Source organism: Brachycentrus maculatus, unplaced genomic scaffold, assembly GCF_059751285.1.
Source record: "Brachycentrus maculatus isolate JH-2025_06_01 unplaced genomic scaffold, ASM5975128v1 h1tg000048l, whole genome shotgun sequence".
Lineage (NCBI taxonomy): Eukaryota > Metazoa > Arthropoda > Insecta > Trichoptera > Brachycentridae > Brachycentrus > Brachycentrus maculatus.
This window is the reverse complement of record NW_028280802.1, coordinates 35881-180059: the sequence shown is the minus strand read 5'-3', so window position 1 is coordinate 180059 and position 144179 is coordinate 35881. Positions and strand designations below refer to the sequence as shown.

Here is a 144179-nt window from a genome sequence, read left to right as displayed (position 1 = left end):
GGAAGTGATTGGATATTGGATTAGAAACATCTCCTACCCCTTAAGTCTCAAGGATACAACTTAAAAATGTAGACTTAGCTTTATAAACTTAGCTTTGAAAATGATAGGGAAATGCATCGAAACACATGTCACAATAGATTTTAAGAAATTGTAAAAAAAAAGATATAACCACAAAAAAATATGACCACAAATATGGTTACTGTTAAATCAATTAATGAAAAATTCTTCATACTTTATACATAAACACCAATATTTAAGGCTTTTAGAGAGCTTTAAGAACTATGAAAAATCAAGTTTTTTGTTGTTTTTCAATTGAATATTTTTTTTGATTTTTAGTACCCTTTTTTACTACTCGATAATACTGTCACATTAAATAACAAAAAATTACACACTTATGTAAGTATATGTAAAATATATACTTTATATATGGAAGTGCGGATAGATGGTGACCGACTTCCGCTCTCCACGAATACAATTCTTTACAAAAAAGCTTGAATTTCGGTTCCGGCAAAAATGACAATAACTTGTGTAGTTTGTTTGACCAGGGGTGCTGTGGTGTTAGGAGAGGTGGAATTATGTCATGTTGTTCTATCAGTTGATCGTGTTTTAACAGCGTAAAAGTAGGTACAACAGCCCAACTCTTCCGTGAGAATTACCCATTTTTCACAGCGCCCGCCTCCATATTATTGTGCACCAGCTTTTTTTTGGTATTTCCAATGCGACCAGCCCCGGCGCCAGGAATTCCACTTTTAAAAATAATTATTTATGTATTTAAATTTTACTAAATGGATCCACTTGTTTTTTCTACTTGAGCTATAGTTATTTAAACGACTAGTAGTTAACTGTAAAAAACAAGTGTTTTTATTTACAAATTCATCATGTCTTACGACAATTTGAATGCCAAAACAAAAAAATTATTATTTATATTTCAATTGAATGACGCATTGACGTTTGTTGGATTTTTTTAAATTTCAGGTAACTTTTGAGCATTGTAACGTAACATTGTGTTTTTCCACTCAAATATTTATTTTACCTTAGATTACTAAACTTTCTTAAAAAAATATTACATACAAATAAAGTCGTTATAAATGTCATAAAAACTCCAAAACATTAATTATTTTTGAAGTAATAGTAACATTCTTTGAGTTTAAAAGATAATGTTTTAATAAAAAAAGGTACATCTGGAACGTACCTACTGGATGCGGGAATAGTTTTTTTCCCGAAATTGTCATTTTGCTGTCGTAATTCTTCCGATGGTTTAGTATTTTAGGGTTTATATTACCCTGGACTGGTACTTGTAGTGATCATCTTGCCTTCACATAATTAACCATCAAATTTTCATTGCATCTGTTTTATATAGTATTTGAGGGTAAATGGAAGAAAAAAACCTTATATTAATCTTTGTAGTATCTTTACAATTTTACCTTAATAAATTACTAGAAAATGGCCCATATAGCCAAATTTCTTGTCAATAGTCATATATCACAAATGGCTCAGAATAATTCTTGATGTCATTTGGCCGTCAGTGTAGCCATAGATTGTTGTACCTACGTACCTACAACGTTGCGTACATCCGTTGCGTTTTTAGCCAAAGACCCAATTCCCACCTGTACCGATCTACGCACAGCGCACAGTTTGTTAGTTAGCTCTATATTATCTACAGTTGGTTAGTCCTTTATTTCTTATACCACGGGACACCACCCGCAGGTTTAGTGACGTCATACTATGTGATCACCAGCGATTTATTGCACCCAGTGTTAGATTAATGCCATTATACACACAATTTTGTTCCCTTTATATTGGAATTTGTTGAATTAACATGATAAAGGTATTTTTATTGCCGGACGACTCGTAGACAAGATGTTTTGGATATTGTGATATGGAAATATAGAAGTTATATTAACTTTTTTCTTCCATTGAATTCCGAACGTTTTTATTAAAATCCACAGCAATTGGTAGGGTTTATGTTTGTTTATGAGTGAAATGAATACATTAACCGCGGCGATATAAGTTAATATATTGGAGTTTTACTAACCATGGGATAGTCAACACGCGTAGGAGAATTTAATACATATTATGTAAACATATGATGTTTATTAAGTAATGTCGACTGAGCACTGATAATAACAGCCATTATACTCACTGATTAACCTCTTTGATCAGTTGTACAATTAATAAACAGGATATAAGTAATGATTTCTTTGACAGCAGATTACAATAAATCAGAGTAAATATTAATTTTTGAATACTTGTTTGCTTGTCAGTTAAAAATCGAAATGAACATTGTTTAATATGCCAAAATTTGCAGTTATTGAATCAAACACGAATTATACACTTAAAAAAATACGCTGAGCACTGTAGGTACCTACACGTGAAACAAAAAAAAAGAAGACGAGAGATTTAATATATGAGAGAGAGTACATTTCAAAACAAATACAAAAAACACAATTTACAAAAAGATATATGTTTATTCAATATTAAGACTGTCATTAATTGGTACCTCAATTGGTAAAACTGATATCAATGGTCTGTTTTGAGAAAAAAATCCATCTCTTCTCGTTCCGGATTTTGGTATTGATTTGTTGCGTTTGTTAAAACACAATAATAAATAAAAGTATCTTTCGAACATTATAACACAATAATATTACTATACGACGTGTGGTAACTTCACTGTTCATATATAGCGGCTGACGTATACATCATCAACAATTGTATTCGACAGTGTCTTATTCCATTGCTTTGTATTGTTTTATTACGATCTTTTGCTCCATATGGCTCATATAGCTTTTTTCTCCTTCTTTCTACGTTATATCTTTCTTCTCTCTCATGTAGCAAAATACGCTTGTAAATGTGACGCGTCCTTGAAATTTACTTTCAATTCTCGTCCAATTATCGATCATCGAATTCTCACCACAGAAGTTTTAGTTCAACGAGATCGAAAACTCGAAAATCAATAAAAGTTGGAAATATAGAATGAATATTTCAACTTTCATGCGCACCCAGTGATGCATAGGACATTGCATCGCACCGATGCAGTGTTGTCTTGATCATCAATAACGTGACGGCAGGACAATCAGTCCGATAAATGTTAAGAGTGTAAAATCACTCATACATATTTATGTTATCCCCTCCGGAAATCGAACCCTTGATTTCCATCGCGGGTGTTGGACACCCTTATCCTTTTACTACGTAGACATACAAAAAACATGTTTGAAAAATTTAAAACTCTAGATTCTAGAACTCATTAACAAAAACAATAAAGGAATCAAAATCTAACTTAAAACAACTTCAACAACTCAATTTATATGTTTGTTTAATAAAATTTATTCGCTTATCGGAATCGTTTACTTTTTTAAATCAAAAGTTGCGTTGTAAGACGACATTATAATTGGTTATTACGTTTGCCTTAATTTCACTCCAAAAAAACAAACAAACAAAAATTCCTGCAAAAAACTTACATTTTATCTATTTTTTTTCATGTTGATTTATTTTCGAGATAATTTATATTTGTACCCAAAAACGGAATAAAAAATATATGAATAAATAAATCTCAATAAATGAATACTGTACTCGTATAGTAATAAATATTTTCAAATTATTTACTGAATCCTATTAGCATCTCCGCCTTGACCATAAAACTAGTCATATTATCATAGTGCTAATTGCGCGTACAACGCAAACACCCAATTTGACAAGTTGTTTAAACTTATATCGAGAATCCTTTTGAAAGATAATAAACTGGGAATGAATTTCGTCATTAGTTAATATTAACTCGATTTTAGAAGGTAATAAATAGAATTAGTAATATAAATGTACCGAACTTAAATTGACATAAAAAGAGAACATACTATTCTCAATATTTTTAATGTTTAAGGCATTACTTTGTAATTTATTATTAGATTAAAACCAATATTTTTAGCTTTTCCACTTTTTTATTTGACCAGCGACCGGGTTTCGTCGTTACCGACATCATCAGACCAGTCTGATGATGTCGGTAACGACGAAACCCGGTCGCTGGTCAAATAAAAAAGTGGAAAAGCTAAAAATATTGGTTTTAATCTAATAATAAATTAAAAATGCAATTCCATCACGAAGTGTCAGTGGATAATATAAATGCATTACTTTGTGGTTAGTCATTTTGACTTTTATGTTTTTTTACCGAAATGTTGTACCTCGGTGAATGGTTACGTACTAGTAAAATTAGTATATAGCCATTCACCGAGATTTTTAAGTCTACCGGTTTCGGGACGTACCCATCTCTTCGTCAGGCCAATCACTACACCAGCATGCAAACAATACTACACCACCATGACACTATTCACACACTTACAACTACACACTTATAACAATGTAAGAAAAGAGAAGATACATACTTTTTATTTTCTCTGACTGAAACTACATTCTAACAATGTAGTTATGATATACATACATATCTTTACTTCCTTAAAATATAAGAAAATATAATCATAAGTAGGTACAGGGAAGAAAAAAAAGAAGAAATATTGAGCTCATAATTTTTTTCATCAGCACATTTATACGACATTGTACTAATACTACTACTATCATCACGCCCCGCAGGGGTAGGCAGAGAGGATGGAACGCCACACACTGTCCTGACATACACTCCTCGCCTCCTTCAAATTCACACATCTAGTCATACATGCCATTCAATTTTGGTTTTCATAATTTTGCGGAGAACTTGCAACAACCTCGCGGAGCACCGATTAAGAACCACCGCTCTAGAGAGATCTAGTGTTTCTGCCTAGAATTTTCACTCATAAATTACAAAAAAATATTGTAGCTTAAAAGTTACCTTTAAGAAACGTCTAAGACAACTATCTACCATTAAAATCCTAGCTGTCCATTAAACCTCCTCCCCTAGTTTTTTCCTCTGCCTCCTTTCCTAACTCCCTTATTCCTTTGCCTTTCTTATTATCATCAATTTGAAATTTATACATTTTTTAACGTTCAAATACAATCTACCCTTTGATTGCAAGCAGATATATATGGTATCAAACGTTTTGACCAATATCACTACTTTTGGTAGGTTAGAAAATCTTGTATTTTAGCCATAAGGCCGGCAATGTACTTCTTTATCTTTACATGAAGTTTAAAGAAATAAATAAATAAAGGGTAAATCTCCTCATGAGTACGTATAGGCTATAAAACTTATAAAATTGAAGCCTAAGTAGGACCATGATAAGCAGTGTTGCATAAGCCGTTGCTAGAATTCAGATTCACTTGGACGTCAGGTAATTAAAAAAAGGTATCGTTTCCGAAATCTATGTATAGCAGTCTTGAGATCCAAGATATGTTCGGGAGAGAAAAAACATAAACCTTATTAAATATCATGAACGAAATATAAAAAATCAAATGAAATGACTCACATTTAGTACCTTACCTTTGGCACTAAAGGTAAAGTAAATCACGAATTCCTAAAATAAATGAAAATATTAATTAAATTCATTTACGAGTTTGGGGTAATTGGAACCTCAATTCCAGTATCGCAGTCGAGCGTCTACCCACCTGTGTCACAACGCCCGTCAGATATTCAATTAATAAAAGCTAAAAATAAAACAATTGACTTTGTAAAATCGCTTCTTCTTAACAAATTAAATTTATTAATTCATTAAAATCGCCAATCAAGCTTTTCGTTTGATGGTCTTCTTTTGAAAGGGTTCTGTGGATATAAAAAAATACCCATAAGCTAAAAATAAAGTAATTAACTTTTGTGAGATGGTTCCGAAATTTTGCCAACAGATAAATTAATTAAAATCACCAATTAAAACTTTTTGTTTGACGTTCTTTGTTTGATATAAAAATATTTGTTGAAATAGAAATATAAGTTAAAAATAAAATGTAAACTGAAAATAAAATCAATATTTTTTTGTACAGACTTCCTCAGCCTCAGTATATGTCGCTCTGCCATCCTTAGAACACGTTAGTCCTCGGATGGACCAAAAGACGAATGTGATCAACATTTTGTGAGTGAGAATAGTGCTTCGGTAGTGACGTGTAGTATATTATATTGTATTGTTAAAACTAACCAACCAACCATCACGCCGCTTCGCACAGGGGTAGGCAGAGAGAATATATCGCCATACCCCTCTGTCTTTGTAAAAATTCGGCGCCTCTTCCACATTCATGTATCCTCATACATACCCCCCGATTATTTCGACTCATGACCCGGCCGCATTCATAGTATTTGACAAACCTGATCGTGCCAAGTTTTCATCGGTCTTCTTCTGCTTCTTTTTCTATCTACATTCGCTTTATAAATTTATTTAACCGTTCTTTCCTCACTCATTCATTCCACATGTCAAAACCATCTTAACACATTTTTCTTAATTTTATCGGCAATGCTTATATCAGCCTTGCATTCTTTTCTTTATTAACCATTCTAATATCTATATTACATCATTTTGCCGCTCATTCGTCTGAGGGATCGCGTTTCGCCTGCATTATTTTGCCAACTCTATGCTTTGCTTCCATATATTAGGGTTTGAACCACTACTCCGCCGTGTACTGCCAGTTTACCTTTCGTTGATAGATTTTAATTAGCTATAACTGATTTCAGTGCACCATTCACTCTGTTCCCAGCATTTTCTCTCCTTTCTATATATTTATAGTATTGTAATAGTGTGCATGTTGGTGTAGTGATTGTTCTGACGAAGAGATGAGTGCATCTCGAAATCAAAAGACATCAGTGAGTACTAAAATACAATGATAAAAACCATACTAACGTTTCTCAAAAAAAAAAACATGTTAAAAATTGAAAGAAATTAAGTTTAAATAAAAATTACTCACAAAATTTTGATAGGAGTTCTCGGACGATTATAATAGGAAATTAAGCGATTCTGACTAATAAATATTTCATCCATACCATTTATGGAAAGCACGTAAAAACAAGGCTAATCCAGACGGATTATTAAAATATTTTATTGTTTTATGTATTAACTTTAAATCGAACCCAGATTTTTTGAGTTTACTAAGTTGTATTTTATTAATAAAATTTGTTTTTGTTAGTAAAATAAAGCTTAGTAGACTCAAAAAATCTATATTTGATTTAAAATTAATACATAAATTAAAATGGAGCTCTACAAATTAAACGCCAAATCAATGAAAAAAATTGGTTTAACTTTTGGTTAAAAATGCTGATGTGCCAATAAAATCTATAAGAATGGAGAAATTTCATTAGTAAATAGGGCTTCGCATCGTTATCTTGATCGATACTTACATGAAGGTAAGGTGATCACTCCTACGCTTCAGGTGCCAGTCCACGGTGATATTAAATAAATATTGATTTCAACATTTACAAAAATATTAAAATTTATAATTTACAAGTCGAAAAAGATGAAGCATTTAATGGTTAGGGTATATAAGAGACTGACAATTAACAGGTTTTACAACCTGAAAATATTTCTTAAACTTTTTACTTATTAGTATAATTATTGTAAAAAAATGTGGTTTATATATATAATGTTTATCATAATGCATTTTACGAAATCTTATCTAATCTTTCTTTACTTAATTATACGTAACATCCGGTGTTAATTTATAATTATTGTACGTATAGTTAGGCAAGTACTTACTAATAACTAAAAATTCTAAGTTTAAATTTACCCCTCGCAATCACCTTAAACATTCTTTAACCAGATAAAATTACGTAAATGACCCTAATTATGTTTTTTTTTCAAACAGCCTTTTATGGAATGCTATTAGCTAGAATAATCAACAAATGATTTTTTTGTGGAAGCTGTAATTTTTATGTACGTTTATCATTTATTTTACTAATGGAGTGTGAAAAAATGTTAATTTTAATTGATACTATTTTTAAGTAAAAAAATATTACTAGTCAAAATAAATTATTGAAAACAATAATTAAAAGAATCAACAATAATCGATATAAAAAACTTATTTTATCCTATAATGAGTTTCAATAAACTTTAATTGTATTTTTAAAATAGGCAATATTACAATGGTGGGCTAAAAACACAAGTTTACAGAAAATTCAGTGACAATTAAAGAACTATTAAATACTAGATACTAGTCCAAAAACTTGATTCTTCTCCTACTTTTTCTTGGTGTATAGCCGCCTCCTATATCGATTTCTAGCAGTTCATCCACCTCTTTGGTGGTCTGCCCGGGAATTGTTTACCTAGGGGTTGGCCGTGCTATGCAATGTGGGGGAATCTGGACTGTTCCATTCTCCTCACATGCGCAAACCATTGTCTTAATCATAGCCTTCCCCATCTAACGTTATCTTCTATCTCGCACATTTCTCTTCCTGGTGTTCCTTATTCTATCTTGTGAACTCTTGTCAGATATGCTCCTTAGAGTCTTCATCTATGACATTTTTAGATGGTTTTTTTTATTTTATTTTGCGGACACCGAAGTAACAAAAATAATGTGTCTGCACATACATAAGTATTATACACCGATTGAACTGAGAAACTTTCATAAATAAATAACACAAAAATCAAAAGAATGTCATTATAGGGTAATAAATATAAAAAGAATCCAAAAATATTTTAACTGTGATTTTATGTGTATGTAATTTGGTGAGACCCTGCGTTTAGTGGTTTGGGATCAGATTTCAGGGCCAGAAGCGGCAAGAAAGCATGAAGGAACCAAAGTGCATTTAATAATCATTTTTTAATTTGCATGAAACATTTTAGCTGTTGATTTTTGCATTTCGAAACCACAATTGGCTGCGTAACTAAAGAAATGAGTTTCATTTTTCACTAGTGTTGCATTAGGAAGGTGATATTTTCATTATTAAAAAAAAGACAATATCTGTGAACTTTTCTACATTAAATTCCCATCTTTCTGACATAAATTATTATCAACCATATACGCAATATTCGTTCTCCGGGCGGAATTGTTGATTCACAAAATAAAAGGTTTTCTGAGATGGTTTGGACATGTAGAACGAATGAGTCAGGAAAGAACGTTCAAACAAATTTATAAGGCGAACTAAGTTGGAAACAGGAGTAACTTGGTATGATCAATTTTGTCAAATACTTGAAAGCAGTCATGTTAGGAGTTGGAATAATTAATGCAGTTATGTATGAGGAGAAACATGATGTTAAAGAAGCGAAGAATGTTTGCTAAGATATAGTTATTTAGCGTTCTAATCTTTCCTTCTACATCTACGGGGATATTTACATAAGAAAAAAAAGAAGAAAAAAAATATATGAATATATATATATATATATATATATGTATATATATATATATATATATATATATGTATATATATATATATATATATATATAATATATATATATATATATATATATATATATATATATATATATATATATATATATATATATATTTATATATATATATATATATATATATAAAAATATAAATATATATATATATATATATATATATATATATATATATATATATATATATATATATATATATATATATATATATATATATATTTATAAATATATATATGTATATATATATATATATATATATATATATATATATATATATATATATATATATATATATATGAATATATATATATATATATATATATATATATATATATATATATATATATATATATATATATATATATATATATATATATATATATATATATATATATATATATATATATATATATATATATATATATATATATATATATATATATATATATATATATATGTATGTATATATATCCATACATATATATTTTTCTTTATAAATATGTATATATAGACATGTAAGGAATGTTTCCTCTCTCGTGTTTGAAATATCACTCACTCTTTTCAACAACGTCATATATAAAAAAACTTGACTTTTCAGGAGATCAGTTTTAAAGTTTAAGAATATTACAAAATGTATTTAAAAAAATATCAAGCCACTTATTAAACTTTTTAGTGTGCAACAGATCTTTTAAGGTAAAACCTGAAGGTATTTTCTCCATTTTAAAATATTTAGTATATTTAAAAAATAATTAATTAATACTTTTTCTTCAAAATGCAAAAATACTTTCTGCCCTGTAGGGGGTAAAAATTTTGTTAAAATGGGATATAATTCATTTTCTGGGCATTCCGAAAACTTGCACAACTGAAAATCGACGATTTTTTAAATATGACCTTGTTGAAAGGAGTGAGCGATATCAGTTATTGTGTACCTATTCTCAGGTCACGCCTATTTATAACGATGACCATGTTTATACAGCATTTGACAACTTGTTGTCGCAAAATTCTACCACCCAGCTCAATCGAATCGGGTGGTGGAAGATGTTAGGTGTGAAGCTTTAGAATCTACGATGATCTTAAAACAATATCTAGGTATCAATTTATCTTAACGGCCTGAACTTTCCTCCCCCGCGAGATGTTTAATAAAATTAATATTCAGCCTCTCGAGTCGGAAACTTCTCGGAATATAAAGTTGTGTTCTAGCCCGGGGTAATGTTATGCAAGCAAGGGTACGAAGACTCGAGCAATCTGCATTTTACAAGTTCAGCTGCTCCGAGCCTCCCCGATGGCAGAAAAACACACAAGTGGTGTGAGATTAGCCCCGGATTCTCAGATGAGGCAGGAACAATACAGAAAGATTGGAGGTAAATTAACATACGTAAAGGCAATAAAGGTAGGCGCTCGTAACGAACTCCCGGCGCAAACTATTCCTTCCAACTTAGCGCGGTGTGTATGCAAATGATTTATACAAGGTGTTGGCGAAAGTTTTCAATGAAATTTTTGGTCTTACTCAGTACTTCGCCATTGTTTGGCGAATTTACATATTTCTAACACGCTATGATTTGTATTGTTTAAAAAACTTCTCTCTATTCAAATGCAAACAGAAAATCAATACTTTAATAATATTATGACATATACCGCTTTATATAACGTATGTATGTACCTATATATTTGAAATTAAATGATTTATCTATATCTGCAGTTTTGCGGTTTAGTCCAGGTCTCAAATTTTTGGCTCTTGGAGTTTTTCAACTCCAAAGCAAAATAAAGACGGATTTAATTTGAATTAAAGAGCCGCACGTATCTTCGCGTAGTTTTTTTATAAGTATTAATATTTGATTATTTTTTAAATATATGTATATAGAAAAAACATATTGATATGGGTATATATTTTTAACTCTTTACCTTTCAATAACTCTTTTCATTTCAAAACCATATATTTATTTCAAGAAAAACAATTTTTCAACACAAAAACGGTGTTTTAAGTAAAAAATTATATTTCGTTAAATGTTACCTAGTTTAAAGAAATAATGTGTTGTGCGATTGAAAATTCCGCTTAAAAAATATTTGCACAATGTATTAACACATTACACTCATTAATCCATAATAACGAGATTAGGTTATAAATAAATTTTATATTTGACATCGAAATGATAGTATTTTAATAATTTAAATGTCAGATAAGAATATCACAGTTGTTTATATATTTTTAAATGCAATTTTTGTTAATATTTAATAACTATTTATTTTTATATATTATTAGATTAAAACCAATATTTTTAACCGACATCATTAGACCAGTCTGATGATGTCGGTAACGACGAAACCCGGTCGCTGGTCAAATAAAAATAAAGTGGAAAAGCTAAAAATATTAGTTTTAATCTAATAATATATTAAAATGCAATTCCAACACGAAGTGTCAGTGGATACTATAAATCTATTTATTTTTAGTTTGTAATAATGTTCGTACCTAGTATAGATAAATTCAGGTGCATTCCGATTAAGGATTTTAGAAATAATATAACTTATATTATGCATATTTTAATAACATAACATTTTTCTTTTCAATTTTTTATATAAGTATACATATTTAATTTAAGTTTAACTTCTCTGGTTACAATATAAAACCACTGAACACATAGTGGTTGGAAATTTTATTTATGCGTTTATTGTGCCAATCTGCACGAGAATTGCATTTTAATGATATCATTGTTACAATGCACAATAAAGCTCGAAACCAATGCAAATAATTAGATATTTACTACCTTGGTACTTAATTTGTTGGGTTAACATATTCATAAATACACATACTACAACAACTACTACGACCATCACGCGGTTTCACCGCAGGGCTAGGCAGAGAGGGTGGAACGCTACACCACTCGTTCGTTCCACACCTCCAAATCATCTCAAAATAACTTTCTTAATATTATTGTAATAATAATAATAATAATCTTGGATGATTTATATAGCGCCATTTTCGTAAAAAACTACCTCAAGGGCGCTTATACAGGTATGGATTATGATATGAAAATGATAATGAGAGAAAATTTAAAAAAATATATTAATGAAAAACGTCGTCAATCGGCTGAGTCTGAAGGCAGGAAAGTGGAGGCGCCGTATTGTTGCGCTTTCTTCTCGGTCTTCTTGGGCTGGAGCATGGCCAAGATGTTGGACAGGATGCCTCACTGTGTAATGGTAATGCCAGAGCGCAGCTTGTTAAGGTCCCGTCATTGTGGATATTCAACTGCAGATGGCAGAGGTAATGCTGGTCTTCTTGTTGTCACTAGAGGCATTGTACTATCTCAGCCTTGCATTCTTGCCTTCTTTCACATTTCGAACTTGTATCATTCATCGTTCCTCTGTCCTGACATACACTTCTAGCTTATTTCACATCCATACATGCCCTCTGATTGTGCAGACTTCTCACCAGTTTTTAGATTCCGATTGATTTGGTCGTGCCAGGTCTTTTTCGGCCGTCCTCGTTCTGTTCATCCGATCGCGTTCGCCAAATATACTTTCTAAGTCATTCGCTTGTTATCCATTCGCTCCACACCTATATACATCTACATATATAATAAAATAAAACCCTTATCCGCACCCCAATGGTGCATAGGGCACTGTGTCATATAAATGCAGTGTTATCTTGATCGTTTACACATGAAGGAAAGGTGATCAGCCCTCCGCTTCAGGTACCAGCCCATGGTAATATTAAATAAATGTTACAGTGAAAAAATCACTTATATTTATTTTACCCCCCTTGGGAATCGAGCCCGGGACCTCCAGAACGGTAGCCGAGCGTGCTGACCATTACACTACTGAGGCAGGCAAAACATATATATATATATATATATATATATATATATATATATATATATATATATATATATATATATATATATATATATATATATATATATAACCACATATATTTTTCATCTATAAATAAGATTAAACAAGGCTGTGTTCTATTTTAAGATACTAAATCATTAAAAACACATGTAGAAATTATATTAATAACAAGGTCTCAAACGACCGAAATTTTATTATGACAACCGAAGGCATTGAACTTCCTAATAAATATTCAGTCATTGTTTTCCGCCTAGTCGATGCTTAATCGTTAGATAAATAAACGTTATTTATTCAAGTATTGAAAGAGAACTCATAATTCTGAGAAACGATATTAGATATTTTTAAATGTTTCATTTTATTTAAAGGTTATAATATAATTCAGTTAAAGCAAAAATATATATATCAGCAAAAGCTAAACTGGCAGTACACAAGGGAGTCCTTGTTCAAACCCTCATGTATGGAAGCGAACGACGCAGTTGGCAAAAAAAATATGAAAGCAGACTGAAAGCAATCCGTGTAGAATGTCCTTAACACGATTTTTTTATATCACCGGATTAGTGCTAACGCTCGACCATTTTAATATTTTTTTTACTCTCCCAATGCAAACACCGTTCGTGTTTATTTAAAGGACCAAACCCAAATTTTATTTATTTGTTGGTCGTTTTTGTTGACTGATCTCAGCTTGAATGGAGGCGTTACTTTTAACTTATACCGGTTATTTAAAAGCCTTCGAGCAAATTCTAAAATTTTGTGTTATCATTGAATAACTCGATACTGGCTAGAACATTCTAGAAGGGTAAAAGCCATAAAAAAGAAGAAGAAGATATTTTAAAAATATGTGCTTGATATATCGCTCACTCCTTTCAAGAACGTCATAAATCAAAATACTTGATTTTTCAGGAGAGCGTTTTTAATGTTAAATATTATAATACAATGCATGAAAAATAAATATAAAGCCACTTTTTGAACTTTTTACTGTGCAGCAGATCTTTTTAGGTAAAAGCTGACGGTTTTTTCTCCATTTGAAAAATATTTAGTATATTTGAAAAAACCATTAATTTATACCTTTTCTTCAAAATGCAAAAACAACACTTTCTGCCCTGTAGCGGGTAAATATTAAGTTAAAATTATGCCGCTTTTGCTGGAATATAGTACATTTTCTGGGCATTCCGAAGACATGTACAACTGAAAATTGACGATTTTTGATTTATGACGTTCTTGAAAGGAGTGAGCGAATATGCTAATCGTTTTAATAGGAAGATCATTAGTTGCCCAACAAATATACTGTTTTATTCAAATATTAATTAATGACAATTTTTAAAAATTAAAAGTGTTATACATTACAAATTTACTTTTGCATCGTTGATTTATCATTGAAACAACAACAATCAGTAATTCCGCTGTATTTGTCGATATCAATTTCTCAGAAATTGTTGAATTAACGAGAAATTTAAGGGAGTAATACATCGATATAATTATATACCTGCTACAAAATGTCAAAAGTAGAGAAAAGAAAACTCGAGAAAGTCGATAAAAAATAAAAAAGTCGAGAAAACCCAGATTTAAGAACAAGTATTTGGACACACTCAAAATGTTGCGAATAAAAATGACTAGTCAAATTATGAAGTCACATAAAAATATCAAGTTTTCAGCTATTTAAAAAATGTACGTAAAAATAATCCGAAGATTGGATCTCGTATACAATGAAAAGGGTCTCTGTTAAATTAAAGGTTTTTATAAATGCAACATAGATGGCTATTATGAACTCTTATGTAGGTACCTACTGTATCATGAGATTGATCAGTATATTTAGGAGTTCCGAAAATTTGAGTAGTGTGGTTGTCAATCATAGATACAATGATGAATGTTGGACACATCGCTCCCGCCTTTCAAGAACGTCATAAATCAAAAATTGTCAATTTTCAGTTGTGTTTTCGGAATGCCCAGAAAATGTACTATATCCCAGCAAAAGAGGCATATTATTTACCCGCTACAGGGCAGAAAGTGTTGTTTTTGCATCTCGAAGAAATGGGATTGCTTAATTATTTTTTTAAATATACTTATATTTTTCAAATGGAGATAAAACCTTCATGTTTTACCTAAAAAGATCTGTTACACAGTAAAAAGTTCGATAAGTGGCTTGATATTTATTTGTAAGAGTGAGTGATGTGTAAAGTGATCACTTAACTTGTCTATGTCATAACCCCTTCAAATATACAGAGAATATAGAAATATTCTTCTTCATCTATGTAGAGATGTCAAAATGTAAATTATATACTTTCTTTTATCTAGCAAACATTACAAATTAATGATTGCCATGAAAAATTAACCTTGTGAATAAATTCATGTCGAACGATATAAAAATAAAAGTAACATGAAAGGAGAAGGTTGAGCCGTTAGCCATAATTTTCATCTTGGGCATAATAAACACAGTTTAATGAACATGCATGATATTATTTGTATGTACACGAAATAACGTTTGTCGATAAAATTCCTATTTCTGTATTGTTGTTTCTAGGTGATTTGTGAGTCGGCAACATTATTTTCGAAGTAGTAAGTCCACCCTAGTGGATTTAATGATAAAATCCCTTTCTGTGTTTCCTTTATGGATTCTTATTTTTAGATCTGGATATAATTTCATTACTTGTTGGCAGTTTGTTTTGACCGGAAAACTGTGAAAAAAAACCCTTTTTTTCACAGTTTTCCGGTCGTAAAAACAAATAAGGTGCCTTTTGCACGCATTTACATGTTGATTCAGTTTGTAATCTATAGTTTTATTTTTATTTTATAAATCAAAAATAAATTTAGTGCCTTTTGGCGTGTTGAAATTTTAACGTAACATGTTCTTTGTTTACAATTTGTAAAGAATTTTTTTTTTCAGATATATTAAAACCGTTCAAATTGGATGACAGTTTTAGTACGTTTTGAATGATTTAAGAAAAATTCAATTAGTAATATGGTAGATCTATGGGTTTTGTCCGCCTCCGTGGTGTAATGGTAAGCTTGTTTAGCTACCGTGCTTGGAGGTCCCGGGTTCGATTCACAGGGAAGGGTATTTTTTTAGTGATTTTATGCTCTTATGTTTATACAATATTAGCCGGCACTGGTAACTGAAGTGTAAGGCTGATCACCTTTCCTTAACTCCTCGTTAACACGATATTATGCATAGGGAACTGCATCATATAAACGCAGTGTTTTCTTGATAACTTCTTAATCGTTATCAAAACACTACGTTTATATGAAGCAGTGCCCTATGCACCATTGGGTGCGGATAAGGATTAGAAGAAGATATGTACAGGTCATACTATAATATCAGGTGTCATATGATAAGCTTATTATTTTGTTTCATTAATTGATTCGCCAGTTGCTTTGTGGTAAAATCTATCAATTTTTAATATTTTACTTGGTAAATACAACTATTTGTATTTGTGTTCGTGAAATAAGATAACGTTAGACGTCTTTTAATAAACATATTTCAAAATTGAGAATTTTTTATCACAATTGATTTTATTCACAAATAGTCTCACGTTGTAAAATGCGAATATAATACAATGTAAGAAATCCGATCGATATAGTTGATTAAGTATATTACGCATTGGGCTACATACCTTGCTAAGTAGACAACAATCCCTCAATAAGAGAGAGGCTTATTGACTTAATAAAAGTATAAATGTAATCACGGCCAACCTATTCATAAATGCACTCTCCCTCATAAATAAACAGTTAAACAATATTCAAATATGTAAAGTTCAACTTGCTCTATACATCTGTTACTCCTCTAATCTGTAAATAACACAATGGGGAACGTGTTTAATATTCCCCATTAATACAAATACATTGTTCATAAACGGAGAATGTAATATTCCCGGGCATTTTGCCGTATTAAGTACTGTCGTTACAGAAAAGACACGTTGTAACATTTAAACATTTGTCGATAGTAAAAATGAACGTTTACATTTCAGTCGCACCCTCTCTGCCTACCCTTTCTGCTTTAGTTGGAATAATAGCTCGGGGCACGCATCACGCAACTCACAGAAACTCACTAATTTTGGCGCCTTATTTATTTAATTTTACTGCTAAATAAACTAAGTTTTTATCTGGCGATTAGCATCGGTATAGCCAACACTGTTTATCGATGTCCCGAAATCTTGACGAAACGTTAACGACTTCGAGTAATTGTGTAAACAATAAGGAGATCGAGATCTTTGTTGTTTTGAGTATTAAATTAACACGTAGTGTTGGAAACCGTGTTAAACAAGCGTATTTTAAAATTCTTATTTACGTCGTTAATCTGTTGACACGTTCCTGAAACCATTAAATTTCACAAAAATCATTAATCATCAACCAAGTGGTCTATAATTCACAAATTTTCTTCGTTTTGAATCAGTATTTTCTACGGAATACGCTTTAGCGCACGTTACCTTATCTACAATCTGTGAGCAATGAACTAATCTGTTTATTTCTTTTTTTAAGGTAATATACGTATATATATATATATATATATATATATATATATATATATATATATATATATATATATATATATATATATATATATGTATATATATATATATATATATATATATATATATATATATATATATATATATATATATATATATATATATATATATATATATATATATATATACATATATATATATATATATATATATATATATATATATATATATATTTATATTTATATAAATATATTTAATCTGAGAATCTGAATAGTGTGGTTGTCTATCATGGGTAGAATTGGTGAATGTTACACGTGTGTAAAGTGATCACTGAAACCAGTCTATGACGGTCGTAAGCCCCGTAAATGCCCAAACTTCCATATTCTTCCTCATCTATGTAGAGATTCCAAAAAAACAACAATATTATCTTGTGTACACAGATCTCTAATAGAGTAAGATACTTAACGGATCAAGCCGACAATATGTGAAATTTTAAAAGGAAGGAAAAAAAGAATATATTTTATGGAGTCTTTAGCTAGTAAGTAGGTATAGTTCGTTCCCTCTTTCTTGGCGTGTTTCCTTCCTTGCATTAGCAGTGGGGTTATATTGTTGATAGACATCCGATAACGTATACTGGTATACGATACCGCCACGCCAGAGTTACGGCCTGTTTCCGTATCTGGCGACATCATCTCTGAAATCACCCCGCATGAGTAATGGAATAAAAAATATATAAACACACTCTGTCGCACTACGCGTGCGAACATACTATCCGACTTTTTATTGTTCCTATACTAGACACTACGGACTATACAATGCTACCACGAAAGGTAATAATAGTGATATAGTCCTCCAACATAGCAAGCAATCCTTGGTTACTAATAAAAATAATAATTTTGAATGATTTATACAGCACCATTTTCGTAAAATACTACCTCTAGGGCTCTTATACAGAATGGATTATGATATGGAGATTATAATGAGAAAGATACATATTAGAAAAACGTCGTCAATCCGCTGAGCCTGAAGGGGGGAAAGTGGAGTCGCGCCACTCTGTCTTTGCGAACATTATTCGCCTCTTCTACGTTCATGCATCTCCTCATACATACCCGCCGATTATTTCCACTCTTAACCTAACTGCTTTCAAGTAAGTATTTGACATACAATTGTTAATAATAAATAAAAATTATAATTTTGAATGATTTATACAGCGCCGTTTTCGTAAAATACTACCTCTAGGGCTCTTATACAGAATGGATTATGATATGGAGATTATAATGATAAAGATACATATCAAAAAAAACTTCGTCAATTCGCTTAGCCTGAAGGGGGAAAGTGGAGTCGCCGTATTATCGTACCTTCTTCTCGGTCTTCTTGGGCTGCAGCATGGCCAAGATGTTGGGCAGGACGCCTCCCTGAGCGATGGTAGCGCCGGAGAGCAGCTTGTTAAGCTCATTTCGATTTCTGACCTGATAATCTCAATAATATTCGATTTTTAAGGTTTATATACATAAATATATGAATTGTTGTCTTTCCAGATTTTTTCTAAGAATAGCTTATTTTATTAAAAATTATTATCAAAGTAAGATATTGTGATATAAAGTGTAAGTTAAAGTGGCGTTCCATCCTTTGCCTACCCTTGTGGGGAAGCGGCGCGATGGTAGTAGTAGTAGTGGTTTTAGTAGTACGATATTTCTTTGTAATATCAACAAAAGGATAAACTTAATTAACATTTAAAATTGCCGAGGATATCATTACAATAAAATAAAATAAAGTTGTATTTGAATATAATCACTGTTTTCTCCGGAATAATCAACAATAGATGTTGAATAATCATTTCATTAATTATGAAATCATGAATTAGATCAAACTATAAAACAACAAAGGCAACATCCGAGGAATGCTGATTGTTTAAGTTTATAAGAAGTGTATAAAGTGATCACTAGCCAATGACAATCAAAAGTCATGTATATCGCCCTTGCCAAACTTAACAAATACCCTTACCAAAAAAAACAACTTTTAGGCTTTACAAATAATTTCGAAATATAAGAATCACTTAAGTTTTAAATCCAGTATTTTAGCATGCAGTATTTATGTTTTGGATACCGTAGAACAGGGATACTTGAACTTTGATGTGTTACTTGAGCCCAGTACAAAAAAAATCTGTATTTGGTCTACAATAATGAACGTATCGTGACAATAAGTGTCACCTGTCAGGGAAACAATGAATCATGTCGATACGATCAGTATTGTAGACCAAATACAGATCTAAATATTACATAAAATAACACATCAAAGTTCAAGTTCTACGGCACTTAAAAAATACCGATAGAAAAACTGGGAAAAAAAATAATGTAAGTACCTACACACAAATAAAATTTGTATTTATTTTCTCTATCAAATCAGTTCTATTCTCAAACGAATTTATCAATTTTCCTGTTATATTTATTGTATATACATGTATTTCAAAGATTTTTACCAGATTTTCCAATAATAAAATTTAAAAATTATAAATTTAAATAATTTTTTTTAATTGTATAGATAATTTAAACAGATGTCAACAATTAAAGTACTTTTCAAATCGCATTTAAGAGTGACAAAGCATTCACCATTTATGTCAGTTACATTTTTTTCTCAACGAATTAAAATCGATTATTTTTCACGGCAGTGTAAAGTAACCACTTATAATTCTTTTATTTAAAAGTAATTCATCAGTCCCCTGATGGCTCTGCAAATTGATACATTTAATATCACGTGTGTTGGGTATAATGCCTAGATATAGGCGCTCAGTGTTTATGATAAAAAATGATTTCTTAATTTGTAATTTATTTATTTATTCAACGGCTAATGCATGTAACATAATACATAAATACAGTATCTAATATAAAAATACACTAATAGAGAAACAAAAAGTCTTAAACATAAAACGATTATAAAATAACAAATCGTAAGCACTGGTCCCCTTCACACACTATCAGCGAGCAGCGAGAGAGAGTGAAACACAACGTTTAAATTTATCCATTATAACATGGAGAAGAAATGCTGAGAAAGCACAGACTTCAAGGTGGATAACGATAAATTAAATAAATCTAAACTTTCAAAGCATTAGCTTACATGTGAAGCCGCGATGCAAGATAATATGCTGTCATAATCTAACCTCAGTAAATATGATATAGATGCTGGGATCAAAAAATCAATAAAAGTGATCTCATCATTTCTTTATTTTACATCCCTTCGCCACAAACGATTTCAAGTTTTAATTAATAGAAACAATAACTGGGTGAGTCAGGAATATGGAAATATTTTGTATGTAGTTCTCTACCTTATTTTTTCCCTCTTTCAATATTATTACTTTAGGTTTACTCTTAGTTTATTCCTGTTTTTAATTTTGAAGATCAGATATTGAATAAAAAACATTTCTGAATCTATAAACACAATTAAAATCACAATTAACACTTTTTATAGAAACGAACACAGATCAAATACAAAGAGACACATTAAACAAAAATCTTTTAGAAAAAAACTTAGATTATTGTGCAATAAAGTTGTAAAAGCTGCTTCCATTTGATAATGCATTTAAAACATATATAAATATAAAGTATAAATGACCCATTCATAAATGGGTAATGGAGGTGGGTAGATATGACGTAGATCGCATCATTCGGCCGTGTAATATTTGATTGCATTTACGATTACATTGACAATTTTCTTTTAATTTTATATTAATTATATTTTTTAATGTGCCAGTGAAAACCTAGTGGGTGCACGATATTATACATTGTAATTTGAAAAAAAAAAAAAACAAAGATTAAGTATAACTCTCATTTAATACATTCCTGATTTTTTTATTGTAAAAATTAAAATATTAAGGTTATTACTAAAAAGAAACACTTCAAATATTGAACTAAAATCATTTAAATGCAAATCTGTTCTGTTTACCGTATTCTATTGAAATCTTAATGAAAGTTGCGACAAAACGTGACCAACCCCATGTTAAACTAATATAAAATCATTAAATCGCACCAAAACGTAACAATTTTATAAGCTAGAATTCCTAATTACTTAAAATCATTTATAATGGAAATGTAATATTTTGGTGAGGACGCCCTCAAGTGCATATATGTATATTTAAAATTAAGTTTATTCGTGATAAGTATTTATTTTACACTTAGAATATTACGGGGGCGGACTTCAGCGTTATAAGATAAAATATTTTATTTTCCCATTAAATAAGTTCGGACAAGAGCGCCGCTTTGAGGAACCTCCATCGCTGGGGTCCGGAAAAGCGTGGGCACATTAACCACTCAATAAAAATAATTTCAGAGTTCGGTCCCAGTTCGGACAATTCATGTTTAACGAGAAATAGGCGGAGTCAAAAGTAAATCCCGTAATAAAAAAAGAGTATGAAAAACAAAACAATACAAAATTAATATGAATTAACCATTCAACGAGGGCGGTAAACATTGTCTTTCATCATACAAATTATTGCTATAGCACACACAGACACACAAAGACACATCATCGTGTCCCAATCATCTCAAAACACCTCTTTCAATTCCATCGATAAAACTATCTCAGCTTTGCAGTCTTTCCTTATTTCACCATTTGAACATGTATCACACATCGTTCTTCTGTCCTGATATATGTACACTCCTAGCTTGCTTCACATCCATACATCTAGTCATTCGTGCCCTCCGATTGCGCAGACCTTTGACACGACTAGATTTTAGGTTCTGATTGATCTGATCCTGCCAAGTCTTTTTCCTGGGAATTGAGCCCTGAATTCTTAGTATGGTAACCAAATTTGCTTACCACTATGCTGTGAAGGCTGAATATATATACATTTATAAATTACAAATTGATACATATATTCAAAACATGTATGTATATGGTATGCTTTAAGCATTGAAACATTGATATAGCTACCTACGTTATTAGATATAATGTAAATGAATTGAACTTCGAATAATTAATTATCATTCAATTCATACACAAAATGAAGCATGGTATATATTTATCATTTGTTTCATAATTGACGAAGACAATTCATGCATTTATAATAATTCGAAAAATAAAATAATAAAATAAAAGAGAACAATAATTTTTTTGTTAAAATTATGTTTATACAAATTAAATAAAAAGGTTGTTTAAACTTCTTTATTAACCACTATATTATCATTGTTATACCCCCTCAGAATTCCTTTTGACAACAAATATGGTAAATAAAATAAAATTAACTTATTTCCGTGAAATCATACAATGATAAAATATCCATAGCATTCAAAATATTTCAAACCGTTATATAATTTTTTTTAATCATAACTTTAATGCGTGTTTACGTACTATTTAGAAAAGTGGAAAGTTTTTGTATGGTATTATAAAATGATTTTTTATTTACATAAAGCGAATGTTATTTTTTTATCCGATATATTACAACTGAGCACAATATAACGAATTCTTCGGTGCAACGAATTTTTGAAATCATCTTGTGTTAGCCATAGCATTTAATGAAAAATATACATCTGAATAAAGAAAAGAGCATGTAAATAAAATCTCGATGTAACGAAAGTAAAAAAGCTTAAGTTTATGTAAATGTTTTAAGGCATTTGTTATTTCAGTAAGCAACTTGTGTTTAGAAAGAGAGATAAGTAAGTATGAGGAAATGCATGAATGTGAAAGAGGCGAAGATAGGTGTGGCATTCTATTCTTTCTGCATGCCTCCGGGGAAGTGCTGTGATGGTAAGTTAGTTAGTTTTATTTTAAACCAATATACAAAGTTTTGATATGTAAAATAAAACTGTGTACGTACTACTAGTGTGTAAATATTTAAATTACGATGTATTGACTATATTATTTATCTTCCTATACATATAAATCGAAGAATTGCGTAGAATTCGCTATATGTTGGTCAACAAATTTTTCGGGTTTTTGCCATCCAAACCTCATGAGGTATCGGGTTGTGTCCCGAGATTAGTGTCGCGGACACTTGAGTCAGAGTTTCTTGGTTCAAACCCACTTTACCACAATTTGAAACATATTTCTTATAATGAGCTGCATAGGCTCACAGAAAAAGTATAAAATTGAATTTATATTATTTTTTGACATCTCATCAAAGATGAAGAAGAATATGGAAGTCTGGACATTTACGGGGCTGACGACCGTCATAGGGTGGTTTAAGTGATCACTTTACACACTACTCAAATTCTTGGAAGTTCTATATATATATATGAACCAATTCTGAAACATCGTTCTTGAATCACTTGAACTTTACTAGATACAGCTATTGGTGGGATGAAAAGAAGAATTTTATTAAGCAGAAACTCTTTTATTAGTTATGTGAGGTCCGAATCCTGGATTTTAATCACACACATGAGAATCGCCAGAAAATATCATTTTCATTTTTATAATTTAAGCTTATAATTTGAAATGTAATTATAATTTTTAAATGCCCAGACTTACATATTCTTCTTCATCTTTGATGAGATGTCATAAAAAAATAATGAAAATAACTCCTGTAATTGGAGATAATCCAGATTTTGTGAACAAATATTTGGACACACTCAAAATGTCGAAATTGAATTATTCAACAATAATCAATTGAGGAACCGTCAACTGCTATGCATACTTAGCCATGGTTTGTTTACAGTTACAAGTATTACAATAATAGACCTAATCTTATCGGTGTCTCATTAAATTAAAGCTCCGTTTGTAGGCGGGCGGGTACTTCCGACATCTCCCGACCGGAGCAGTTCTGTTCTCCGGAGCTCTGACGGATTGAACTATCGACAAAGGCAATCAAACATGGCGATCATATTACTTAGATTAGCGGAGGTGAGACCTCCTCTCATTGGCTGGAAGGAGATGACCGCGGACTGCCATTGGTGGACCGGTCCGGTGTGTGGTCCAGCGGATGCGAAGATTTATCACCTGTACTAATGTACAGAGTGCGATGCCTTCGCTCCCAGATCGGCAACATTTGATTGGAGGTAATAAAAGCACTTATTCGCTTTCTTATTCGGAGTCGTTGATTTTGAAATCAAGCTTGTTTCGCCACTTGTTTAGAAATATACGTACCTATAGTAATTACAGGAAAACTGAGCAATTCTGATTCTAATGAGCACACTGAAATATGAGAAATCTTCAAAACAGATGAAACAGAAAGGAATGTATTTTTTTTATGTCACAGTTTTAAGGACTTAACTGGTTTGATTGGTCAAATTGATTGGTTTCACATTTTATTTTTTGACATCTCATCAAAGATGAAGAAGAATATTGAAGTCTGGGCATTTACGGGGCTGACGACCGTCATAGACTGGTTTAAGTGATCACTTTTTTATTTTTCTTTACATCTCACCAATAGATGTCTCTAGTGAAGTTCTAGTGATCCAAGAACAAGGTTTCTAAATTGGTTCATATATACAGAACTTCCAAGAATTTGAGTAGTGTGGTTGTCAATAATGGGTAGAATTGGTGAATGTTACACGTGTGTAAAGTGATCACTTAAACCAGCCTATGACGGTCGTCAGCCCCGTAAATGCCCAGACTTCCATATTCTTCTTCATCTTTGATGAGATGTCAAAAAATAATATGAAAATAACTCCTGTAATTGGAGATAATCCAGATTTTGTGAACAAGTATTTGGACACACTCAAAATGTTGGTTTGACATTTAACATACTATTATGAAATTTTGACATCTCAACATGGATGCAGAAAAAAAATTAAATCTTGGTTTTTACAGGGCTTGTAACCAAGTATAAGCTAGTTAAGTCATCCCTTTACACATGTGTAATATTAAGTATTCCACCTACGATTGACAACCACACTACTTAAATTTCGTCATATTACCAATGTCATGACGTTCCTTGATTGATTTCCCAACAGCCATCTATAATTGGATTTAGAAAGCTTTTATTTAGAAGATATCCTTTAATTTATACGCATTCTGTTTTTGCACACAATCTTCGCTTCTTCCACATGCATCTCCTCAAACTTACCTCCCGATTATTCCGACTCCTGACCTTACCACTTTCAAGTATTTATAATACTTAATAATGACAAGTTTTCCTAGGTCTTTTTCTGCTTCTATTACTAACCACATTACCTCATACGGTTCACATTTTTTTAGACCTTCTTAGGAATTGCCATTCCAGAACCTCAAACACGATAGCTTAACGCCCTAACCACTACACTGTGGAGACAGGTGCTTTATGGTTAGCTTAAGTGACTTTACAAAAGGATCATGTTTTTAAATACAGGCACCGTTTTACATAGAGCACTGCATCTTATAGATAAACGTGATATTAAAAACCACTCACAATACTTATTTTGACGCCCTTGGGAATCAATCCCTAGACTTCCAGCTCAGTAGCCAAACGCGCTTACCACTATACTACGGAGTCGGATTAGGAATGGAAAATGTGTAATTAGATGTAGCTCAGGGTGAATGTGTAGATGTGGCTTTGAGTTGCTACAAAAAAGTTTTAATTTGTATGATGAATTTACTGCCTTACACATCACATTGAATACTTAACATTAACGGAGATTTTTTTTATTTACATATAAAAAAAAATTATTGACAAATAAACTATATTTTACACTTGTGTTTCTCATATTTTAATAATATTTTTTTTACATTAAAAAAATCCAACTTAGTACAACCAATATGTGTTAAAATATGGACTTTGTTTTTTTTAAGTCTATTGGAAACTAAAAAAATATATATATTTTTAGCAATTTTAAAAATCACTATAATCTTTTAAAATTTTACACCATAGTTTTAAAAACACCATCTGAATTGATTTGCCATTGACAATCATTCAAACGCTAACAATTAAATATATTTATATAAAAAATAATAACTTATTAGGTACCTACACTTTAAAAAATAACGACTCATATTATATTATAATATTTGTGAAAAATAATTATTAATGGGTCTCATTTTGAATGTTAAAATTGTTGTAGATAGTCAAGTGCTCTTGGGGTGATTTTTTACGAAAACAGTGCAATATAAATTAATAAATAAATTATCGAAAAATGAATCAGTATTAACCTCGACTCAACATATAAATATGTAATAAACTCAAGCATAGATGTTTTTTTATATTTTACAGGGATGCTCTCTTTTTTATGACTTAGTTCATTCCGTTATCAATTTATCAGATTTCAGTTTAGGAGAGATGAAAATCAAAGTGTTTTTGGATATAATAATACGTATTTACATAAGCCACAGCGAAATCACCTTATCTCTACTCATCAACATAAACATCTTTCCTGTCCTCTTACTCCTACGGGGACATGTGTTGGTGACAGTTTTCATTATTTACACAAGGATTCGCAACTTTGAAATTTATTTCCTTTGATTGTGCGCATGCATGGGACAAAATGCGAAATAAATATTATTCCTCAAGATAAGAAGATTATTTTAGCTCTCGGCAACATGATAAGTATGAACAATACATTGTACGTAGGTAGGTACATGCAATTATTGTACGTACCTACTCATATCCACCATAGGTGAATCACACACAATTTTCTACATTTGAAGTGTATCCAAATACTTGTTCACAAATCTGGATTATCTCCAATTATAGGAGTTATTTTATGTATTTTTCTTTGACATCTCAACATAGATGAATAAAAATATGGAAGTCTGGCCATTTATGGGGCTTACGACCGTCATAGGCTGATTTAAGTGGTCACTTTACACACGTGTAACATACACCAATTCTACCCGTGATTGATAACCACACTACTCAAATTCTTGGAACTTCTATATATATGATCCAATTTCGAAATATTGTACATATTTGAAAAAATATAATAATCATAAGAAAGTAAAAAATGTTAATTAATTAATAAAAAGAAAATATAAATCTCATTTTACAGGTAAATACTAAAATAAATATACTTATTTTTTATTTTAGAGACAGCAAATTTACTTTTTTCATATTATATTTTAATATTGTATTTTAATATTGAAATTGAAAACAGGTTACTTTTTTCAACTACAAAGTTGTTCACCAACCATTTTTCTTCATATCCATCAAACCATTGACATTTCAATAGTATTGAACTATTTGGAAATCGTCCTACATAGAACAAAATACTCATGAAGCCTATTATTTTTCCAGCTTTGATAGGATTTCAAAATCGTGTACAATAAAAATTCAACGAACCGACCATGACACCACTACGTTTGTACCTTTGATTGATATTGAGTACATTAATAAGTCAACTGCTTGGAACAGTTTCTGTAAACAATAACATCATTCATGCATTTTACTCTACAAAGGTGAGACCTACATTGTTTCACATAATTATTTGTATTTGGTGTAAATGGCTTAACATTGTGAACTGGAATAATCAATTTTGTGAAAAGTGATTCAGAAATTAAGGTTGGTGCTGTGGCGGGTCAATGTTTTGATGACCGATATTTTTTGTAATCATGTAAGGTTTAGATTTTTTTTTAAATATTTATAACCCTTATCCGCACCTAATGGTGCATAGGGCACTGCATCAAATTGACGCAGTGTTATCTTGATCATTACTTACATGAAGGCAAGGTGATCACTCTTGCGCTTCAGGAACCAGTCCAGGGTATTATTAAATAAATATTACAGTGTTAAATCACTAATATTTATTTTCACCTCCTCCCTTGGGAATCGAACTCAGGACCTCCAGCACGGTAGCTAAACACGCTGACCATTACACCACGGAGGCGGACAATTTTAGATTAGATTATTAATAGGCGGAGATTAGATTATATTAAAAATAAAAATAATACATCTGTATGATTTTGCATGTCTCGTGCGGTTAGGGTGTTTAAGTTGTTTGTTTCCATACTTTGATTGAATACCTGGAGTCGCAAAAAGATTAATGAAATGTAAAACTAATTTAAGCTAATGATTAGGTACCACACGCGGTTTTTCAGTATGTGCATATTTTAAATGAATTATTTGTCCTCACATGATTCAATGTACCGACATCTGTGTGTTCAGAATAAACTTCCAGTATTTTTTGTACTCGTATAAAGAAAACTAACTAACTAACTAACCATCACGCCGCTTCCCCGCAGGGGTAGGCAGAGAGAATCGAACGCCACACCACTCTGTCTTTGCAAACATTCTTTGCCTCTTCTACATTCATGCATCTCCTCATACATACCCGACGATTATTACGACTCCTGACCCGGCCGCTTTCAAGTATTTGACATACCTGATTGTGCCAAGTTTTCCTCGGTCGTCCTCTGCTTCTTTTTCCAACTACATTCGCTCCATAAATTTGTTTAACCGTTCTTTCTTCACTCATACGCTCCACATGTCCAAACCATCTCAACACACCTTTCTTAATTGTATCGATAATGCTTATCTCAGCCTTACATTCTTTCCTTATTTCATCATTCGAACATCTATCAAACATCGTTTTGCCACACATTCGTCTGAGGGATCGCATTTCGACTGCATTCAGTCTACTTTCATCCTTCTTTTGCCAACTCCATGCTTCGCTTCCATACATAAGGGTTGGAACCAGAACTCCATTGTGTACTGCCAGTTTAGCTTCCGCCGATAGATTTTTATTTGCTATAACTGATTTTAGTGCACCATTCACTCTGTTCCCAGCATTCACTCGTATAAAGAAAGGTTTCTGCTAAACTATCTATGCCACCGTGGATGCGCAACCGTGCATATTTGAGTTTGTACGTAATTTTGTACTATTACGATATGAGAATCTTTCCATTTATTGGCACAGTGACATAAGTAAGACAGACTGCGCTTAAAGAGCCAAATCGCGTGTTAGAACTGCGAAAATAATACATATCCGTGCATTGCCGGTACATTAGCAAAAGTGTCTTGGGGACAATTCTCTTTGAACATGCGTAACATAATCTGTAATCCAGTGGATTATGGAATTTAATAAAAATAATGAAAATGTAGGCGCTTTTTATACAGAAAGTGCGCATACCCGCATATCAATGTGACAAGTTTCACGACTTTTTCGGGCAATTAAAAAGTAAATGGTTGAATGTTTGGGGTATTAATGAGTTGAAATCTAAATATTGCGATCAACATTGATTTAGGTGTAAGATGATATAAATTAACCAGAAGATTGAGTGCGTTTGATAGATTTTGTTTGTGAAATTGATTCACCTATAAAGAAATGTCTTCAGAGAGCTAATGTTTCGGAAGGAATTTAAAAGAGAATCCAAAATGATTGATTGGATTCAATTTTACATGTTTGTCACGTGAAAATTTTACAGTAAATATTTAAAGCAGACTTTTTTTCATATGCTTACTGCCTACTATTTTTGGAGGGAAATACACTGCCAACAATTTCAGTCACTAGCCGCCTCTGATATGTAGGTACCTACATTTAGTGTTTTGAAGACTGGTGTTTTAATAAATTACACCCAACTGGTAACTGAATAGTAAGAATGTAATATCTCTGTGATTTATTATTCTTATTTTAGTGAGGTTATGACTTTTGTAAGGCAGGTTTGCTCCCAATTTATTGTATTGTATATAAATCTATGTCTAACTACTAATTCAAATGAAAATCTTCAGTTTCTTATCAATAAACCAACGGAATTTCATAAAATATATCTCTTAATTAAGGTGGTACATGGTATATTATACAATTTGAGAAAAGTTAAAAAAAAGATCGACATTTCATTCCAAATGATAACCTACAGCACGGATTACGTTATTTAATTCATATGAGGTGGTCTCTTGTCTGCCTGTAAAATAAATTCGTAATCAGTAAAATAGTACTGTTAATCGTATTTTCACAGAATAGTTACGTTAAATGCCTTTAATAGGTATATTTTCTACATAATTTTACAGTAATTGCCAATTTTAGTTGGCTGAGGTACATATTATAATTTTTACAATTTACAACATAATTTGAATGTTTAAGGTTATTTATTTTCTACTAAAGAAATTAAACGAGCTTTACATATACCCTTCAGGTATACGTTTGTAGTAAATTTGTAAATAGGTTGCATGCATGTATTTAAAAACCGAGATTAAATTGTAAACGGTATTTGCTTAGATTTATTTTATTTCAGACCTAAAATAATGAAGCCATATTGATTTGTTCGCAGTAATCTCGGAATTTTAGAAACAATAAACTCGGTTTCATATTTCCACGCAACATTCTCCATTTTCTTAATTTAATAACTACCATCCAGTAAAAATGATTTAACTTGGAAATGTTTAACCTAAATGATTTCAGTCACGAAACGGTTATAATAAGGATTAGGAGCCATGTTTGTGAACATTAATAAGTACCATTAAAAACGTTTTACAAATACTAACGGTATATGAAAAAGCGTAGAATTTTTACAAAATATGTTAAGAACTAGCTGACAACCAATTACCAAAATCTTTTAACGTTATTTTTACGAAATTTCAAATGTAAACTTCATCTAATAGATTATCTGTTTGCTGATAGAGTCTACGAGGGGCGTCTATTTATAATTATCTTAATTATTCATTGTATAAAATGTAAAATGTATAATTATGCCTCATTATAGTTCTCAGGCACATATGTTCAATTTTTGTTTACACTGCTAACAGTCATCAGAAGAAAAAAAACTTGTAGCTAAAAAACTATTAACATACAATAGGTACGAACATTTCAAATTTTCATGCATTGTTCTTCAACACTTTGGAGTCAGGTCACTATAAATTCAACTTGAACATTTCATTATTAGAAAATTATGTGTTTATACGAATTAACCGTGAATAATTAGTTTATTAACATGTACATTTTTTTAAATATACCCTCAAATGAATTTCTGGATATGTTTCACGGTCACGAGGCGTTTGAACATATCAATGAAAAAATTACTTGGTCTACCGTAAGTATCGGTTTTCGGTGATATGAGTGGATATAGAATGTCACTAATATTTTAAACACTAACTTTGTGAGTTTCCACTTTATGACTTTAGCCGAAGCATTCATATATTTTATAATAATAACATTAAGGTCTTCCTTAATAGTATTAGAAACCGATATCGATCGCAGTTGTAATTAAGTTATAAGATGTACAGTGATTTTTAAAAAAGTATTGAATTTTTTTGGGTTATTACGGCGTGTTCTCCAAATAAATCGTAAAATATTTAAATATCTGCTTTAAGCCTAGGTTTTACAGTTAAAAATACCTCAGAATGAAACCATTTTTTCAAAATCCGTGATGTCATAATTCTCCCAATTTTTAGACAATACTAAAAATATTTGACATGTCTTATCAACTTTTACTCGTACTATAATAAATCGAATGATTAAATAATCGTTTTCATGAGCATATGAGGACCAGGGTTTATTTTAATATTTAAAAAAAATCGATTCCTTGTTCCTCTGAGTGACTTTGTAGTGACCATGGATCCCATAAAAATATAAAATTATTTTTAGTTTTATTGTTTATCGATTTGGTGATAATTTTTTTAGTGTACAATATGGAATTCTCAGTGCAAATTTAATTTCAATCATATTAGTATTGCGAATTAGTCTACTTTAATAATGTCGTAAAACGTCATACAGGTATGGTGAACAATTAATCGTAAATTTGTTAATAAAAATCACCTTTGAAATTAAATTTTCTGAAAACACGTCATTAATTTACCCTTAGAGAATATACCTAGTAAATTCTTTGAGTGTTGACCATTGTTTTTTTTGCGGTTATCCAGTTTGATTTTTTTAGATCATGGTTTAAAATATCCATGTTGCAATGAGTTGGCTAAAAAATCGTACATACTCACTGTTATAGTAATTTAGGCTAACGACCAAAAATATAAGACATGCAAGCATTTAATTACGCTGTTGTGCAGAGGCTATAATTGTGGGTTTAATTGTAACATAACGATAAAAATTGTATGTAGCAGATTTTAATCGTACCTTCGTTTATCGGCTGTGAAATTTTGCGAAGTGTAAACTACTGTTTAGGCATACTATGCCAGTACTCTGTAATAATGTGGACTTCAGTATGTAGCACGCTATGCATTTAGTTGTTTGTGTTAAGTGGTAAATTTCTGTATTTGGGTATATCGTCGCTGCATATTTACTATCGTATTTGTGAAATGGACATCATTCTGAAAAGATCAGTAAATACTGTTTTATACAAAAAATACCCTTGGTCTTGTAAAAAATTTATACTTTTAAATTTTACTTGCCATAAACATCTATTTTTAAATAAGTTGTAAAATACATACGTGTATATTTTCAAAGTCAATTTATGTTTTTTAATCTGACTATGCTGTTCATTTTACAAGATAAAGAAAAATCAAGTCATCAAATCGGCATTAACATTTTTCTTTAAATTCGATTTTGTTTTGTTTTAAATGTGCATCGATGAAATACAATAACTTGCAAATTGTATAAGATAGCTAAAAAATATTTAAAAAAACATACAAATGTATTTGATTGTTAATGATGAAGAAGTCTAGATGTGCCATTTTTTGCTGTTATTTCGTTTGACATCAATTGAAATGGATTTGTCTCAAACAATGGTAAGTTAAAAACGGTTTTTTCTAATTTATTATAAATTTTCAACATTTTAGTCCTTATAAATATTTCATTTTTAAAATGTTACATTTTTAATGAACATATTTTTATTTTATAAAATTCATCGTATAAGAATATTGAAATATTTTCAGTTCGTTGGATACCGGTTTTGGAGTTGGCTAAAAAAGAATACAAGTTGGATTTGTAAAATTGTATTTAAGTAAACATTTAGTAAAAGCGTTTACTAATTTAGTCGAGGCTGAATAATTCAATTAAATACTAGTGCTTGAATTACATATAAATAAGGTATTTACATATTTACAGATAAGCATTATCGATAAAATAAAGAAAGGTGTGTTGAGATGGTTTGGGCTTGCAAATCGAATAAGTGAATAAAGAATAGTTAAACAAATTTATGAGGCAAATGGGTTTAGTAATAAAAGCAGATTAAGACTGAGGAAAACTTGGCACGATCAAGTATTTAAAATACTGGAAAGTTGCCCGGTCAGAAGTCGGAATAATTGGCGTTTATCTATATATGAGAAGATGTGGAAGAGGCAAAGATTGTGTGCAAAGACATATTGATTTAGCGTTCTATTCTCTCTGCCTACCCCTACGAGGAAGCGGTGTGATAGTTAGTTAGTTAAAACATATTTATAATATTATTGCCTAAAGTATTGCTTTCTGGATTCTGTATTATTATAAATATGCTTACAACATTTTGAGTGTGTTCCAAATACTAAGTCCAAATACTTGTTCACAAAATCTGGATTATCTCCAATTACAGGAGTTATTTTCATATTATTTTTTGATATCTCATAAAAGATGAGATGAGAAATCAAAAAATAATATGAAAATAACTCCTGTAATTGGAGATAATCCAGATTTTGTGAACAAGTATTTGGACACACTCAAAATGTTGTAAATAAATTATCTGGTCAAATTATAAGCTTAATAATAAAAATGAAAATGGTATTTTCTGGCGTTTCTCATGTGTGTGATTATAATCCAGGGTTCAGATCTCACATACTAATATAAGAGTTTCTGCTTAGTAAAAAGCTTCTTTACATCTCACCAATAGATGTCTCTAGTGAAGTTCTAGTGATTCATGAACAAGGTTTCTAAATTGGTTCATATATATAGAACTTCCAAGAATTTGAGTAGTGTGGTTGTCAATAATGGGTAGAATTGGTGAATGTTACACGTGTGTAAAGTGATCACTCAAACCAGCCTATGACGGTCGTAAGCCCCGTAAATGCCCAGACTTCCATATTCTTCTTCATCTTTGATGAGATATCAAAAAATAATATATAAATATGCGTTTATTGTCGAGAGTTACATATAGTGCAATTATGCATACATAGAAGATTTCTTCCTTGTTTAATGTATTTGTGGGTACTATTACAATTAGATTTTATATTAGAAATCACATTTACACAACGACATTCATCACTAAAAATGAAATATGATCACAGGTAGGTACAAAATTAAGTATTTGTTTTTATTCATAAGTTAAGTTAAATCTTATAATATATTTTATTTTTAAATACATACATACTTTATTCCTTTTTGCTTACAGGTTTAAAAAAAATTAAATCACATTTGTCATAATAAAGTCAGCATTAATCGTTTTCAAAAACAGTAAAGAAATAAAGTTACGAACTTTTCTGGAAGAGTTTCAAATCGAAATGTTTCATTTTCCAATCAGTGGCGCTCTCTGTTAAAATCAGTCGGAACTAAATCCAAGTGTGACGTACCTACATTAGCAGATTCAGTCGCCAACCAATTCGGTGGTAAATAAATAATTTGATAAAAAGACCGCGAGAAAAAACGTTGACTTTTTACTAAGCCAAGTGTGAACGTGTGCCTTTTTAAGAAATGTTATTTTATGGTAATAATTATCCCTAGTGAAACCGGTTGGGTCTTAAGTCTTAACTACCATTTTAATAAGAACCTCTTGAAGTCGTTCCGTCTCGCTTCCGCCGGATAAAGGCGAAAAACAAACTAAGATGCATAAACCCCAGAAAGACCGGATTATATTAGCTTTGACTTGACAAAGGATATCGGGCTTAATTTAAATACCTCAAATTGCGCTTTTATTTACCAATAAAATACATGTCCAATTGTTGAAAATATTATTATGACTGTAAAAATACATGACTAAAGGTATTTATATTTTATTTGAGACTTTTTACGGTAGTTTTTTTTTACGAAAATGATCTATGTATATACAAATATTTTTATTCCTTTCTATTCTATTTTAACTTTTATACCTTGCTTAGCCGGGGAAATTAAATAATAAAAAGCATTAACACCTCGTTAAAACGTGCCTTTCGTATACCACTAAGCCGATAAGCGGTAGATAAATATAGCGATTTTATAAGAAAGTTATTTATCTTTTTTTTAGTGACCGTCTTAAACTAAGATTTAGTTGAGAATTACCTACATTGATGAAAAATAATTATCGGCTTATGAAAAAAAATGTTATCATTTGTTTTTTTTTTTTAGTTTAAAGTTTTTCAATAAATTGATGTAATATTTTATCTTTGCCAATAAGTACCTTTCGCCACAGTGCGACCATTTTTTGTTTCAGTCTATCGTTATTTAAGAGAGCGTTTATCACCGCACACTATCTCTTTTTATTATCCCGTAGTCTCACCTAACTGACGTAGCCCGGTGGAATAGTGGACATAATAAAAATTCTACTACGTACATTTTTTTTGATACGCGGTAAAAATGCATTTGGTAAAACGATCAGTCTTATTTGCTGTCCAATTGAGAATTTCATATTGTTTATGCATAAAATTTCATGTACCTTTAAGTTTTAAAATTATCGTGAAATAAATATATGTTATCATCGTTTTCATTTTTACGAGTAGTTATGGAGATGATCTAATACAAGAGAAATACTTGCGGCAGGTGCCGTGGAGTAGTTGGGTAGACGCTCGACTGCGAAACTAGCATCACGGGTTCAATTCCGACCGATTGCAAAATCGATTCAATAAATATTTATTTTAAATTGGTCTGAGTTATTGAGATTTTTTTTACATCTTGCATTTCTTACTATCCTACCTGCATAGAAGCCTTTAATATATTGGCTTTGTTGGTCGAAAAACTGTTTGATATAAAAAAGAGGAATAAAAATGTCCAAATCCTTGTTCACAAATCTGTTTTTATCCACATGTTTACATGAAGTTTTTTGTATATGAAATTGGTACTTTTAAGGTGACATACTTATTAACAACCTAGGTTATGATTTTCAATGTATCACAAATAGAAGCCTACACTAAGAAATTTATGAAATAGAAAAACAATTTGAATCATAAATCCATGTTTCTCTGTAAACTTTAGAGGCTAGCCCACGTCACCTCAAGATTTGTAATAAATAAACTAAAAAAAATAAAAAAATAAGGAGTATTAAATGTTATTTAGAATATAACTAAGTCTCTAAAATATTAATTAAAATAATCAATCGTTTTAATGTCATCAAAGTTAGGATTCATGTAAAAAAAACGTAAATGAAAACTACTGTTATTGACCCCATAATGAACATCATTATTTATTTTTATTTACTTACTAAACTAACTAACAAACCATCACGCCGCTTCCCCACAGAGGTAGGCAGAGAGAGTAGAACGCCACACCACTCTGTATTTGCAAACATTCTTCGCCTCTTCCACGTTAATGCATCTCCTCATAAATACCCGCCGATTATTACGACTCCTAACCTGACCACTTTCGAGTATTTGGCATACCTGATGGTGCCATGTTTTTTTGGTCTTCCTCTGCTCCTTTTTCCAATTACATTCGCCTTATAAATTTGTTTTACCGTTGTTTCCTCACACATTCGTTCTGTATGTCTAAACCATCTCAACACACCTATCTTAATTTTATCGATAATGCCTTGCATTCTTTCCTTACATCCTTATTCGAATGTCTATAATATAACGTTTTGACTCACAGTCGTCCGAGAGAATGCGTTTCACTTTCATCCTTCATTTACCATCTCTATGCTTCACTTCCATACATTATGAATTATCGTGTAACACTCTCCTTATCATTCATCGTTCTCTTTAAAAAACACTACTACATGACAAAAACAGTGCCTCTTGAAATAGTATTTTTTAGAGTGGTATTATACAAAGTGAACGATGAATGATAAGGAGAGTGTTATACTACTATACCACAAATGTGGAAGTCCTCACAAAAAGTTACATTTCCAGTATTGTACAAAAAGTCTTTTGAATGCAAATCTGTTCTGTTTACTGTATTCTATCAAAATCTTAATTAAAGTTGCGACACAATTTGACCAATCCTATGTTAAACAAAAATCAAATCAATAAATCGTATCAAAACGTAACAATTTTACAAGCTAGAATTCCTGATTACTCAAAATCATTTATAATGGAAATGTAACGTTTTGTTGAGGACCTCCACAAATGCTTTAAATATACAAAAATATATATAATTTTAAAATGTATAAACTAGCGTAATGATACCAGACACCGCATTTATACGAGTGTTGGTGGCCGTTTAGCCCGCGTGAAGTGGTGTTCGAGAGGAACAGACGACCCATACGATTGGTACACTGTACTGTAGGATTTTTCCATACCTCCGTCTCTGTTTAAACTTGCATCTCCAGCGCGTCGAGCGCAACAAACAGCAGGATAATAGTATGAATTAATTTAAATAATACCCCGATTCCAGACGTTTCGATTCGGTGGCATGTTTATTAATTCATTCATAGAAAATAAAGTGAGAATTGATAGCTACGTACCTCGAGTTGAATGTATGAATCAAAGGAACCTCCTTTTTTTTGACATCTCATCAAAGATGAAAAAGAATATGGAAGTCTGAGCATTTACGGGGCTGACGACCATCATAGGCCAGTATAAGTGATTACTTTACACACGTGTTACGTTCACCAATTCTACCCATTATTGAGAACCACACTACTCGAATTCTTGGAAGTTCTATATATATATATGAACCAATTTTGAAACATTGTTTTTGAATCACTAGGACTTCACTAGAAACATCGATTGGTGAGATGAAAAGAAGCTTTTTAATTGAGCTGAAACTCTTTTATTGGTATGTGAGGTCTGAATCCTGGATTATAATCACATACATGAAATACACCAGAAAATATCATTTTCATTTTTATTATTTCAGCTTATAATTTGAACAGTTAATTTATTAACAACATTTTGAGTGTGTCCATATGTTCACAAATCTAAATTATCTCAAATTAAAGGAGTTATTTTTCATATTATTTTAGACAATATGAAAAATAACTCCTACCATTGGCATTGGAGATAATCCAGATTTGTGAACAAGTGTTTGGACACATTCAAAATGTTTTGAACTTTTTCTCCATTTTATTGTTCAGAATGAGTGAAGAAAGGATAGTGAAACAAATTTATGAGGCGAATGTAGTTGGTAATAGAAGCAGAGGAAGACTGAGGAAAACTTCGCGATCAAGTCAAGTCAGGAGTCAGGAGAGTAAAAATAATAAAAACTAAAAACAAACTAAACATCAGACGCGCTTTTTTATAATATGCATAAATGCAGTGCACTAGTTGAACATTTCCCGCAGGGGTGGGCAGAGAGGATGGAACGCCACACTCTTCTGTCCTGACAAACACACTTCTCTCTTCCTTCACATCCATACATCTAAGTCATACGCGTATTTCAACGGCGGTCAATCTGCTTTCACCAACTTTGAACAACGTTTGTATTTCAGTATTTGAGGTACCTATTATCTTTATATCATCAAATAAAGTTTCATACAAGCGCAAATGCGCTTGTATGAAACTTCATTTGATTGACCGTGCATTCTTTTGTTTGCACGGGATTATAAGATAATCTAATTTGAAAATCGTTCAATCTCTTGGGACGGTGACATGGAAGTGACAGAATATGTAAGTAGTTATAAATTACGCCTGGTAAGCTATTCCAGTTGCAGTTAAAAACAACTTAAAGCGCTTTTATCAACAAATAGTTTAAATATTTTTCATTTGCATATAATCAAATCATAATGGAATCACATTGAGTTTTTACCGATGATAATGTGTCGGGTTGCGGTCCCGTGGTTAGTGTCGTGGACTCTTGAGTCAGAGTTTCTCTACCACAATTCGATACCTATTTCCAGGGGTGGGCCACAATTTTTTTAACAAGGGGTTCGCGGTTAGATTGGGAAGGGGGTAGGAAGGGAGAGTATGAATTATCCAAAGAAATTGTTATTTTTATTAGGATTATAACAAGGCATTGTATAACGTCTCTTTCTAGCTTAAACAATTAACGCAATTATTAAATAATTAATCAAATTTTGGTAGAAGTTTTCATTCATCATTCATCGTTCACTTTTCATTTGAGATTTTTCGAAGTGATTCTTTGTAGCCAACGATTCAATTATCGACAATTGGTATTTTTAGTATTTTTATCAAAAATCCAAATACGGTATTAGGTAAGTATGCCTAAAATAGAAAACACCATTTTTTACCTATCGAACTATCGATCCCAAAATATACATTGTAGTAAGATACGATACACGATTACAGTTGATAGATGTCTATAAACTCATAGATGACTTTAAACTCATCGACCTATCTATCATATCTATCTCAATATTCATTCAGTATTTAATTTATAGGGAATGTTGTTATCGTTGTACCGGTGGGAACTTTTATTGAACCGTGATCATATCGGGAAAAAATCTTAATTTATTCAGAAATTATCGATTAACTAGAATAGAAGCAACCCCACTCTTCGCTCAGTTTCGTTGTGATCATAGTGTATCAGTGATGTAGGTACGTCAGTGTGTCCATGGTAATCATAGTACACGTGTGATAATCGAGTAAGTGTATATAAAATTAATTAAATAGTTTTGATGAAATCGTAGATATCAATAATATAATGAATTTATTACCGCTCGCAACTTGTATGATAATCTACAGCTAATCCGAGTTTTATATGCAAAATTATTTGCTATTAGATGTTAATAATAGGTCACTTATAGATACCATTATATGAGCAATTCAATCATAGAAAATGGAGGAAATTACATTATCTGGAATAAGAACAGCCACATTAGTAGGTACTCATTGGCATAAAAAACTATAAAAAGGTAGGATTCTGCTAGTGAAAAATCTGGGGGTCCAAAAATTTCGAGTAAAGTTATGAGCTCGTAATTAGTGTCATGAAGTGAGTTTCTAGGTTCAACCCTTACTCTATCACAAATTTATTTCAGTTTTCAAATACAGTCTACTTACTTACCTGAAAAAGTAACGAGTTGAAATAGTTTTGTCCCATATTACATATCACATGAATATGTGTGTGTGAATGTTTTTTTTTAAGTAATAACGCTCTTTTCCTTCTCTTAGAGGCTTGTCTGCGTGTAGAATAATAAGAATACAGAATGTAAATGTTAAAAATGCATCACAAACAGCCAGACCTATTAAAAATAAATCTTTCTTGAATTTAGTTTTTAATTGGTGGGATTTGAACCCACGACGCCAATTTTTCAGTCGATCTTCTACCCAACTGCTTAGTATAGCCATGGCGCCTGCTTAGTATAAGGTGTTTATATAAAACCTTTATTTCTTTAAATTTTAGAAGATATAATATTTTTCCTGAAACGTTGTGTTGGTTGAAGTGATACAAAAGCTTCTTTAAATAAATATAAAGTTTTGGTTCTCAATGTTATTTATCATTATAATTTAGGATACTGCTTACTAATTTTAATTAGAATGGAGGCATAGTAGGTTTTATTAAAAATACGTAACGTTAGTTAGCACAACAATATAATGCAAATCACCGAACTACAATAATACGATTTGTTTGAATTGGTGATTAATGGCTCGTTTATTTCATATTCCAATCATATTTTCCATAATGTACCAAGATTAGACCACGCGAGCAAAATGTTACATTATTTATCCAAAATCCAATTATCGAAACCTAGTGGTTCAATCTTGTAGACCAGGGCTGTCCAAACCAAATACAATCCCGTGCTAAACCAAATAACCAAATAGTTTTAAGTACGAACACAAACTTTTTAATGAAAAAAATAAAAATTAAGTCATTTCATTGGTTTTATTAAATTAATTTGATTAACTCTTCATTAATTCATATTTTATTTTATGAAATAACAATTATATAAAAATTCAATCTTTATTTCATTTGTCCAGTGATCGGGTTTAAACGTGACCAACATCATCAGACTGGTGATGTCGTTACTGAAAAACTAGGGCACTGGTAAAATAAAATAAAAGTGGTAAAAATCTAAATAAGTTAATATATAAAATGCATTTCCACCAAGATATGTCAGTACAAACTTTAATCTTATTTATGTTTTAAAATTTTGTAAACATGAACATTAAATATACTATTTTAATAATATAATGTTCTTTAAAACATTATTACAAAAGGATTTTTTTACTAGCTGTAATTAAAAAACAAATGTTAGATGATTTGGACAGCCCTGGCGTAGAATGTGGTCCAAATATGGCAACTAAATAAAAAAACGCATTTTCACAGTGTTGCTACTGTTTTTATAATTGATTTTACTAAATTAACAATAATAATTCCTGGTAACTAATATTATCAAAAAGTAATATGGTTCATCGATGGCTAATTTCCCTTACATAGGTAATAATAATAAAACACATTTTAAGTTACATTGGCATTTATTTTTTCAACTCTGGTCCGTTAACAAGGATGGATTGTCTACTCTTATTCGATATATGTATAGCAGATATAGACAATCTTTTAGGCATCTTGACGACTCATTGCATTTCGCCTAATTATTCTGACTCTTATCTGGTGGATAAGAGTTCATTCATACTCATTCATACTACGGGCACCGCATGGTGACCGATGGGGTGACTTGTTTATTAATTACATGACGGCAAGGTGATTGTTAGATCAAGGAGTGTAATACATTTTAAAGGATACGGATGACGTAAGTGATGAAGTTCAAGGTGAAGGACGTTTCTGCTATATGACAGTAAAAGGAAGAAAAATATAAGATACTATGAATTAAGAAAAGGCGTGGAAGATGGTATTAATAGCTGGGCCACTCATCGCTGCATTCTCTTTCTCGTACGGAGGCTAATACCTACCCTTATTTCGTAGTAACATCTTCTTTTCACCCTCATTCGCTGCCAATGGTGCATAGGATACTGCATCACCTCGACCCAGTGTTATTTAAATGTATAATTCCATGAAGGCATGGTAATCAATTTTGCGCTTAAGATACCAGTCCAGGATGATAAATATTATAGTGGAAAAATTATTGTATTTATTGATTCTGAGAATCAACCCCGGGATCTTCAGCGAAGAAGCTAATCACTCTAATCACTACACCACGGAGGCGGATAAATACTCATAAGGTAATCTGAAATCGATATCCAACATATCGTTGTTGATACTATTGCTAAATAAAATATCTTGTAAATGTAGTTGGGAAAAGGAGCAGAAGAAGGCCATGGAAAACTTGTCATGATCAGGGATGTCAAATGCTTGAAAGTGGCCTGGTCAGATATCGAAATAATCGGAGGGTCTGTATTAGTAGATGCATGTAGAGGGAGAGGCAGTATTCTCTATGTCTACCCCTGTGGAGAGCGGCGTGATTGTTTTATGGTTAGGTATCTCCAGAAGGCCTTGTTTTTTTCTTTTTAGGTGTTATAATTATTTAGTATATATGTTACCACAAAAAAAAATTTAAAAAATATACCTACATGAAAGAACAATGAACAGTATAAAACATTTTTTTTTGCAATCCTGTAGTTGTCCGCTCTTGTGATAATCTCTTTTGCGTAATGAATGACGACATAACAATAAATGCACTCGAGCGATACCTAAGTCTCTTGTCCCGGTCGAAATAAAAGATTATTCTCTAAAGCGAGAAAAACGGCAAATATAGAATCACTCAACTTTTGGAAAGAAATGTGGGCATTAAACTAAGACTAGGTAAATCTGTTATACATTATAATTCCATACTAAAAACTTACAGGACTATAGTCAACTTGGCCTTCGCGACATGTAATCAATCTTCCATCCTTCCAGCCCTTAGTGGTGCACAAGGCACCGCACCACGCGACGCGGTGTTAATTAAATTAAAGCTCTAAATAGGTAAATTATCCAAATTTATTTTAAGGTAGGGTGATGAGACATGGACGCTACAGATCTAAGAAAATTAGGGTAGTATACAATTTATACCTACCTACCTACAGATGAAGCAAGTGAAGGTGCTCATGGTAAAAGAATTACTGCTATATGCAGAACGAAGAAGAGGATGAAAAGGAAGTAATATATAAGAGGAAAATGAGAATAGTAGAGGAAAAAATTCAGGGTTAAACTAACTAACTAACTAACTAACTAACCATCACGCCGCTTCCCCGCAGGGGGTGGGCAGAGAGAATAGAACGCCACACCACTCTGTCTTTGCAAACATTCTTCGCCTCTTCCACGTTCATGCATCTCCTCAGGGTTAAAAACTCGTATTTTTACACTTTATGAAAGCTATCGTAATTATGGCATAGTATGGATGGGAAAAGTAAATGTTTAAGTATAAATCACCCAGACCAATTGAAATGAAATATTTATTTGGTTCATTTTGCAATTGGCGGGAATCGAACCCGCGACGCCAGGTTCTCAAGTGTCTACCATGTGTGGGCTTGATTACAAAAAACTTAAAAATGAGGAAACCTACCTTAAGGAGCTCTCCGCAATGTGGTAGCCTTGGTATCTATTTACAAAAAGAAAACAAAAATAAATTGAAATTATGGGGCTGCATAAAATTTTTAACCCCTAAAAACACTCAGTAATCATTGAATATGGAAAACGGATTTTTCCGGAAATAGAAAATGGGGAAAATACTAATTTCGTTTCTAAAATAGAGAATCTTCATTAAATATTAAATTATTCGGTTAACACAATTTAAAGTCACCCAGTTTTTAAATTATTAGGAAAACTAAACAGATTTTTATTATTTTTAACTGAAAATATAAAAAAAATCGATATTTGTGACTTACTATGAAGGGTCTAAATATTATAGGAAATTACGAAAGCCATATCCAATAACTATTCCGATCCAATAGCTACTGCAGCAATAATACCTACAAGATTTTAAATTATATTTATCAATAATTTTGTATTTGTTTTATGTAATAAATAACCCGTGTACATCTCGACACTCAAGGCAATTGGATATACATGTAGATAAACATTTATTTTATTTATTGGGAATCGAACCACCGACGCAAGTTACACGGTCCAGCGTCTATCGAAACGCCAAGGCGTCATATCGACACAAGTAGCAAAATGACTACTAGATTTATGTCTTCTATAGGTTACACCTAAATTACATTATTATCAGAAACAACCAGTAGGTACTTACCTAGAAATTTGGAAGCATCTGAAAAGAGGATATAATATTCATAGGTGAAATTATTAGTATTTTACCTTGTCCATGATTCGAGCTTGATTTGATTTTATTTCCGGCTGTGGTAATTTAATAAGTCTTATCTATTTACAAAATATTGTTATGTATTCTGATTATTCACCAAACGGATGATATATCAGATGATTTATAGGTGTCGCAACTTGAAGTAAACATATTATACGAAGTGTTTTATACGAAAGAAGATTTTAAGCAAATACTAGTTACGCTTTCCTGAAAAGTCAAGTTATAAATATAGGTTAAAATAACAATAATATATATATATATATATATATATATATATATATATATATATATATATATATATATATATATATATATATATATATATATATATATATATATATATATATATATATATATATATATATATATATATATATATATATATATATATATATATATATATAAATATATAAATATATATATATATAAATTATATCAAATATCACGTTTTACAATTATCTTAAATTTTCCTGATGGATACTATAAAAGTAAAGATAATTAGGTGGGATACCAAGGTACCTACAAACATTCCTACAATTAATTATAGCGTAAACGTTTATAAAGAAAAATATTTTAATCTATGATTATTTTTTGGAATTATTCAATTCTACCTTTAAAAAAGAACAGTTGAAAAACTCATAAAAATTGATGAGTTACGAAAAAAGTAATAAAATATCAATAAGATCATTACAAATAAGAAATAAGATAATTGGGGAAAAATAGAAATAATTAAAAATATATACTTTATATTTTTCAACCAGATACCTATGGTACCCCCCTAGATATCGAAATATTATGAGATATTAAAAAAAAAACCTATGCTTACCACACTTTAAAATTTTCAAGGTAAAGGGTAATTGGTTATTTGTATATCTGTCAGACACTTCAAAATAGATCTTTGGTAATAATAGTGAATCTTGGTACCTACCTGTTCAAGATAACACTATTTTCACAATAAATTTTTCAGAAAAACTATGATAAAATTATAAATTGTATAATTTAGAAAACAATCAATCTCTATTATCTGAATATGAAGTATTAAATTAAATAAAGATAATTGATGATACATTGAAGTTTTTCGTCAAATTTATAAAATTAAGAAAATAAAACTAGTGAAAACATTGTCAATAAAATAATTCTTTCATTTTTTAACAAAATTCACGTCTGTAAACCAACCAAGAATCTTCACTTGAAAGTTCAGTTGTCAATAAAATAATATTAAACGACTCTTTCAGTCGATTTTTTTTTACGTATTTTCTTAAAGCTTGGACAATTTTTTTTATAATGATTTGAATGAAATTTGTCCAACCAAATAATAAATCTTAAATAAACACGGTACACGTGCGCACCGCACGGCGCGCACCCACCGAGTGACGCCGAACTCGGGTGCCCGGGAAGGAGGTGGGGGGAGGGCGAGGCAAAGCTCTCCCCCATTGGTCGGCGGGCGGTGGGCGTGGCTCTAGGAGGGGAAAAAACGCCCAAGAGTGGGGGGTGCCAAGACAAAAAAACATAATTTTTATATGCCGTGATCAATCGCAACGCGCGGGGGGATTTTTTATCCTTTTCCATTGCGGCGGGAGGGGAACGCCCCCCCCCGCGCACCCCGGTCGAGGCGTCGCACTTTTTTCTGTTTCTTCGTCTGTTTTACAAACGCGCGCCGACATCGCCGCCGATAGGTTTGCGTCTACTCAATTTGTCACCGCGCTACCGGCCGGCCGCTCCCGCTGCGCAGCCCGCGCCTCTCGCACCGAAACACTCGACTCGACACCGCTGTATTATTATTTTAATTTTTTAATTTTTCGGGGATTTTTTAAATATTTTTATTTAATTTCCCCCGCTGCGATAGAAGAGTGTGAGTGCAGTCCCCCCTCCATTTTTTCTCGCTCTACCCCCACCAGTCAGGCGCGCTCTCCCCTCCCGCGGATGGCAAAAATACACAGACACATAGACAGGTCAGCCGCCAGCCGTAGCCGTGTGCGAGGACCGCAGCTCGAGGTGCCAATTACCGTCACCTGGTCGCCGCTACCGGGCTACCCGCGCCGACCCGCTGCTGTGTGCTGCGCTCCTGGTAGCTGCCCGCGACACATTCCCATATCTCTCGCGTTCGACTCTAAAAGCGCACGATGCAATCGCTCCGTCTGATTTGACAGGCGCGCTAATACTTTTCCCCAGTGACATGTGAACTCTGTCGGCGTAAAGTCGCGTACTGTTGCACCGCGATATTCGAAAGTTGTTTTTGTGTGTTAACTCGAATAAGTGATTTTCCGAACTCGCAGAACTGTGCTGTACCCCTGTGATACTTTGTGTACGAATTGTTTTGGTTGACTATAAACGATGTGTCATGCGAACATAGAGTGACATTTGGTGATCTGTTCGTAACGTAAACCGATCGCCTCCGAATATACAGGATGACATCCCAATTTGCGTTCAGAGCATCCCCACCTAATCAGGTAAGAGTAGTTACAATTGTGCTCAATTATTAAAATGCTCGAAACAGTAGAAAATAATTATAAATAATTATTTGTTTCCGTAATCATAAAGTCCTTTCCTATTAATAATCAAAATATATTTTTGTTCACAGGAAAAACACATAAAAATGTACATATTTATTTTGCAAATAACTGATATTCAGTGATGTCAGATTTTAAATGTTTTTTGAAATTTTATTTCCTGTTTTTTTTCACTCCATTGAAAAAATAAACAAAATTTCGCGATGCAGGTAATGACATTGGTTTTAGCGAATGGCGAATTGCGCGTTCAGCGATTGTTTATACATATTTTTAAGATGTAAAAAAACGTATATTACAGTTTATAATTTTAACTTTATTTATTTATTTTAATCCTGCTTATTCTCCCCAATATTGACATATTCTATTATTTGTTGGTGTCATTTTTTAAATTAATTAATAAATAAATTTAAGTAGTTCTAGTGTCATGTATGTAGGTACCTACTAAGTACCTACTTGGGTTAATTATTAAGGATTTGGCTACAAAGATAATAAAGATATAGCCTTTATATAACAACCTGCATGTAAGGTTATTTACAGATTTTTTTAATGTATCGGTTAGAAAAACAATAGTTCTCCAATATATATATATATATATATATATATATATATATATATATATATATATATATATATATATATATATATATATATATATATATATATATATATATATATATATATATATATATATATAAACATTTATATATAAACATTTATATATTTATATATATATATATATATATATATATATATATATATATATATATTATATATATATAAAACCAACTCATGCCAACTTATGTGTCTACTGGAATTTTATTTTCAATATTTTAAAAAAGAAAAACATTTTTTAATACGTCATATCTGACCTCTGATAATGTCTTCAAACGAAGTAACAATATTAATATTTTTTAAATTTAATTTAAAGAAATTTATATGGGTATTTAATTTTCATACCTATGTAGGGTAAGATTAACATAGATCACATTACTATAGAAGTTACCATAACGCCATTTCCTTGCAGGGGTAGGCAGAGAGGATGGAAGGACATACTCGTCTTTTCCGACATACACTTTCAGCTTCTTTTACATCCATACAACTAGTCATATATGTCCTCGGGTTACGTAGACTTTTGACACGATTAAATTTTAGTTTTTGATTGGTCGTGCCAAGTCAATCTGCCGTCCTTAGTCTGTTTTCTACTCTCTTAGTCATCCAATCAGTCCACATGCCCGAACCACCTCAAAGAACCTTTCTTGTTTTAATTATTCATCGCTAATTTACAATTCACAATAATATCCTTATTTTTAGTTTAAGTATTTTTAATTCGTTCACAATATTTCCAATATAAAAGAAATAAAATTTATGATCATTATTCTGTAAATTTTACAATATAACTTTTTTAGATAGTATTTCAATGAGAAATATCAATGGTATTTTTAATATATAACTATGTATTTCGATTTCTATTTTTTATAGCCCGTTATGAAAAATACGAATCAAATTATATAATATGTTAAAGTAAGCTCGAATAAATAAAACCTATTATTGAATTCGAGACACCACGACTAACCACAGGACTACAATCCGATTCAAAAGTATTGATTTTTTTTCCTTCTTATATACTAAGGTGTCCAACTCAACTTGTATTATGTGTAGGTCTTGATGACCATACCACATTTGTTCACACAACATAGGACTCCTTACTTGTTGATAACCCTTTTCCTTTGACAGCTAAATTATGCTCAAATAAATAAATAATAATCACTCACTTTTTTTTATCAATTATTCATAACAACAATTAACTGCAAACTGTTCTCAAATATCTTAAATGCCGCTTTCCATTCTATGTAGGTACTTCTACCATCAATTTATAAAATGTATGACTTAAATTTTAGTAAATTTAATTACATATATATATATAATGTAAGATGGGGCTTAAATTTTAGAAAATTTACTCACTGTCATTTCAAATATATTTTTTAAGGTCTTAAATGTTTTATTTAGGTATCTTTAAAAAAGGACGCATCAAGAAACCTACTTTTAACTACAAACTAAATACTTTTATTTCGTTCGTAACGATACTAAAATCTTATTTGTTGTTTTTGAAAATTTAATGAATAATAAATATTTCACGATTTCAACTGAAACTTTTTATGAATATATCTGAGATTATATTTCCGTATTATAAACTAACATATCGTAGTCGTACAAGAGAAAGTGACCAACTACCAAAACGTAAAATGTTCAGAAGGGTCATTTAAGTCACTTTTGCTTGGCAAGAAAATAAACACTAATGCAGTTAGTCATTTTTAACAAGTCAATATATTATACTTCCAAGTTTAAAATCCTTTGGGATTTTTTCAGGGCAATATAAGGCTAGTAATATATCAAATAGTCAATGATCACGTTTTTGTAAAACAATGCACTTGGTCACTTTCTCCTGTATGACTACGATATACCTACCACTGACGGACTAGATTAAACGTCTAAAAATATATTTTCGATTACGTATAAAAAAAATATATTGAATGATACAAACAAACGGCAGCACTGATTTTTTTTATTGATTACACGCCCTGTTTCAGACTCACATCGAATAATTTTAACCAATAATATCTGAAGAGGATTAATAAAAAATAAAAATAAAATGAGAATAAAAAAATACCAAAATAATGTGTGAAACTGGAAAACATTTTTGAAAACACAGTTAGATAGCTTTGTTTTTAATTTATTGGTATGGCCTGAAATATCGAAACATAATGTATACAACTTACAGTAAATTGGTTTTTAATTACGTTTAGAAAGATGAATCTTACAGTGTTAAAATATTATAATAAAAAATCATCCTATAAAAGGTCGCAATCTGTGCTAATATCCAGACTATATATTTCCATTTTCATATGTGTTGGGAAGTCGATAAAGTCTTAGTAAAATATACTCTCTTTGAAATTTAATCTAAAATTTCAGTAAACACACTTAAAATATGGTATAATTAAATAAAAAACTCAAATTATATTTCATAATATCTAATTCATTTTTATTTTACAACTGAACTTTTTATAATGCCACCTAAACCTACAAAATATCATGCATCTTAAGTGCGATTTTTGCATAACAATATTTTTTTAATTTATTCAAGATAAAATCCATAAATATTTAATTCACGGGTATTATATACCTAGCTACCTTCTAAACATTCGTGAACCAATTCGCTCAACACGTGTTTTAGAATAATTAAACAAATTTTAATGGCCAATATTCGAAATATATCTTAAAAGAAGGTTCTTTGTTACTATGCCTTGCCAGTCATTAAACACTGCCTCGTTACGAAAAAGTGGCTAGCCACAGCTACCGATGTTTCTAACTAACCCAGAAGCGGATCTAGTTGTTTGGCATTATGGACGTTTTCAGAATTTATGAGAGATAAAGTATAAATTCGTAAACTTCAAAAGGAAATGATAACATCTCATAACTACCAAAACTAAACTAAGTACACTCTACTTTGTCCTTGCTAGGAGTAGTAACAAATTTAAACTGGTAATTACTAAATTGTTCACATAGAAAGGGGAGAAACGTTGAATGTTGTCTAGTATAATTATTCTTCCCATCATTATAACATCATTCATTGTAAATAATAGTTCAGTTTATATTGATTTTTTAAATCAATCAAACAATTGGGCATTTAAAAAGTTTTACATCGCTTAAACATTCATAATTTTGTGACGTATTATGAGATAAAGAAGATAAAGTTAAAAGTGTTCGATGTACATAGGCTTGATACAATATTTCGCACACTGTAAATGAATTCTGAAATGATCTACAATTTTTATTTTCTTGTTCCTGTGAGTCCTTTTTTAAGGTTTGGTTTCGAATACGCCCCTCATGTCTAAATGATACGTACAGTACGTTGAACGAAACGTAACGAGCTCGGTACTTATCAACGAGTCTAAAGACGGACAAAACAATAAAATAATTCTGGTTTATATTTGTTAAAACAATGCCTTAAATCCAACAGTAATTGGCGGCACCTTTATTGGGCGCGTTCCTAGCTTTACTCTTATTCTGTTGGCCTTGGCTTCTTAAATATTATAAATGTGAGTAGCTGGCTGCTTTTCACAGTTCGCTGAACAAATTCGTCAGTTTCAAACACAGATATCTGGTTAGTTACATTTTTATTTGTTATGTCTGATGGGAGATACTTTCAATTAGCGGGCGTTATTTCGGTTGAAAGATTATAACTTACATTTTCGTGCGTGAATTTTAACACCCGACTTGTCTGCTGAAAAACGTCATACAAATTATAACAAATTCTTTCGCTGATTTTAATATTAGAGTTTAATTATTCTGGTATTACTGACAACGGTATTAATTTAGAATATAAAATATTTAAAATCTAATAAAAATATAAGCGTGTTTTTATTGTATACCAAACAATACTTAAATTAACAATTTTTGATAAGGAAAGTACTTTTAAAATATAAGGTTAAATTAATTAATACAAAGTAATTTAGTTAGTAATTTAGTGTACCTACTGAACTTTGAGAAAAGGTATTTGCGGAGAATCTTAGGGGTGCGGTGGTTTGATTCTGTGAGGAATGAAGAGATAAGGCGTAGGACGCAGCAAATCTTGGTCACAACTGTCGTCAAGATACGGCGATTCAGTTGGCTTGGCCGTGTACTCCGTACCGAGAGCCTTAATCAAGCTTGCCTCTTTTACAAGGCATCAGGTTCGCGCCGCCCAGGACGACCACTGTTGACAATTCGTCGGCAGTTCTCGTCAGAACGGGACGCGGATCTAACTAGGGAGAATGCAAAGGAGTTGGCAGCTGACAGAAAAGCCTGGAGACAGTTTATGGACTCCATATGCTCCACCTAGGGAGCGGATATGGTTTAATATATAATTTAGTTCATTTTCCCTGTTCACTTTCTATCAACATGGCGAAGGTTTTTCCGTGCTACGCTATTAGGTACTGCTACAGGACTTCTACAATTTGAGTCCAGTCGCGAACATTTCAAAGCCAGGACAGTTACTACTGCCAATGCCACGTCTTCTTTCAATGTTACCTACCCCTAAAAATCATTTATACTATATAATGAATACTTAGTTGGCTGGTACATTAACTTTGTAGCACCACTTATGATAATTTTAATAAATTCAATGACGAATATTTATGTTGGACGAAACTCAGTTTTCATTGAGATCCACTAGCGCTGGAATTGGTGGCTCAGAAATAACAGTCGGTACGTATACGTGTAGGTACCTTTATCATAATGCATATGATTGACCTCTTTCTAAATGCGGTATAAAATATTGCTTCTTTGTTTTGGTAAACACAATCGTGGCTTCTTGGTTACTCCATTTAATACGTAGATACTCTTAACGTATTCATATGACATTTAACTACTTAAACGATATTATCATATCCATGGTAGGTAGGTACATATAAATGTAGGTATAACAAGGTATTTCGCTAGTGAGAATAAATAAGTAGGAAAATTTACAAAGTTTCTACTACTGAAATTTTAAATCTTTCTTCAGTTATTTAAAGACTAGGTTAATATGTAGTTTATTCCATTATATACCTATGTATTTAAAAAAATATTTATTATTATTATTTTGTATTTAAAAATATCTCCGTCATTTTAAAAACTACATAAGTATTTATATTATTGATATGGTGGCCCAAAACTTCAATTGGAATCATGCTAAATATAGATAAATAAGTAGGTACCTAGGTACATTATCAAAATTTGGCAATGGTTATGTTCGAATATATAAATACAAGGGTACATTGGGTAATTGAACAGCTTGCGTGAGCATAAATATGTATGGGGTGGACATTTAAACTGTTGTAACCGTCTACCCTGCACCCAGTGAGGACAAAATGTACGTTTTTATTTAGTCTTAAGGCTTAGTATTCGTTGAGTTGCAACTAAATTATCTCTCACTAAACCCAGGTAAAATTTTAAGTTATTTTGGATATCTCAACATAGATGAAGAAGAGTATATAAGTCTGGGCATTTACAGGGCCAGCGACCGTCATAGGCTGGTTTAAGTAATCACTTAACTCGCGTGTAACATTCACTTTACACACGTGTAACAAATAAAAAATAACTCCTGATTGGAGGTAATCCAGATTTGTGAACAAGTATTTGAACTCTATCAAAATGTTGTAAACATTTAACGTAATTATCTTTTTTCTTAAAACGGTGTTTTTGTATTGAAAAATAAGTTTTTCTTTTAAATAATTATATGGATTTGAAAAGACATGGGTTTTGAAAGGAAATTAGTTTAAAAAATATGAAAAAAATATTTAATATACTCACAATATACTCATATGTACCTAAGTATGTCAACAAAAAATATCCAAATACATTTTTTTAACAATCGGGTGTAAAGAGACGTGTGACATCTTCGGTGGTCGGCCGGTGATTAAATTATGTATTAGCGTTGTATTCCCTTAACAGAAGTAGTAAAAGTAGATATAGAGATACCGTTTTAAAGTCGAATTAAAATTGTATTATTTATAATATAACGTTCTTTGAAAATTTTCGTGAAGAGTTCTGCACAGTGGGCTAGACTAGACATGCGAGCGGACAAACAATCGCGTTTTCACAGCCGTACTGGCGACAAAAATAGCATGCACCTATCACCAGTGACATGCTAGCGATCGGGTTTTCAACTAATTACGATTTTATCAAAACCAACCGCGTCCCAGTTATCGGGTTTCTTATGGAGCTAATATAAAACAGATTTACATACCTTCAGTCCATATAGGTAGTCAAGTAAATGCTTATGGTGAATTTACACTGTAAAATTATTGTTAAATCTTTTCGAATTTCAATTAGAGTCAATAAATACCTACTCTGTCCTTTAATGTGATTATAAAAGGCAGAGTGTGATCATCTCTTAAATGGTCAATTTATTATTAGGTATTCCCAGGGCTTTTTTTCAATGTTCCAACACCTTTTTTCATTGATGATTTAAAAAAAATCAATTAGACGAAACAATATTTTATTACAATCTTTAATTATATAATTCTTCAAAATGATAAAATATGGTATTGCAATGAACGTTTAAATGATATTTGAACACGTATTTTTTTTGTAAAAAGCTTGGCATGAAGTGAGTTCCGGGACGTTTTTTGGTTAAAAAAAGCCCTGGGTATTGGATAGACTATACGAAATATTAAAATTATTATAGATATGAATTTTTAACATTGAAATTTAAATTTATCAAAATAATTAATCACATTAGAAATAAAATAAAAAACACATTTAATTATCATGTGCTTCTTTACTTTAACCATTCAGATTTTTTCTGGAACCAATTTTGAAAGATCGGTGAGCTTTTACTTCCGACATAAAAAGCTTTCGAAGGCATTGTACCCATCGCTAAATGTTAAATAATAATTATTATTTCCGTTCGCTTGTTCGACAAGAACAATGAACTTTGTCGTCCGATTTATGAATGCGACACACACACGCATAAGAATTACTTTTAAAAACACATTCGCACACACGCAATGGGTATAACACCTCCACATAAGCACATTGATACGTGCTACATTTACGTAACAAATCATTTTCAAGCACGCGTGCAGTGGTGAATCTATCTATGCAGGTAGCTATTATTCCACTTCCGCAATAAAGCATTATGTGGAAGTTCCACATACTAAATAAATAAGAACTTTTCAATATGGTAGACATAAAGAGTTTTTTTTTCATGACAATTTTTTTCACGCTTAAGTCGACGTATTATTACAGAAACATACCCCATACATACGTTATTGTTTAAATTACTTATACATTTCATGGTTCTTCTATGACGGTTCTATAAATATTAAAGAGATTTTTTTAAACATAATTTTCTTTCGTCTTTCTTTTATCGCTACCTATTCTATTAAAAAAATACAAATTTATTAAGTTTCTTGTTGGAAAACAACTGCGTTCGAATCTAGCCGTGAGTAATGATGTAAAAATCAATAAATGGTATTATACTCAAAAAAATGTTTAATCTAAAAAAAATATACATGTCATTCCATAAAGTTAATGCCAAATCAATAAAAAAAAATTAAACATCCGTGAAATAAATAATTTTATTTAAAATGTTAATTTTATGGTAGTGCTTTTATAATATAGAAGGTAAAGGTTGATTTTAAACAAAATTTGTCAATTGCGAATTTGGGTAGTGGGTAGTTGTGGATCGCTGTAGTTTTATCATGGAAGTAATTTGGATGATTACATGAATCATCTAACGTATGTTTTTATTTATTAAATGTCAAATTCAAACACCAATTTATTTACTTTACTAAGTTTTATTTTATTATTAAAAACACATAAAATAAGTTTTGTGACAATTATTGTTTAAATTTCATATTCGTTTGAAAATGTCATAACAAGGCGATATAATAATTTAAAAAAAATTTATTGTTGTGTTTTTAAATAATAAAATACAACTTAGAAGACTCAGATAATCGGTGTTTGATTTTAACATTTGATATATAAATTAAAATGGAGTTCTACAAATTTTATGCCAAATTAATGAGTAAATCTAACGTATTAGTTGCCAGTTCAGGTATTAATAATAATTTAATGGCCGAATACAGAATCGCGCTTCTTGAACACAACCATTTTAGGTTAACGAACAATTTATTTGAGTCGTTTATTTTTACATCTATAACTTAATAATATGACAGACGATTTAAAGGTAAATAGTCTCTTGTTAGCACCTCGTTTGGTCAGATTCGTCACTGGGAAGTTGGTCACGCACATGGCGGGGCGGAAAGGCGCGTGCGCAGTCCGTGATCACATCGAATCACGAACAATGTAACCGACTGTATGTGTGATTACTATTAGATAAACACACATGTCATTAATAAAACATCGGTTCATACGAGTTCGAATGGCTGAAAACACTCAAAAACCAAAACACTCACCGCATTTTTAGGTGTGTCCGAATTCTTGTACGCAAATCTGGGTTTCTACGCTTAAGAGTTATTTTTACATTTTGACATCTCCACATAGATGAAGAAGAATATGGAAGTCTGACAAATCTGGGTTTCTCCACTTAATGAATATTTTAACATCTGACATCTCAACATATAAGTCTTGATAAAAGTCTAAATAACCTTAAAACATGAGAGGATTGGTAGATAAAACAAAAATATGTTTTACGAATCTAGGTTTCTCAGCTTAAGAGTTATTTTTACATTTTGACATATCAACACAGATGAAGAAGAATATAGAAATATGGGTATTAACAGGGCTTATGACCTGTCATAGACTGGTTAACTGATCACTTTACACACGTGTAACATTCACCATTACACTCCAAACTACTCAATGTTTTGATTGGCAAAAACACTTCTCAATTTTTTGGAACTCATATATACTTATATCATAAATCTCTTTAGGCCTTAAATTTAAGATCAGGAGAGCCATCTATGTTTGTTTAGAAGTGTTTAATGTTCTGTTTTTATATTGCTAAATTAGGCTAGAGCGCATCAGGTCTAAGTTCAAAACAAATCTTCAACCTAACTTAAGATATTTCTAAGGGGTAGAATGATCACCTCGCTTTTCGTCAAATGTAAGGTATGTAGATATGTTTTATAACATATATATATAGGAATCCATATTATACGTAAATTATGAGTCAAAATATTTAAAAATATAACTGCAAGTTACTTATGCAGACACGAATTGAGTATAATTTGCAAATAGAAATTGGTTATAATTATTGTTAATTAAATTGTATGAGATTTGTAGTTGAATAAAATGGCACATAGCAACAAAAGTAATTAATGCAGTTTTAAAGGTAGATCACTTATGCAGTTTGATAGAATAATTTACTATCAAATTATTCTCATTTTAGTAATGTACTTTAAATTGCAATCTGTACAATTTATTTCAAATTAAAATGAATGATTCTTATAAATTAAGGAAGTTAGATTAGGGGCAAGAATTATTTTAAAATCGATGTGTCAGAGCTGGAATTATAATGGAAAAATATATATTTTAATATGTTTTTTTAAATACACTACAATATCCAAAATGAGTAATGAAAATGACAAAATATTATAAATATGACTTATATATCATATATGTAATATGTTTACATAAATAAATAAATTACATTAAAAAATGAGAGAGAGTTGGTAGATAAACCATTAAATAAAATATGTTTTGTATTTATACTTCACAAACTACCTGAATTAAATTAAATATGCAAAAAACACTGATGCATTTTCCTACTTGGATTGATTTCACAATAAAAGAGTTCGTCTTTGAAATTCCTACAATGAGACGTCATAATATGAATTCACATTATAATTCTACTTTTTTCAGTTATTCATTAATGCAGAAGAAAAGAGATAACGAGAAATAACAATATGTACATTAAAATTGTGGATCTAATGTTTATATCTATGAAACAATGGCTTCAACACGTACAATTAATAAATTTCAAACAAAAGAGTGTTTTTATTAATTCTTTTGTTCAAATATTTAAGAAATTAATCAAATAATAATATTAAGTTATTAATAACAGTTTTCATTCTTTTTAAGACGCTCGATTTATACATTACATGTTTAATGATTACTTTTTAATTGGAATCAACATAGAATTTTTTTGGTTACGTTTGTATTAAAAAAAACAGTTATAACTTTTAATTATTTTTATAACGTTCAAGGAGTAGTCTGTACTGTTTATGTAGAAGAATAAGTCGGACGAAAAAAAGAAATGAAATAATTCTAAATCTCTTAAATAACTTATATTCACATGGTTTCTTCATAAATAAAAAAACATACTTTTTTAGGAATTTTTCTTTAAAAATAGTGTAACACAGATAAATAATTTTAACTGGTTAAAATATGGCATAATTATAACATATATATGTAGTGCTATAAAATCCAATTCAGAATTTAACATAAACATCATTTTAAAATATATAAATTAGACGGGAAAAATTGCAGGAGAAATCGTTAATCGTGTATCGTAAATCATTCAAGGGATGAATTTGATTTTGACATCACTTACTGAAATATATTTAATAAAATAAATTTCCTTAATTTAAATATACTTTTTTCTTAATTCGAAAGTAATATGAATAATTTTATTAAAAAAAAACTTTGTAATGTTATGATTTACATCCTGATAGCCTTGGTTTATTGTATAAGAAGATCGTTACATTAAATAATAATTAAGCTGGAATAAAGAGTTAAAAAATATATATATATATATATATATAATTTTGCTGCTTAAAATAACTTTTGAAGAAAAGTTGGAAATTTCCAAATGAATGATATCGTTTTTTTTAAATAAAATAAATATTCGTATACACCTTCTACATTTTCCGTAGTATTTAATTATAATTAAAAATTAATAAAACTGTACGTCGCTGAGAACAGAGAAGATTGACGCGATTAAAGCTAAAATATGACTCCTTTTGCTTTTACAAACACGATACTACGCTTCGATAAAATTAACAAGAAACCGGTTAAATAAAAACCGGTCGGCCGACACCGACTTATGCCGGTGTCAAAATGTTTCTGCTGCTCAGTAATACTTATCTGCCGGTGTTAATACTCCTTTTCACTTAACAGTCCGCCTTTAATCAATGCTCGATGTGAACCGTCTGAATTCGCGATGGCCATAGAACGCGCTACTGCACAAGACAATTACCAAATGAAGTTTTTCGCGCTATGTACAGTAATAAGTAATGAGTTCGTCATTCGAATTAATTATTTGTCAAAATGGTTTGCCGTAATCATTCGATAATATGCGTAGGTATACATGTCAGAATTTATTTTTAAACATTTGATGCACGTTTTAATATTTCACGCTCGCAAAAAAATAGTATTTGTAATGAACAAAATTTGATTTATCTTAATAACGTACTTAAATATTCTACACGATTTTTAATAATTTTATCTTTTAACTCGTTTTTAGGTACATACATTATTATCGAGTAATTTTTGTGAATTATCGCATAAAGAGAACCTATTTTTAGGGAGGAAAATATTACGTAAAGTTGAGAAGTTTTTTTGTTCGTTTTACTAACGACAGGTGCTCATTTCTTCTAGGTATAATGTTTAAGTTAACACGATTTCAATAACTGATTGCTTCATACCAGGAATATTTTTAAACTTGCTTGTAATATAAAAAAATAATGCAAATATAGATGATTCTAATTATGATACACTTCGCGACATTGAAAAGTGCCTGAACATATTATTAAGTTCGCATGTTCGGAGACTGAAGTGTGCACGCACATGCAGTTCGCATACATATATTCGCTGCGTGTGAAAGCAGGCATCTAAACTTAGTAGGTATCCAAACATCAGAACAGCTATCTCACGTATCATCTTGTGTGAGTTGCAAACATAATAATAACCGACAATAAGTATGTAAATTTACGTAATTTCATACGAACTAGTTCTCAACTATAATTTACAAATCTTTTATTGTATCAACATTTGATGTACGTATCTGTTCATAATAAAAGTCAATAAAATTTGTACGAGATTTGATTATTCTCATTTTTAATTTAAGTTTTACTTAGTTAATACCTTTATTTCTTAAAATCTATTGTGGCAGGTGTTTCGATGCATTCCGCATCATTTTCAAACACCGTATTTTGAAAATTTACGGTGTTTGAAAATGATTCGGAATGCATCGAAATACGTGTCACAATTAATTTAAAGAAATAGTGGTATTTCCTAAGTGAAACTTAAATTTAAAATGGATAGATTTAACCACAAATTAACTGCCGAATTAATTAATGAAATTGATTATTATCTTTTGGATTCATTACTCTAAAGGCATATTAAGTTATTTTTCTTATAATTCTAATATAAATTTTGTATAAAACTACTCTATTTTCAGTATCAACAGTATATTTTAAAAAGCTATCACTATTTTCACGAGTTTTAGTGAAGAAATAATTATTTAAGTCTTGTGAATATTTCTTGTATATGAAACTAATATTAAATAAAAAGCAATCATAACAAAAAGCAATATGCTCTGAGATGATCATTGTGTCAAATTGACTCCTATGTACATATGTATAATAGTGTATCTAGGAATTATCAGATGAATTATGATTACGTGTATTGTTTCAGCTGATACAATCGGTTATAAGTGTAATTACGCTATACAATATATAAATAAATTATACATTAATAGTTCGGTAGTTGAAGCGATCAATTGTCACTATCTCTTCTACAAGTAGATATGTAATAATACTCGTAGTTTCTAGTTTTTTTAAAAGGAACCTTATAACTATAGTGAAATAATAATTTCTTTCTGCTTTTAAACTAATTTTATAATTTGTACCATATAACGGTACTGATTACTACAATTTCTCATTATTCCATAAATTGACGATAATTTTTATCTATGTTAGATTGAAGGTTAACGTTAGAAATAGATTTTAAAAATAAATGTGGGTATGTATGATGTTGGAAAAAGTATATTACCATTTCATAAATGTGAAGACATGAAATACCTTTTTTATTGTATTGGTAAAACAATATATTGCTACCCACAAACATAATGTTTGTTAGGAATAAAAGGTTTTTGAATAAAAAAAAATCAAATACACTAATTCAGGTTTCAATGGGTTAAAAATAACACAAGCTGATAAGAGTAAAAGAGCTAGTAGATTTATCGAATTTAATCGATTTGTGTCACCAAAAAATCAGAGCTTTGACTGATCGAACACCGATTTCAGGCGGCGGCTTCAAATGCATGTGATAAGCGATTTTACAAAGGTACGTACACGTAAAAAATCATACATGTCATCCTGTTTACTTAAAAAACGTTAAGTGACGAACCTAGTCTCGTGTGCGACAATGGCATGTGTTAGTGTGTGTGTGTGTGTGTGTGTGTGTGTGTGTGTGTGTGGTATAGTACTTACACATGTGCACCTGCATGTACCTATACATGAGGGGGAATGCCTTCACGTCTTGCGCAATTGTTAAACTATAAATGGCTACATACGTAGTTACATAGAATCATTTAAAAATAATATGTTAAAAATAATAATATTACACGTTCTTGAGAATCATTTATTTTAAAAATGTATGTGTAAAAATGTGATGTTTTCACTCTACATATATCCATTTAAGGTACCATTCCAGGGTAATATTACTCACAGAAATAGTATGAAATTGAAATATCTGTGTGAATAATAAAAATACATATATTATCTTTTTTTTTATACAAAAAAAATATTTTCCTGGATTGGTACCTAAAATAAAGGGCTGACCACCTTTCATTCAAGTATTAACGATCAAGACAACACTGCGTTCATATGGAGCAGTGCCCTATGCACTGATAAGGGTTCAAAGAAGAAGAAGAAGTGTTTCGTAGCACGGTTGTGTGTGAATATATCAGAAAGATGTGAGATTTACTGGAGTTATTTGATTGGTCAACACAACATTTACATACATGGATATTTAAATAATGAGTATTTTATTAATGCATTTGTATATAATCTATAACGTATCTGATATCATCATTCCGTCAAACGTCATCAGAGATTTAAAAAAAATATACATATATATATATATATATATATATATATATATATATATATATATATATATATATATATATATATATATATATATATATATATATATATATATATATATATATATATATATATATATATATATATATATATATATGTATATATATACATATATATATATATATATATATATATATATATATATATATATATATATATATATATATATATATATATATATATATATATATATATATATATATATATATATATATAAATATGTAACATAAAGATGTCTTCGAAAAAATATTTAATGAAATGATCAGATCAGATCAAATGATTTTCAGCTGCAAAGAATTAACGATCTAAGTATTTGATGAAATGAAAATAAATCCATGGGACCCTAACTGCCCACCGCATTACATTTTTTTCTGTCACAACTCCTTACTAGATCCTACTACAATTTAATAAATTTAAAAAAAATTATTACTTGATCATTCATACAGCCACTCCTGATAATTTTCTTTATTTTTTAAGTGAAATTTAAAAGTGATCCGATAATGGGCAATTGGACAAGAATCGAAAGTGAAATTTCAATGACGCGTCACGTTTAATAGGCACATTTCGTTACATAAGTGAGAAAATATAAATAAGTCAGAAAAGTATCAATAATTGGCTATTGAAAATGTTATAATGAAAAAAAAGGTAATGTTATTTTTTTAGTAAAACCTTTTTATTGATATCGATAATAGGACGAGAATTGAAAGTGAAATCCCAAGGACTAATTTATAAAGCTCTAAAACGCGTCATACTTACTAGGCATATTTCGTTACATGAAAGAGAAGAAAGATATAATGTAGAGTGAAGGAGAAAGAGAGCTATATATTCCGGCGCTACGGAGTGGAGCAAAAGAGAGTGACGTATTCACAACGATACAAAGCGATAGCTCTTTTTCATACGAAATGTTTTACTATTTATAATTAACCACATATTTAATATTATTAATATTTTTTTAATATTCAAAGCATTTACTTCAGTTTATCATTTTTACATTTTTTTTTACAAACATGTTATACTAACATTACTAATATTTTTGTAACAGTAAAGAAATAAAAAAAAATAATATCTATATTCCGATATTGTTCTAAATCTATTTTGTCGTCTCACTTCGTTCTATAAAAAATAATGTCGGTGTTTAGCATAATAACATATAATCATTATCTACATTGATGTAATATAAAATATTGGAAATGTTTATATGCCTACAAAATACCGTCTTAAAATATAAAATACACAATTATGAAAAGGATATCTTACATAATAAAGTAGATTTTTCTGAAATAATAAAAAAAAAGCGTTGGGATTACCAACTGCGTTTAATTTTATATTCTAGAAACAAAACACTTGCTCGAGAACAATTGAGAACAACTCGCTCACTCCTTTCAATAACGTCATATAAAAATCGTCAATTTTCAGTTGTGCATGTTTTCGGAATGCCCAGAGAAAGTACTATATCCCAGCAAAAGAGGCATATTTTTAATTTAATATTTACCCGCTACAGGGCAGAAAATGTTGTTTTTGCTTTTTGAATAAAAGGTATTGTTTAGTTATTTTTTTTAAATATACCTAATATTTTGCAAATAGAAAAAAAAACATTCAGGTTGTACCTAAAAAATCTATTGCACAGTAAAAAAGTTCAATAAGTGGCTTATTAATTTTTTTATTTTAATTTTTTTTAATTAGATTTTTTTTATTATTATTTAGATTTTTTTTAAATACATTTTATCATATTTTTAAACTTTAAAAACGATCTCCTGAAAATTTAAGTTTAATGATATATGACGTTGTTGAAAGGAGTGAGCGAACTCTCCGTTGAAATATTGTAATTTGCCGTCATATAGAAAATGACATTCACAGGATTGGATTTGCTTCATTGTATGTAATCAATTAGCCATGATGTCAGTTAAATGGCAGGAGTTAATGAAATAAATATCAATGCTTTCTATAAATTTTTTGTTTGGGCACAAATAAAAACAAACGAATGTGAACATAATATTCGTTATAATATGCCCCCACACCCTTTATTTATTATATTGTATATCTGTACAAGTTACGTCTAAAAAAAATAATAAATAATAAGTTCATGGTTTTACCTAAATCCGTATATTTTATGAAATTTATAATAATATGCAAATAATGAATTTAGATTTTTTCAGTTTGAAAAAAAAATTAATAAATTTCACATAGCCAGAAATGTTGAAAGTAGCAACACAGTAATTTTTTTTAGAAATATTGTATTCGATATTTGTTTATCAGAATACTTCGCAAATAAATACGTCGACTGTGAGTTAGCGAGGAGCACTCTTTGCATCAACTCGCATGAGAACTGAGAACAGGCTTTATTTGAAGATGATTAATGCCTTTGTTTCTTACCCCTTTTATTGGTTCTCATATAACATGCGGTGGCCTCTGAATAAGTGTGAAAATTGCGTGTTTTTTGTTGGATTCCAACTGCTTGTTCAACGATTCATCTCTTTAATTAACACCGTTAAAGCTTATATCTGTAATGAACATGAATCAGGCATATTAATTCCCATTAATTATATTTCGTACTGCAATCGTTTGATCACGTGCACGTCAATTCAAACAAAACCGACTTCTATCAAACTGCCACTGTTTAAAAATAACTATATTCCATTCTTTAACTGATAAATTTGTTAATTTATTTAATTTTCTATGACGTACTACGGCGTCACTATTTTATTTGATGATTTACTTATCACAAATCTAGATTTATTATAATGTTAATCATATTTGAAGATATACAGATATTAAGTATAGTAATAGAACATCTATCAATTATGATTACTTCAGAGCATATACACTAACATATTGTTAACAATATATGTTTTGATAACAGGTAAACCAATTCTTATTCGTTATAAAAGTGCTTCTTGATAAGGTATTAATTTATTTTATTTCAAACTTTCAATTCGATGTAAAATTAAATATTTTTTTCAAATGCATTTATGTGACATTCTTTGTCACGTCACCATATATTTTTCTACTATGAGTGAAGGTTGAAGATGCGAGAGTGGTTTTGCAAAACCTTTCGTTGCTGGTATCGAGTGTTTTGAGGTCAGTCACGACTAACTTGTTCTACCCGTGTAAACATACCACTATCTTTATATGGTCAAACCATATCAATAAAACGTAATGATTCATTAAGTTACCGACATCATTCCGTTCGAGTGTTATTTTACTTTATTTCCACTGTATGGTATCTATGAACTTAAAGCTTGTTCGCTTATGACATCACATATTACAAGATTGGTCTCTACAATAATCTACCCATACACTAATTAGATACATCCACAACGTAAAGATCCCGCATCGCATCGGAATAGAAATGATTAATTTAAAAGTTTGAAGTAGTCATATGTAGAAAGCATAATATTAAGAAATCGTTATTTTTCGCGATCGACTGGATGTCGTTCGCCTGTATATTCGTGTAAAGGCGAAAGTTATTATAGGTAACCGAATGGCGTGATTTTTCCAACAAATTGTGGATGCTTCGTCTCAGGAGATGGCGGCAGCTGATAAGCCCACATTCTAAACACTTTTTTATTCTGTTAACGACGCTTTTACCTTGAATAACACTTAAGCCGAACGGAAACTCTAGTACAAATGTCGACTATCGTGCGCGCTACCTCCGCTATGCGCGCGGATAAAATCTCACTCTTCTCTTCTCGCACCTGTTTGGAAAAGAGTAAGAAGAAAGTTAACACGTCGGTTACTCTCAACTGTACGAGTTATATTACTTAGTAATAAAATATTCGGAATTTTATCGTTATTTAATTTAGCTATAAACAGTCCGTTAATTTATAACATTGTCAAATGCCACTTAGCTTGGCTCCCAGTGTTTTAAATTCATTATTTGTTTTAGCATATCTTTCAAAAAATCTTTTGTGTTTTTGCTGAGAGTACTACAAACTATTCATTAATTATATAAATCGATGTTTATTTCCAATAATCAGAAGTACCTACGTACAAGACCACACAAGAATGTGAATTTGAAGTTCAAATAAATTATTATAAAATGGCGTTTATAGGATCTACTAGTTAATAAAAACGCAATGATAAATTATGTAATCTATTTTAAAAAAAGTGATAACACGATGACGATTAAAGACGTCTCTAGGTAAATAGACTGTGCAGTCGTATGACACCTATGAGTCGCATATTTATCTGCATAGTATCTACATCGATGTCGGCGTTGAATAGAGAAGGGCATGTTATCAAAACATTTGTATAACAGTCGAATATGTCACAGATAATAAACCATATATCAAATAATGACTTTTAATCTAACTTCAAAATAATATTTTTATCAGTCGGCATACAGAAACAGGGATATCTAAGAGTTAAGCTGAAAAACGCAATTGGACAAAATATAGGTAATAATTTATTAAATGACTCCAATATCAGTATTAAATATCGATTCTCCTAAAATGATATCATATCGAGAAGTAAAATACGGCTTCGGGTTTGCGATAATGTGATAGTTTTAGAATACGTTTCGGAAAAAAAGTATTTTTTATACTGATACAAAGTTGAAAAAATCTTTTGTTATGCTAAACAGACGTAATTAAATTGACCATAAGAGTTAAAAATATTGATTTAATTTTAAGAATCTTTTCCAAAGTTTTGCACAACATCATGAATATATTAAATTAATTGATCTATATTTTTTATTTCTTGCTTGAGATTATATCTGACGTTAACATATCTCTAAATATTGTATACTAAAGTTAATTTTCTACGTCATCTTTTAAATGACCAAACCTTTTTGATATTTCAATATTCTTCAAGATGTTTTACTTAAATTGCTCAATGCAAACTCAATATGGAAGTAAAACCCGGCGTTAAATTATTGTATACCAAGATTGTTATAAGTTTTTGACAGAGTTCCCAACTTGGGTGCTACAGTAAGTTGGAAATAAGTAATTTGCCAACAGTGACAGGCAAAAATGATTTATTGCCAGTATCAATATATAAACAAAACCCATTCAAGTCTGGCAAAGGCATTGTTCGGAGAGCGCCGCTTCGTATGAAAGCTATATAAAGTTTTATAGCATCGACAAAGTAAACATCTAGATTTACCAACTCACGAAAATGTCACTTATTTTGGGGAAATAAATATCATTTCATATTTTTATTTGCTGTATGGAATACGTTTTTAGCGAGTAGAATCCTCTTCTCCATATAAAATATCGTAATAAAAAGATCGGTATAGCCGTATTAAAGTAATCGATAGACTTAATTATAATATATTTTTACTAATGCTTTATTCTGAAACGGACGAAGTTCTTGTTTGATTAAATATCAAGAAATGGTTTTCTTCCACGCGAGTAGAATATACAGAAGTAATCGTATTGTCCCTGTGACATTGTCATCATATTATTATGAGTTCCTCAAAAACACTTGAGATTTCCAAAGTGCAAAGGAATTATTTCGATTCCCATGCACTTGACGGTAGGAGGGTACCGCAACTGGTATCGAACAATGTTTCCATGTGCAGCTGCGCGAACCAAATTGTTTATTTTGGACATCACTCTCGGGACCGTAGGTACTGAGATGAAAATAATAATCACCGAGACAGATTTGTTGACAAAATGGATTATATTTATATTCTTTATTGCTCCACTTATAGAGACCAACAATGGATATTTTTATATGTCCTTTGTACTTATAATGCAGATGTGCTTCGGAAAAATATTCTTCTTACCCATTCGCAATTGCAATGATTTTTTTAAATGGTCATTGTAATCACGTTTATTTTATTTGTGGATACCTATATGTATGAAGCCAGTCTCATACATTTAAATAAGATTCAAGGCAATCTCACACCCGGTGGTTATGTTAAATTGTATAAGTATAGTACCTTCTGGTATTATATTCAATTGAATATAATAATGGGTAGTAAATTTAAACGCATGAGATGTAAACTCCTTATCAGGAAACGTTGTTTGTTATAATAAATCTACTTAAAGAAATCCGTTTTATAAGTTAAACTATAAGTTAAACATCGGATAGTAAACAACTCTAATGAAGGTGATCGTGCCGTGTCTAAAATATGTATAATATTCAAATGGTAGGTACTGCGCGCATTCATGCATAGCGGGCGAATAATGTAGACATTTATCAGTGCGGTTTCGTTAAGTAATCACGCCAGTCCGTAGCTCTCCATCATTACGTTAAAAAGTTTAGAAATCCATAATCATAAAATCTTAATGAAATGATAATTAGTTTCAAATTGGCCGAGTCGGTAAGCATTGAAGTTAAATTACCTCCGAAATGTAGATAAGCCGCCGTAAATGGAATCGTAAGCGTTCGGGAATTGAAAAGATCGCTCACTTAGTCGCTTTGTTATGTTTTGTCGTGTCTACCGTTTGAAATGTAGTTAGTACCGAGTCGTTAGTTGGCTTTGTGCTAGCTTGTTTGATTTGAATGCGTGGTAGTCAGTTAGACTCCTACCAAGCAGCATATTACGGTCTCTCTCGGCGATCCGATCCGTCCATCCATCCTCCCGCGCCGGGTACCGCGCTGTACGCCCCGCTATTGTTTATGTTCAGTCCTCTTTATACAGATTATAACATCCTTAATGCATTTTAAATGTCATTTTAATATTATACTCGAACACGCCTCCTTTCTCGTTGTATATTTCAATGTAAATTGAACCGAGGCGTGCATTTTATAGAACCTGTATAGAGTAAGCACATAGAGGCACAAGTATTATGTACGCTCCTTTGAACTGTGAGATTTTATTATAATACATACCTATTTATAATGCTACCATACAATGGGGATCCCCATAATTGAAGGGGGTTAGATAAATGCGGTGGAGAGTAAGTTTTTCATCCATACCGTTCCTTACATTAGGTACTCACAAAACGTAAACACATATGTAAATCATGTATGTACAAGAAACACTATGTACCCTGTCGCAAAAAGTTAATTATAACGTGTTATATTTCATAATTTCAAATAATCATTAAAAAATATAGCATTAATAGGTATTTTCATTTATGTTGATTTTTATCATGGATTCTGAATGTAGGATATATCAAAATGATTTAAGAAATATTTATATTTTACAACATACTGTTAGACTACGAATATATCCACTTGAGATAAAGCTTACAAACATAAAATTAGTATACATATATTAATAAATACCCATCTGTTATTTTTACGAGACATTGATGAACTGTAATATACGTCTTTTTATACTAATGTTTAATACAAAATTAACTTTTGGTGAATAAAATTTTATGGCTTTTTTATATATTTTTTATTAATTTATTTAAGATACATATTATTTTTGCTCTTCGATTGATTTACATGCAAAAACTTTTTTTCAATCTTGCGTTATTGTAATCAGTTGAAAGTGATTCATATCTTTCGGCGAATTGTATAATAATTTACGGGATAAACAGTGATGTCTAACATGAGAACATATTTTACTCTCTGTTTATTCCGTAGGAGTTGCAATCACTCTGGTAGATGATGGCTCCTTAGCGCGTCTTCTCTGTATATAAACCTGAACCCTTTAATCCGCTTTCCTCCATCCAAGATATGACAGAGAATACTTGACACAGGAAACTATACCAAATAAGTGAGTTCTGCGTATTTGTATACCATATACTGATCTCCGCTGGATTATCTGCCTCTATAATGAACCTCCTACTTATAACGCTTTTACTGTCACGCAAAGATAATTTCCTGTCGGGGTAAGCTTTTACAAAATGTTTCTTCTTTTTAATCAAGTCTAAATTTTTAGAAGCAATTTGACTTATTAGGGAAATAATGTCAATGTCGTTTTCTCTTTGAATTTTTTTAATAAAATGTAATGTTTTGAAGATTGGGACGTATTTGAAAAGTTGTACATAAGTATAATAGCTTTGCAAGTTGACCTTTTTCACTAAGCCAGGATGTAAATAAGGCTAAAAATAATCTTGGAGATATAACCTTGCAAAATAAAGGAATGGGTAAATGATCAAGAGTAAATTTTATGAAAATTGTAAAATGTTTATAGTCTTAATTTTTTCTCTTTGTTGTGTCTATATTAGGTTAAAATCGTTTAAAACAATAAAAAAATTATTAAAAAAGAACTCCATCGACAAGACACACAAGGTGGCTTGGTGGGTCTCTGCAAAAAAAGCTCTAAATATGTATAAATTGTGATTAAAATAAATGTATATAAATAAAAAATAAAAAATAAAAATATTATTCATTCAATAATATCCGCTCCCTATGTGGAACACATGGTGTAGTGAATGTAGTGTGAGTGAATAAAATAATCGCAAAATTGGTATAGTTCCCTGGAGTCCGAGGTTTTCTCTTGTCACGCGTCCCGAGAGAAGACAGCGCGTTTTAAGGCAAATTAATCTCCGGCTTTTGCAGAGCGCCGCTGTGTCCCCGGCGTCCGGCTCGCCGCCGCCTGCTGCGGCCGGCGCCGGCCCCGCGGGCCGTGCGTCCCCGCCGCCGCGCTGCTGCGACACGGGCCGGCCCATCTTCCAGGACCCCGTCACGGGCCAGACGGTCTGCTCGTGCCAGTACGAGCTACTCACCTACCAGCGCCTCTCCATGTACTCCGCGCCCTACTCGGAGGCCGCAGCGGCCGCGGGCATGGCCGCCTACTTCCCAGCCCTCGCGGGCGACCAGGCTCCCTTCTACACGAACGCGGTAAGTGCATTATACTACCACTAGATACTACTATCCGTATCTAATAGAGTGTAAATGAATAATGGTTGACAACAAATCTGGATTAGGAATTATCCCCAATTATAGGAGTTATTTTTCATATTATTTTTTGACATCTCAACTTAGATGAAGAAGAATATGGAAGTTTGGTCATTTACGGGATTCGGACCTCACATACAAATATAAGAGTTTCTGCACAGTAATTTGTTTTTCTTCATATCACCAATACATGTCTCTAGTAAAATTCTAGTGATTCATGTACAATGTTTTGAAATTGGATTATACATATATATATATATAGAACTTCCAAGAATTTGAGTAGTGTGGTTTGTCAATCATGGGTGGAATCGGTGAATGTCACACGTGTGTAAAGTGATCACTTAAATCAGCCCATAACGGTAGTAAGCCCCGTAAATGCCCAGACTTCCATATTCTTCTTCATCTATGTTGAGATGTCAAAAAAATAATATGAATAATGGTTGAGTGGGAAATGCGATGGCTGAGCATTTTCTGCAAATGTCTTTGCACTGTTCCGTGTCCGTCTGCTGTGCTGGTCGGGGTTGTGGAGCCTGTGTGCCGGCAACGTCGGGTAGGAAACGGATTTAGCTGACTAACTGAACTTCTTCTTCTTTTTTATGAGCCCTCTGACCTCCACTGCTGGATTTGGGCAGTCAGTTTCTACACCCCCTTTTGAGGTCTTCCGACACCTCTTTGGTTCTCCCAAGGTCTCCATCGTAGAATTCTCGGGGTTCAGCTTGAAACTGAACTTATCTACTAACTTATAAACCCTTTCACTGTCTACACCGGGGCACTTCACATGTATTTAGAATGGCATTGACAGGGATTTTGAAAGTGTTTAAATGTAAATCACAAGAAAATATTGGATTCAGAGTAAATTCGCGTTCTGTGCTCCCACTCACAATTGCCAAATATACTTTCTTACTCATTATCTAACTATCCATTAGCTCTATTATTTCAAGTAACTCCATCTTATATTGCAATTCTAACATAGATAGGATAACACAATTTTCACGCCATCGTGTAGTATCATATATATTTATATTTTCAATAATTGGTGGTCTCTTACATTGCATAATAAATTAAATACTTTTGATTATTTTTAAGACGTTGGAAAATAAAGTAATTTATAAGTTAATAAAACGAAATCATTCTTCCAATGAACAAGATCAATTGAAGTGTGCAGATTTCCTGTGAACAAAGAAGCAACCCCCCTGTGTGGAAATTTCCATCTACAAACATTTGTAGCACATGTGTAACACTTCCTTTACCCGTACCCAAACCGCCTTTCCGTCTAACAAATTTTCCAGACTTCAAACTTTCGCGTTATCGAATTCTGCCACCCTTATCGCCCCGCCCCTGCGGTGGGCCCCTCCGGGCAGGTGTTGTGCATATCTCTGCAGCCTGGATCAGGGTTGCCACGACCAATGGCGTCCCAGGCAACGAAAACATAAATATACCACCATATATTTTTTCAAAGGTGCAAATGTACTAAAAATCGGATCTTGATTCCCCCTATAAAAATAAATACAGGTATATTATTTATTGATTCGGCATTAATTTTGTGGAATGACACATTGATTATTTAAAAAAATTAAACGACACTTGTATCAAACCACGTAATGAGGTTTATTTCATAAAACACGACTAGTTTCGAAAACTAACAGATGTTTTCATCTACAGTGATGAAATATGATGTTTCAAAATACGTTACAATTATTATCTATGTTTCCTTTTACCCCCTCCCCTCTATTTATTACCCTATTATGTATGGTATACACCTAAATATTTTTTGCTCGTTAGTTTTAATTTTCACCTTCTTTCACCTTCTTTCACCTTCAATAGTCCGGCTTCTCCTGAGGAGTTTTATGTGTTTTTCTCTCAGCAACGAGCAAATGTTTAGAAGTTCCCAATTGACCCAGACTAGATTATTCCTCTTGATCTCAAAATAGTGTAAATAAAACATTTTTTAAGTTAGAAGAAACAAAAATCTACCTCATGATCTATAAACCTATAATGGTGCAAAACCCCATCTTAAAAATGTATTGGTATTTTTGAAGTACCTACCTCTTACTTAAGTATATTTTCTTGAAATCGATTATTTTTTTTACTGTCTTTAATTCTTCTCCATATTCTTCTTCACTCTGTGTACTAAATACTACTTCTTCTACCAATCTTCACAGAATATTCTTCTGTGTTTTCAACTGTCAAAACGGTTCGTGAAATGGTGTTTTTAAGTGGTATTACACAAAGTGAACGATGAATGATAAGGACGGTGTTATTTTACCGTATCACAAAGTTTACAATGCTACTATTATACAATATATTTTTTCTTCTTCAAAATATTGTCATTTTAATGTCTTGTGTGTTGTTAAAAATCAACTCCTTAACTAAGTGTGATTTGTACCCTCGAGTGGATAAGAAGTGATAAGATGACGCAGTAGACTTTAAAGCAATTGTTGAAACTGAAAATGACATAGTGAATTAATTAAAATACTGCGTCAGTAGCTCCATCCCTGCAATGAAACTAAAAATTCTTGGTTGTAGCAGAACAACGAGACTACGTTACTGCATTAAGCATATAAGTACTCGGTTTTAACAGGTACGTTCACATATATTACGGTTATCGGTCTTATGTACAAAAATATTTTTGATGTTAATAACTATGCCTCGTATGCATAGTAGTTTAATGTGTTATAAATAGATATATTTTTTTGGTTATTATCTAGCATTTAGGAGAGCGATCCATTCCAAAGTTCATTTTAAAGGCATAAGAAAACCGTGTTACTACTTTCTTTAAATCTCGCCTTTGCTTTTATTTTGTTAGTTCAAGAAAAAAATTACGAGTGTGATTAAAAATTATGTAACATAAATAAGTAGAGTTCACTTAAAATTTAATGGTAGAATTTTAAATTTAAATTTTGATTCCCTTTATGCGATCCTATATAAAGGTTCGTACCCGTACGTAAATGTAGTATTAATGTTTTAAATCGACGTAGAAAGTTGTTAGACAAAATGTTTCTGATTGAACGAAAGAACTTTTCAAAATAATAATAATAAAACCGTTATCCGCACCTCAATGGTGCATAGGGCACTGCGTCATATAAACGCAGTGTTATCTTGATCGTTTACACATGAAGGAAAGGTGATCAGTCCTCCGCTTCAGGTACCAGTCCAGGGTAGTATTGAAGAAATATGACAGTGAAAAAATCACTTATATTTATTTTACCCCCCTTGGGGATCGAACCCGGGACCTCCAGTACGGTAGCCGAGCGTACTGACCATTACACTACGGAGGCGGACTTTTCAAAATACCAACTCATAACTCATACAAATAATTGTTTTTTTTTTTTTAAATTTTAGTTATATAGACTTAATCAAAACAGAGTTATTTTAATACGGATTTTAATTTGACTAACCTAGCAGCTACTCAAGAAAATAAAACAGAAAAAAAAATCTTGTCAAAATGGTCTTTAACTGATACGATTTACGTGGTTAAAAAAATGTTCCTTTCTCTCTGTCAGAACTCGTTATGTACTCGTGTGTGTTAACATCTTGTGAATTAGCGAAACACAAAAAAACCTTCCTACCATACATTATACTTCAGTTGAACAAAATACAATAATAATTTGCATATTTTTCTTTTCTTTTTCTATTTGACCAAGATTGAAGTGGTACAAAACTGATCAGTTAAAAAAAATTAACTGGTGTTTTTTTCTGCAGGTGGATAGTAAAATAGATGAATAATATAATCACTAAATTCACTCAATATAAAAAACATTATTTTTTTATTCGAAAGTAATTAATTTCTACGCAGAATTTTTAAGTATTTTTCAAAACAATTTATAGGTACGTTATATTGTAAAATTGATTTGAATAATACGAGTATAACATGCGAATACACATCACACACCCATCCCGCGAAAGCTTTGATATCACGATTCGAGAAATTTGAGTAACTTCACTCTTTTACAGAATTCCTTGGAATGGCACATGTTAACACGGTTGCCGGGTTCCGTAGTGATATTGACACAAGTATATAGGAGTGATGTCGATGTAAGCATGGTAGAAAATCACGTACGAATTTCCTTCGCCATGTTATGAATCGAAGGCGTATGAAATACCAAATTTAGGCGCTGGCTCCACATCTGCATAATGTATATATTTTTCCAAGTAGAAAATACTTTTAGCATCTGTAATGTTAACATAACGATAACACAACATGTATATATATTACAATAGACTATACTCGTTTGTCAATAATGGTTTTAAAAACAATAAAGGTTTTGAAAATCATGTTTTATAAAGGTTTTGTTTCTCCTCACACATATCTTTATTAAATCGTGCATAGGTCACTGCATCATATGGATGTAGTTTTAACTTGTTTAAACTATCATTTACCTTACTGACGCAAGTTAATCAGTCCTCCGCCTCAGGTCCTGGATAATATTAAATAAAGTATTTTCAAAGATCTCTCACATTTATGTCTACTAATATTGATGATGTGATACCAAACTGTTTTATAATAATGAAAAAAAAATATTGTTAGAGTTACGTTTCAATTTAATACATTGTAAGTTTATAAAATCATTACAAATTAATTTCAGCTTTCGGACACATTTCTTTAAAAACAAATATAAATCATATTTTTGTAGATGTTTTTGACGAGAATGTTTCTTCAGAATATTTTCGTTGTGTCCAAATCCATATTCATAAATATTGGGTTCTCCACTAAGAATTTTTATTTATATTTTGACATCTCAACAAAGATGATGAAAAAAATGCAAGGCATTGTATTTACAGAGCTATTATAGGCTGGTTTGAATGATCACTTCATACAGGTGTAACATTTACCATTCAATATATTATATATAATATACACAATTCATACGTCGCTTCATGTGCGAGCTCGCAGCAGTAGGTATATTTGGTTGATTGAAGTATTTATTTTATTTTATTTAGCCGAGACGCTTTTTTAAGAGAATGTTTTATTTAAAAAATAAACACCGTTTAAAATAGTTATTTTTCATTAACGAATCGTTTTTCGTATTAAACATTTTTTAACGCGGAAACATTTTATCGCAAGTAGATAAGTTTAATTAATTAGATGTATCAGTTACTCAAAAACTTGTTTAAAATATGTAAATCTTAACACATGTATAGCTCGTTTATTTTTCAAAAGTCGGGGACAAATATTACAACAAACAAAAAATACCGTAACAGTGGACAAACCGAGGCTGGTCTTATAGTACATAAGCCGGTTAGTGAATAATTCTACTTAGTATAGAGAGAGGGACGATTCAACTTAAAATGTCAAGTCTCTTCTGGTTGGCCGGCTTGTTGCGGGCACCCAGTATTGGATTATGATATCCTAGTACTAAACGCATTTATGTAATGATTACTAGTTACACATTTCTCGAATGTGTGCTGGGGTCAGACGTTAGCAGGCTTCGCGTATCCCTGGCTGAAATGTTGTTTACACCTTTAAAACGTCGCCCTACATGTATAGAGCTCCATTGCTTATTATAAGTCACCTAAAATGCGGCGTTCGCATCACGTGGATTCTATTTCGGTACTTACTGGTATTGTAGAGATAAGTTTGTGGCACATTTAAAACTGGATGATTGATGAAACGTGTTTTATTTTTCCCGGTGAATAGTATTTTCTTAGGTCTGTAATGCAATGATATAAAGCGATGGCATGGAATATATTACAATTTATAATTAATTTGTGTGTGTAGGTATGTTTATCATTCAGCAATTGTATGTGTTGCGTAGATTATTATAATTATTACTTATGAGATTATTACCATGATTAATTACGCAACCATGTCATGTGTTTTGATTGTAAGTATGTGTAATAAATAAAAAAACATGCAATATATTGGCAAGCCAATAAAAAAATTACACTTCTATTTGATGAATAGTAAGATAAAAAAAATAATACTTATTGTTGTTATGAAACTGCATTCGTGATTTTTACTATACGCAAAGCTGTGTAAAAATATGATTTTTTCATTGGGTATTTAGAGAAGGTAGTCGAACATATTTTGGGTTTAATTTATCTTCTAACCCTTATCCACACCCAATGGCGCATAGGGTACTACATCGTATAGAAACAGTGTTATCTTGATAACTATATATATGAATGAAATGTGATCAGGTACCTAATATTGAATGAATATTAAAGTGGAAAATCACTTACATTTATTTTGACTCCCCTTAGTATCATATATGCCATATATGATACGCTGGAGGTCTCATAGATTTTATGGGAAGAAAAAAAGTTCTTCTTCATCTTTGATGAGATTTCAAAAATAAAATGAAAAATTACTATACTGTGAAAATTACTATCCAGATTTGTGAAGTATTTGGACACACTAAAAAAAAAGTGTCTGGATATTTCCATTAAATTATATTAACACGGTATTTTTTAAAATAATAAGTACCTACAAATAAAAACATATAGTATTTGGTTGGATTATTAGGATATTTACAAAAAACAATTTGATGCAAAGAAATATTCAATTTGTTAGTTTTGTCGCGTATTTCGTTTCTTGACAAGTTATGAGAAAAATCTTTTATTTTTCATATTAGAAATATGTACCTACATATATGGTAGTATAGGTACCTTCTTACAAATATACCATATAAGTTTGTTTCTTACTAACACATACCAGTGAGGTCCTGAAAACACAGCATTTTGGGATTTATTGTGTGTCAGGCTATCCAATCAATATTCCGAGTCAAAACCAATGGTGTGCATTTCCGTTTCTCGTAATAACAATACATCGAAAATGATTAAAACTAAACATTCCTGTAACCAGTCGAATACGTGACCGCGTCGTTCGCAAACAAGATTATCATTGTCGGATAAATAATCTGAAATTTCAAAAATGTTTACCTACTTTCGCTTTGGACAGGTAAAAGATAAAAGGACATCCGACCAGCGCCTCTTTCCCCTTTCTTGCACCGTAAAGCAACATGTAAGAGAGAGATACATACAACTAGGATTTCTGAATGTCCTTTCATCCTGTTACAAGAGAAATCTTATTTTGGAAACATCGTTGGACGTGTCGGCATTATTATTTCTGTATTTTTCTTCTAAATCTCATTTACTGAATGAGATGCTGTGACAACATTGGTGTCACCCACCTCTAAGCATATTACAATCATATTTATTTGACACAGGAAACAGATACTATAAACTATATAAAGATATATTTATTTACACATCTTGATTAAATTAAATTAAATTTTTATTTGTATTCCATATCTTATTGAGTAAAAAGTATTTTCAAATCATTTATTTATTTATTTTTAAAACATACTAAATGCATCAGTTACATGTATAATATTCCCGATGAGTAATTTCCAATATTTATTTTGGGATTAAGGTTAAAACAATACTGAACACATAATTAAGAAGTTTAGTTAAGAAGTTAAGTTTAGTTTAAAAAATAAATAAGAGTAACACTGCTTAAATGTAAAATATAAAACAATAAACGGGTGTTCTAGATCTTATTGAGTAAAAAACATTAACAAATTATTTATTTATTTATTTTTAAAACATATTACGTAGATAACTCGCACATATAATATTTCCGATGAATAATTACTGTTACTCATTTTGGAATTAAAGTTAATACGACTGAAAAGCAAATAAGATATTGTAAAAATACAATAAAAAAAAAGAAAAGTAACACTGGGCTAAATGTAAAAAAAAACGAGTGTAGTAAATAGGCACACAAAAAAATAGGGTAAGAAGCATGTTTTAAGGAAACAAATGAGAAAATATAACTAATCACCAACACAAATATCTTTCCATAACTTAAAGTAATGATGTATTGGTATATTACAATACTTAGGGCTATTTGTCTTTCAAGATCCGCACAGAATTTGCAAAGGTCCAGTACTTAATCTTGTAAACAGTATCTCACTATAATCTTTATGGATGGGGGAACACACACACCTAACACCTCCCGAGCCCTTCTATCTATTCATTTAATATTTTACTCTACCGTAATCCCTTCGAACCACGGTCACCCTGTAACTGGCCACCAAGGAAGTAAGATAAATCTCCAAATTTATTATTCCTTCTGTATTTGTATAACTCTTATCAGATTTATTAAGATTCTACAGGGTTCATGCGAAATTAGTTGGAAGAAGTATTCGAAAAGAAATAATTTATGAAAGATCATTTTTAGTTACTAATAGTTGTTATGACTGTTAAAAGCATCTATTTTAATGTGATGTTTTTTTATGTAAGTATGAAATTTTCACAGAACGATAGAGAATAGATTTTTTTTAAATGTAAGACACTGATTTTCATAAATTAATTTACTATGTCAAAAGTAAACCAGTGTGTAAAATAATCAGGTTAGGACCTTGCTTACATCGAAATAAAGGACTTAGTTAAATAATAGGTTACTCAAATTAACCATAGATGGGTCCAGTGAACTCACATATCAAGCGAGATATATGATAAATGTAGGAGTTCCAAAAAATTGAGTAGTGCGGTTGTCAATCGTGGGTAGAATTGTAAACGTTGCACGTATGTAAAGTGATCATTTAACCAGCTGTACCAGTGCGCTGTAAATACCCAGACAACTATATTCTTCTTCATCTTTGTTGAGATGTTGAAATGTCTGATTTTAATATTTCACTAGGTAAAATCAGTCAATATGGTAATAATAAAAATAAATATTGTCAATTTATAAAGCTACGTTTTCGTAAATGATCATCCCAACGGCGCTTTTCAAATTCCAACTTTGGATTTTAACTAAAACCAAAAAAATAGTGAGCAGACGGCTCTATTTTTAAGAAATAGATATAAAATCCGAGGAACGAGTCCATAATGGGCTCCCGAAAAAATACGAACATAGGGGACAAAAAAGCTTGTAACAGTTTGACTGAAATTTTTGAGTATTTAAATTATGCGTTCTCCTCGAGCGCTTTGGAATTCATAAAAAAAAGTATTTGCTAGCGATGAAATTTAAATTTAATGCGAACTAATTTACCGTCACCCTGTACTAGCCAATAAATTATGTCCATATTTGTATGCACCTGTGAATTGTGAAGGCATCTGGTGTTACGGCTTAATTTAACATGAGAAAAAGGCTTGACTGGACATTATAAATGCTTTTTCCTTCGTACAATAGAAGTGTTTTGATCGGACCAATAGTCAAACGGATATAACTCATATTGGTTTTTGTCCCTAAGAATTCCGCGTTTAAAGATATTTTGAAATCTTATGAGAAAAACGTGACTAGAATAACAGAGTTGTAATAAATTAGAAGACGAAAAATTCGTTATGTCTGGCTATAATGTGTATATGGAGTAGTATATGAGTTAAACAATAAAATGAACTTATCTATTAGTTTTTATGTTTAAAATCATAGTTATAATATCAGATCATAGTACATTCTTTATTTCTCACTACAGCAAAATATTCACCAGTGAAAAAATCCGTCTAAGTACCAGATTGAGGAATAAATTACCGCTCCACTTTAAAAGTGCATTGTCTCTGATAATCTAGTAAAAACGTCTCAAATATTTGAAAAATGTGCCAGTCATATTATTCATTATATTTCTGAAAAATATCCCGTTTCCCTCATCAATACCTTACCCGATCCTATGCTTTATGCTTTCTCATGCCATTTTGCAATATAATATAGTTATTACTTAATCATTCAAACTGTAATATTACAAAAATCGTGTTTTTTTCCTGCCTTGCATTTCTTTTTAGAAATATAAGTAATAAAAAAGGAAGAAATTTATCACCTTTTTTTTTCGTTGAAAACTGTATTATATCAAATGGGATGAATATATGGTGTTGTAGGAGCTGATTTTATTTCACCCATTACTTTATTTAAAATGTGTACCATTAAGAAATGAACTAATGTTAGAGTGTTTTTTTTGTTTGTGATGAATCTTATTAACAGATTTTAATGTAAGTATAAAACGGCGGGTGTAAATTATAAATAGTCTCTTTTGTATCGCAATAAAGCAAAACGATCTCTTTATCATCCGTAATAAACGTCTCCCATTACGCTAACCCCGTATTTACCACAAACGTCACATAGTCCATATAAACGATACGTGTTTATTAAATGATGGAAATAAATTTAGTGACAAGTTCAGAGAAATGAAGAAAAAATCATCTGGATTGGTGATTTATCATAATTATTCGACAGCAAGTCATGACTGTGGTGTGTAGGAATATTGTTGTATAAGGGTACCGGTATGGCGACGTCCGCGGGGCCTAAAGTACTCGCATCAACACATATAAATCTTTGTGTTATTATTTAACACTTACATAAACCAGTGGTGGACTTACTTTGACTCGGAAAAAAAGTCTTGTGATAAAACGATGGTGTTGACGTTAAAAACAGTTTTAATAAAAAAAAAACACAATTTATTCTTTATTATTTTGATCAATATCACAAGTGGATTTAATGGGCATAAATGCAATTAGAAAACGGATTAGTCATAATATTGATGAGTTCAGCTTTTTAATTCATAATGGATGTGGGCAGTAGTAATGTATACTCGTATGAATGCTTACTGCCCACATAAGTATATATTTTTTCTGTAATTACAACTAAGTTTTATTTTATTAAGATTATATGAGAGCGGGTTTATACTGCTGCTGTTTTGAATTTGTTTTTGTAAACTTCAACATAAAATGGTCACTTTACCGAATTCATATTTTTAAAAGTAATGAAAACAAATCTTTTTCTGACGCAATGGTTAATAAGACACTGCATCGTATTGAAGCTGTGTTTTTTTTTATCGTATACGGCAACTTTTCTTTGGCTGTATAAATATTCCATAATTACCCTTATTCTCACCCAATGGTGAATAAGACACTGTATTGTATCGATGCTGTGTTTTCTTGATCGTAGACGGTAATTTTTCTTTAGTTGTATAAACATTCCAACAAGTAAATTTCTTGTTTTTCAGGACCACATGCCGAATACGTAAAACACGTGTCATGCAAATTTGAAATTATTTTTGGTCTATTTGTGCGCTTAGAATACCTGGATCCGGCTCTGTTAGCACAGACATTCCACCTACGAGTGCCACCATTTCGTGGCCATATTAGGGAGAGAATACCAGATATTAAATACTCGCTATTGGTCGATCAGGGGAAGCATTATTGCTTCACCAATAAAAAATACTGACCACTCAATGTCGTTTAATAATAACATCTAACGAATGTGTCAATACATATTAAAAAAAAAACATTTCGATATTATATATATATATATATATATATATATATATATATATATATATATATATATATATATATATATATATATATATATATATATATATATATATATATATATATATATATATATATATATATATATATATATATATATATATATATATATATATATATATATATATATATATATATATATAAATAAATAAATCCGCAAAATAATTATGATACCTTTTCGAATTGAACAATGGCTTAGTAATTAGTATGCTAAAGTGCCACTCACATCTGACACACTTCAATACAATTCAGAAAAATAATTAAATATTGAATTCAATAAAAACCTCATTCAATACTGACGCGAAATATAAAATTAGTGACATATACGAATATATTCAATTCAAAATCGATATCATTAATATCCGTTAAAGCTATGAATAACTTTTACTTTTACTACGTTTAAAGCGATTTGATGGTGGATTTAGAAATAACGATTATTTGGTATATAACATACAATATTGGCAATGCAAAAATCGATTTCATCATAAAAATTTAATCGAACTGATCAAAACATATCCATTATTTTTCTTTGTATTCTACAAACTGATTAAGTGGGTCGAATTAATTTAATTTGTGTCTATGAATGATTTTAATTTCAGCTTTTGATTCCTAACTCTTGTATTTTTTTCAGGCTGGAGGGATTGATCTGAAAGAGAATCTTACAGCGGGAGCTGCATCTTGGCCTTACCCCTCAGTGTACCACCCTTATGACGCAGCTTTTGCTGGCTATCCCTTCAATGGGTAAGTTCACATTACGTCATTGTATAAAAAGAATTTTATCTTTTAACCATTATCGCAAGGATGTTATGATCGTTTACTGCATGAAGGCAAGGTGATCAGCCTTGCGCTTTTTGTACTAGTCCATCGTGATATTATATAATTATGAGAGTGAAAATCACCCATATTTGTTAAGATCCCTCAGGGAATCAAGCACGGTAGCCAAACGAGCTGATCACTACGCTACGGAGGTGGACAGACATAATGGAATAATAGAAACAATAGAAACTGTTGAACTTATTAACCTATTACAGAAATCGAAAAACAGTGCACACGAAAAGCTACATGAAGTTTCTTTCATATTTTTTTTATTTTATGTTTTTCCTTGTTTTGCACCCTGCTTATAAACAAACAAGATAAATCCACGGATAAGGGATTATTCCACATTTTCTGCAGTGCTTTCAAAGTAACATTGTGTGGAAAGAAAAGGCAGAGCAACGCAGTTCAGTCGCTCCACTTCACTTTATTTCTACCAAATTACGTTGTTATGAATGAGTGAGTACTTAAATACTAAGGTGTTGATGATTCTAGCTAAATTGTAAAGGGTATATTGGTTATTAAACCGGCATTATTGCTCATAATCCATCATTGCTGTAAACAATCAATCATTATTATAAATAATTAAACAACACTAACAGTCTTCGACCACCGAGGGAGCCTTAACGGACACAGTGTCGTTCGTTAATTGGCACTTGTAATTGTTTGTTAGACGGTCTTCAAATTGAAAACCGTCATTGTTTAAGCTCTGAATACATCTTGTAGTCTTAAGCGCGCCTTGTTCCACATTGAAGCGTTAATAGAAGCATTTATGATCATGGTGGATCTATGTATAATTTATGCTCTCAAAAACAGAAATTTGAAGAAAAATCTACAAATATATCGATTTTTGACACCACTTTCAAAAGTCTCAATCTGAATGTCAAAAACATTGGAAATATAATAGGAAATTACTAAAAAATTAGAAATTTCACCCGATATTATACTTTTTACAGTTTTTTTTATTATTTTTAAAACAAAATAAATTAAACTTCTAGTTAATATACATATTCAACTTTGGGTCCAAAATACACCTCGATAATTGATTATCTTATTGCTCTCATATTATTTACCTACATTTACTGTTATATTTTATGAAATTTAATCCAGTATATTTAAAATAACATATTTTTGCACATAAAAATAGTCACTCTAATTTAATAAAAAAATTACTCCAGATTTTTAAATAAAAGCGTCCTGACAACTATGCCATGTTAGCTACTATGTTAAATTATGTAAACAATGTCGAAAACAACAAAAACCATCACAGAACTAAATAAGGTCAGGAGTCAGGAATTTTATAGTAACTTAGTAATTTCCTACTGACTTACAATTCTCTTTTTTAATACTTTTATAATTTTGTACTACTGTAGGCATGTTACCTACAAGTTCATTCTAATTTTACATGACTTAGTGAAAATGAAATCATTAAGTTAGAATCATATTACTTGTGAGAACACTTAAATTAATTATACTGACGATAAAAAGTATTATGTATTGAATTCACATTATTAGTACCTACTTTGATAACTATCGTTTTGATATGCAGACTGACGTATTGCATAGAATGAGTCATACAGGGATATCACAAACCAATGTGATAGGTTTCTCTAATCTCGACACAGGATCTATCAATCAGGAATATTATAAATAATATTCAGGGTTTTTCACTTGATTTACATCATAAATTTATTTACCTCTTCTTTTAGTAAAAAAAACATTCATTTTTAAAATTTTCACACTCTGTTCATTCTTTATACATTCAGGCATTGCATCATATATTTTCAAACCTTTGTACATTATTCAATTTTGCGACTCTGTTTTTTTTTTCGAAAATGGCAGTCTTATTTTATCCTTAATCACAATGAAAAATAATAAGAGTATCAGTTATTACTAAAATTAATTAAAAGGCTAGGAATTAAATCCTGCATTGCCATATTATATGAACTGTTACCAAAAGAAAATCTGAATTACAAAAAAAAATTTTACAAATAAAATGACATTTTAATCACACATCACACAATCACACAAATAAGAATAACATTTTAATCACACATATACATGTTAAAATGTTGCATAAGACTTTCTTTAAGAAGTATAAATGCTGCCATATTCCGTGGCCATGCCACGGAAATAACATATATTGTAAAATCATACACACATATCTGATTTTGGTGCTAATATGTCCCATAACTCACAATAAATATTAGAGAATAAAAGAATCGTTTTACACTCATTTTTAAAACTGAAGCCAAGCCTTAATAAACACACATATATTTATATTAGTTACTATTCACGTTCGCGTGTTTTTGCTTAAGAGTTTAACAGTTTGATCGTATAATATTCGAGTATTACTACTGTTATCACAATATATCTTAATAAAAAATTTGATATTTTAATAATAAAATGGAATCTACACGTAAAATAACTATCGTTCTGGTGTTGCTCCTATCCAATGAAACGTTGGAAGTTTTATTCAATTTTCAATGGATTGTTTAAAAAAAATATGTTATGTGTATGTATGTAACGAATAAGTGAGGAAAATAGGTGAAAAAAAAAATATTTGGCGACTGTAGTTGGAAAAATAAGTAGAGGATGACCAAGAAAACGTGGTCACAGTCAGGTATGTCAAATACTTGGAAATGGCTGGATCCGGAGTTGAAATAATCGGCGGGTGTATATGAGGAGATGCATGAATATGGAAGAGTTTTCTACCTTCCTCTGTAGGGAAGCAACGTGATAGTTAGTTAGTTAGTTAGATATATACTTATGAAATTATAAAGTTAATTGCTATAGCTAATAATATGAGATGTCTTTATCATTTTATTGCTTATACTGAATTAATGAATTACGTTCAGACATATCGAGCAGCCTAAAATAGGCAAATTTCCTTGCGTTAAATTTTTACTATTGTGTGTGGGTATTGTTATTGACCCACCTACATTTCTGGGATATTATCCCCTTTAAAAGGTTGTTTCTTCCTCGCCGCAAAACCGCGCACCCTTTTCACCCTTTAATTTCGCTTTATATTCCACAACTTAATTTAAAGCTATAAAATATGAATAGAAAGGGCTTAAGAAATTTTATTGATAAGTAGACCTTTATATTTCCCGAAAGAACGCTCATAATCGTAATTTTAGTATTTATTTTATATCATCTGAATATAATTTATGTGTAAAGTTAAATTGAATCTCAGTATAACACAATTTTCCAGCGATATTTTTGTAATTTTAAGCAGCTCTGATTACAATGACAATTAATGTACAAAATTAATTTATCTACAAATAAAGATTTAATATTTTTTATTTATGTATTCCTTAAAGCAATACATTTTTCCAAAAAGATATGACGAGATATCTATGTTTAATAAATGATACAGCAATACATAAATACTCGTAAAAACAAACGAGAATATACAATAATACAGTTTTCAAGAAAAGTCAATACTGCAACAGTATACGCAAAAAGCATGAATATAACCTTGAAAGATGCACAAGTCTAATTATGATAAAATTTAGCTCGGTTTTGGGTTCGAATATCTGATAAAAAAATTATTCCTCATTTGTTTACAACTGATGAAAACGAGACAAGGAGAGTCGAATGTTTTAATTCTTTCGCAAAAAAACTGAATTGGATACCCTGCACTTAATTGTTAAATACTTCCATAAATTATTTCTATCATAATTTCATTGCAGTCTGTCGAACGCTTCAGCTATAAAATTCCACGCTAAAAATCCCATCTCTAATTTAATTGCAAATCACATCTCGACCACACCCTTTTATTGGGGTCTCTTTTATTTTTCAGTAGCGCACATTATCTACTATTTCGAGAGGGGGTAAAAGATTCGAGCATTAACGAAGCAGATGCCCCCTTCAGCTATCTTGCTGGTTAACGAGCCGCCACTGGCTGACTGTGCAGTGGCGTACCATGATTTATGCATTTTTAATTGCGGGGCGAAACTGGCTAGCGCAGAGGCGTAGGACACTAGGTTTTTTAAAGCACTCTTTAACCCAGCCGCACAGACACGCTTCCACAAGAATTTCTACCCTGAAATTTTAAGTGTTTTCATATTTTTCAAATGTCTAATTTAGAACGAATTATGAACGCGGCGTGCATTTCAAATTGAATCGCTTAACTAAAGCTGATGCTTGGCGTGATTCTGAGTTTTAGCGATTGGCGCAGTAGTCATTAAAAAAGTTTTGCTTCGTATTTATTATTTTGAAAATCTGCGAATTCCAGATTTTCATTTAATGTGAAAGCTGTTAATTCGTTTTATAAAATTCATAATATGCTCATAATCCCTACAAAATTATGATTTAATTTTTAATAATGATTTATATATTTCCTGCACTACTTCTCTCAATAATAAAACCGTCACATATTCAAATTTTATGTTATTAAGTTCAATAATCAAATAAATAAACTATTTTTATCCATCAAGCTATTTTACCACAGATAAGACTAACATAAAAGAATGCTAAGCTGATCTACAATATTTTAAATTCGCCCGTCGATTATAATTACCATATGCTATAATCCTCGCATATTATCACGATCGAAAATATTAGTAATGTTATGTTACATATTCATTCGTTCCGACATAAATCACATGTGTCAAATTTTACAACACAACACTCAGTTGGCAAAAGGTTTTTTTTATGAATAATTATGTGGTATTATTACAATAACATACATTGATTTCTTGTGATCTTTCCTAAAGCGAGTAAGTGTTTATATATATATATATATATATATATATATATATATATATATATATATATATATATATATATATATATATATATATATATATATATACATATATATATATATATATATATATATATGTATATATAATATATATATATATATATATATATATATATATGTATATATATATATATATATATATATATGTATATATAATATATATATGTATATATATATATATATATATATATATATATATATATATATATATATATATATATATATATATATATATATATATATATATATATATATATATATATATATATGTATATATATATGTATGTATGTATATAAATATAAAAATATATATATATATATATATATATATATATATATATATATATATATATATATATATATATATATTATATATATATATATATATATATATATATATATATATATATATATATGTATATAACGTAGTAAATATTTGAAAAACGTTTATGGTCTATTTGTTATCATAAAGACAAGAGTAGGTATCTATTTGAGAAGTTACCATCAGTACGTTAGTCATTATTTACTCAATCCATCATGTTTACACCATCTGACAAGCTAGATTAACCTTACAGATTTAGAACGGTACACCTCCTTCGGATGCAAATGTCATTTGAAAATATCAACCCTTCACAGCACATGTAAATGATGTGTGATATTCGTGCTCGCCTCATTACAGGGGTAAAAAATTCTCTACCCATTTCACTATCAGGAAAGGTCATCAATCACATTTTTAACGCGCATCTGTTTTGAATGTTGTCTCTTTTATTATTTTATTAACATTAAATTGAATCAGGGTCCTTCTCTGTCTGCTAATGACGCCTGGTTTGAGGGTGTTCATTGTGAAGATATATATTAATTATGACTTTATGGCGATGCTGTCGAATGCAATGAAACGAAACTTGAAATACACACTAATTAATGAGACACATCTTCATGCTCCGTCTTGGTGCTCGCTAATTTTAGCAACGGAATACTAAATAACATAATATGAACTTTCATAATGACTGGGACTTCCTTTACATAGTTTTTTTTTTACAAAAATATACTTATTATACGAGAATAAAATAACCTAAAAAATACAAGGTATTTGTAGAAACTGGGGAGAAAAATAGTACTGTATGATTCGTATTTAATTTTAAGTAACCTAACTTACTGAAAAAATCTGAGAAAAACAGTATTTTACATAAATAAATACATGTAGGTATAAACATATTTTTAGACTTCAAACCTTCCATACTATCTTCTTTTAAGTTTAATACCTACTGCCATTTTTTTGTGGAACTGGATTTTATATACTAACAAAATATCTATTTAGTTTTTTGCACATATATCTTACTAGACCAGTAAGCGGATTTTGTCGCAACCGACAAGTTATCATATAGAGCAAGATCGACAAGCTACATACTCGGATATATGTTTTTACAAAAAAAATCTAGTTTACATAATGTTCTTTAATATAACCGTTCGATCAGGACAGCACAGTTTTGGTATGTTTTCCAACGAGCAAGTAGAAATTGCTTTTTGAACATGCGCACTCGTATGTGCTGTTTAAGGAACGAATAATGTATTCCTCTTCGATATGAGCAAAGTAATATATCAAATACTAAAATGGAAGAAATACACCTTCCGTTCACGTGCTTGTATAGACTTAGCAAGGAAGCCTTTTCATATAAATACAAGTGTTAAAACAATCTTTATTATTTTATATGTACCCTTAAAACAAGATAATGTAAAAGATGTTGGATTAGATTCACTGGGTATTTTTGATGAAATTGCTTTTTTAATGTTTTATTAAAAAAAATTCAATGATTAAACAGTTTATTTCAATTACAATGTTTGAGATAATCATTGAATGCTTACATGCATCGGTTGAGCCTAACATTAAAAAAAAGGTTTATTTTTTCTAGTCTTCTTTTTTGGATTTCAGTTATTTCCTTAAAAATAATATTTTGTAATGCCAAATAAGTCCTTTAGTTTTCATGTTTCGGGTCCTCAATTTTTCATTGACAATACTGTGACAATTTTCAGTATAATTCACTTTTTATATATAATTATAGAATGGCACTCGATCGCATGAACACGATGTTAGTTGAGTCAATGTTATGAATGCAAAATGCAAATATAATATTTGGTGCTATTTTTATCTCAAAAAAGGTTTTGACTACGTGTTGATAAGAATGCTAGGGATGTTAGCAAAAAAAATGCTTTGGATGTAAAAGCTATTTTTATTTACTAACTCGTATATTATTGGTGTGTTACATTTTTAAACAAATTAAAATTAAACTCCTTAGGCGGCGATTCGCTAATCGGTAATTGGGCAAAAGAGGTAAATTTCAAAGACATGTTTATTAGGCACATTTCGTTACATGAGATGGAAAAAATATATAACGTAGAGAGAAGGAAAAAGATAGTTATATATTCCAAAGTCACGATAGTATATCAAAAGTTAGCTATGTATACACAACGATACAAAGCGATAGTGACAAGCATGCGTGCGTTAGACACGTCAGACGCTATATATTAACAGTTGATGCACTACACGTTGTTTAAGTAATAATTATCATAAAGTTTTGTGATTATTTAAGAAATTTCAGTTGTTTCACGTTTATGGTGCTGCACGTACGTTTTAAAAAAAATATACCTTCACTTACCATCTATTCCCTCCTTATTATCAAATTATTCTATATAATTAACTCAGATATTCCTCATAAGATGCTTTCAAAGAACTGTGTTTCAACATCGTATCTTCGATACTGCTCTGTTATCATAAATGTTTAATTTTTATATTTTTTATATACCATTTGTATATTTTGGTAATTGGTAATTTTGGCGGGTAAGTTCTCGCTCTTAAGGGTTCATTGCGCCATGTGTAGAGGCACGAACACACATAGGTAGTTAAAGACAAACTTAATGAAATAATAATACGAAAATACATACCTTTTACCGGATGTTAACGTCCTATGATACCATCACGCATACATCATTGTCGACTGAAATGGTGTCGGACTTGTGTTGCTGTGACATGAATTAATACATCGATACTTAAGAATGTACAATCATACGAGCCAAAATTGAATTATGAACACTCACGGTACAAATCAATCTTGGCTTAAATTCAAGTACTCGTACAAACAAATTAAGTTTTTTTTTTTCAATATATGGATATATAATTTTCGACCACACATAAGCATACAAAGCTAAAATTATTTGTATATTAATATTTGTATTTGTATTATTGGAAGGGCATGCTCCAAATTCCATGGAAAGCTAGACGCACCAACGAGTCCATTCGCCAGGAACTACACTTGGATGACTTGACTCTGGCCAATGTCTTTATACGACGGATTCCTCAGTTCTTTGGACACGTTACGCGTGGCAATGAGGATAGCCTGTAACGACTGGTTGTGATCGGTATCCTGGAGGGGAAGAAAGGAAGAGGAAGATATCCTACATGATGGATCGATCAAGTTAAGGCAGCAGTAGAGACCTCGGTGGTTGGAGCGCTATGTAATGCATTTTGTATGTAATTTATACATACAAGTTTAAAAACTTGTTGTAACATTCAATGTTCTCAACACAATGTTCTCAACACAAAGTTCTCAACAGATGGCGGTTTCGTCCGCCAGTTCCAACTATTATGCAAAAGCGGTTATTGAATTATACCATTAATATAATTCCACAAAATTCGAAGAAGGTTGAAGCTTCATAATAACCAGATGGTGACCATTTTACATTTTTTACAAAGGTAACACTTAAGCTAGCCAATGACATGTCAAGAGGCGTGTTAACGTTATTATGATGTTTCCAGATAACGTATGACTCGAAAATAAAAATTTATTTGTATTTAAGAAAAAATATACTTGAATGTTAGATCGACTTCCCTTCGGAATTCATATTCCTTTTTTTTAAATACAAATTCTTTTTTATTGTTGAGACATGTGTGATATCTGTAAAATTACAATAGTGTGTAATGTTATGTTACATATTGATGTTCGTTTGAAACGATTCTCGGAAATTTCACCGGACCATGTTTTGGTTACACGTTTCATAATGATTTTTAAATTTTGTCAGAATACATATTTTATTTTTATTTTAAAATCTTAAATAGTATTTTTTACGTCAGATTATGATAATTTATAATTAATTCTAGGAAATGATTTTAATTGATAATTATAAAAATATACTTAAAAGAATCTACCGTTAAACTATATGATAAAAATCCCCATTGCAAAAAACAACATAGATCGCATCTCTTTATTTCTATGTGAGTATTTTATTTATTACATAACTGAAGCAACAGAACCGTGAAAAATCTTTTTTTATTGCTATCACTTTAAGTAACACAAATAGTAAGCCACCAAGTAGATACTCGTACTATCTAGTAATGCTAATTGTTGACGTCAAAATCGTATTTCGCAGTACCTTACAGAATTAAGCATATTTTATTTTTATTAATTTTTACATATAAATATGATCATTGATTTAGTAACTGTCATGTTTTGAGACCCCAAGATAATCAGTACTTGTACATAATATTTCAGATTTTTTCGATACTATATACTATTTTAGCTCTAAATTCGAGGGCTCTGGACTGGGTTTTAAGTTATATTTCCGATAAAGTATCTGGAATAGAAAAAAACTGGTCATCTTCCCTTTGTTTTTTTTTTATAAAATTTGTTAAAAATTTGATAGGTTTCGTGTCTGAAAAAATATATGGGTGAAATATGCGAATAGAATGCACGTAAAAAATGGTTGGGTGAGAAAAGAGGTCTGCTGTGCCATTCGGGGTTGTGGAGGCGCCTGCGTACCAGCCATCTTCGGGTTGAACTAGCTTTCTAGTAATCTCTATCCCTGCCAGCCCATTTAAAAACTTTGTGATAATTTTTTAAATCTGTATTTACCTACCGAGATTGTCTACGACAGAGATATTGAAAGAAATTTATGTAAATTCACAGTACAAACCGAGACACATTTAAAAAAGATTTATAATAATTTTCGCATAAAAAATTGATCTGGAATTGTGGTCTGAGAGAAAGCCTCGTGCTCCCCCTATTGGATACGGGAATGTTATATCGACTTCTCTTAGTGCAATATACAGATGGGATGGATAGTGATACTCATGTTCATAAAAATCGTTTAAATTTGCTTGATTGTGAAGTATATTTAATTTGAGTATTGAAAATAATTAATTTTCTAAAGTATCTAAAATTTGTGAATTAAAATATTAACTATAAAAAATAACTTAAATATTAAGAAATTCCTTTCTGATGTTAAATTGATTGCTTGGTGAACGTATTTTTTTACTTGGGTTTTGTCTGTTGGGTGCAACGTATGTTTAATGTACAAGTATGATAGGATGTCACGTCATTAAAAAACATACCGGATATAGGAAATGCTCCCTCCACACATTATGAATGTAAAAAGGTTCAAATACTTATATGATATTAGTTTTGTTACCGTGGTTATTAACACGAATGAATCAATTATACCGTTAAATGAATTGGTTTATCAAAATTACATTTTCTTGAAATATTCATTTGCCTAATACTCGATATATGTGTAAAAACGAATAAACCAAATTCGCACGTGTAGTTGCTGACAGAGCATCGTTAAATCTGTGTTTTACACCTGCTCGGACGGGTTTAAAAACTAATTAATAACTACTATTATTACTTGCTACCTGTATAATGAAAATACGTAATATTATGTTATTTATTACAGTATCACACCACGCCTTGGTACAAAATTAAAACCAATTAAAATTTGACTTTAAAACAAGTGTTCCTTGGAGCTAGCTAATAATTATTTCACGCTTTTGTGAACTATGTGATATTATAATTTACTTCAATGTAATTACGGCTCGAATTATTAACATGTATAATCGTTAACAATATGACAAGACAATGTCAATCAATAATTTTAATAAAACATTGAAATCAAACAATTTATTTTCAATATATTTTCAAGTTTAAAATTAAACCAAAACTTCTGATTGACAGATAATGCTAATGATAACTCTCACTGCCATAAATTATTTAGTAATACGAATTTCCAAAATGATAAACTTACTGACAATTATGTATCTACATACTTTAGAAGCCCGAAGAGGTCATATACCTTAGTTTCTTTCTCACATAAAGAGCTTCCTTTAATTATGTGATCTCTATATATGACCCAAACACATTGATAACGTAGTATTACTAAATTAAATATTTGACCTGTGAATCGTTTATTATTAATGCGAAACAGTTGTTTTTTTTAATTTTTTAAACTTTTATTGAATTATTAAAATTATCATTTCGATTGCATTGTTTTCTCTCGTAATGTTGGTAAAAAAGATAAGTTAACATTTTAATATTGTGATTTCGACTGTTTACATAGACAATTATAAATTAAGCTAGCGCGAAATGTAACCATAAATTACAAAAGAAATTGGGATGAGGTAACTTGTTCTGTTTACGTTAATGTGATATAACTTACGACGTTGAACTAAGATTTTATAAAAAGATAATAAACCTGTTTCTTCTGTGAAGCAATCCGCGGTTTTCGTTGCGTCTATAGATGGGTGAAAGACACCGGAAGCCATCCAAAAATGTATAGTACCGTGTGCGAGAACGTCGATGAGATTCGCGAAATATCCAACTAGCTACGGCTTATACGTATACGCACTTAATACAGGTATTAGATATAATAATATATTTTATCGTTTTGATTAGGCATTCCGCATGCGCGCTAAGCCAACAACCGAGTTTAACATCCACTTTTGGTGGTAGGCATGTGCGTGATTTACCTACTAATTTAAGGACATCATTTTACACGTCATTATTGGTGAGTGCGTGCCCAGCTGTTAAAAGCCCCTTTCGCACAAGTGGCGTTTTATAAAAAAAAGTTTTACTGGACACGATGTGGTTGTCTCTCGGGTAAATATTACCTATTTTTTTTACTATTATAGGTTAAACATATAATTTCAAGATTCATAGATTTGATGTTTAATTTTTCCCAAAGATTGTATGTTACATTGCACACACACACACACATTGAAAATAGGAATCAAGTTGTGACAGAGTGGGGGTCAAAACTAGAGCGTTTGATTCTTAATCCGCGTCACTAACCACTGGGCTATAATTTGATTCCAATATTACATTTATCAAGTGCCAACGTGATGTAGCGTTGCAGGTTCACAGTGTGAATTGGAACTAAATGCGACCGAAATGACCACAGCATGATCCAACCTTTTTGTCGCCTTTTAAATTGCTTTACTTTTCTTCAAATGAAATGGTCGGAAATAATGTGCCAATGGTTAACATTGGAATTATATTACAAGTTTTGTTAAATTTAAAAGTTTTATTACCTTTGAAAAGTATTCATTTTGCAAATTGAAACTTATCAATAAAATGTTCCGAAGTGAAATAATTATAATTTTTCGGTTTTACAATTTAAAAATTAAAATACCTTAAAAAAATAAATGCCATTACGATTTTTTAAATAGGGAATTACTTTTTCTGTTAAGATTTTCTTCGTTACGTGACGCGTCCTTGAAATTTCACACTTTCCAATTGTCTATCTTAATTAGTTTTGCCATCATATTTTAAATGATTAAATGTTGGTATTACAAGCAAAATGTTTTTTTTACTTCGGTATTCGTTATTTAATAAATAGTTTTTGTATAATTTTAAATAAATACAAATAGCTTTACAACGATTATTACTTTCACACAGTCATAAATAGACAAATGCTAGAAACGACTTGGCAATTAAAGTATTGATTAATTTACTTACCAAACAAAAACTTGGAATATCACAAAACCAGTATTTTTAAAAGGAATTTCAATCCGCTACTGTTAAAAAACGTACCTACCCAAAAATATAGTACAGTTAATAAATTCCATTCGACCTCGAACGATAAACGCGACCTTTGACTCGCTGAGCGAAATGTGTGAGGTCCAAAATAAATATACAAAATGCCCGTTATTTACAGTCCCGTTAATAACAAGGTTATTCCAACTCCAAATTTGTAATCTCTTATTTTTTAGATTTAATATGTACATGAATAAAATCAAAATTATCTCTAACATCTTACCTAATATGGTGATAATCGCGTTTTGATTTTATTTTTAGTTTTCATTGCTTTTAAATGTAGATCCATAATATTGTGCATTTACTCAATTAGCAATCATGGACAGCAGGGGAAAATAATAAAGAAGTAAAACTTTAATTAAAAAAGGGAAAATATCACCCAAATTAGATATTTAGCTCATAAAATATCTTATTAAAGACTTCAAAAAAATATTGGGATGATCTGTATGATATACTGAGTGATTATGCCGTCTGTTGATAATACTTTTGACTGCGTCCATTATCAGAGTTGATGTGGACTCTGCAAAGTGTCAGCATGAAGTGTAAATGACCGAGGAAAAGGATATCAGCTTCGAATAGACAGGAAAATCGAAGAAATGTAGAAATTATTTTTATCTGAATCCCAAGACTATAACTTCAGTTTTATCATAGTTTTATATAAACTATGTTTTGACGATCTTTGGAGTTGGAAAATATTTAAATTAGTCTGATTCAGTGAATAATTTGCAATTTTTTTAAAGATATTTTTTTTGGGTTTTTAAGAGTGTAAAAGTGCAATTTGAATGCTTACTTAGAAATCCATGTAATTAAAATAATCATAATTGCATTATTTAGATCTGAATATTTCATCTTACTTTTCTCAGAAAATAAAAAAGTATGAGTGAGATGTTTAGTTTTTTTTACATACAAAGTGTACGATACATTAGTACCTAAAATTAAACAAAAAATTCAATTAAAAAATAGGAGTAATAAAAAACATTTAATATATAAATAATGTCGCAATTATCTCGTTTGAATGAATTTAAAAAGTGTTATTGGGGTTAAATATATCAACATATATTTAATCATTTGAAAAATAATTAATGACATACATTATTATCACAGTCTATACAATTTTTATCTTGGTCCAAGCTCAGTCTTCATCTCAAATATAAATCAATATTTTGACAAATTGTTTTGGCGTTAACATTGTAATATTTCAGAATTAATAATGATTTATTTTCCTTTGTTAAAGTATCATTATTTTATGATTCACAAATTTACTTTGCCAGTTTCTGGAGAGCAGCTCTCTTATTTTCACACCAGTTTTATTTAAACATTCTTACATGTACCTACGAATAAATATTTCTCTGTATTTTTTTCATAGTAAGTTATATAATAAAACGGTTGGTTGTTAATCGTAAGCATCTGAGAATTCCTTCAATGTAATTTTCCAACTATAACTCCTTATTTTTTTTTAAACAGAAATGTCACGCTGTGGTAAATATATATCCGTTTTGATATTTTTTAAAATCCAGTAATATATGTATATATATATATATATATATATATATATATATATATATATATATATATATATATATATATATATATATATATATATATATAAATGTATATATATATATATATATATATATATATATTTATATATATATGTATATATATTTAAAAATTATTTTACAAAACAGTTGAAACAACGAAATTAACCTTTTTAATTCACAAAATATGTATTAAATATTCCTTATTATATATATAAAATAAATGTGACCTAATTCCGTTTGCACTCTACTTTGATTGACTTGTAAATCTAGAAAGTATGTTTCTGAATAGTATATTTACTCGTATAGCTACATAAGCGATAATAAGTGACGATATATTTATTTTTAACGAATAAAGACAATTTTTTTTTTACCTAAATTTTAAATTTAAATAATTGTAATGGGCACGGCGATAAAACATGTTAATCAAGGCATGGTTCATACTGATAGCAAATTAATAAATTTAATATTTTGTCTTCGTGGGCGGCCTTCTTAGATAAAAGTAATAAAATATGAATAATTGTTAATTTTTTTGTAATTAATATTTTTAATGACCACAACGATGTAAAACGCGTCAAGTTCCACTTAAGTTGATTATTTTATAATGTGTAGCAGTGGGCAAGACTGAAACGTGGCCGTATTCAAATATCGATATAATCATTTTATTAGCGATATAACTACTTCGTCTGGTAATAAAACTTGCGATGTCAGAACTAGGAGGTAACATACATAATATCTTGTTTTGAATTTTAAATGACCCGAGATGTCAGAATACAAGGAATAAATAGTGCTGAAGTGTTTTAAAAGGAGTAAATATTATAATTATGTCTTGTTGATTCCGGGTTTGTTTAATAATGCTGATATTCGTTTATTTAATATTATGCATTATATAAGCAAAATATTTTAAACGACCGATAAATTATAATATTTGACATGGAAAGTGATTATTAAATTGTAACTTCGATTTCATTTTATGAAACAGGGTGTGGACATTGAACATATAAAACTGACAGCTAAATCGTAATAATTATCTATTTCCGTCGTTTATGAGACTTTTGATCTACATAACTCAGCGTACGATGCAACCTTGGGTGATGGGCACTCATGAAATTTCAGGTCCGTTCCGCCCATACATGCGGTCTTGGTGAACAACGTATATCTATTTATGCTGTTCGCCCAGTTATTGATAAATGTATGTTATCCACATTTAAAAAAAATAAGGATAAAGGTTAAGTTTGCTCATCACTCAGGTGGATGCTGCTTTTAAAATCAAACCCAAGCCCTTTACAAAATTGTATTTTCCTGCTTATTATATATTATCTCAGATATAAGTTCCTTCCTAAACGTCATCTGTTTGGCATTCCCGCGAGAGTGGCATGCCGATAGAGGAGCATTCCATGCCATCGGTTGACCAGAAAAGCAACCCTGCCAAATTTAGTGTGCTGGTCGAAGACTGGTAACATAACTATACCCATAATCGTGTTTTAGCTGACCAAAGCGTGAGACGTCTATAGGCTTATTGGTCTGGAATCCTTAATGCACGATTCTTTGAGATACTCTTAAATAGTATTATAACATACATTGTATTATGATAGAGAAATTTTTCGAGAAAGGGTAAACTGAGTAAACGTACCTAAATGGGTTTCTCCAGGAGGTATATTTACATTTTCACATCTCAATATAGATGAAGAAGAATAAGGAAGTCTGGGTATTTACAGGGTTGATAAAGTGATCACTTAACACCAGTGGCGTGCTGACTGTTTTTAATCTGGGTAGGCAGTAGGGTTCGGCAAGGATAAGGTATAGTAGGCACTGGCCGTGTTTCTTTATAAAACGCGAGTAATCCAGGGTAGGCACTACTTTTCTGAATGTCATTTGCTACTTATAAATGATAAATAATTAATCAAACTAATTTTAGTGTGGATAAAAGCGGACCAAATCATATTGCCATCAAAAGTTTTATTTTAATTGAGAAACTTAAGCGACGATTGAAGACTTTTTTAGCAATATCGCTTTCAAGTATCATTGCTAAAATCATATATACCTAAGTTACTTCATTGCTAACTAAGTAGCATTGAATTGTTTTATATCATCATAATGATTTGATTATTTTTTTTGTAAAATAACAGAAAGATCCATTATCATTATCCGTAAGTCAATTTATACGCTGTATAAATGTAAGTAGGTACTCACTTCATTGAATATATTTTCAAAAAAATAAGGAGACGTTTTAAATATAATCGTGGAATAAATGCGATACTCACGACCCCGAGGCGCGAGGCGCGAGGGTGAGAACAGTAAAGGCTTGTGAAACACTCCAGTATAACGAACGGAAGATTAAAATCGTTTATTACGTGAAAGTTTTCTTTAGAACGGCTCCGAATAAATGATGCAACGAACTTTTGTCTGCCGACGTACACTTTAAAAATTAAAAGGAAAAGGAAAATTTTGCTTTGCATAACCGCACTCGCCCGCGGCCTTTTATTTCCATTAAAATTGTGCAGTAGACACAAATTCAAATGCTTTCCTCCCAGGCAGGAAGGACGAGTGCAAAGGAAACTGGGGTGGTGTGCAATAGCTTACTTTACTCTCCACAATTCCTATACGTGGCTCGCACTCAATTCATGAGCTTTCATTACGCCACTGCTCCTTTTTAGGAAGTTCAATTGTCATATTTTATAATCGAGTACCGTTTTCATTTTGAACGATTCTATCCATTATGTTCCCCACAAAAATATAGGTTTGTAAAAATAGAAGGAGAAATAGTCGAGTGGTTAGTGTCGCATACTCTGAGTCAAAGTTACTAGGTTCGAGTAAACTCTACCACAACTTGTGATGTTTTTTTTTAATAACGTGCCACTTAATGCTACAAAAATAGTTTCAAATTGAGATGTTTGTGTATATAAGAGTACACAAATATTTATGAATCCAAATAAAAAGTGTACGCTCAATTTGGTCTTATCTGTTTAAGGCCTGTGGTGAAATTGACAAAAATAAATTCATTGGTAAATATTCTGTAAAAATGAGAGTTAAAATATATAGTTAAATTTTTAAAAAGGCGTTCATATTACGAAGGTTTTGTTTCTAGATATTTTAAGATCTCGTATTCATACTCGGCTGTGATAATACTTTTTTTTATAATTTCGAGTACAAAGAGTGTCAAACAAAGAAACGGCACATTCTAGATTCATTTGCGAGTCATTAAGTTAAGGTTCCATACCTCGGGCCTCAGGCGGCTTTTTAAACCTTATTGTATTCCTCGGCGCGGAGCGTTATGCGAGGTGACACAAACGATTCTTGTTCGGTGAAACGTTTCAAAAAGGGTCGAACAAAGATGGCGAGAGCTACAATCGGCGGTCCGTGACAAGGATGATGGCTACACAACTTGACACCGCTACACGCCCTTCTTCGTTAAATCCGCGCGGTCTCTTTTCGATACCATTAGCATATTATGCGCCCTTTCGTTTCCGTCCGCGTTTTCGCGGGAGGTGTTCACCTTGGTGGGAAAATGGCTGACACTTGAAAGGGACGACGAGACAAAATGGGAGAGAGACAGCAGGCGCTCTGTGCGGGGCTGCGATGCACACGGCCACTTGTACACTGCGGGATTACTTTCCAGTTCAACTTAATCTACTACTAATACTAATAAGCCGACATGTTAATGTACACATATTGTAATACTCGAGTCAAATGTGCCGAGACCGAGAATCTCGTAGCGCGTTACCCGCCCGCTTCTAACTTATGTAATAAAAGACACAAGCATATGAAACAAATATATACTGATACAAAACATAAAGCAACATTAGACTCGCGGTGTTTTTACCTTGGAGTAATCTGAAAGACACCCGCTCCGAAAAACCCCATCCGAATGTTAACAAATGTTGATATCGTATTTCAAAAAAAAACTTGGTTGACAAAATGGAGACAATGTTTTTGTCGTTCATCCTTTGTAGTGTATTTAATTACATGTCGACGGGCACATAATACGAGATTTCCCTTGAAACTGGAGACAGGTTCAAATATATTTATTAGTGTCACTTTTCATCAAAACCTTCGTTTTTATAGATTAAAATACATAGATCGGAAAAAATAACTATTTAGAAAAAGGCAATAACAAAGATAAGATTATATGTCAATGGATGCTAACTGGCAGTTCACAACGGCATACAAGTACCGATACTGATGTATGGATTTGGCAAAAGATGGATAAAAACAGAGTGAACGCTTTTTTAAATTATATACTTCAATTATATTTCATGTTTTATAATTAAAATGATATTATATTCACATTCAAGAATATCTTACATGCTCTTTTAGAATGATGTAGGATTATCATCAAAAAGTAACATAACTATCTGACCTCTGATGTGATATTAAATGAAATGAAAAGTACATAATAAATTATATTATTATAATTACGTCTATCTTCTTACAGTTACATAATCAGCAGAATGCAAAACACTGCGTTGAATGAAACGATAAGCAATTACATTATAGCAAAATATATAACAGTTAATAGCCAGTTGAATAAACCTATTTTTGCAACTGTTGCGAATCAAACTGCCATATACGCTTGTTGATAAATATTGTATAAATCATTAACACGTAAACATGTAACATACGGAATTATTCACTTTTTGCTTTAAAGAAAACGATGTAGACTGGTTGGTATATATTTATTGTCAACTGAAATAAAATCATGTGTAGTTTTGTTTTTTTTTATTAATGAGGGACAAGTATTTGTTAAGGGACGCCGTAAGGGGGTACTCGCAATAGTACAATTCAGTAAGCGAACGGCTACGGGAGGGGCCAGACGTGCCTCCGCGCTCATTTTTTTAAAATATTTTTTTTTACTTCAACCCTTTTATGACTCTTTTCTATTTAAGCCACCTCAATAAAGATATTGATTTAAAAAAAAATCAAGTACAAAAACAGTGTTTAAAGAAAAGAATGATTATGTGAAATAATAATAATAATAATAATAATAATTTTGGATGATTTATATAGCGCCATTTTCGTAAAATACTACCTCAAGGGCGCTTATACAGAGTGGATTATGATATGGAAATGATAATAAAATATATATTAAAGAAAAAAAGACGTCAACCCGCTGTCACCTGAGTTTAAAGAAAATTTATTAAGTTAGGCAATCGAATTACCTTATTAATTACCTTCATAACTATGACTTAAATATTGTTAACAACACTTTTAGTTATTTTTTAGCTTAAACCAGCCTTTGATGGCCAGACATTTATAGTCTTCTTTATCTTTATTGAGATGTCAAAAAGTGATTTGTTAATATTGTAGTGTTTAGTGTAGACTCTACAGTGTAGAGTATAAAAACATCCAAATTGTATAGGAACATACGTAAGTAAATTTATTAAAATGATTAGGAATGCATCGAAACACGTGTCAACATAGATTTTTAAGAAATTGTTATATTTACTAAGTAAAACTTATTTTTTTTTTTAAATACGTTTTTTTTATGAGGGCCTTGGTATGGTTTGAAAATATGAGGGTGACCACGATGAGTATGGATGTGGGCGCGTGATCATGCACAGCGCTAATTCGAAACAATTTGCGGTCTAGTTAGTAGCTATGGGCTACGAAGTGTTGGCAGTCGTTAGGACCACGTGACACAAGCGCCCAGGCCAGGACTTTGGACTAAACGTGAAACGGCGGTCAGCGCGAAATCAATAATGGTTAGTATGTCCAATGTCCAATGGACACTAACCATACCACCCTCGTCAATATACTACCTACAAATTAATAATACACTTTTTTGTCATAAGTACCAAATACATTTTTAAATTGTTTAAATTTATGAGGCCAGTTGGGTTGGTAATAGAAGAAGTCAAAGACTGAGAAAACCTTGGCTTGATCAAGAATTTCAAGCACTTGCATGTGGTTAGGTCAGAAATCGGAATAATCGGCGTGTATATATAAGGAGATGCATGAATGTGGAATGGCGAATATTGTTTGCAAAGACAGATTGGTGTTGTGTTCTATTATCTCTGCCTACCATTTAGGGAAAGCAGCTTGATGTAGTAAATTCATGTCAATAAATCCTTTTTTTATTAAGACTTAGTGTACTCAATAGTAAATAATTTAGAAATGTTAGATTTTAACAACAACCAAAATTTTTATATTATGCACTTACATCAGACGTGTATACAATATACATATTTTTTTGACGACGAATCTATTAAATATGTGAAACAAAATAAAACAAAAGTATTTAAATAACAATGCAATAGAATAATTGCTTGAAAAACAAAATAGAAGGTAATCAATATACGAAAATGAAATATTACACCGTAAAAGCGCGCTCAAATAAATTGTACCAAATTAACGGTAAAGAAATGTCTACGCTTAGATACGTTATTAAATTCAGACAGCAAGCGCACACGTAAAAGACAGGTAATACAGATGCTGTGGCATTTGTAGAAATGTAGATATAATACTTCTCCCCTCAACTCGATTAGCGGTTGCTATAGTAACCGTGGCGGGTTGCGCTAAACGTAGCAACCGCCGAAGATTTGTAGACTTGCTACGACGCTATATTCTTGTTTCTATTTCCTGCAGGCGTGTGTATCTATGTTATATGTCTATTTTCTTTCTTTCAATATAATAAATATACAGTAGTATCAAAAAGCAGTATGGTAATATTTTTTTTAACCATTTACGATATACCTAGCATAACATACTTATTGTACAGTAAAACCTCATTTTAAAGGACTTACTGGGGGGAGGGGTTCGTTTCCTTCAAAGCCGAAAGTTAGTTATATAAAAATAAGTTTAAAATAAACCAAAAACTTTTTTGAAAATTTGAGCACTTTATGGTAAAGTGATATTACACAAAGTGAACGATGAACACTATATTTCGATATAAATAGCCTTACAAAACACAAACTAAATTCTAGACGCGCTTGCTTTCGGCAATCCTGCTTTGAAAATGGAATCAAATTTTGTTTGCAATTTCGAAGTTTTGAGACATAACTTATGATTATCACGGCCGCTAAAATTAGTTGTATCGAGGTTTTACTAAATATATTTTCATTTATAATTATATATATACACTAATATTAATTGACTTTAAATCCACACATTATATTACAATGGATTGATGGAGAATAAATTCAATTCAAAATAATAATAAACTGATAATTTAGAGATTCTCCTAAAATTTCTCTCATTCGCGATGATTATTTTATTTTAAAGGTCACGTAGCATTTTCAGTATTTTTCCCGGTCAAATCAATCCTAAATCTTGATTGACAAGGGAGGAAGCCGGAGTACCGAACGCGGCACGAAAATGGCAATCGTACACAAAAAAAAATATGGAAAAAATCCAAAAATCCGTAAATCCGCCGAGGCTATCTTCATCGCGGATGCGCACCTCGTATTATAACGGTTAACTGCGTTCGGATTTCAGGGGATGGAAATTGGTAGGCGGGATTATTCGCAACCCTTTGCAAAGGATTTCTTGTAGGACGCACGGTAGAATGCGGAATCCGTGCCCGAAATTCTGTGACTGGAAAAATGCACTCCATTTATAAGGATTTATCGATGGACCCTTTTTATACGGAGATGTGATATTATTTCTCTTATTGTAATATAAAAATATTATGCGACTATCGAGATCGCTAAAAAGAGTATTTAAATGAAATTTAAATCACAAATTGATTTAAAAAAAAAACTAAATGTAAAAATAAATAAATAAATTGGCCGCGTCCGTACTGGAGGTCCCGGGTTCGATTCTCAGGGCAGTCAAATAAATATAAGCGATTTTTTCACTCTGATATTTATTCAATATAATCCGGGACTAGTAGATACCTAAAGCGAAAAGCTGATCACCTTTAATTCATGTGTTAATGACGATCAAGATAACACTGCGTTTATATGATGCATTGCATTATGCACTATCGGGTGCGGATGAGGGTTTGAAGAAGAAGCGGAAATAAAAAAATAAATGATCTGCTGAAATACGAACAATATATTGTATTTTAATATATTTTTTACTTGTGTTATACACATAAATTCGTTCACTATTTATTCCTATTTTCGGCTTGGACTTTGGTGCTGTTATTTTTTACAGTATTTTTTAGAAAATATTTTCATATATTTCATTGATATATTCAATGGTGGCTAACTATTTTTCCGTTTTTATTTTTTACGAAACATTCGCACCACGGACCACCGGTAGTGGACTCAATCTGGTTGAATTGAGTGGCTCCTCCCGTTGTCTCGTCTCACCGAACAATTAGACCACTCGCTCTCCTAGTTGGTACTTTCCACAACGTCGGGTTTAAAACTGGCGGGAAACTGACGATCTCCCCCAAAATGGCTGACGAATTGGGGAGTATTCCTTTTACCAGTACCATGCTGCCGCACACGCTCGCACGGTGATTAGAAAAAAATCGAACTTAGAATAATCGGTTTACAAGATACACTAGAAAAAATTTACAGTAATTCAAAAACGCTTAAAATTTTTGTTCAAAACTTCAATTTCTAGACAGTTTCTTTATAAATCTTCTGGTTCTGGGAAGAAACACTAAAACACTAAAAGGCGAACGTATTTTCATATTTTAGTATTTTATAAAATAACTCATCTTTCAAATTGAATTCAAGCATTAACTGAGTTAAAATTAAAGAGATGTATGTTATATTTGTTAATGAGTTTTTAAGTAAATTTAAATTTAAGTAATTATATTACATAAATCGATTGCTTTGTGATATACTCGACGATTTGAATAAAGCTGAGAGAGATATTACAGTTTGAATTTACTTTAATTTTCGCATCGTATTTGTAGAATAACTTGTATGTGCATGAGCTCATGACAAATATATAGTCGTATATATAGCTCCTTCAAATTACTCCTACCTTACGGTGAGGTGATACATTTTCCGAGTCCACCATATGATAATTCGTGTAGCAAGACAATATATGTACATAAAGGGAACATCTCACTTAGTTTAAAAGTTTGAACGCTTCCTGTTCTACACTCGTTTGTATATTTGGGGGTGTGATCTGAATTTGTAGCACACGTGTTACTTTTACCTCAACCAAAACCCGTTAGGCATTTATTTATCATAAACTTTATTTGAAAGCTCTTTGCTTGTTTGCACAACTCCGAAAAATTCGTTTTGCTACCTCTTTTTTGAATCGATATTTATGTTAAAGATAACCCTACCCGTCATACAGCCCGGATAGTTAGTTATTGGGAGCAATTTAAAGAAACTACTTAAATAACAATAATGTTTTCACTGTTCATCATATGAATCCAAACTAAGTTAAAAAAATAAAACAATTCCTTGTAAAAATGCTGCAAAATAAAATAATAAAATAATTTTCATCATGACAACTATCTGCAGTTTAATGCAGGTGTCAAAATTTCAAAATACGGTGTTTGAAAATGAAGCAGAATGCATCGAAACACGTGTTACAATAGATTTTAAGAAATAGTAGTATAACCTTAGTAAAATTTAAATTTAAAATACTCAAAATATGTTTTTTTAGCGCTTTGGTATGGACTAAGTAAAACTTAAATTTAAAATAGTCAATATTTCAAATAAGATATATTTTTTTTACCAGTTACTCAAATAAATTAAAATAGCAAGTACGTTCGGACTTTTTTATTGATCAATGATAGGATTCTTCATTTTAAGTTTCAATTACAGTTTAAAATAAACAAAAATGAAACATTTTTTATTTGCATCAGACTAGGATATAATAACTTACTAATAGTCACATCGCTTCACCGCTGGTATAAGATTCTCTTCTTGCGGCATTCTATCCTCTCGGATAGAATACCGCACAAATGTCTCCTTGCACACATTCCTCAGCTCTTCCACATTTATGCAACTCCGCATACTTACCAATGTAGATTCCAGATCGGACCATTTTTAAATATTACAAGAAATTGAATACAATCATATGTGAATACATTTAAATTACATACATTAAAATAGTTTGTTTGGATGTAATTTCATCTAGATAAAAAGGTAAATCATTCAAACGTATTATTGTTTTATGGCTGATATGCACTCTTAATTACGAATATTATATCCCCAATCTAAACTTAATAGAATATCTTACAAAATGTATTTTATATTCTCGAACGCCCTTTTCCACCCTACCAAATTTTCCAAACCACCCCCACATTTTTTCTTTTCGCACCCTTTTAAAAACACTTCCATCTCGCACCTTATGTCAACCCTAAAATAGGAGGCCAAATACATTATCAGCATCCCCCTACCCTGGGGTACGTAAGATAAGAGAATATATCGTAGTTTAAGCACACTCAAGGGTTAAGTTTTACTTAAGTGATTCATCCCCAATATCTCCTATTGCCTGCTGTATCAGTTTTCCGCAAATATTTAATTCTATTTGCACCCCTTGTTAAATAGATTGTACGGGCTGTGAAGAATACTAATTTGTCTACCCGAATACAAAACTCTTTGCTTGAAGAAAACCTGAAAAACATTTACGGTTTGAAGAAGAAATATTACATGATGTATTCACGTTTGAAATGAACAAAATAATAAAAAAATCCATCAATAGTTTTACGTATAGAAATCTAAACACCTTATTTTTTGCAATGATTTATTGATCGGTGTGTTTATAGAATAATTAAGTAATTATGCCCATTTCTTCAGATCCATTTAAGAGACTTTCGATATAGCTTCATTTATTTGACTTATCATCGTCTGCTCTGTACTGTAAAATATATCAATACGTACGGAGTATAGTATCCATTAAAAATTCAAAATGAAGCTTGCCTATCATCGTGGCCATTCCATTTTTTGGGATGTGCCCCCCTCCCTTCCGCCACGGAGGGTAAGTGACAGTTTTATTAATTCCCTCTCCCCCGGGAACCTATGTGCACTCGCGTGCGACAGCTGACGAGAGACAAGTGACATCTCTCCTTGTTTTTTTTTTAAACTTCCAAATGACATCAACTGCCGACGAAGCTCTGAAGCCATAGATGTAATCCGACGCGTAGGCGTAAGAATCTAGAATATTTCTGTATACTAATTGTCGACTCGGGATTATTTTTCTTGAGTACGGCTTTAACGTTGTGATGGTATCCTCCATTCTAAAAGAAAAAAGTTTATTTAAAAGTCAAACAATGCTTGATTTATATATTTATTTTTAACGAAGGATCTAGGTAGTAATTTAATATTTGTATTATTCAATAATTGTAGCAGTGAACAGTCAATCATACCTACAAACAAATGTGAATGTTTTTTTGAACATAACAATGAACTATTATATTCTGAAACGAGACTGATTGTTATATTCTTCAAGATCATTTAGATATCAGTTGCGATGTCAGAATACGTCTAACAATTAAACACTCGTCAATTTTTTCTCAGTAGGTACATAAATTGTTCAATTATTATAACCTGCTACTACATTTGTAAAGTGAAGTTGGCGTGTTCCTAAATAGGAAGTGTTATATTCAATGCATATAATAATGAATAAAGAATTTTTAGAACGGAAAATATGCATAGTATAATTTTGTATATATATTTAGTGAAATCCGCTTTAAATGCGAGACTTTTAATAATATCCGTTTTATATAGTCCTTATAGTCGCAAAAACTACAATTGAGAAGAGTTATCTTTGGATGTTTCCGTTTGGCTTTCCGCAGTAAAAACTCCTCCTGATAAAATGATGAAACGGGAGAAAAGATACGAAGAGACGAGAAACGGGAACAGAAGAGAGAGGAAGGAAGAATCGGGATGAAGCGAGACAGTTGAATGTATATTTATGTCAATGGTTTTGTATCTTGGCCGCCTTCATGTCAGATAAACCCAACGGTAGAGAGACCTTTTGTCTTATCAAAGTTTAAACTTCTTCAACAACTGTAGTTAAACTGCTGAATCGACCGGATCGAAATTAAATTTGCCTCCCACTTCTTTCTAGGATGAGAGCTTTTATACCGAGGGAGTACTTCATTTTTTATTCAGGCATTTTTCCACGTTGCGCTTCGTGTTATATCATTTCGAGCGTAACTTATTTTACCAGGCTTTTCTCAACGTTTATTTTTAAATATTTTCATTAGAATAAGTTTATTTAAAAAGGCGTTAATTTATTTTGAAAATGTTTTTGAATTAAATGCTAAGATGGAATTGAATATAATATTAATACAAAAATATATTTATGTATGTACTTAAGAAAACATTTTTAAACTCAATAGATGGGGGATGTACCATTTCTCAAAAACCTAGTAAAAAAACACCCCATCTGATTCCATCGCTATCATGACAGATGTCTTCGGTCTATAAAAGAAGTTTTAAAACGTTTCGTCTCGCTTGCCCGCCTCGATTCCGCCATTTTCCATCTTTTCCGAACCCGACTGAACACATTTCGACACAGATGCCACACAAAGCTTAAAAAGGTGAATCGGACATGGGAAAATTATGACCTCTTTAAATGCGAAGGGTTCTCCATAAGCGGGAGATAAAATCTAAGTGCCCATCCGGCTGTAATGAGAGGCTGGGGCCATAGCTGTGACCCACCCCGGTCGAGGGTGATCGGAAATTGCCTCGCGATAGTCAACCGTTCGCTTATCCCTTCTCACTCGCATTTCTGATTCGACAAATGTATTTTATCAGTGTCGTCTTTATCTACTTCGCATTCACTTACCTTTGCATTTAAATACTCGGCCAAGTTTTCTAGCCTTTGAATTTACGAGTATTCAATACTACAAGTATGAACTCAAATGTCAATAAGTGTAAATAGAGTATGTATCTATAAATTTAACCGTGAAACTATGTTGTCCTCAGGTATGGAATGGATCTCAATGGAGCGAGGAGGAAAAATGCAACCCGGGAAACAACTAGCACCTTGAAAGCGTGGCTGAACGAACACAAGAAGAACCCCTACCCCACCAAGGGGGAGAAGATCATGCTCGCCATCATCACCAAGATGACCCTCACGCAGGTGTCCACCTGGTTCGCCAACGCGCGCAGGAGACTCAAGAAGGAAAACAAGATGACCTGGGAACCCAGGAATAGAGTAGAGGACGATGATAACAACAACGATGATGATGACCACAAAAGCACAGATGGAAAAGACGTTTTAGGTAATTACTAATTATGTGCTTTTATTCAAAAGTGTACGCGATTTTTTTGGCTTTGCGACCAACATCATTTTAACCGTTGTTATTATGTTCGCTTTATGTAGCTATTAAATACGAAATTCAATTACTAAGACGATTTGTCCGTTGTTGTAGATTCCAAAGATTCCGGAACCGGATCGAGCGAAGACGGCGACCGAGCTCCGGTGGGCGGCAGACTGGAGGCGGGCGCGGGGGGCTCCTGGTCGGGCTCCAGGGCGGGCAGCGCGCCCGCCTCGCCCGAGCCGCCCTACCTGGCGCCCAGCTACCTGCCGGCGCGCCGGCCACCCGCGCCGCCTGCCACCAAGCCCCGCATCTGGTCGCTGGCCGATATGGCCAGCAAGGAGAGCGAGCCGGCCGCGGCCGCGTCGCGCCTGCTGCCCGCGCATCCCTACCGGCCCGACCTGTACCGCCAGCTGTACGGGCCGCCGCCGCCGCCCGACATGGCGCTGCTCAACTACTCGCGGCTGGACGCGCGCTGCTCGCTCGAGTCCTACCGGCTGCGGGCGCCGCTGGCCGTCATGTCGCGCGTGGCGGCGGCGGCGGGCGGCGCGCCGGGGCCCGCGCTGCTGCCCACGCCGGCGCGCGCCTCGCCCTCGTCCTCCTCCACGTCCTCGCTCTCGGAGCAGCCCCCCGCCCTGCACAAGGCCTGACTGCCCCCGCCGCGCCCCCGCCCGGCCATGCGCTGACGCCCCCCTCCGTACTCCTACCGTTGCGCGTTGTGAACAGAGGCCGATTATGTACAGAGTTTTGGACAATAATACAATGTGATTTTTATAATATATTATAATGTCTAATCGTAAACAATTATCGCATCAGGGTACCCATATGGCAAGAACTGAACGACATATTCACTAATGCCCTTACACAGAAATAGTTGCTGTAAAATATGATTGTGATATACTGGACGCGAGATTTGAAGTTCGGTTTCTCGTCGTGGCGAATCGTCGACAGCGCGAGGCCGATGGTGACGTACGACGGCGACCCGACACCGAGTCGCCGTCGCGCTCCGTCGGCGTCGCTGGCCGTCGCTCTGACGACATAAATGCGTGATCTACTGTATCATCGAATTATATCCATAATATTGTTTATTTTTAGTTATGTGAAAATGTATTTAAATTCTTATATTATAAACTGTATATAAATACCTTAACATTTAATAGATTATTGATTAAGGAGTAGAAACTGCGCATGGACATGCCGACTTTGTTAATGTGCAGTATAAAGTAAATTTTTAACATATACGTATCGTATATTGTATTTTATTTGTAGTAAAATCATAATTAATGACGTATACCTACCTACATGTTAAAAGAGTAGTAAGTTAAACACACATGACACAGACAAAAGTAATTATTGTTAACCTCTTATTCTAGTAAATGTATTTACCGTACGAGATGTATTGAAACCACTGTAATTATTGTTCTTTAGTAGTCAAAGGGTGACTTTCGACTCAATGTATAAATATTATTAAACATTATGCAATATATAATTACTATAATAGTTTCACGTAATGAATGGGGTTTTTTTCTCTACTTTCGACAGTTTCTATACTTATTGTTTTTTTTTTGCTACTACATACTATAAAATTATGAATCGTTCACACTTTTAATTTATTTTACTCGAATTTTTAAAATTTGAATTTTAAACATTTTCGGAGTAGATACAGATAACATATCAAATATTATGTCGCTGTATTTTTTTCTTCTTTTATATCATTTATAAAACAAGTGTAAAAATATGTTTCTTTTAAAATAACTCAGAGTTTATTATACAATATGTAATAGTCAAAGTAATTACTTTATTGTTTTTATCGTCATCCTATTATCGTGTGTTAATAGTTGCAATAAAATGAAAATTGAAAAAGAAAGAAACAGACTTATTTATTTTATGAATTCGGAAAATGCATTTTAGATTTGTAAAACTTACCCTCTTCGTTAGTAAAAAATAATTTTATATTATGATTTTTAAAGATGACGAAAATTATTTTGTTGTTGGTTATTTTTCAAATAAAACTTCTTAGGCGGGGATTCGATAATTGATAAAGGAAAACTGAATCAAAGGAAATTGAAAATAAAATTGAGAGTGAAATTTCAAGGACGCGTCACGTTTATTAGGCACATTTCGTTACATGTGAGAGAAGAAAGATAAATGTATAGTGGAGAGAAGGAGATAGAGGGCTATACATTTTATACTCGACTAGTCCACAAGTTAATAAGGTTTTTCTGAAAATTTATTTGATATATTTGGGTGAGTACGTATCAACATAAAATATATATATACACATGGTGTTCAAATGGATGTTTTTGTATATATTTTTATTTTAAAAAGTCCATTAGGCACATTCCAAGTATATTCAGAAGAAGTGGCATTCAAAAAACCGATCTAAGGGGTAGATTTTCTGAAAATTCATAAAAGTGGAAATATCTCGAAAACTTACTTTTACGGAGGTCATTTTTTCATTTTTTGGCGAGTCCCCTTAAAAGGAATATGGGACACCCTGTAGATATATAGACACATTCTCACAAGTGATATTCAACGTCTGGGGGACTCGACATGTCAATATATGAGTATAATCCAAGGTATTTATTTAAGGCGTGTTAGGCCAACTCATGACTCACCATAAAATGAAAATTTGACTTCTTAAAAGTGCCTCAGTTTTCGAGATATTTACACTTTTATGAATTTCCCGAAAATCTACCTCTTAGATCAGTTTTCTGAGTGCCGCGTCTTAAAAATTTCATATTTTAGGAATGTAATTTTTGTTTCACAATAAAACACAAAAAACATTTAATTTTACGTAAACACTTTTCACTTTGATAAAACAAAGCAATTATTTACATCGGAATTCCTAATAAATGAAAAAATTATAAAATGTGCTCATTTTGTATTGAAAAAGCAATATTTTTTTTTCTTAAGTAAAATACAGTAAATGTTATACTGTTTTTAAAATGACATAAATTGAACAAACTTTTACATAAAATAACTTGCCAGGTAAGCGTCATATACATTTTTTCAGGGTGAAGAGTCAAAGTCCCCTAATAATTTATTTTAAAATCATTGACCGGAGATAAATATTTTTCTGCCAAGGCAAGCCTGTATTGGAAATATTTTGGACTGTGATCAATAGAATAGTTATTCAGTATTATGAAACAAAAATTAGAATCCTAAAATATGAAAAATGTAGAGTGTAGAAGAGGCAAAGAATGTTTGCAAAGACAGAGTGGTGTGGCGTTCGATTCTCTCTGCCTACCCCTGCGGGAAGCGGCGTGATGGTTAGTTAGTTAAATATGAAAAATTTAACCAAAGTTTTAAAAAAAAAAACTGATCTAAGGCGTAGAAGTTCATGAAAGTGGAAATATCTGGAAAACTAAGGCACTTTTACGAGATCATATTTTCATTTTTTGGTGAGTCAAAAGCTGGATTAACATCCCTTAAAAGGAGTATGGGACACTCTGTATATTGAAGCAGTATTTTAATTACAGTTTACTGACAAATTAAGCTTTAAATGAACTCTAAAATGTAAGTTTCGTACTGTCATTTCTTGGTGGAACTGCATTTTATAGAATAAAATAACAACTATGTATTTTATTTATTGTTTCGGCATTAACTTTGTGGTAAGACATGTTACAATGATTAAAGAAAACACTTCGTTTTTAACCACTTGAGTTTTATTATAGACTACATGTTTCAGAAGTTAAACTTCCATCATTCAGGTCTGTATAATAACTAAAATATAAAGGTACAAGAGGTAAAAAACGAAGTGTTTTCTTTAATCATTGTAACAACTATGTAATTTTATAACTTTTTAAAAATAACAACTGTGAATTGACCAGCAACCGGGTTTCGTCGTAATCGATATCATCGGGCTGCACCAGTCTGATGCTGTCGGTTATGATAAAACCCGGTTGCGGGGCAAATAAAATGAATGTGGAAACAGTTACATACCTGTTATTTTATTCTATAAACTCTAAAATGTTTCGCTGTGGAAATTGGTTTAACCCTGATCTGCACAGTTTGCAGAGGGTACACGTTATGACTGTGGATCGATGCTATACCCAATAACCATGTGGGTAGGTACGTACTCAGCTGTTATTGTTTCTATATTTCTGCCTACTCGCGTCACGTGGAAGGACCACCGGAGAACAATGCGCGGCGAGCCCTATTATGTCAGTTACCTCGACTTGCTCCCAGTGGACTTGGACATACCTCGAGGATAATGGGACGACTACCGAATGCGAACGTTCTACATGGCTTAGTAATCGTCGCAAAATGATCAAAGTGGTCGCAGCGGTATTGAGCGGTGAGATCAAATAGTGTACTGGGTTATTGCTTACTTTCACTCAGGGCCAATGGATAATTATCACGATGTGTGATTATTGGCCAAGAAATTTTTAGAAATTAAAATAAATTAAGGGCCCTCTTTTGACGCCACCAGATTTTAGGCTCTGAATGATATTATGCATGTATTTAATACTACTACCACTATCACGCCTTTTCTCCGCAGGGGTAGGCAGAGAGGATGGAACGCCACACACGTCTGTCCTGACACATACTCATTGCTTACTTTACATCCATACATCTAGTCATACATGCCCTCCGATTACGCAGACTTTTGACACCACCAGATTTTAGGCTCTGATTGATCTGATCGTGCCAAGTCTTTTTCGATACTGTCTTAGTCATTCTCTCGTTATCCATTCGCTCCACATGCCAATACCACCGTAAAGAACTCTTCTATATACTTTTAATCATCCCTAGTTCAGCATTACATTCCTTTCGAATATATTAGTTTTTCATTCTGCCACGCATTCGTCTGAGGGAGTGCGGTGTAATATACATGTATTTACACGACTTTAAAATTTATGACTAATTTGGTGGTTGTTCATTCCTTGGTAGAATAGGTTTTTTCACGATGTTGGTTTATTTGCTAATAAATTAATATTAAAATCACAAGACTATCGGTAGCATTCTTATTGAAATATTGAGAGAAATAAGGGATATATGAAGGCTTAAACTTTAGATATTTTTATAAAACGAAAAACTTGCGTTCGCATATAAATTTCCGTCATCAAACGTTTTATGACGTCATATGGTTTATTGTCTATGGTAGTGTGAATTGTTTGTTTACCATTACACTACCATTTGTGTTATACAAATATGAAGGGAGGGGTGGGGGTGGGAGGGTGGACCATAGACATCAACAAATAGAGCTGCCAATAATTTAGCAATGTTACCAATATTAAAATAACTCCATCATTTCTCTTCAATGATATCGGCTGTTATAAACACAAAACGAATCTAAAACAATCCTTTATAGGTTGAGTATGTTAAAAAAGATATTCCTCCCGTCTGACAAAGATCCATTCCTTCTGAATCATATTCGAACAATGGCAATACTTTGTGTTGAAACCAATTTTATTATTTAACGAAAATAAAATCTTACACTTTTTGACATCTCAAGATGATGAAGAAGTATATGGAAGTCTGGGCATTTATGGGACTGACGACCGTCATAGGCTGATTTAAGTGATCAGTTTACATACGTGTAACATTCACCAATTCTACCCATTATTGACAACCACACTACTCAAATTCTCGGAAGTTCTATATATATGAACCAATTTTGAAACACTGTTCCTGAATCACTAGAACTTCACTAGAAACATCTTTTGGTGAGATGAAAAGAAGCTTTTTATTGAGCAGAAACACTTATATTTGCATGTGAAGTCCGAATCCTGGATTATAATCACATATATGAGAAACGCCGGAAAATATCCTCTTCATTTTATTAAGGAATATAAAATCGTATCGCCTTACCGTTGTTCAGGGGTCAGAGGTATAATGTGATCTGTAGTAATAATTTTTTTTTCTTAACAATTATAATAATTTGGATTATTTACACAGCGTCATTTTACAGTACTACCTCAAGGGCGCATATACAGATATTGATAGGATAATGAAAGATAATAAAAGACACTTATGATGCAGTGCTATCTTGATTGTTAAATACACGATGGAAATGATATCAGCCTACCGCTTCAGGTACCAGTCTAGGGTCGTATTAAATAAATATTACTAATATTTATTTTGACCCTCTAGGGAATCGAGCTCAGGACCTCCAGCATGGTAGCCTAGTGCCCTTACCGATACACTATGGAGTCGGACATAAGTATTAAAATATGACGGTATTATAGGAAAATATGACATATTATTCACAAAATAATTTTAAATATTATTATATTATATTATGTCTCGGGCCGTGGTCCCGTGGTTAGTGTCGCGGACTCTTGAGTCAGAGTTTCTCGGTTCGAATTTCATCTCTTAAACCTATTTCTAATAAAAAGCTGCCTAGGCTCACAGAAAATGTATGATATTGAAGTATTTTTATAAAAATTAAAAATATAAATATTTGTCTTGTTTGAAGAAGAAAAATATCTCCAACTTATTTTTAACGTATATATAAATGGCGTCTGTAATAATTTCATTTCTAATTTGGATTTTATTTTTTATCATTATATTAATTAAATATCATTTTATTAATATTCCTGTTATCATTCTTTCAGTGCTTATCAAATATTCATTTAAAAAAGAGTGATCAACCAAACGTCACAAGCATAAAACAAGCACTTGGCTTAGTAACGAATATTCTGTGGTATTATGTATCCGATTGGCGATTTTTAAAGGTCGACCAACGTACATGAAAATTGTACCTATGCAATATAACTACAAGTATCAAGTTCGTGCAGCAAAGTAAACAACATGAATGTCTGGTCATGTTAGTACAGAGGCCAAAGCTTGTACGACTGCCGACAAACAATATCGTGATTTTACATTGAAATTGTTTGAATTATTAACCTATGTATATCGGTATATTGATTGGCGTTGTCAAATGGCTTGGTAATGGCGTGCAATCTAAAAATCCACATAGTTTTTACTTTTATTTTCATCGGATTCTTCTGTTCTTATAACCCTTATCCACACATTATTCTTTTATTTATTTCACATTTTCAATAAAATTCGCAACACAGCTGAAAAAAAATTGGTTTGCAAGAGAAGGTCTGTCAGGAAGCCTACATGCTTCTGTATCAGATCTGGGAATGCGGTGGGACAGCTTTCAACCATTATCCACACCCTATGGTGCATAGGGCACTGCATCATATGTTATCTTGATCATTACTTACTGATCACTCCTACGCTTCAGGGGCCAGTCCAGAGTAATATTAAATAAATATTACAGTGTAAAATCACTGATATTTATATTCATTCCCTCTGGGAATTTAACCCGGGACCTCCAGCACGGTACCTAAGCACGCAAACCATTACACCACGGAGGCAGGCATAGGTTTACGTGCCTTCATCAAGATTTTATCTCAACGTGGATGAATAAGTTTGAGATGAGAATGTGGAAGGAATGGTATTTGCGTGGCTTTAAATATTATATGAATTACTTCAACGCCTTTATGCGCAGCGCGTCTAAATACATCAATTTTATTTCATGAGAAAAATATGAATCATTGTAAGAAGAAAATATTTTTATATCAGCAAACTTACTAACTTACCATCATGCTGTTTCGCCGCAGGGGTAGGCAGAGATAATTATACGCCATACCAATTTGTGTTTGCAAACAAACCTCGCCTTTTCCACGTTCGTGCATCTCCTCATACATACCAGCTGATTATTTCGACTCCTGACCTGACCACATTTCGGTATTTGAAATATTTGACCACGCCACTTTTTCTATCTCTTCTAAATCTCTTTCAATCAAATCTCCCATCAACATACTCGTACACAGCCTACTTTATTGAACGCTGTTTTATTTTATTAGCCTCCACTCGTTTGAGAGTGATTTGACTCTTACAAATAAAATACATTGTGATTATAATAAAATTGATAAAAAATAATATAGAGGTAGGTAAGCTGTCAACTACGAGTACGTAGTCGTCTTCGCAGTTGCTGCTGTTCTTCTAATTCTACTACTATTTTTCATACACTTCCTTTTGGAATAATGTCATATTCTCTTATCGCCTTTACTTATCTCAAAGTTTCCCATTATTTATTTATTTTTCAAAACATACTACATACATAAGTTATTTATATATAATATTCCCGATGAGTAATTTATATTTTTCATTTTGGGATATGAGATTAAGGTTAACAAGACTGGAACACAAATAATAAACTTACAAAAAAGATTTTTTTAAACAATTAAAACTAATAGGTACATGGCAAAATATAAAAACAATAAACACGTTTAATAAGTAGGCATAAGAAGCATATTCAATTTATATTTAAATTTTTTTTTCTCTATTTTTTTACTGCTGTAGTTTTTGCGATATTATTAAATCATTAAAACCGTTTTAAATATATTTATTAAAGACTCTTAACCATTTTTTTGCATTTTTATGGTAAATTCACGTTATTGTCCCGAATGATTTTTGCGAAACAGAGACAATATTATGGGCCAGCCTTTTTGATTGTTCCTCTTGAAGTTTATAACCAGTATATATTAAACAAGGCACTGAGGTCAAGGGGTAACCTGGAAACGTGTTTTTTTGGTAAACAAATTCACGATATTCATGAATATACATACAATCACATTATGACGTCGGCGCATTGGAAATTTGTAAACACAAATGCTCAGTTTGGTTTCACTGAATGCACAAATATATACGTATGTATATAACAAATTCCTACCATACATTGTGTGATATGTAGCTACCACAGTTTACTTAAAAACTTTTAAGATATTTTAATTTATTTTACAGAGATACTTTATTTTTTACTATATGTATTACGGCTCTTTAGGCATAGCTTGTGTTGAGCCGAAATACTTACATGTTACTTACATGTAAAAATCTATTCCACCAAGGAATTAACAACCACCAAATTAGTTAAAAAAATTTAAGTCGTGTAAATACATGTATATTACACCGCACTCCCTCAGACGAATGGGTGGCAAATCATTGTATGACAGAATAAAAAAAACAGAATAAAAAACGAATATATTAGAAAGGAATGTCATGCTGAACTAGGAATGATTAAAAGTTTCATTAATTGATTCGGCAGTCACTTTGTGGTAAAATCTATCCATTTTCAATTAATGTTTATTTTATGATTTAAAGTATTTAGAAGAGTTCTTTAAGGTGGTATTGGCAAGTGGAGCGAATGGATAACGAGAGAATGACTAAGACAGCCTCGAAAAAGACTTGACACGAACAGATCAATCAGAACCTAAAATCTGGTGGTGTCAAAAGACTGCGTAATCGGAGGGCATGCATGACTAGATGTACGGATGTAAAGTAAGCAATGAGTATGTGTCAGGACATACGCGTGTGGCATTCCATCCTCTCTGCCTAACCCTGCGGAGAAAAGGCGTGATAGTTGTTGCAGTATATAATTATATGTATAATATAAAAAATGCTTAATAAAGGGGTTTAATAGCAACCCATTGTGATTTTAATTTATTGATGATTATAAAATAGTGAATTTATCATTAAAATACATTTATCGAAATGTTCCCGTATTTATCTTTTAACTCCTTAAATGAATAACACAGAACACCAAGAAAAAATATATTATTCTGAAAATCAATAAAGTTACACTAAAAACATATCATATTTATGAAGTCAGTTGTGTTATTTTTAAAGTAAAAAGCGCTTTTTTGATATCATATTTATGAAGTATGTTAATATTTTTATTTTTAAAGTAAAAAGCGCTTTTTTGATCACCTTTAAAATTCGTGACACGATGTTTGGAGGTCAAATCGATATCACATACTTTTTATTTCCTGCACTCGAGCACAATAGTCTATCAATCACACAATCCGACGAAACCAACAAAATAGATTTGTCGTCTAAAAATTCACCTCACTATGCATTTGTTCCAAGAAAGGTCATTAAAGCACGCCCCGTTCTTGAACTCCACTTTGAACCTTCAAATTTAGCTTTACTACGTGATAAAAGAAGTGAGAACTTTTTGTTTTTACCTCATTTATCACTAAATAAATTAATGTTGGAAAAAATCATTTATACCTTGTGCCAATAATGAACATATGTGAATTTTTAAGGAGCGTTTAAAAAAAAAACAATATTTAAATTTTTATAAAATTAAGATAATATCTCAATTTTATAAAAATGGTTAAATATTTTTTTTTTTTTCAAAAACACTTCTTCACAAATTCACATATGTTCATTATTGGCACAAGGTAAAGAAAATAAACATCAATGCAGTTAGTCTTTTTTAACAACTCAAAATATTATACTTCCAAGTTTAAAATCGCCCTGGGATTTTTTTCAGGGCAGTATTAAGCTAGTAAGATGTCTAATAGTTAATAATCACGTTTTTGTAAAAACTGCAGTTGGTCACTTTCTCCTGTATGACTACGATATACGATAAATCGCAACATGTTTTTTCTGAGTGATGTCATAAAGAATAAACATATTTGTATCTTAATAGATGCAGTTCTCCTGATTATATAACTATTACGAGGAACATATGCAAGTTTTATTTCTTTAAAAATTCCATACAAAAGTAAAATATAAACATTCTTCTTCATCGTTTTGTTCAACGCTGAGTGGTCATCTGGTGGTTTTTGTTTGTATTTTATTGCAATAATGTTTGAAATATGTATTTCTGCCCTTCCTATATATATATATACATATATATATATATATATATATATATATATATATATATATATAGTATATATATAAATATATATATATATTGTATATATATATATATATATATATATATATATATATATATATATATATATATATATATATATATATATATATATATATATATATATATATATATATAAATATATATATATATTATATATATATATATATATATATATATATATATATATATATATATATATATATATATATATATATATATATATATATATATATATATATATATATATATATATATATATATATATGAATATATATATATATATATATATATGAATATATATGTGATTGTATGTTTACAGAAGCCTCCTCAATTATTATTGAAATCTTGACATTCGGTATCTCCACAATCTGTCCACGCTGATGTAATTTTCCACTGTCCGGTACGCGATATTGACTCTTATCTGCTGTACCCATAAATGTATAATATACAATTTCCTTCACAGAGCATGCCAAGAATATCTAAGTACTCAGTTCCTCCCTGACACGACTTGAACCGATGACACTTGCATGATGCTACTTCATGACAGAGCCGGACTCGGGCATTTGGGAAATGCATCTCCGATGGCGAAACGGCGAAACATCGAGAGGTGGCGACTGCAGGTTAAAGTTCAAGCATCGTCTACATATTCCGGCGGGCTACTACTGCTGGAAATGTACGAGCATCGTCAATAGCTGTCAGAAAACAGGATAATATTCCAAATTACATTCCAAGACAGGCGCCGTGGAGTAATTGGGTAGACGCTCTACTTTGAAACTGGCATCGCAGGTTCGATTCCCGCCAAGTGCAAAATAAATTCAAGAATGATTTATGTACTTTCAAATAGTCCAGGTGTTTGTGGGGGTTAAAAATAAATATACGTGTTTTTTCACTCTAATGTAAATTTCATACTATCCTTGACTGGTACCTGAAGTGCAGGTCTGACCACCTTGCCTTCATATAACAAACGATAATATTGACATTGCGTTAATGTAACGCAGTGCCCTATGCATTATTGGGTGCGTATAAGGTTCAGTAGTAGTAGCATTTTTATATATTTTTTTAATTCAAAAACTTATTAAATTATGCACTTTTATTTAAATTCTTATCCGCACTTAATGGCGCATGGGGCATATCATCGTAGCGACGTAGTGTTATCTTGATCGTTAATTTCATGAAGGCAAGGTGATCGGCTCTGAGCTTCTTGTATCAGTCCAGGGCGATATTAAATAAATATGAGAGTGATAATCACCCAAATTTATTTTGACCCCCCTGGGAATCGAACCCGGGACCAAAATGCACCGACTACTGCACTTCGGAGGTGGACAAAAATAAACTCAAGTTATAGACATCCATTTTAATTTTGTAAATTGATTGGCGGGCTTCTTTCTTCTTATTGCCATCATTTTCCTTCTTTAAATAATCCTTGATGAAACAAAGACGTTTAAACTTGTTACAATATTGTGTAAGATGTTAACATGGTTATTGGCTCAGTGTTGTAGTACGCACAAGAAAAATAAACACGAAATAATAAAATAAAAATAAAATAAAATATCTCGCAACATTCCTCCTCCGAGATCATACAACTTAAAGTCTTTAATCTTAAGTAGTATAGAAATATGGTATGTATGAAAGGATATGTAAACTTCATGATTTTTACATTGTCCAGTGGTTTTCAAATACGCTAAATTGTTAAATAATGTAAATTAAAATTTTAATTTAAATAAATGAAAAAATAGAAGAAAAAATGTTTTTATTCAAACGATTAAACATTGTTTTGAACAAAAAATTGTTTTAAAATAATAATAATTTTATTCATTAGGATTTTTACGAAGTTTGTGGAAGTTTTTTGGTGAGAGTATTTTAATGTTTTTGAATTAAAATAATCCCTGATTATGACAAGGTTCTTGTCGAAGCCGGTAGGTTAAATTGTATTCATAAAAAAGTGGTTATAACAAAGTTATGTAATTTGACAAACTTTATAAAATGTGCCACAAACATTAATTCATAAATATATTCATTCATTTCACTTTATGGAGGTTGAGGTTGATTCTTGAGAAACCATAAAGCAAGTATTTCCTGAATACCGCTGATCATCTTCTCCGTCTTAGACCTCATTACCGAGGGTTGAGACCCTTGTAGAAGCAATGCATCATCACTAGTTATCCCTTGACTGCGCTGCCAACCACCGAGGTGCCTGATGCTGCCTTAACTTGATCGGTCTATCGTGTAAGGATCTTCCTTGCCCTCCCTTCCCCTCCAGGCTACTGATCACAACCAGTCATTTCAGGCTTACCTCATTGTCACACGCAACGTGTCCAAAGAACTGGACTTCGTATATAGACATTGGCCTGAGTCAAAGTGTAATTCCTGGCTAATGAACTCGTTCGGAGTGATCATCTTACTAAATTGTAATTTTTAATTAAGGATAAAAGTAAATAAAATAATAATATTTCAATACTTTTGATACGTACTAATATGAGATATGTATTTAATCTTCATTTTTGGGAACTTAAATACTGAATTGAGAGGAAAGTATGCGTGTTTTAAAGCATCATCTTAGCATCCGCCGAAAGTATGAAAGGTGGTGAGTCTGGTCGTTACGCAGAGTACCTGCAGCGGGTGTTCAGTTTGTTGATGTGGTGCGAAAAAAATACAACTTTATGTGCTGATTAAACAAATGAATTCTATGTCCAATTAAACTAAATGATATACAAAGTTATAAAAATCAAATTGAAGGGGCTACCGTCAGCTATACTTCCAAACCTATAAAATAAGAATTCACATATGAAAGGAATGTAACATAATTTTATTTATAATTTTTTGACGTCTCAACATAAATGAAGAAGAATATGGAAGTCTGGGCATTATTAGGCTGGTTAGCACTTAGCTCACATTACACACGTGCAACATTCACACACGATTGACAACCACACTACTCAAATTTGGACACACTTAAAATGTTCCTAACATTTTTTTGTAAATGCATATGCATATGTATATCATATATTTTTCAAATACCAATGTAATATGGATGTTCAAAATGAGCAGATTGGTGAAAATTACACTAGTGTATTTTGTATATTAAAAGCTATATCTTACACTATTATATTAACTGATTACTTAAGACAGCCAAATGCCAGGCCGTAAGCCCTGGAATGATCAGTCTTTCATCTTATTTCGTATAAAAACGCTAGATGTTTCATCTGAAGTTGAGACACGTACGTATGAATACTCTCTACCCATTGATCATGCTCACACCGATCCAAGTCGGGCAATCGCTGGAATCAAACTATGTTACACGCGAATGATTTGTATCCCATGCGATTTCCTTGTAGTACACCCATACAGGAAGACCACTAACGGAAAGGTGCAGAATTCTCAATGACTGAAAAACAATGAAATAAAATGAACATGTCCGATATTCAAATACAGGGCGCGCGCCTGCGCCGGGTTTGATTTAGTGCCCGTCCGGTTTATAGGTCCGCATGAGGATTCAAGCAGTTATCACCGCGGGGAGCATGTCAGCCAAACAGTATGGAACTGGACTCGTGTTACAGATGATATTATAAGATGTGACGAGATCTCGAACTAAAGAAAGTCCCTATCTTCCTCTTCTGTTTCTTATTATTTTTCGTATTCTTATTATTCTTCTGCTCGGTGTAGGCCTTGTGGCCTGTTTTTATGAGGAATTAGCCTCCTGCGATGTTGATTTCCAGCTGCCAATCCATCTTTTTGGTGGTTTGGTCCCGGAGCCATCTACCTTGGGGTAGGCTGTGCAGTGCAATGTGTCTCTACTTACTAACCACATTTTTTTTATTCTTCTTCTTCTTTTTCTCATTCTTCTTCTTCTTCTACTTTTTCTGGAAAAAAAACAATTTCGTTAATGTTACCTGGGTTCAAAGAAAATTAAGTTGCGATTTATCATACGGTACCTTAAGAATGATGTTTTTATTGATACATTCAATCAATTCATTTGACATATGAAATAACGATTTTAAGACGAGTCAATGATTTCAAATTTTATCATAAATTTCGATTATGTAGTAAATTTGGATACAAATATTAAATATTGTTGTTTAAAACAAATTAGAGAAAAAATGAATGCATTACTGATCCTTTATGACATGTTAAAACTACATGTGTGTAAAGTTCTAGTTCCTGCTCTTGTCATAATTCGTGTGTGTATCTCGCAACGCTTGTGAGCTGTTGTGACTAAAGGAATTTCTGTTTTTACATTGCCAGGAGACAATAGGCAATGAAGGAGGATGAGTCAGATGGGTCCTCAAGGGCCAAATCGTGTGACTTCCAATGAAACAACACCTTTGCCTACAACACATATCATGCTTCACAATGCATTTTTCCCTTCACACCTTGAGAGAGTCTTTTAAAAATAAGATAAACTCTACACATGAATCGAGACATAGTGAACAAATATAATTTCATTAGAATGTATTCTGAAAAAGTACCAAAAATGAACTCACTGTAAAAATTTTAATTTTACATTTTAATGTAAAGATATTTTACAACATTTTGAGTGTGTCCAAATACTTGTTCACAAAATCTGGATTATCTCCAATTACAGGAGTTATTTTCATATTATTTTTGGACATCTCATCAAAGATGAAGAAGAATATGGGAGTCTGGGCATTTACATTTATTTAATAATATGAAAATAACTCCTGTAATTGGAGATAATCCAGATTTTGTGAACAAGTATTTGGACACACTCAAAATGTTGTAAATAAATTATATGGTCAAATTATAAGCTTAATAATAAAAATGAAAATGGTATTTTCTGGCGTTTCTCATGTGTGTGATTATAATCCAGGATTCGGATCTCACATACTAATATAAGAGTTTCTGCTTAGTAAAAAGCTTCTTTACATCTCACCAATAGATGTCTCTAGTGAAGTTCTAGTGATTCAAGAACAAGGTTTCTAAATTGGTTCATATATATAGAACTTCCAAGAATTTGAGTAGTGTGGTTGTCAATAATGGGTAGAATTGGTGAATGTTACACGTGTGTAAAGTGATCACTTAAACCAGCCTATGACGGTCGTCAGCCCCGTAAATGCCCAGACTTCCATATTCTTCTTCATCTTTGATGAGATGTCAAAAAATAATATAAAGATATTTTAATATATTTTTTGAAATTTATGCTTGACATGGTAAATTTTAATATCTATTTGAATGCAATGTTCGAAAATGATGCGACACGTATCGAAACACGTGCCACAATTGATTTAAGAAATAGTTTTTGTTTACCAAGCACAACTTAAATTAAAAATGGATAGATATACGTATACAACAAAGTGACTTATGAATCAATTATTGAAAATACTTAGCAAAACTAATGTTTATGAAAGCAAACATACTAAACTCTAAAGTACCTACCTACATCTATCTTAATAATAATAGTATCTTTCTGAATAATAAACTTTTAGTTGAAAAAATTAAGATAAGAAAGTAAAATTAATAACTTTTTCTAAAAATATACATGATGTACCTAATATGTATGGACTTGTGCGAAACAATGAATTTTGCAGGTCAATATAATATATCTGGATTTGTAATTTTTTATAGGTCGCAATGGTGCAAATAGTGAGGTTTGAAATTGAGGTTAAAATTTAATATTTTAAGCTTTTCTTCATATTTTTTTTTCAATATATTTTACTGTAAGTATTTGTAAAAAAAAACATATTGTGAACATATTGTGAACATCTTGAAAAATTAACATAATTCCTATAAAGGTGTCTTCTCTTGGATAGCATGCATTCATGACTATTTCTCTTAAATACGACCCTTATTTTGAGTATTTGATATGTTTACCGAGGACACTAAACACTGGACTTAAAGATGAAAAAAGGCCTTCAAGTAACAGTTGTGTGGGTTTAAGATATTGCGTGTAACAAATTACGGCAAAACCTCCTACGAATATTCAGTGTGTCCTCTACTTTAAACGACTCTTCTATAGTTAAGTAATTTCATAAAGTAAATCGGTGGTTAAGAAGCATAAATTGGAGGCCATGAAAACAATGGGTTTTTTTTATATCAAGTTTTAAGTACTGATTAGAGGATTCATAATGTGGGCTGAATAACCTCCCCAACCAAATAAGGTTTAGGTGGCTACCGATTAAAAAGGAGCTAAATGCACACTTGCGCCAACACCCAAGGTGTTTCTAAGTGAGGAGATGATAAAACAGTTTTCTCATTTCAGAAACCAATGATTACACGGCTGTCCAAACTCAAAAGACAGTAAGGGACATCTTTTTGTAGTACGTAGATTCTACTTAGTCCAAAAATGTAAAAAAACGTAGGTACTACAAAAAATGTCCCTTACTGTGTTTTAAGTTTGGCCAGCCGTAACACCTCCCATCGCAAATTTACGTCAATGAGTCTTCCTGGGTATATTACCTTGCTTTAAAAGCTGGTATGATTCAGTTGATTAAAAAACCATAACCAGATTGAATTCATATAATCTGGCGACTACATTTTTAACTTTTTATTACAAGAGTAGTATGCTTTTATAAATGTGTTATTTTCTATAGTGGGAATGTGCATTTATTAAAGTTACTTCAGTAAAATATTCATAGTAGGTATACCGCATAAGTTTTCGTCTGAAATTCTAGACGCGAACCTGACTTGGGAGGACGCAAAGGAGCTGGTGGCCAACAGAAAAGCCTGGAGACAGTTTGTGGACTCTGTATGCTACACATCTCTCAATCCTACGGATTGGTCTGCAGCAACGGATAACATCTCCTTCGCCATTCTAGTATATTTTCCGAAACCCTCTTCAGCTCTTCATACGTCGAGCAGCCCATATCCTCGTTTAAGTCGTTTGGATATTCGCGGCGTGGGCGTCCTCTAGCGTTTATTCCCTCGAAGGTCCCCTCCTTAATGTAGTATGTGACTAAAATTAACTTCTTGTCGAAACGTACGTATGGAGTGTATTACTGTATGGCTGCGAGATATGGTGCCTATCTGAAAGATTCAAGAATAGGCTGAATGCGTTTGAGATGTGGACCTAAAGAAGAATGCTCGGGGTATCCTGGAGAGACCACATCTCCAACGACAAGGTACTCCGATTAATCGAAGAAAGAAAACACCTACTCGCAACTATCTCCAAGAGACGCGCCGAATGTATCGGTCACGTTTTAATACAAGAGGGTTTCCTCCACATAATATGCTACACATAGGGAGCGGATATGATTGAATTAATTAACTAATACCGCATCACTTGTAAATAACATTAAATTTGTCTAACGAAGTGATTCGGTGTTATTCAATATCAACCAGTATGATTTTTCAAAAAGAATTTATTGATTTTTCTATTCGAAATGCTAAAGAGGAAGTCTTGTATATCGGTGGTAATAATTAAAGTCAAGGTGTCAATGACTTTCGTGACAATTTGTAAGAAGTAAAAAAGGTAGTTGACAGAAGTTTCAAACATTTAAACAGAGAAAACTCTTTGTAAATACTGGGATATTTTCCCGATAATTATTAATATGAATCTGTTGTATGATATATTAAAAATAAACTAATAATATGCTTTCAAGTATTATATTCTTTATACCAATAATAAATTTTTGTGTATTGAATTTTCATACAAGTAAACTTAAAAGCTACGAGTTTCAATACTTACACATATAGGGTATGTTTATTTAGAAAACAATGGTGATCGTTATTAAAAATTCATTTGCATTTGTTTTTTAGCTTTTACATATTATATGAACGTGTGACTTTTTTTCTTTTTCTGTTATTCTTCTCCGTGGGTAACAAGCTTTGTGATGATTGGTTCGCTTCTTTCATTGTCACTCTCCACCCGGCTCTATCCTCCGCTCGTCTCTTCAACTCGGTGTACCCGCTACATCGCATGTTGGGGATGATTTGGTCAATGTAAAGAAAGCGGGGTCGTCCTCTGTAGTGTCTTCCTTCGTACATGCCTTTCGCAATCTGAAGAAGCAGGCCTGGGTGTCTTATATTCTGGCCTATCCATTTGGCTTGTTGTTTACTTTATTATGTAAGTATCTTAACTCCCAGCCCTGTTTAAATTTTCGTTGTTCCCTATATATTCCGAACAATGAATCGCCTGTAGTACCACATCTCAAATGTCTCCAGCCGCCCCCGTTCTGCCTTCCTAATAGTCCAAGTTTTGCATCCATGTAACCGGAAGCTCCAGGCTTAGAGATTAACATAAGATTTTTCCAATTTTAACTTTTATTATTAAACATTTTTATATTTATTATTGCATGCTATTGTAGCTTTTTTTATCCGTGTTACGATTTTTGATTTTGATCGATCATCCTGAGTAATTCTGCTGCCCAAATAAACAAATTCATTTATTGTTATGATTCTGAATGAAGTATTTTTACAAAGCTGTAAGTAGTATTTGAGTTATTTCCTTAACTGAATGTACTTAATTTACAAATAAAATGTATTTTAAACTTTATCATTGAGAATAATTTTATATACATAAATATATACATTATTTGTGTATATAACGTGTATAATGAATGTTATACAGCGCAACAAATTTACATTATGGAAAAGTAAACTTAGATAGGTTTATGGAAAGCAAACTTACTGCTAGGTTAATATTGTATTGAAAAAGAAGCATTATTTCTACTGTCCAGTGGTTTATTTCACCTGTCTGAAGCATTAGCTTGTACAACGCCGCAAGTCTGAAACATTTATGGCCGTCCATAGAGAAGTGACGTATGGCGCCAACTATCCCGTGGTAAATTAGTTCTCCGACAAAAGATGAACAATGTCCATGTTTTTGATTAAAGTTTTCACAGATTGTTGCTAAAATGCTTATAATTTTATAGGCAACATTAACTGGAAGGTTGTTATAAAAAAAAGTATTCGACAGTGTTTCTTGGATTTTAGGTTCTTTTTTTAGTAAAAAACGCTTTTAAAGCCCTTTCAAACTCAATGACGTTCAATGAAAAGTGTATTTTTTTATTGAAATATATTTGGACTTTAAATTTGTATTTTAAAAACGCATTTTATAAGGTGTGTTACTCAAACCTTATCCGCACCCGGTGGTGCATATATATATATATATATATATATATATATATATATATATATATATATATATATATATATATATATATATATTATATATATATATATATATATATATATATATATATATATATATATATATATATATATATAATATATATATATATATATATATATATATATATATATATATATATATATATATATATATATATATATAAATATATATTTATATATACATATTTTCCCGTTTCAAAGGAAACGGCTTTTTCCTTCTCAATACATAATTTATGACCTTTAGGAGGTCCTGAGCAAGAAGCTGTTTGCTTTTCAGCTGGTCGACATTACTAATCAAGTTAAATAAGGCGAGTGACTCAAAACAAAGTTATTTTATAAATTATTAAGTGTAAATTACAAAGTTAATGCTTCAACTGATTAAAGTCGATAACCTTAAAAAGTTCTGTTAATTCCAAATTCGTTTACCACTTATAACTGAGTAATTTAAAGATAACACAATAAAAGTAAAAATATTTTTGGAAAAAAAAATTGTACTCGAATTATATAATTTATTCATTTTATTAAAGAAAAGCTAAATCTGTCTGAATAATAATCTTCATCTGGCTTTTCTGAAAGGATCTAAGTTTGAAGAAAATAAAACGGCCACCGCTGTCAATGCATACATCCTTCGTCTCTTCTAAATCATGGATCTCCTTATTATTTCGCCTGTTGATTTCATATTTTCGATACACTGATATATTGATCGTCCTTAGTCTTCCATGACTTCTTTATTAACTAAATTCACATCGTAGATTTGTCATACACTTTCCTTTTAACTTACTCTTTCCACATTTCCTAACCATCTTATCTAATCGATGATTCTCATTTCGACTTTGTATTATTTCGGTATTTCATATTCGGCACTTAATATACAGTAAACCCCCCTACAACGTTGAGATAGGTACCCCTTTATCATAGGGAATGTTATAAGGAATTAATGTTTTAAACTCTATTTTTACATTTTAACTAGTGAAAATGACTGATAGTAATTTAAAAACGTTAATACATCTATAACTTCAACTCCGATGACGCGGATGACGTACTTATCATACGTCGTTTTGTCCCACACGTATCTGAGAAATTGTATGTTGACTGTATTCCTGCTGATTTTTTTTTTAGCCAGCTCCATGTTTCACTTCTTAACTTACCATGAAATTTTGTTTATTATTTTTTTAATGAAAATTTGTCGAGTTAATTTCATTAATCAGTTATTTCGCAAATTTCTCCCTACTACAGGGTGGTTTAAGTGAAACCTTCAATAAGGAAATCATCACTCCCCTTCATTATTCCATTGTTTTCATGATTGTTTAATCCAAACACCAAGATTACTTCTTAAACAAACACAAAAGTAAAAGTCTTCTATCCCATCTCAGTCATTTTCAAATCTTCCAAATAACTTTGCATAATAAGCTTCGCAGTGTTTTACTGACAACATTTTCATCAAAAGTTTTCCAAACCAAAGGACATAATACGGAGGATTTTATCCCTGACAAGGATTCTGTAGAAACTTTTGTGTTTGCATCATAATGTAATTTTGAATCCAATGGCTTCTCGATACTAAAATACGGATCTTAATTTAATATTCATTTGGAATTAAGTTAAAGCATAACATACACTCTATAAGTGTTCATATTATTATGTTAAACGAGCATTTATATTTTATTTTAATTAACTGGATAATTAAAAGTTGGTAAAAATAACTTCGCTATCATTTGGGGTACCTGAAAATACACTTGAAGAAGAAGATATAAGAAATGTGTTTTCATTTTTGGATTTAATCCTTTAGGGTATTATTTAATTTTTAAACAAACTCTATATACATATATTCATGTAAATAAATGTTTATATTTATACATATATATATATATATATATATATATATATATATATATATATATATATATATATATATATATATATATATATATATATATGTATATATACATATATATATATATATATATATATATATATATATATATATATATATATATATATATATATATATATATATATATATATATATATATATATATATATATATATATATATATATATATATATATATATATTTCACAAGTATTGTTGGAAACTCGTGGACAGTATAAATGAGTTACAATATGAAACAAAGTTATTTTGTAAGTTATATTGAAAAAGGGAAAACCACAAAGCTTCAAATATTGAATCAAAATATATGATTTGAATAATTTCAAACTGTAAGCTCGTTTACATACAAGTTTTAATTTCCTTCAGAAAAGTTCGTGGGAATGAAGTCAATCAAACCAATCAGTTAAAAAGTTCGTCAGCCACTCAACGAAACTTTATTAACACTCCAAGTCCCTCCATATCCGCATTGGACAAACACAGAATAAGAGTTTTGACATCTCATTTCAATATGTCATCATCGGATTCATAATAGCAGGGTCGAGAATTGAAGAGCGATTTTATGATTGGTATTTTTTTTAATATTACTTTTGGTCGTCGGACGGTTTCTGAGTAATTCTTGTTTTTTGTCTACCAACTGTTACAATATATACTGTCAACTATATTTTTAATGTACACTAATCAAGTTGGTACATATTTTGTAATATAACAAACGTTAAAAGTTGGCAAGGAACATCTTTAATTATATTTTATTTGAATCATTACAATTCGTTTTGTTAAGGCCCAGCATTCGTCAAGTCTCTACTTAATTTTCTCTAAATCTATGTACCATTTTACGTAATTGATTTTTATCTTTAAACATCGTTTTGCATTGAAAAATGAGTTTTCTTCCAAATATTTATCTGGTTATGAAAAAACAGTTATTGAAAGTTATTTACTTTAAAAAATCTGTATATTATTATTGTTATTCTTAAAAACAAAAAAATATCTAATTTACATTTTTTTAATCGGGCGTAAACAGACATGTGACCTCTCCGGTAGAACGATGCGACTTAGCTAATGCAACCTTAAGACGTAAAAAAACCTTTACTAACAAACGCGTGTTTCTTATATTTTTTACGACTTTGCGCAGAGTTCCTGTCGAGATGTGAAAATGTTCATTTTCAGATCGACAAGAGACTGGACGATTGATGTACACTTTTCAGATAGCACCACAAAAATCTGGTAGTGGTAAATAGGGCGATTTGGGTGGCCTAGTGTGTCCATATGGACCCCACCGGATTTCAAATCTTTGAAACAAAATCGTCACTTAACAATTTAAATAATTCTGCTCGCTTTTTGTCGTAAAAAGCTCTGTAGCAAAATGTACATATGTACTTTTTATAAAACATCTCATATCAACAATACGTTTACGCTGTAGTTTTTATCTTCCATAATACTATGGCTTGTCTTATATTTATTATATGATCATATGTAGAGACATAACATTGATATTTATTGAAAGAATTGAACATATTTACTGGGCAGTATTTACATCATTTGAGATAATTAAATTTCATTTCTGACACTCTAAGAGCGTTTTTTGTGCCAACGATGTCCGATCTACGTTCCATCACATACGTCATGATGGGACACAAGTTTTGCAAATCTTGATTTTGCTGCCGATCTTCATCTCAGAATTTTCCATATATAATTTTTCAGGCATCCTGAGATGGCTGCAGCCTTGTTTACTTGCCCCATCACTTCGCATCGCAGATCCATCGCAGGTCATCGCAGATGTGAGGAGAATGGAACCATCCAGACTTCCCCCACATCGCACTGTACGGCCAAACCCGTGGTAGACGACTCTGGGGAAACCACCAAAGAGATGGATCGATAGCTAGGAATAGACATCGCAGGAGGCTGATCTCTCTTAAAAATAAGCTACAAGATCTACACCAAGAAGAAAAAGAAGAAGAGATAATTACAAAGTTAAAAAAACAAACAGATAATTTGAGCATAAGTAAAATTAATCCATATTTCGTTACTTTTATAAGAATTGAAATTATTCATAATCTCATGCACTTAAGAAAAGTGAGAAAAAAATGTAAAATATGTATGCCATTAACTACTACTACTACTACTACTACCATCACGCCGTTTCCCTGCAGGGGTAGGCAGAGAGGATGGAACGCCACACTCTTCTGTCCTGACATACACTCCTCGCCTCCTTCACATCCATACATCTAGTCATACATGCCCTCCGATTACGCAGACTTTTGACACCGCCAGATTTTAGGTTGTGATTGATCTATATTGTAAAATATTTATGCAATTAATGTTACGTTAATTATTATGCATTAAGTTGGATCCTATTATCAAATGTAATATTTTACATGAATTTAAATACAAGTTTGCCAATCAGAATTAAGCTTGGTCATCTATGGAATAACCTGTTGGTTCACAGTGGTATGTTGTTAGGTAATATTTATTATGTGGATTTGATAGTGCTCGTCATATGTCAGCTCTTCAAAGTACAAAGAACTCCTGATTGCAGTAAGCCTTCTTTGTGCTCAGGCACTTACTAAATCTGGATTCACTTGCTTGTTTAAAGTACTTTTTGAATTTTGCTTAGATATGCTCCGTGAAAGGTTGTTTCTCTTGTCTTCTACTCGACTTGGTATTGTTTGAAGGATTGTTTTGAGTAGAATAATATAAATGTGGTAGACAATGTATAACATTGTATATATGTGTCGTCTACTTTCAAAATCCGCCAGATCCATGTAAGTCGATTTTACAAGAAATGCAAAATTCTTCGGGTAACATTTATGTTTAAAAGATTTGTCTATCTTTAGATAAAATATTATGAACTAGAGAATTTTCCCATTTTTTTAGAAAATATTTCAGTATTAAAAAAAACACGTGACACGACCCGATAATGACGTCATCATAATTTTTGACCTATCCCCGCTCTCTGATCGGCCGATATGGGTCAGAAGGCAAGATCCATGAATATAGCGGAATTTGAAATACAACGCTGTTTTTAAGTACTTTTTAGCAGGGTTTTCAAGTATATAAATATTTTAAACAATAAAACCCACAATTGTATTCCGATAGAGTACATATATTAAAATCTTAAAAAAATTGAAGAAAAGTAGGCGACACATATCTATATTGAATGTTTTAAAAGTATGATTTTATTAACTATATTATATTACTTACTAATATTTTTTAAATATACTAAATACTTTTCAAATGGAGAAAATACCTTCAGGTTTTACCTAAAAAAAATCTGTTGCACAGAAAAAAGTTCAATAAGAGGCTTGATTTTTATTTTTAAAACATTGTAAACTTTAAAAACGTTCTCCTGAAAAATCAAGTTTTTTGATTTTTGACGTTCTTGAAAGGAGTGAGCGATGTACTTTATTTATTTATTTGATCATGCTTGTATTCTCATGTAGGTACGTACAATACAGTATTAATGTGATTGGACCTTGAGAGCTTCAGAACCCCGTATGATGGATATTCCAATTAGCACTGGAAGAAGGTCCCGTGCGCCCGATTAGCCCCGAAACTAGACGTATGAGTGAGTTGGACTTATTGTGTGGGCGTACCTTCTTAATCAACGCATTTTCAAATGCCTTAAAATAAGACCTTCCAACTTTGTACAGAAACCAGTCTTCTCATTATTTTTTGACATCTCAACATATATGATGAAGAAAATTGAAGTCTGGTATTCACGGGGCTTACGACCGCACAGGCTGGTTAAAGTGATCACTTTACACACTTTTAAACAATATGAAATAACTCCTATAATTGAAGAAAATCCAGAGTTATGAACTAGTATTGGAACACACTCAAAATGTTATCAATCTTCTTATATTTTATTTTTATTGTAATAATAATAAATTATAAAAATCAACATGAACTTTTTCATCTCCGTAGTATAATGTTCAGCACGCTTGGCTACCGTACTGAAGGTCACATGTTCGATTCCCATGGGGGGGCAAATAACTATGACTTTTTTCACTCTAATGTTTATTCAATATTACCCTGGTCTGGTACCTGAAGCAGAGGGCTGATCACCTTTCCAAAATGTGTCAACAATCAAGATAACACTTCGTAAATAGGATGCAGTGCCCTATGCATCATTGGGTTCTGACATGGGTGAGAAGAATAAGAAATGAAGATAAATTTGAACTAATGTACATAATTACATTAAAAAAATATGATAATAAAACTTGTAACATGAATTCTTATACACTTTGAAATCATTTTGTTTTCTGTCAAAAAAGGCTGCTATATTTGAAACAAAAATTAGATTCTCGCAACTTTGAAAACCGCTGTATCCTGTGGACAGGTACGATGATATTGATGATCATCATAATCATGACTCTGCAAATCATTCCAATGGTCCGTCAAATTATCCTAAATGATGTCGTCACTGTTGTACGGTCACGCCTGGAGCTTTATTATTTGTAAGTAGTGGTGGAATTTCAGACCATTCCATGAAATACTTTTTTGTTATAGCATATCATTCATACTTAGGTTCCTTAAATAAACTAGTAAAGATACGCATTACATATCCATCCCACGTAAAAATAATAGTAAAGAAAAAAAAATATTTATGTTTAAGTGAAATTTGGGTTTAACCGGAATATTTAAAAACATATCTAAAGTAGTTTTTATAATTATTACGATATTTTTTAAAGTGAAACTTAGATGGCAAATTGGAAGGAGAATCAACCGTAGATAGCTAAACTATATTTGAAGATACAATGCCATTTGTGGATCGCACAATATTGACATATGTAGTAGCTGTACGGAATATTGATTTATTGTTTAATGCCTTTTACATTCATTCCTAATAAACCAAACTTAAGTGCCTACCATGTAACCAGTTCCTATGTTCAATTAATAGTTTTGAATAAGTTTAACGTTTTTAATTGCGTAGTCCGCCAGACGAATGTTTAGTTATTAAGGGTTAAGAGTGAAATTTTCGGGGCTACATTGATGCAATTTATCCTCTTTTTCTTTTAAAAATATCGAATCACGGAATCATTTATATCAGTATTACCAATTTATGTACGAATCAATGACAGTGTCAATTGTGAATAAACAGAATATTTTTATATTTTTGTATATCTTTTGAGGTGATCTCTCTTTTGTTTTTTTTATTATTTTTTTTATCTATTGTCACGTCTACAGTTCTACAAGCCAATATTTTCGTTAAGAAAGTAAAGAAACTCTTAGTTTTCATTCGGACTCATTCATTATTATTTTTTAAATTCTCAAATCGGTATTCAATCATATAAACTGGTAAAACTGGTATTAACAGTAAATCGAAAATTTCTTTAATTTAATAAGAGAGTTGGTAATTTACGAGTGTTATCTTAAATTCACCCATATATTTGTGGGCATTGGGCAGTAAACAAATTAGATTTTTTTTATGAAATACTTAAACATGATTAATTTTAACCGTATAAAAATGGAATATGTCGCCAAGCTATTTTGATCAACCTGTCGTGGGTGTTTGCGATCTCACGCATATAATGTGCGCTGAAAATAATATTTTAAATATCGGCGGGTATGTATGAGGAGATGCATGAACTTGGAAGAGGCGAAGAATGTTTGCAAAGATAGAGTGGTGTGGCGTTCTATTCTCTCTGCCTACCCCTGCGGGGAAGCGGCGTGATGATAAGTTAGTTAGTTAGTTTTTAAAATTGATAAATAAAAATAAGAAACAGCTCCTACCCCCTCTTCAACCTTCAACGTCCCAAGGACCCAACTCTAAAATTTAGAATTAGCTTCATATACGGTGTTTGAAAATAATGCGGAATGCATCGAAACACGTGTCACATTACGTGTAGATTTTAAAAAATAGTGGTATTTACTAAGCAAAACTTTAGTTTAAAGTGGATAGGTTTTACCACAAAGTGACTGCCGAATCAATCAATGAAATGATAAAAGTTAAGTTGTGGGTTGGATTTTTTATGCGTATATCCTTTGACGCGTTTGTGTATAATGTTTGGAAAGGGTACATGACGAGCCCTTTGTAGTGATGGCAGTTTATGTTTCCATCAATGCACGTTTGATTTTTCTTTGGAATACGCATATTCAGTATGACGTGCTTATGTTACAACTCTCGATAATTAGTATATCTTGGTAGAGTTCTCTCGAACCGTAGTCGGCGGTCATAGTTTCTATAAAGCGCCCCTCAAATACATATATCGGGCATTGCTCCATATAATTTAAAAAAAAACTTTTTTTATTTCTTTAATTATGCACTCAGGAAGTACAAACAAAACAAATAACTAACTAATCGTTACGCCGCTGCACGCAGGGTAAGGCAGAGTGATAAAAAGCTTCACCACCCTGTCATGTCGTTGCAAACATTCTTTGCTTCTACCACATGTGCATGCATCTCCTCATACATACATTCTGATAATTTCTATTCCTGACCAGGCCATATTCAAATATTTGAAATACTGATTATGCCAAGTTTTTCTGTCTTCTCTGCTCCTAATCCAAAGCAAAAAAAACTGTAACATTTTTGGAATATTTTTATTACGATCGAAGCTTAGGGCTAGGGTTAGCATTTATTATGTGTATGTAATATTTTATATAATTATTACAAACCGTAAGACCGCTTATGAAACACTGATATCCGGAGTATGTGTAAGACGGAAGATATCGTGAGGTGGGGACGAGAACGAAGGCGATACTGGAGTGAGCATGTAAACAGAATGTCAAAAGACAGACTTCCACGTATCACCGTTTAAGGAAACCTTGAAGGACGTAGACCCTCAGACAGACCTCTAAAAAAGTGGAGAGATAGCTGGCAGTCAGCATCCCAAAAGCGACAGGCGGAGGCATAAACCCATCCTCAGAATCTATAAAAAGAAGAAGAGGAATATTACATATTACAATTTTTTGGAACTATGTAGGGACGGATATGCTTTTAGTTTTATGAATATATTTCATAAGTCACATTATTTAAAAAAAATGACTGAATAAAATATCACGCGTATTTTATTTTGCATAATATTATTACATTTTAGCCACGAACTTATCCAGTCCCATGTCGGTATCCATTTCGTAAAACATTGTTATTTGTTTCACGAGGTTTGGTTATTTTGTTTTTTTTTCAGAAGCAGGACTCACTTGAGTTATTTAGCTACGAGTTTAATAAATCCCTACCATATGAAGAAAGACCTGTATAAATCTGAGAGCGCGCAGAAATATCATAAATCTTATGCATCTAATAAAAGCAATGACAGAATTTTTGTCTTCGAGCACTCTCAGGGTTGGGAAATGCAATATTTTATAATGAGCTCAATATTCAAATTTATTTTAATTCAGATAAATCATATAAAATACCTTACTTCTCTAATCATAATATTTTTACCTTTAAAATAATTATGGACTTATTTTAATTCTGGAATAAATATCTTTTATATCATTATTTAAAAAATATTAAACACCTCTTTAATGATTATTGAGTTTTATTTCATTATACGCGGTTAGTTTCGAAAAATTCAGTTATTTTCATCGACAGGTGATTAGTAAAACAGTTACATATCATTCAACATAGTTAATGCCAAATCAATAAATAATATATCATTTATATATGTATATATTAACCACTCTCATACATTATTATTCCTTCTTTACCTTATCTTTTTTAGTCCTTTTCTTTATCCTAGAGTTTGATTTGGTCGTCACTATTGCAGAAGATTCAAACAATAATTTATTCATAAACTCATGATTCATTGTATTGAATTATTAATCATCAACCAAAGCTTGTAGAAAAAATAATAGTTTACAGTTCTCAATACAGTTTAGCAAAGTAAACTTTAATATAATTTTTCATTTTACGGTTTTGCTGTAAATTTTTATTAAAATTGAAAATTTTATTAATCGTTTATTCGATAATAAACTCTTTTGATAAAATCCTTTTATTAATTATTACAATATAACTTTACTAAACATCATTATATGCCTTATTTTAACTTAGAAGTTTGACACATATCTCATTATAACAAAGTTATACCTTAACGAGGTAAGTTTGAAGGATAGTTATATACAATTATTGATGGTATACTAGGGATAGTTTATTCCGCTATTTTCTTTACTCATAAACCTTACTCCATGTACCTACCAATGAGATTTTTCTTGCTATCGTAAGTACTATTTCTCATCCATTTATTATCCCAAATAACGGTTATGTCCTACACCCTGAGCACCTTCACGCACGTCATCTATTTCCTATCAAATATATTTATTACTGTATCCAATAGTTTGGAACGTAGGACTTATTATTTTTGCTTTATATAATTGACGATTAAGCTAACACCGCAATGATTCGATTCGATTCGATAGACCTGTTGATAAAAAAGGGGTACGAAGGAATATCATTAAGGCGGAGACTGACTGGAGCATTTCGTTGTAATGTAACACGTTACGATGCGAGCATTCAGGCAGTCAGTAGGTACACCGAGCCGAGCGCTCCATCCATAGTTTCGGATGGTTGGTGATGCTCGCCGCGAGCGATGTTACGACGAAATGCTCCGGTCAGTCTCCACCTTTACGATTCTTCGGGATCATGACCTTTTAGTGTGTATGTAAGATCGTAGACAATGTATGATAGTTTTAGACAACGTATGACAATGTATGATAGAAATACATAATTAAGTCGTATAGCTTGTTCCAGTAAGAAGTATCCTATGAAGAATGAAATTATCTTAGTGCGACCCTGAAACGTTTCATCCAGTACGGTATGGACACATATAAGAACTATGTCTGAAGAGAACATAGAAAACACTCTAAATTCACTACTGCAGCGGCCCAGGACATTTGATGTCTTCATTATGTCCTTACGATACATATAAGGTGGGCGGTAGGGTACGTAACTCATCGACATCGATATCACGAGAGACTTTATATGGACATGACTATAACGACCTGATCAATCAAAAAAACAATGAAGCCAATCAAACAAACCACCTTATAGAAATATGAATTCATACTCGTTTTGTCAACTCTTCATGATAGAAAATATCTGGTCTTTTTGACAGACGCATTCAACTCCACCAAGATGTTTACTCGCCTAGTTGAGGACTAATTCAAATTGATGTTTGATCAACCGTTCGGTTTTTTATGTGAATCCATTTGGCGGGAAAGACAAAAGGAACTTTGCCAAATAACATATAGGACTCGTGTCTTAATATTGTGTATGAATAATTCACATAATATATTGATAACCTTACCTCAAACCTTTGGTAATTAAATAAAAATGACAAATTTTAATTCAAACATCATAAAATCAACATATTAGAATCAAGTCATTAGTTTCTAAGCCAAATAAGTATAAATCCAGGATTTAATTTGATAAGTATAAATCCAGAAATTAAGTGCCAGGAGGTATTAGTAAGCTGTTCCCGGTAGGCCGTAATATTTGAAGAAAAGTAAAATTTAACAAAATTATAATTTTTGAATATAGGTACCTATAAAAGATAATTGAAGACTTATTACAGAAATAATAAAATCGTCAAGAAATTCAAAGGGAACCAAGCATAAAATCAACAGTTTTTAAAACCTAAAAAGTTTCACTTTTAACGTGCGAGAGTCTCACGTATTTTTTTGATGCTGAATGCATCAAAATAGGTGTCACAATATATTTTAAGATATAATAAAATTTGACAAGTAAAATAATAATTAAAATTGGACAGATAAAACCAAAGTGCTAAATAAAAACAATAGCCCTGTTTCCATGAAACCAGACACCCAATGTTCTAGACAACTGGAATATCGACAGCATAATATTGATCATATTTTTATTAAGTTATTACAATGGTCTTCAGTTTGTAGTCCAGTCTCGTGTTTCTCAGACTGATGGTTTATTTGTTAGGCTACTATCTAAAGTATTCAATTAAAGTATGATTGATGACCAATCGAAGCCATGATGCTATTCCAGATTCGCTATGAAGAACAAAGACGTGAACAATCAGGTAGTTGTTTCTTCTACAGATTTGTATAGAAGTTTCGGAATCCTTAGCGTTCCTTGTCGTAGGAAAAAATAATTAATATTATACCTGACAACAGACCCGCGGAATCTGGTAATATTGAGTTCGAGATCCACAGTGAAAGGGAATAAATTTAAATGTAATGGATGGGAAAGTATTTATAGTTATGATAAATGCTTGAAATTATTGTTCGCTTCCATATTGATGAGCCATATTGGAATACAAATCGCAGATACATCTAGCATATTAATAAACAAGTCAGCGAAAAAATATTGTAAAATATTTTATTGGAACAAAATCACAAAATAAAATATTTTAAACACCAAAGAGGTGTTAGAAATAACTTTGAAATATAAAAATTATATTTCGTTTACAAATAATAAATACGTATTTTATAAACACAGCTTCATTGATTTTTAAATGAGATAAAAAATAATACGACCGACCAAAATGATTTTATTATATTAAATGTATAAGTTTTAAGCTTTATATATATATATATAAATATATTTATATTTATATATATATATATATATATATATATATATATATATATATATATATATATATATATATATATATATATATATATATATATATATATATATATATATATATATGTATATATATATATATGTATATATATATATATATATATATATATATATATATATATATATATATATATATATATATATATATATATATATATATATATATATATATATATTATGCTAGTGTAAATTCCATAGTCAATAAATCATGTATTAGTTTGTATTACCCTTTTTAGTACATTGCATATGAATGGAAACATGGATGTGTTGTAAAGGTACATTAAATAAATGGTTATACTCATAGGTATACACATCTTGTCTACATCGTAATTACTACAACTTGCTCCTTCTCTTCGTTATTACACAATATGTGGGTACACATATGTATCTTCACGTATGATAAATTAATGTCTTTATTCAATATTCCTGCACTGATAGTCATAAAAAATTGAAAAGATTTTAATGGTTATGGTGCAATAACGTTGAATATAAAACAGGATTCTGAAAGACGGTGGTCAATCATAAGAGATTTTTTTGTATCACTGAGCGTCTTAGAAATTTACATTGTATTAAGACTGATGTTAATAAGCATGTTGGATGTGTATAGTAAATTTGACAGGTTTTGTAATGTTGTGTAATAAATATTTAGTATATTGTACAGGAAAATCGGTATTTTTTTAACGAACATTTTTTAAGGTTTAAGACCATTGCTCCTCTTTTTAATGTTTTACTTATAAAACACATAGTTTCATGCTATAAATCGTAATTTATACACAGCATGTACAATATGTACTTTGAATTTTCTTCTTCCTGGCTCCATCCTTACGTATAATCTTTGTAGACTTTTAGGATCAGCTCTCCTTGCCCTCAGGTTGCATGTCCTTCTATCATATACAGTGTCACTTAGTTCAACGTCACTATGTTATCATTCTGTAGCATCCATGATTTTTTTGGTCTTTCTCAATATCTACTATGAATATAAAATTAAAAAAGATATAATAGAATTTTCTTTTAACTTATTTCCCATTTTTAAACAAATATTTTCCAAACAGTCAGTTTACCGTCATACTTGTTATAAAGTTCTTGTCGGAATAAATAACGATGACACATTTTTATGTTTGTAACATTTCTGGCATCGCGAATAGTATATCAATATCAAATAAGCATAATGTGGTATGTGTAGGTATCTACTTTATTAAATTTGTAATTATTAAACGGTTTCTGATTGAAGTTAATATTTGCATAAATCATTTAATATATATGTATCGTCACAGTGCATTCATCTGTGCCCGCTCATTTTCCAATCCGATCCTCGTAACGTCGCTAACATAATACGAAGGCTACGATGTGTATAACATGATTCAAAGTATTAATTAATAATCAGTGGACGACCAATTGCTACTGCGAGTGCATCCAGCTCATAATATAATGCGAAATGTCGTTTCGATACAAGCGTTGCGATTTTCGATGTCATATTAAAAACAATTACAGGCATCCAGACATCCAATCACATAAATAATATTAAAGGCAGACATGCTTTTTACGTTTTGCTATGGTTGGAGGATTATGCGGCAACAGGGGTGCAACTGGTATTTTATATATTTGATATTTATTTTAATTTTACATTATATACACTTTTTGTTTAAAAATACATTAATAAGCTTACACGTGTGTATGACATGTGAACACGACTTTAATTACTTGCAAAAGTGAACCATTATGATATTTGAATAGTTTTATCGAGAATATATTTTAAGCAATAGCTTTTTTAAGCAAGCAATAACTTTGATATTTTTCCATTTTATAGTTTGAAAACAAACATTGTTAAAATTACTGTAAATCTCATTATAACATAATATAATTGTATACCAAAATCTAAGGAACACAATTTTGTAAATATACTTATATGTGAGTGTATTTAAGTAGTTCATTTGATTTTAAAATTTAACTTTGAGTATTCTTGCTATGTTTTATCATATTATTCAATATTTATAATAATACATATTTCAGGATACTTTCAAATCGTATAAATCACGATAAACTATAAATCTTCTTTTACAGTGTGATCTTGTTGGAGCATTTTATTATTAATAATGAGCTCTCGAATGTCAACCAACATTTTTATTTTATTTAAAAGTAAATAAATAAATATTTTTATGTGTAAATGAAAGGTGTCATTGTTATAATTGTCATCAA

The 144179-nt window shown here is 31.4% G+C and overlaps 1 protein-coding gene across 2 annotated transcripts; it reads left to right on the top strand.

Moving 5' to 3' along the window:
• Window positions 1-46472: 46472 nt before the first annotated feature.
• mirr (iroquois-class homeodomain protein mirror) lies at window positions 46473-111635 on the top strand. 2 transcript variants are annotated; one of them, XM_088277631.1, is made up of 5 exons: window positions 46473-46978; window positions 70045-70326; window positions 82286-82395; window positions 109430-109728; window positions 109879-111635. In XM_088277631.1, exons 1-5 carry the CDS (start codon window positions 46937-46939, stop codon window positions 110412-110414), a joined length of 1269 nt encoding a protein of 422 aa, XP_088133757.1. In that variant the 5' UTR covers window positions 46473-46936; the 3' UTR covers window positions 110415-111635. The 2 variants fall into 2 exon arrangements, with proteins under 2 accessions (XP_088133757.1, XP_088133758.1); XM_088277632.1 differs by lacking the exon at window positions 46473-46978 and adding an exon at window positions 58703-58825 and having other exon boundaries at window positions 109879-110555.
• Window positions 111636-144179: the final 32544 nt, after the last annotated feature.

Excerpts from the sequence above, each read along its gene's own strand:
- mirr (XM_088277631.1), top strand. The coding sequence starts at position 46,937 with ATGACATCCCAATTTGCGTTCAGAGCATCCCCACCTAATCAG. Across the intron at positions 70,327-82,285 it reads CTCCCTTCTACACGAACGCG|GCTGGAGGGATTGATCTGAA; the intron begins GTAAGTGCATTA and ends TATTTTTTTCAG. Across the intron at positions 82,396-109,429 it reads GCTGGCTATCCCTTCAATGG|GTATGGAATGGATCTCAATG; the intron begins GTAAGTTCACAT and ends TGTTGTCCTCAG.